This window comes from Strongylocentrotus purpuratus, unplaced genomic scaffold (genome assembly GCF_000002235.5).
Source record: "Strongylocentrotus purpuratus isolate Spur 01 unplaced genomic scaffold, Spur_5.0 spur5_scaffold_20, whole genome shotgun sequence".
Classification (NCBI taxonomy): domain Eukaryota; kingdom Metazoa; phylum Echinodermata; class Echinoidea; order Camarodonta; family Strongylocentrotidae; genus Strongylocentrotus; species Strongylocentrotus purpuratus.
This window is the reverse complement of record NW_022145606.1, coordinates 9,433,911-9,551,496: the sequence shown is the minus strand read 5'-3', so window position 1 is coordinate 9,551,496 and position 117,586 is coordinate 9,433,911. Positions and strand designations below refer to the sequence as shown.

At 36.6% G+C, this 117,586-nt stretch overlaps 3 protein-coding genes across 3 annotated transcripts; all 3 read right to left on the bottom strand.

The window, feature by feature from the left end:
• Nucleotides 1–5,049: 5,049 nt before the first annotated feature.
• On the bottom strand, nt 5,050–18,860 carry LOC105445554 (aldehyde dehydrogenase, dimeric NADP-preferring). Its single transcript, XM_030992721.1, has 14 exons — nt 18,780–18,860; nt 18,054–18,118; nt 17,235–17,378; nt 16,388–16,483; nt 15,187–15,322; nt 13,601–13,686; nt 12,218–12,381; nt 11,145–11,375; nt 10,889–11,015; nt 10,001–10,071; nt 9,137–9,252; nt 8,107–8,242; nt 6,075–6,210; nt 5,050–5,444 (listed from the first exon to the last, which is right to left on the bottom strand). The coding sequence occupies exons 1-14, from the start codon at nt 18,799–18,801 to the stop codon at nt 5,430–5,432; spliced, it is 1,545 nt and encodes a 514-aa protein (XP_030848581.1). The 5' UTR covers nt 18,802–18,860; the 3' UTR covers nt 5,050–5,429.
• Nucleotides 18,861–47,652: 28,792 nt separating this feature from the next.
• LOC105436772 lies at nt 47,653–54,226 on the bottom strand. Its single transcript, XM_011662709.2, has 2 exons — nt 53,121–54,226; nt 47,653–48,511 (listed from the first exon to the last, which is right to left on the bottom strand). The coding sequence occupies exons 1-2, from the start codon at nt 53,898–53,900 to the stop codon at nt 47,699–47,701; spliced, it is 1,593 nt and encodes a 530-aa protein (XP_011661011.1). The 5' UTR covers nt 53,901–54,226; the 3' UTR covers nt 47,653–47,698.
• A 49,365-nt stretch (nt 54,227–103,591) lies between these two features.
• Nucleotides 103,592–105,561, bottom strand: LOC115927572 (serine/threonine-protein kinase BCK1/SLK1/SSP31-like). Its single transcript, XM_030993633.1, has 2 exons — nt 105,511–105,561; nt 103,592–104,026 (listed from the first exon to the last, which is right to left on the bottom strand). Exons 1-2 carry the CDS (start codon nt 105,559–105,561, stop codon nt 103,592–103,594), a joined length of 486 nt encoding a protein of 161 aa, XP_030849493.1.
• Nucleotides 105,562–117,586: the final 12,025 nt, after the last annotated feature.

Below are 117,586 nucleotides of genomic sequence, written 5' to 3'. Positions count from 1 at the left end.
TTTTATACCAATTGGAAATCGAAATATTCGTTATAAAGGCTAGCTGAACTGTTGAAGCTTGGCAAAAGATGGCGATAAACATAAAATAAATATGGGTCACATACCTTCATGGACAATTATGGCAGAAAAAATATTCATATTACACAATTTACCCAAATCTTACATATTGTTTATTACTATAATCATATAGTTGATAGATTTGTTTCGTGGCAATGCTATGCGTGAAACAGATTCAAGGCTTTTTTTGTATGTCACAATTAAATCAAAGAAAAATGCTCATTGAGGATATATAATTAATTCGATCTTGAAAAAATAAAAAATAAATTCTCATACTTTATAACTCATACTGGATTTAAAGAAGAGTTATTCATGTGATTTCTTTTCATTTTACACATTTCAAGTGTTATTAATTGGCAAATCATGCGATATGCTTATACTGCAATATCAGCTAAACCTGTCTCATATAATACCTCGATCTCTTTATAGAGGCCTCTGTCATATTGTCGCCTTGTATTTTGTCTCCCTCGACTAGCAAGAATGGTACAGTCAAACCTGTCTATAGCGACCGCCCAAGGGAAACACAAAAAGTGGCCATTGTATATAGACAGGTGGTCTTTGTAGACAGGTTCCTCTAGTACATGATTCAACGATCGAGAAACCATTTTCAAGGGAAACAACAAACGGGCCTTTGTAGACAGGTGGTCTTTGTAGACAGGTGGTCACTACAGCAGGTTTGACTGTATATTGAAAAACCTGTCTAGCGGCCAAGTGTACCTGTCTCCATCAGTGGCCATCAAATTATCTGATTCCCTTGAGAGGTCTTTAAAAGACAGGTTTGACAGTATCATCTTTTATAAGTATCAGAACACTGAAATCTGAAGGGGATTAAATATGGGGTGAACTATATCACCTGTATAATTATAAAGGCTATAGCTGCTCAAGGAAAACGTGAAAAGTGGTCTTTATAGACAGGTGGCGTGTAAACAAAGTTGGTCGCTAAAGTAGGTTTCCCTTTATATTATATAGTTAAACACGCTTCAACTTTATATTATCTATGCAAACGATATGACCTTGATTGTGTGGTTGTCACATTCGGCGTTTCTTTCTTTCTTCTCCTTTTGATGAAAATGAATGCAGCTATATAGTACTGCCGATTGTAGACCTAGTTATCGTTGACCGTTATAACAAGTCAAAATATTGTCCGAGCAAGAGAGAGAGAGAGAGAGAGAGAGAGAGAGAGAGAGGGGGAGATTGGAGCTCAGGAGTGATGAGAGAGAAGAGAGAGAGAGAGAGAGAGAGAGAGAGAGAGAGAGAGAGAGGAAGTGAAGGGGAGATTGGAGCTCAGGAGTGATGAGATATGTATATATATATATATATATATATATATAGAGAGAGAGAGAGAGAGAGAGAGAGAGAGAGAGAGGGAGAGATGAGAAAGAGCAGTTTCGTATGGAATCGAAAGAGAGAAAAAGAGATACCGTATGGCTATAGTTCAAGGCTCGAAAGGGATATCGGTTTTGTTTTGATATTTAGATTAAAAAGGCTTTCTGATATTTATTTTTTGTGGGGGGGGGGGGGGGGATGGGGCCTTTTATTGTATCGATCTGTAGGCCGAACGAAAACAAAATTCCTTCGTTTCATAAAAGGCTGAGCCCATATATTTTAATTTTGCTTTAACGAATCGACAGCAACTCTCTTAGTCTTACGGGTATCCGAAAAGACAATTATAACACTGTTATGTACAGCCTCATTAATTAGCGACTCATTGTGACGTCATAAAGGCTTATTGTCATAATTGATTGGATGACGTCATCCGCGCGCTATCAAGCGCGCATTTTCGATATTTGTCAATATAAAAACCGCAATGCATTATGGGAATACCTCAAGGCTGTCGATCAAACGATGAAGATGAAAAGATTAATGGAATAATTTATCATAATTGTAGCACCTATGAATAAATTATTTGACACTGGCCTAATTGTGGAAACATTTTTTTTTTCACGCAGTAAGTGTAACTGGGCAAATTCCAAAATAGATATGGATGCATTATCGCACGTTGCTTATTTGCATTGCAAATTAAATGATGGGACCAATAATTATTAATCAAAACGAATATGTTTTTCATGCAGTGGGTTAAACCTCCATGATGGACAACACAGACAACCGCAATTAGACGTTTCAGCTGTATACAATTAGATTCAAGCAACGCAAGCCCCAACAAATCTATGATGTGCGCCTTTTTCCTCAGAGATTAAGAATTTCTTGTAATAATTTTATTACGTTTAAAGTGTATTTGTATAGTTACCAAGAAAAAAATGAATATGTTCATACATTTTTGTTCATACTTTCTGTAATTATACATGTATTACTTTTGTTTATCTTTCTGTTGGAAATGAAATAAATATGAATTGAATTGAATATGCTTCTGTAATTTATATCATTCTTAAAATTCTTCTTATTCCCTCTTTATTATTCTTTCTTATGACTTTTCTGAATCGTTTCATTATCCTCAATATAATCATCATCATCCTCCTCCTCAGCAACATAATCATCGTCACCATCATTATCATCCTCACGTTTGACCTGTACAACCTCTACAACAAAACTCCATCATAGATTAGAGAAGGAATACGCATTGCACTCCACATGGTCTTTAGAGTAATAATATAGAATGATGACAAAAGTGTTGAGCCAATTATCATTTTATTGCTAAAATAGAAGAATTATGTGTCAAACGCAAAATCACAACATTAATTGAATGAAGCAATTTCAAAAGTGAATAGAATTAGAATAAACATAATGATACATTTATATTCATATGACATACCCTGATTAATTCACTAATTAAGTAAGTTAGTACAAAGTTTGCATTAAATGCATTTCTTCAAGATTTGCCCTCAACACTGACATTATTATATCAAAATATACATCACAATGCCATAACAAATTTATATCGCATTATGTTTTGTTTAATACAAAATAACATTTAGAATGTACCAATTGTAAAAGTTAACAAAATTAGAATAAAAACAATAATACACTAACATGTAAATAATACTACTACTAATAATAGTGGCTACTTGTATAGTGCCCAGGCCCATCTTTCAGTGCTCATGACATTACATCATTAAAGTTGGCATTAAATGCATTTCTTCAGGATGTGACCTTTAAAAATGCCAATTACATATCTTTATTGCATAATCTTTTGCTTAATACAAAACAACGTTTGAAATGTAGCATTTCTAAAAACAAACATAATTAGAATAAATGATACATGTATACAATTTTACATTCCAACAACATGACATTTATTACAAAATCTTGATTTCATTAAGTTTAAAATAATGTTATTATTATTCTGTAAGAAGTACGCCATATATTTTGGCACACTGGGATAGTTTCCTCTAAAAAAATCCTATAAATATGTTGTACTAAGTTGTACAGACCATGCCTCCGAGACAATTGCTCTACATCTGGCCTTGTTTCATAAAACTTGTTATCAATAACAAGTCACAATAACTGTTATAAGCTACTGAAATCATTTCATTTGATTGGCTGAGAGCAAATTTGTTATTGATAACAATTTTTATGAAACAGGGCCAAGGACCCTACACTATACCTAACCCCAATCCCAATCTACATCCCAAATGCATACCTAACAATAAATTTCAACCCTAATACGTTTGCCAAAATGCACCAGTGGACAATCGTCTCAGGGACAAATATTGCACCATTGTATGTTTATTTTTTCTTCTTCAATCAATGATTTTAGAGTTGTAAAATACCCTGAAAATAATACAGCACAGTTGTGTTCATACAATAAGTGTTTATAATGTGAAAGTTTGGGTATATGCTTCTACAAATGGATTAAACCAAACTCGTTTGATGAAATTTTTATGCTACTTTCTGGTTGTGCTCACAAACATATTTCTTATCTACAACATATCGCCACTATTTCATGAGTTGAAGTATCGCCAGTTCACAATTAGTACACGGTAAGGATGGCCCACTGAAACATGCATAAATATTTTAACCCTTTGTTTGCCACCATTGCCAAAAGGCACCAGTCACTTGTTTGCCACACATGCAGATCGGCACAAAACAATAGCCATCAATTCATTTAAGAATGAAGCTTTACATAATTACGGTCTTTAAGGACAGGTTCCTTTAGTACATGTTTCAATGAGAAACAATTTTCAAGGCAAAAAAAAAAAAAGTGGTCTTTGTAGACAGGTGGTCATTATAAAGCAGGTTTGACTGTATCCAATTGTATTCAAACTATCACCTGCCTATTTCCCCAATATCCCTGCCTTCCAAGACAAACAATTAAGGATTGATTTATAATCAATTTGCTCATTAAAAAAATAGATATATAAAAATAAAGATTATTATAATTGCATGTATCATAACAGAGAGAGTTGTAGTGATGAGTGACATATATAAACAAATCGTCCCTATTTTCACGAAGTGACGGTAGTGAATGAGGCCGCCATCCATCTCCAGCCTAACCGCTCACGATGGTGGTCTCCTGCGTTCCAAATTACCTCTCTAATTTATTGAAAATATTTTATATTTCTTATGTTATTGTATGCTTCGTACATGTTTATCGAATGATATAATTGTACATGATTTTTCATTCAATTACTTTTGTAAACATTGTATTCATTGTATTTGTTATTGTTCGAAATTTTGTACTTTGACTTTGAATTTGTATATTTTTGAACGCAGAAATAAAATCAATCAAACAAACAAACAAAATTGCATACAATGTGAATGCAGATTTTCCTCACTACCGTCACTTCGTGAAAACAGGAATGAAATATCAAATGGGTTCATTACTGACCACATCTAAGATTTCAATATATATCTCATGACTTTAACAAGCTGATATCCCTTCTAGAGCTTGAATCAGGCAATACATCAAAGGATATATTACTACGGTAAGTCATTAATGTTTATAATGCCACAATTAGGGAGAGAGAGACAGAGAGAACAAGATGTAATACATAGAAAGAAAGAGACAAAGAGTTGAGGGGAGGCCTGGAGGGAGGGAAAAGAGAGGGAGAGAGAGAGAGAGAGAAACGTGACTGAGAAAGGAAGCATTAAATTAAAACGACATAATTTTACACAAATCTATTATTTCAGATAATCACATCAAACAATGTATACACAAAGAAGACAACTGCATCTATACAAGCAATTTATATGATTTGATCATAACAATCTTAATCATTTTGCAGAAAGTTCAATTTTTCAGGAATTATTTTGTTCAGACGTCGCCTTCAGGTTAATCTTGCAACCTAAAACGGTCTGATCTGAGATTGTTTAATTGCACATTTCATGTGTTGTAACCACCTTTAGAGTTTGCAAGGGAAACAAGAAGAAGAATGTGATATTCTTGCTCATCTCCATTGCATGAAGACTGGCCATTAAGATAGAAAAACCTGTAAAGAAAATAAGAGAGAAGATGAGAAAGACATAATACTGCAATTATGGAATTTGGTGCAAATCTCTTATCATTGATTATCATAATTCATGGAAATTGCATTCCATAGAAATTCTTTAATGGAACATGTATCTTCTTTCTTCTTCTCTTCCTTTATCCTCTCCGTGTTCTTATTTGCCTTCTTCTTCTTTTCTTTTGACCAATTCCTTTTCTTCTTCTTCTTCTACTCCTTCTTCTTCTTTTCCTTCTCCTCATTCTTCTTCTTCTTCTTCTTCTTCTTCTTCTTCTTCTTCTTCTTCTTCTTCTCCTCCTCCTCCTTCTCCTTCTTCTTCTTCTTTTTTTCTTCTTCTTCTTCTTCTTCTTCTTCTTCTTCTCCTCCTCCTTCTCCTTCTTCTTCTTCTTCTTCTTCTTCTTCTTCTTCTTCTTCTTCTCCTCCTCCTCCTCCTCCTTCTCCTTCTTCTTCTTCTTCTTCTTCTTCTTCTTCTTCTTCTTCTTCTTCTCCTCCTCCTCCTCCTTCTCCTTCTTCTTTTTCTTTTTCTTCTTCTTCTTCTTCTTTTTCTTCTCCTCCTCCTTCTCTTCTCTTGTCTTCTTCATTCTTCATCTATTAAATGCATAATCAATGAATTACCTTGTAAAGCACAGCTAGTAGCACCACGACTACGGCCACTCGAAGGAACATAGACATGGTCCTATTCTTGAGTTTCTTTCTCAGTGCCCAGGCAATGATGGATGTCTTACGATCCGTGAATGGTGCGTAGAATAACCTGAAGGAAGAAAAAAGTCATAGAGATACTCTATTCTTATAGAGATGTTGCAGTCAATAATAATAATAATAATAGTCTGTTCTTTTATAGCGCATTTCAGGACCGAAGGCCCTCTCAAAGCGCTTTACAATGTACAATGTACGTTCACATAATAATTACTCGAAGCATTCATCTAAAAGGTGAGTTTGCAGCGCTCTCTTAAAAACGTCAACATCAGTCATGGAGCGTAGCGACACTGGGAGAGCGTTCCAAAGTTTTGGTCCACCACATGCAAATGCCTGTCACCATAGGTTTTTGTGGCTCCATGATTGAGGGTGAGAAGGTGTTGAGAAGATGACCACAAACGCCTTGGTGGTATGTACGGTGGATATGTCACCCGGACTGTGGATCACAAGGTCCAGGGTTCGAATCCACCCGCTGCACTAATGTCCTTTGGCAAGACATTAATCTACATTTGCCACACTCGACCCAGGTGAGGTAAATGGGTACCTGGTAGGATTATTTCTTGACATGCACTGTGTGCTGATAACGGCTGCCGGAGCTAAAGGTAGGGTAATCATTTCCAAAGCTCTTTGGAATTGCATAGGGATGCTATGCAATAACAGATTATTATTATATTTTATTATCATCGAGTGGAACGCAGAACATGAGTTTGTTTGATTCATGCTTCGACATGAAACGATAGATGTCTTATGGTCTTATGAAAGGGGCGTAGTAACGGTTGAAACGAGAAACCGCAAATACATGTATGTTGAATTCTTGAGTTGGAAGAAAGTAAACAAAGTTGTATGATATTTGCTGCAGGATGTAATTATAGGGTTCCTATAGCTGGTGAAATGGGTTTATTGCATTTGTGTATGAAAAGCAGGTGAACTGTACAATAAAAATAATAATATTTGGTTCTTGTATAGCGTGTATCACATTATACATCTCTATGCACTTCCAAAGAACTTTGGAAATTATTAACCTAGCTTTAGCTCCGGCAATCGTAAATCTCAGCGCACAGTGCATTTCAAGGAATAATCCTACGAGGTACCCATTTATCTCACCTGGGTCGAGTGTGGCAATTGTAGATTAATATCTTGCCAAAGGACATTAGTGCTGCGGCGGGACTCAAACCGCGGACCTTGTGATCGACAGTCCGGTGACATATCCACTCGTCCACGACACCTCTACTACACATGTTCCAGCGATTACTGTTCTCCTGTCAATTTGTTATAATAGCCTAATTCCTAACATTAATTTGGGATCGAAGATACATGTAATAAACCCCTCAAAAATAGTTTGGAAACTCAAGTTTGATTGAATATAACACTTTGTTTAGTATCATTATTAGAAAGTTATTGGTTCCTCTTTAAAGCCTATCTGTACTAGTTTGGCTGGGAGGGGTTAGACCTCCATGCATGGTCACTGACAGGTGGTTATCTCATCAAATAAGCTCTCTATTAACTACATAAGAAAAAGGGGACCATGGGGGACCAAGGGTCACCACTTAGGCATTGTTTGCTATATAGAGGGTGCAAGTAGCTATAAGTTGGGCAGTGGGGCTTTAAAACAGTATCCTTTATGTTATGTTTTGCAGCCATGGAATTACACATTATTCTCCTTTGCTCTACATCATTCTTGCTTATGATAGTTGGCCTCTGCATTTATCTGGATTATTTTAACTTACCTCCATACTTTCAAGCTTTCAATGATATATATATATATATATATATGCATTTTATTTGTGTGTTTTTAAGTTGTAACTCTTTATGTAAATCAATTATATTGTATACTATTATTATTATTTGAATGTTTTATATTTGATTTATCAATAAATGCAGAAACATCTGCACAAAAAAAAAAATAAATAAAATAAATAAAATAAAATAAAATAAAATCATTATCACCCACCTTCGGACCAGTTCAGATACGGTGTACATGGGGTCTACCATACATGCCTTGCGATGCGAGAAAGCCTCGTATGTGAACCTGCCGTGATAATTCCCTGTGCCACTGTTCCCTATGCCTCCAAATGGCAGAGTCTCAACTGAAAACGAGAAAGGAATATACACTCAGCAAAACAAGAAAAGAAAGTGGACACTCTTTATTGTATATAATAAAATCGAAGAAAATTAGTACTCTACCAACACCACTTAAAGATGAAGTTGAGTTCTGGTCATGCGATTGCATTGTGAAAGAAACGGTGTGGAACCGACCAGAAAAGGTTGATCATCTATCATATAAGAATTTGTGTGTATTGCAAGGTTCTGGAATCATCAAAATGATAAGAAATTTTGGCCAAGTCTTGGTAAAGTTACAAACACTTGCACAGAAGGATGTATATGGGACTTCACGAACACGTGGCGTAAAAAGCCGCCCCCCCCCCACGATTTTTACGATGTTACATGCATATAGAATATGAAGGCATTTGGAGAGCCATGCTTTTCAGGGAACATGTCTTAACTCATGTTCTTCCACACTTGCATAATAAGAATGAGTAATGCTCACAAATTATTTTTCACCTCTTCCCAGAACTCAACCCTCTCTTTAAGATCAAGTTTTGAACTTTCACGTTTGGATGAGCACTTTCATTTAAAGCGTATCTGCACTATTTTGGCCAGGAGGGATTAGACCACATGGCGAGGTCACTGACAGGTGGTTATCTCATCCAATCAACTCTCAATTAACATGAGAAAAAGGGGACCATGTGTGACCAACAGGCACCGATTAGGCATTGTTTGCTATATAGAGGGTGCAAGTAGCTATAAATAGTGCAGTGGGGCTTTAACCATTAAAAGGTGTGTTGAAAATAAGTGCAAAAATACAGCAAGTATCCATTCAGTGTACTGATCATGTCTGAATAAAGGACTGGAGTCGACTCAGACCGACGTCAAGTCTCATTAATTGCAAAGACTGCATTATAAAAGCAAACTCGGCTTACCCCCTCCCTGTACGAAGCACTCGTTGCCGCTGAACATCCCACTCGAGGTCTGGTTACGGAATTGATCTATGACACCCCTGTCACTGGAGAAGACGTACAGAGCAAGAGGCTTCTCCCTGTAAGAAGAAGAAAAAAAAATTATTCATCGACCCTCATTATTTATTAATTTACTCCTGATGTCCTATCCTTTTCATCATTGTCAATGTGTAATACCAGAATATAAGAATATTTCTATCTTGTCTATCTTTTATTTTGATGGTTCTTCTATGATTATAAACACGACGATATAGTTTTCAATATACACATTACGTATTTGTACAATGTGTGACTAAATTTTTTTTTCATGTATTCTTGCGATTTTGAATAAATAAAAAGAATTGAATTGAATTGAATTGAATACGTCATTATTTTTCCTTTTTGTTCAGTCAATTGGTTTATTACCCCTTATAAAATATGACATCTAAATGTATTCTTGTTTTTTCAATTGTTGAGAAGACGCGATGGATTACAGGCAGAGCAGTGGTCTCTAACTTGGAGGTCTGGGGTTCGAAACCTAGACAAAATGCTTGTGTCCTATGGTAAGGCATTAATCCTCATTACCAAGTCTCTTGAAAAAGACTTCTCCTTCGTTCAATTGGTTGCTTATTTACAAGCATTGAAGTGTTTTCTTTTTTAGCAGCCAGGTAAAAAAAAACAATAAATCTTCTGTATTATTCTTTTAAACAACAAAATGCAATCTTTAAGTATATTTGCTCTTCATGAATATTCTTTTAGTCACATTTAAATTTTGCTAGAAAAGCCTAGCTCCACTAAAGAATTTTTAAAATGTTGCCAAACTTGTAAAATATAAATTATCATATCAACCTGCTATTGATGTAACGAATGGCTTCCTCTGCACTATCCAGGTTCAAGATAGGCCAAACAGGACCAAAAATCTAAAATGTATTAATCACATCAAAATGATATATAAGGGCTAGTCTAACAAATTTTCCCAAATAAACATGAGAAAACTTTATAAAGAGAGACCTCAATAATAACAAGAGGCATTTGCACTGTGCTATCTATTAATTTATTTGTCCTGATTTATGTTTCTTGAGAGTGTGACATATTCAAGCTTTAATCAAAGGCCTTAATTCAACCAGTCCACAATTCCTTCTTGAATTTATACAACAATAAAATAAAAGTATCAATTTAGAAGGGGTAAAAATGATCTGGTTGTTAAACGGGTTCTAGAAATTCTAATCCGAGTCGCACAAATTTTGAAATGCTATGCCAAAGCACGGACAGCTGATTTTCTTCCGGCAGTTTTGACACATTCATAGTGATGACAATACATTTATACACACCTCTCAAAGGTCAAGATTGATGTAACACAAATCATATTAACATAATGACAAATAAAACAACAACAATAAAGTAAGAAAATAGCAAGAATAATAAAATGAAAGGAGTATACATATGAAAATATAACCAAATAACAAATATTAAAATGTATGGTACAAAAAGTAGTAACAAAAAGTCAGAGTAATTTAAATAAAATAGGAAAAGGATAGCAAGAGATAAATAAATTAGAAACAGGAAAAAAGAAAGAAGAGAAAAGAGGGTTATCTAAGCGACAAAACGGAAAAAGAGAAAGGATTAAAGTGGATAGAGAGAGAAAAAAGAACCCAGTGATAAACAAAGGACATAATTATAAAGTGCAAATAAATTCTTGCCAACTTGAGGATAACCACCATATGAACTGATTCTTACTTCATCTTGCATGATCCTGTCTGTATCCTTGGCATTAACGACCACAGTGGGTGCGATGTAGAGATCATCTTCATCAGACTCTCCTCCGATCACTATCTCTTGTCCGTCTAGGAGGGCGCAAACACGTCTGGAGAGGAGTATGCAAAGATATTTACAGTGCGTCCCAGAAAAAACGAAATCGAGAATTATTGATGTTTTATCATAACTTAATCACATTAAGGAAGGTGGGGGGGATGGACAAATACCTGTGACTCACTTGAAATGCCTGACGTTGACCATCCTGCCGTAGTCTTTGGACTTCTTGGGGTTATCACCAAAGAATTCCTTGAGCGCCTTCTTCAGGCTCGAGACCACCCTGTCCGTCTGGTCCCTGTGGCAGATGATGAAGTCAGGCGCAACGCAGGTCTGGCCAGAGTTATAGAACTTGGCTGAAGCAGTGCGATGGATGGCAACATCAATGTCACAGTTGGAGCCAATGTAGAAGGGGCTGTTGAGGGAATAGATTTATAAGTTTGAAATGGGGTCCAGTATTGAATTCCGGTACAACTCAGGTTTGGCCAGAGTTGTAGAACTTGGCTGAAGCGGTGCGGTGGATGGCAACATCAATGTCACAGTTGGAGCCAATGTAGAGGAGGCTGTTGAGGGAACAGTGGTATTGGTAATGAAGACAGTATAGACAATAGATATCACTTGTGATTAACAGCCTATCCATCACCTAACCCATACACAATACATCCATCCATGTATCTGTCGCTTAATCAGCCATCTCTACGTCCATCCATCTATCTAATGCGTCTTATTCTTTTGTTAGTTTTATACTGTTTTTATTTTTGCTTGTGAGCTTTGGTGATTTTCATTATTTATATTTACGTGTATTAGATTTTTTTTCTGTTCGGGACCAGCATGTAAAACAGATTTTGTATCTACAATGTATATCCTGATTAAATATATTTCAATAAAAAATATAACAAAAATATCTATCCATGTATCAATCAAGACATTCTATGATCCTTTAATCCCTCTCTTCATCCTTACAATTTGTGTGTATCTGGGTTTTAACAAACATATGTGAATCAGATATGATTATTAACGTCTGCTCACCAATCTTCAAAATTTACCATCCAAAAGTTTTGAACTGTAGTCGGCTTGGGTCAGTTTGTAGGCAAAGACAGAGAGCTGACCAAGTGGTCTTACCGCTAGACCAACTTACATTTATCTATCCAACCACCAATCAATCTGTCTATCCATCTCTCCACGAATCTGTTGTTGTATCCCTCTATCCATCCATCCACATATCCATCCATCCATCCACCCACTCATCCATCTTACCACTTTCCTCCCAGTTCCAGAGTAACCGAAGTAAGATGTTTAGCCGCAGCCGTCTGTACAATCTTCCCTACCGTGCTGTTGCCAGTATAGAAGATATGATCAAACCGCTGCTCTAGAAGGGCCGTCGTCACAACGGCATCACCATTAATCACTGGGAAACAGCTCTGTAAGCAAACAAGAGTCAAAAGAATTTATAGTGAAACTAAATTGCAGACAAATTGGATTATACTCTTTAATAATGATGATGATAGCCTCTTGGTGCTTCTCTACAATGTCAATATCTCACAAATTCAATAGTCTTGGTCAGTGTTTCAAATTTAGATTATTTTCCATAAGTCTTTGTTGGCATTATTACCATTGATGCACCACCATAGCCAACAATTATGGTCTAAATACGTCTTTTGTGGCAATAGGCCTACATGTTAGAGCTACAGTGTACCTAAGAATTTGGAATGATGTTTATGTTTGGAATTAGAATTGTGTATTATGCGGTTTTAAACCTTAAACAAAAAAGAAGACATAAATTGTCCTCCAACTAAATTTGTACTTCCTGCACTTTCACCCCTCTCTTTATCTCTTCATCACAGCCATCACCGTTTCACGCTCTATTTACCGTCTCCTCCTGTTATCTTCTCATACATCTCATGTCACTCCCACCCAAACATCATTTTTGTATACAGGAATGATTAAATTTAATAAAGGAATACCACCCCTTCAAGCTTAGCTTTGTCCTCCTATAGTAATGCCTATCATTATTAATTATTATTAGCTTTAATATGTGGCGATTCTTCTTCATTACTATTTTATGTTAATATCAGTGAGAATGTAAGTACTTTTAAAGGTAAAGACCAGTATTGGAAATGCCCCAATTTCAAAAAATGAAATGGAAGCTCTCATTATCAATCATGTGAAAGAATATGTTTTGACTAATACATGATAAAAGTTTGCCGGGAAACCGCCTACTAATTCATATATTTGGTAAATTTGTTTCTCTCATGGTCTGTGAGAGATATAGGGTAGTCCCATATACATCTTTCTGTGTATAGTGCTTGTAACTTTACGAAGAATGGGCCAAATTTCTTATCATTTTGATGATTCCAGAACCTTGCAGATGCTAGATGCTAGATGATCAACCTTTTCTGATCGATTCCACAACGTTTCTTTCACAATGCAATCGCATGACCATAACTGGTCTTTACCTTTAATACTTTGATTATGTACTAATGAGATATATCATGATTATGTTGTAATCTGCCATTTTGGATAAACAAAACAAAGAGAAAGAAATGAATTCAATAAAATTGAATCAAATAAAAACTGCAATCCTACCCCCATATCTGTTTCTTTTTTTTATTGGTTGCCACTGAATGATGTAATACTCACACTGTCCATGTACTTGGGAAAGAGTTCTTCAAAGAGTTTAGCAGTCGCTGGGCTTATTTCAGATGGTTTGATAACAGCTGTATTACCTAGAGATAAAACAGAGAAGACAACTTTGATTTTTTTTTTTAAACTCTTCAATATTACAACCGATGATCATACAAGTTAGATCATTGCTTTAATAATTAGGACCAGAAAGCACAAAAATTAGGACCACAACGCGATTATACTGAATTGCCTACCAGTATATTTTATAGAAACTTATAGTTTGGTCATAAATTATCTTTAATATTTTGAGCTCCCTATAATGCCAGTCTCTTTTTCTCTTTAAGGCCCTTTTACACTTTCACGGATCGCATCACGGATCGCATCACGGATCATCCCGGATCGTCGCTCCGGGATCATCCGTGTTATCTCAGGCATTACCGTGTATACACCGGGGAGGCATCCGGCGTGATCCTTGGCGTACCGGCATATCCGGGGAAAAAATTAAGCTTGCTTAATTTTTCATCCCGGAGTTCACGGATGAGACAATCCGTCCTCTTCCCTGTAGGCACCGTGTACCTCCGTGTAGCCGCCGAATACATCCGGGACAGTCCGTGTAGACACCGGGAGGTCCGTATTAACACCAGTTTCATCCGGGTTTGAAATTCCGTATATCAAATAATAATAATTATAATAATAATAACAATATTTATAAAGCGCAACATATCCATCTCTAGAGATGCTCAAGGCGCATAAAAATAATTTAAATTAATATTTAACATACTTAAGATTAAAGAAATATTAAATGTTAACTTGCATTAGATCATACAAATTCATGGTGCCAAGGTACATACAATGTGGCACAGTGTTATTGTTTGTTTTGCATGCTCAAGTCACCCGTCAACATTCCGGAGATATCCCATTAGACAACGTACACCTCCGTGTAAGGACCGTAGCCCAGCACCCAGTAGCCTCCGTGCTCTTCCTTGAAATCCGTCTTAGCTCCATATGCGTTTCCGGCGTGGTCCGCGTTGCTACCTTGTCTGTCCGTGGAGACACCTTACTTGCCCGTGTATACACCAAATTCGGAACATATCCACACCGGCATCGAGAAGAAATCGTGGTGTCGCACGCCGGAACACCCCGGATTAAGATCCCGGATGATCCGTGATGCGATCCGTGAAAGTGTAAAAGGGCCTTTAAGGCATAACAAAAAAGATGTTGCATTGCCCTTTGCAACCGATTCAAAAATCTTAAAATCTACTGTCGGCTTTTTAATAAAAATTAAACAGTGTTTTAGAAGAACAAAAGTTTAATAAAATATTTTTGTTGGTTTAAATTGGATATAAATGAACGAAGTCAACAAATTATTCCCAAATTTTCTTTCGTCTTCTGCCCTCGTTTCTTAATCCTGTTAGCCTAAAAAAATATACCCCGGCCTCGTGTACGTGTATATATCGCTGCACTAGCTAGAAGCCAGAGAGATTTGGGGGCATTGAGGGAAAAAAGAATAAAGAGAAGAAAATGATATCTGACCGACCAACCCAGGTTCTGGCACCTAAAGGGCAACACAACATCATTTTTTTTAGGCCTAATCGTCTCACCTGCCGCTATGGCTCCTATGAGTGGGTGTATAGGCAACTGAAAGGGATAGTTCCAGGCTCCGATAATTAGCACCACTCCTAGTGGGTCTCTCTGGATGTAGCACTGTTTGCCAACTCCTGCAAAGGGGATAGCAACCTATGGGAAAAAGAGAAAAGATAATAGAGCAGTTCATGTCGCAAGAGAATGTTTGGGAAATAGTGGTCCGTTACTGGTCTAGGGCTGCAGTTTCTCGGAATTTATTTAGGGATAGGGATAGGGATGCCATGATGTTAAGGTATAGCATAGAGTGGTGAAGTGTGACGTCATCAAAAATCTATTTTTAGAATTTCTCAATTTTTTTCTTCATATACCGAAAGAACACCAAAAATAATGTCCAAATGTAGAAAACCAATTGAATATGTTAAATATTGGCCGAGTTATGACCATCCGAATGAATATATGTCCTATGGGAACTCAGTGTTATATGCTCTGGCTCCTAACCATTAGGAGCCAGAGCATATAACACTGAGTTCCTATAGGGAGTATCTTTATTCAGATGGTCATATCTCAGCCAATATTTAACATATTCAATTGGTTTTCGACATTTGGACATTATTTTTGATGTTCTTTCGGAAAATGAAGAAAAAATTTAGAAATTCTAAAAATAGATTTTTATGACGTCACAGCTTCGTTACTCTATTGGGTACAGGGTTGGGAATCAGTTAGGAAGGACATTTCATTTCATTCATTTTTTTCCTCATCAAGATCAAAACAATACTATTTAATCTTCAAAATGCAAACCTATATAATGAGATATCTAAAGTGTGAGGATCATGAAAAGCACATAAAATGCTTATTAAAAGTGATCAACATTAAAATTATAATCGTGGAGATGAAATACCTGTAATCTCTAAGAAAGGTGTGATATTAAGAAGTACTAATTTCTGAAAGTGATAATTCCTATAATTCTATGATTGTTAAAAGCATGGGAGAGTTTTCCATGTAAAAAACAAACAACAAACATTTGTTAATGATTTATATCATTTAGACTTATAGACTGTACTATCTTCTCCGGTTTCATCTATTGTTTGAATTCATAGAAGATAAAAACACATTGAGACTTAAGTTTACCTCAAAGTCAATGCTTATGAATTCTACTACCGATACCACCACCCCCACCACCACCACCACCACCACCACTGCTACTACTATCACTACTACCTTCTCTGGTTTCATCCATTGTTTGAGTTCATTGATGGCTAGGACACAATCATTATGACAGAAGTCTACTTCAAAGGTGACGGCTTCAAACTCGGGCTGTGTGCGAAGAGGAGAAATACATACAGAGAAAAGAGTCGGAGAGAGAGAGAGGAAGAGCAAAAATGAAGAGAGTGGAAAGAGAGAGCAAGAGAGAGACAGAGTGTGAGAGAGAGCAAGAGAGAGACAGAGTGTGAGAGAGAGCAAGAGAGAGACAGAGTGTGAGAGAGAGCAAGAGAGAGAGAGCGTGAGACATAGAGAGAGAGAGAGAGAGAAAGAGAACGTGAGAGATAGAGAGAGAGAGAGAGTGTGTGTGAGAGAGAGACAGAGAGACAGAGAGAGTGTGAGAGAGAGAGAGAGAGATAGAGAGTGTGAGAGAGAGAGAGAGAGTGTGTGAGAGAGAGAGAGACAGAGAGAGACAGACAGACAGAGAGAGTGAGAGAGAGAGAGAGAGAAAGAGAGAGATTCGAAGTCAATTGGGTAAATTTCATTAATTTTCAACATTTTGGATATATACATAAATACTTATTAGAATTTACAACTCAGTCCCTATAAAAGGTTATTATGGACACATTCTATTGTTTAAAAATCTATTCTAAATCTGTGTTTTTAATAATATGCATCTGCCATGGAAGATCGATTCCCATATATCATTCTCATACGCGAAACCAAAAAATATCTTATTTTCAGAAGATCTTATTTTCAGACCTATAAATGTTTTTGTTTAAAAAGGTCATATTCAGATTTCTTACAGAAAAAAAAAATCCAACAACATGTATAGTGTGGAGCCTTGCTGGGAGGGTTTATTTACCTTCCTGAGGTCTTTGTATAAAGCATCAACAAACGCTTGCTTGTTCTCTGCGATCATCCGTCTCAGGTTATGTAGGTGTGTGATTCTCGCTTCATACGATCTTGTCTTGCCTGCGTCAAAGGCTCTCCTGGAGCTCTCCACCACCTAGGGAATAATAATAATGAAAAAACAATCTGGACTTATATAGCGCTTTATACGGAATAGAATCCCTTAGTGCTATATAGATATCATTACCCCGGTCATCGGATTCTTTCACGCACAATATGAACCATCTCCACTCCCTGGGGAGTATTCCTACCACCCTGAGGGCATATGGCAATTACTAACACAAATGCTTAGTCATCCTACCAGGTCCCCATTTCTCTCTTAGGTATTGAGTGGCAAATGTAGATTCATGACTTGCCAAAGGACATTGCTGATTTTCTGGGGAAGACAAACAAGACAGAGATGTTTTTTCCAACATTGTCTTTTAGAAGTTAATGAAAGCATAACAGCCAAATCAACATTTTAGTATGAGACTAATAATATTGATAATTGGATCTATATAGCATCTTTTCCAGAGGATACAAGGTGCTGTCCCTCAGACAATCAACAAATGAAGATGAATCGTAGAGGTATGTTTTCAGATGTTTTTTTTAAAAGAAAGGTGAAGTACTATTTCTACAAATGCAGGGATTTTGTTCCATATGTGTGGGGCAATGGATTGAAAGGATTTGAAGCCAGCCTGCTTTGGGGCTTTGGGAATGAGAAGGGAACGAGCTGATGTTGAGCATGGGACCATTTTGTTTTATGAAGTAGAAGTAGATATATTCTACTCACCATCCCAGCATCAAATCCATCAGCCATTATATTGCTCGATGATGGGAACACTTTCCATGAACAATCTGTGTATTTAAAAAAAAAAGAGAGAAACACACATGTACAATATCATATGGGTAATTGATTTTCTAGATTGAATTCCACCATCTAAATCTAAATTGGTGTATAAAGTAGCAAGACTGTCTTGCCCAAAATGGTTTCTCTTGACTACTAGTAAGTTGCCTGGCTAAAAAAGTGCCTAAACATGCTTAATACAAATATATAGTAATATAATTATAACATTAAATACCAAAGTCCAAACCATGTTTTTTAAGTCTTTAAAATTAAAGTTTAAGAAGTGTGAATTAAAAATAAACAAGTCCATATCAAACATCTACATTTTTACAAAACTTTCTTATTTACATTAGTAGGCCAAATCTTACAAACTTTACTTAAAGTTTTGCGTTAAATGTATGTCGTCTCTTCTTGTGATCACTCTCTTGTCTGTCTGGCCTGGCTCACAGTACAGTGCCGAGGCCGAGTGCAGTGTCGCCCAATAGTAGGCAACCATACACAGTTATGATGGTACGGGACTGCCAGATCTTAATGTTGTCTATTTCGAGTCTATAATGTTCTTCCATTCTTATGCAATTAAGTTGAATCCAGAAGGAAGCAGTTAGGATATAATGCATGAAATACATAAGACCTACGTATGGTTACAATGCTATTATGCTAATATGGTCTTACCTTTATAACAATATGCGAGCATGCAAGCAGAAGCTTCCGTGAGTCCGTGTTTACTTTTTTTTCACAATGGCAATGTGCTTCAAATGCTGGGACATATTACTCCAGTTACGTACGTACTAGACTGTACGTGGCATACGTAGTAGATCTACTAGGCCTACAGCCGAAAGTCCTGTCAAAAGTGATGCTTCTCTCAACATTAATAATTAATTTATAATGACCCTTCTGTCAAAATTAATTATTAATTGGGGTATATTGATCAGCACTTATCATGGGATTCGTATATCAACAATGTTTGTATAAAGTTTTAAGTAGTGCAAATATTCTCCTAGTTTGTGTATAATTCTGTGGGGGCAAGTATATCACCGGTTGGACAGAAATAACCGTCTGATATGGGTCATATCTTTAATAAAACTAACATTTGTTGACATTCCCCAATTTATACAGACGTAGTCTCAGTGGAAGAATCGACGATATAGAGAGACTGAAGCTTTTCATGGTCTAATCACCGGTATATCATCCCACTAAACTGAAAGACAATAATATATAGCATTATTTTGTTGTAATGCAAGTTGTACTCTCCATCTCTACCAATACTGTTCAAAATATAGAAAAGTTTAAAATTCTTTCAAAATTGTACACCGCTATTTTAATTGTAGTTTTCCTCCGTATGTATTTGAGGCTCAAATTTTCTTCAAACCATGATTATAAAACTCGTAGCATAACTTCCAAAAATAGGAAAGTAACATCCAGTCCTCTCTAAAAATCAATGCACCATTTTTTGAAGTGTTTTAAGGAATTCATTGTCCTTTCATCAAGAGAATCCCGCTTCTAAATCAATTTAAAAGAAAACTTAAATCATATCTGTTATTTTCTTATCAATACAATTAGTGTCAACGTTTTCCCACTAATTAAGTCGTTTCTAATTAAATTTTCAATTTGATACCCATGCAAACACAATTGTTCTACCTTACTTTTTCTCATCTTTATCTAGACCATCATGCTGTCAGGCCTCAATAGGATTTAAATGATGGTCCATTTTATTCTCCTTATTTTATATGAATTCATTTAATATAGGCCTACGTTGTAATTTACTTATGATATGACTGAATCAGTGTGTAAAGGCAGGGCCAAAAGCATGACCAAGTGGCGTAGGTATAGATCGAGGGGAGGGGCTAGCCTACACGAGGAGCGTCGATCACTCCCCCTCCCCCAGGCCTCGAGAGGTGGACAAATCTATTTAAAGCCACACTGTCCTACTTGTAGCTACTTAATTGCTCCCTCTATATAGAAAACAATATATGCCTAATCGATGACCATTGGTCCCCATGATCATCTTCTTATGTTAATTGAGAGCTGAGTTGATGAGTTAGCCACCTGTCAGTGACCACCCTGGGCGGTATAATCCCTCCTAGTTAAACTAGTTGAGTTCTGGGAAGAGGTGAAAAATAATTTGTGAGCATTACTCATCCTTATTATGCAAGTATGGAAGAACACCAGTTAAGACATGTTCCCTGAAAAGCATGGCTCTTTAAATGCCTTCATATTCTAAATATGCATGTAACATCGTAAAAATCGGGGGCCGGCTTTTTACGCCACGTGTTCGTGTAGTCCCATATACATCTTTCTGTGCAAGTGTTTGTAACTTTACCAAGACTTGGCCGAATTTCTTATCATTTTGATGATTCCAGAACCTTGCAATACACACAAATTCTTATATGCTAGATGATCAACCTTTTCTGGTCGGTTCCACACCGTTTCTTTCACAATGCAATCGCATGACCAGAACTCAACTCTTTAAAACGAAAATATAATAAAAAGAGAAAAAGGTGAAGGAGGGCGAAAAAGAGAGGGTTGATTTGAGGAAACGCCAGCTGGACCGTCCTCATCTTAGCTCCTTAAATCAGTTGCCTTTCTAAATCTTTATTTCATTTTGCGAGTAGGACACTTAAGCGCCCCCCCCCCCATCGATCATAGTCTCAGTACCCTTTGCATAAACTCACGATTTTCCTTCGATTGGAAATGGCATAGATTAAATGCAATTTCTAAAATGTTCCAGTTTTACAAATCTGAGTTGCATGGCTTTACGTGTTATCAGTGTGTCTGTGATATGGTGTAATATTGAAGCCCTAAACAAATTGGCGCTTAAGAATGATCATGAAGTGTTTCAAAAAAAGTTAAAACCTTTACCCCAATAGACTGTAGTGTTATAAACACCGTTGGGAAGTTAATTCCAATATTAAATATCGGCTTGATAATCAAACATGCGATTGGCTTGTAAAAGTTATAGGATTCATTTATGAACTAAAGGTTTATAATTATGATTGCAACATGAGCTAAATCCAGAATTTTGTTAAGAATCAGAGGCAAAGTTACCTATACCTTTAATAGAGTCTCTTTTTTCCCCTTCATGTCATATTGTTTAGTCCACCATATTCAAGTCTGGTATCTGCATGCATGCGAGTCAAGAGAACAGTACGAACACATTTTCAAAAATAGATTATAACAGCCCCAAAAATCCGGGAATTAGCGCGCCCAAAGTCATAATTAAGCTATCGACGTATCATCAAGGGGCGGATCGGTTTATTTATTTTTTTAAAATCCCCCTTTCTTCTGTTCAAGTTTCCCTTTCTCTCTTTCTCTCTCTCTCTCTCTTTCTCTCTCTTTCTCTCTCTTTCTATTTCTCTCTCTCTCTTTCTCTCTCTCTCTCTTTCTCTCTCTTTTTCTCTCTCTTTCTCTCTTTCTCTCTCTCAAATTTACGCCATTCTTTGACAAAGCACATGCCCATCCATACACAAAATTGTCATCGGTCTTTATACCACTTTATTCAACTCTTTAAAGATGAAGTTGAGTTCTGGTCATGTGATTGCATTGTGAAAAAAACGGTGCGGAATCTATCAGGAAAGGTTGATCATCTAGTATATAAGTATTCGTGTGTATTGCAAGGTTCTGGAATCATCAAAATGATAAGAAATTTGGCCAAATCTTGGCAAAGTTACAAGCATGATGTATATGGGACTACACGAACACGTGGCGTAAAAATACGTCCCTGGATTTTTATGATGTTTCATGTCATATTTAGAATATGAAGGCATTTGAAGAGCCATGCTTTTCAGGGAACATGTTTAATCTGATGTTCTTCCACCCTAGCATAATAACAATGATAACGCTCACAAATTATTTTTTACTTCTTCCCAGAACTCAACATTCTCTCTAAAATCATTCCTATCAAATGTTGAAAAAAGAAACGTTATGGTTTTCTTTCATGTATTTACCTTTAGTAGATTCGATTCCATCTATATAATTCAAGTTACATTTTTGTTTTCTTATTCCAATTTCCCATTTTAGAAAATATACAAAAGTATTTAGATAACGGAATGTCTACAGATTGTCATAAACATTAATCAAAAGCTGGCAATCTAATTGATAAAATAATTATGATGTTTATGCGTTAACCTATTACTAGAAACTAAAGGCGCTATTTCTTCGTACAACACAAAAAGCTTTTCTATAAAAAATGTCTTGACATAATTGGTGACATACATATATAAACTACCGAGGTGAACTTGGAATATTTAGTGAGGATCGTCCAACAAAAATGGAACCATTCAAATTTGCATATGCAAATAAAAGTCTGCAATCGGCAGTCAGTCTGAGAACTGTCGAAAAACCTTTCCACTACCAGATTGTTTGGTCGGAAAAAGGTTTTCGATGCAGCAGCCGTAAACCTCCAGCCGACCAAAATGCTCCGGAGACCAACCGCTGACCACTGTAAACCTTCTAAAGACTGCCAAATACTTCTCTGCCATCTCTGACAACTGACTGCCGAGCAGTGGTTCTCAGAAGAGGGCGACCGGTCGTAAGCTCTAGTGTTACTTAAGATTTATCATAATTATACGGGGTGCCTCCAAACAAAAATCCACGATATTGTGATTGGCAACATCTTAAAAAGTATTCAATCTATATTAAAGTAATATGTTGTAGCAGTCTTTTCGAATATTTCTGATAATTTCACATAAATCTTAACTAAAAACTACAAAGTTATGATCGGTTTGGTAAGACGTACCATGTTCAAATGTTCCAAAGAGAACACACTGGTGCAAAATGACGTTTCGTGGCAAGCTCTGAAATAAACAGCAATTCTTGTTAAAAAAAGGTCGTTAGGAATTAAGAGTAACGTCATTTACACAAAAACCTAAGGTAAACTAACGTCTTAGTATATCATCTTTAACAGAGACATATTGGCAACATCCAATCAAACACAAATAGAAAAACCGAAAAACAGGTTAAGCAAAGTTCATTCATGGTAATGGATATCACAATAGCAATGTTTTGTGTTTTTTGCTAATTTTGTTTGTTTTTACCAGTTGTTATTTCTTTATAAACTATGCCGTGATTTTTTTTACAGTACATACCTCACGTCGTAATGAATGAAATAAAAATGAGTTACATTTTATATATTCATAACATTTTGTCGCGGCCATTGAACGACCTGCGAAAATCATTAACAGATTTGCAGATTTGTAGATTAAAAACTACAAAATATATACAATCATGACAATCATAACATAAACAGAACAATATTAGAAGAACGTTTAATGGAATAATACATTTTTAACTACAAATTCCCTGTTGTTGGGTAAAGTATCATATACACTGTATATACATATTATATAATTGAAGTGAGAAATATAAGTGTAGGCATACAAATGAATTAAGTGCACTTTCTAATCACAAATCTTAATTGTACCTTGGGTTAACATGAAGACTGGTATAATAGAATACAGCTTTTCGATTAAGAAAGCAATTCAGAAGAAGAAAACATACTTCGTAACTGATTAATGCAATGCTATGTAATTATTTAAACCATTATGTAATTCATGAATATATGTATATTGGTGTCAGTTAATAAGTTGAGTTATTTAAGTGAAACTAGTATGTTGAAATGCAGATTGAAATAGCGTCGGAAAACAAAGGATGTCTAATCAAGTCATTATTACAAGTAAGATATTATTTAGATGCAAGGTAGGAGATCATTAGATAAAGAGTTTCACCTCACAAATCCTAATTGTACCTTACAATATATATATATACAAAGCATATCAAGGTAAAATACAGCGTATACTAACTGAATTCATATAAAGTAAGAAGAACAAAAGGGACCATCATTAAAAGCCTACTAAGGCCTGACAGGTCGATGGTCCAAAGAACTATCAGGTTACAAGATTGATAATTCAAGTACTATACAACATTTACAAAGGACTTAATTTCAGGTATAAACATTTCCATATATATGATCCCAAGAATTATAAAGTTACAAGATTGATAATTCAAGTACTATATAACATTAACAATGGAATCAATTTCAGGTATAAACATTTCCATGTTTGGTCCCAAGAATTATGAAGTTGTACGATTGATAATATAAGTACTATTAAACATTTACAAAGGACTTAATTTCAGGTGTACAAATTTCCATAAATATGATCGAAAGAATTATCAAGTTATAAGATTGATAATTCAAGAACTTTTTGACAACTACAAAGGACTTAATTTCAGGTATAAAAATGTCCATGTATATGGTCCCAAAAATTATCAAGTTATAAGATTGATAATTCAAGTACTATATACCATTTACAAAGGAATTCATTTCAGGTATAAGAAACTTTGGAAGCACAATAGAAAGGCTCATTATTGTTTTAAGTTTTAAGTTTATTTATTTCACTTTATCAAAGATAACATAATTGAACATAATGATTGATGAACATGGTAACTATTATAACTAAACATACAATATAGAAAACATAATGTACATGTTTATAGTTGTAACAGAGGATACAGTCATATAAATCTATCAATAAACATCTCCATGAATCGCAATAAGAATGACATAATAAGATCATTCAATCCAAAAATGAGGAAGAGAAATCAAAGGGGAAGGGGGGGGGGGGGTATTGCGACTCAAGCAAAAGAGAAATAAAGACGTACGATTTTGAAGCTTATAATATGAATCAAAGAAATAAATGTGATCAACGCTGGATATGCTGAGACTGTATGAGGCTACTTAAAACGTCTTTAGAAGGGTGAATAATTATAAAAAAATAAAAAAAATCGATATGATGGTATTGAACATACAAACGTACACAGAATTTCAACTAACAGAGTGAAAATATTAGATTATGACGTTTGATTGATGTTGAGTAGTCGGATTTTCTTTTTTTGTGTTGTATATAGCACTCTATTCTATACAGCGCATGTCATTACCAATTTGTTTAATGTATTAACAACAATGATCTGTTAAAAAAAAAGTTCATCAGGGGGCAACGTTTAATGTTCATGGACTCGTGAATTACATATACTCAAGTTCAATTTATAGTATAGCAAATTTATCACCACACGAATACACAGAACCTACATATTCAACAACAATACAATGACATCTCTACCACCACCACCACCACCACCACCACCACCATCAGCAACAACGACAATCGGGTCATTCCCCCACTCAAAAGAAGTCATTGAAGAAACAAAATGATCAAAATGTGGCTGATTAATTTAATGATATTGGGAATGTACTTTAAGTGTACAGCGATGTTTTCATTGGACAATTTCAAGGTGATTGTCGTTGGTGAGGTCGGCTACATATTGACCGACGACAAGGCTCCTTCGAAAATCTCGGTGAGCTTCTTAGCGGATGGCCGCTCCTGTGGATTTTTTGTGAAGCAACTTTGGAGAGCACCACGTACGGCTGTGTTGTCAACGCGGGAGATGATGTCAGGTGTGACATTGTCACCATCAAACCGGTGTAGGATTTCGTAAATTGAGAGCTCTTCATCATGCTCGTCACCCATCCTATGGCTTGCGATGTCTTCCCAAAGACGATGCCCAGTGAACATTTCCAGAAGAACACACGCCAGGGACCATACGTCTCTTGCATATGTCACCACGTCGTGTCTCTTGAATGACTCGGGAGGGGCCCACTTCAGTATTGGAATACGCTTTCCCGATGATGTATTCTTCGAAAGAGTGACTGCATGGCCCAATCCTAGATCACAGACGAATGGTTCGTTGTCCGATAATCTGATCTTCAGTGTTAGATTGTAAAAAATAAATAGTAGAGGACAAGCATGTTTATCAAATATGATCAGGTTCTGTTTGCTGCATGATTGTTTCTTTCTCGATTTCTAACGCTAAACATTCACACACGATTGGATTTTGATTAAGACGAATCAAATGAAAAGACTTCATCGCTAAAGAAATATTCGACAAGCATATTTGAAAGGTTATAAACATCCCCTACCCCTCTCCCGTTGTGACGTATACGTTGAAAACGGAGGATGATTATTATTTTGTTACGTTGGCAAGCTTTTGAAACGCACATCTGTAAGAGTGTTTATGGTGTTTCGGGTAGACACATTTCATTATGGGTAGTATCTGAGCCGTAAATATTGTGCTGAGCAAAACGTTGAAATAAAGTAGTTTCCTCCAGTAGTAACGGCAAGTATGCTCGTATGTTCGTCACAAATCATACCTTGATAGTAAATTACTCTAGTGGTAAGCAGATATTCGGTGAAGTGGGCTAATTAAAGTTTGAATGAAATCCGATAAATATGAGAAAGTTAGGATTTTTTGAAAGTTGTAATCACTGAGGCCTCTTTGTAATTGCTGAATGGGAAATGTCTATGTGATGTAGTGGAGGACAACTTTTTTCATTTATTCCAAAATATAAAATGACTTAAATTTACATTTTTCATTTATTTAAATACCGGTTAGGATGGATTTTTCCAAAGAAAACCTATAATGATATTTTTTGTCACAATATATTTTAAGAAGTGCCCAAATGAAGTAGGCACTTAAGATCTTTAAAAACCAAAAGTCCGATTTATTTCCCACTTTCTTCATTCTGTTTTCTTTTTTTTTTCTACTTTCAAATAAATGAATTTATCAAATGGATTGAAATGCCAATTAAGCATTCACTAAAAAATACAGACCCAAAGCTGGCATCGAGAGCAAACTATTAATGAAAAAAAGAAGAAAAGAAGAAGATTTCACAGAGTAAAGTTGGATGTTGGTTTGGCCATTTTTGTGGTCATCAAATCGAAGAACCTCATCAACAAATTCAACAGTATTTGCTTTAAAATTTTCAACGAAAATATAAATTTATATAGGAAATGGACCTACCAGAATATTGTCAGGTTTAATGTCCGAATGAGTTAATCCTTTGGAGTGAATGTGGGCGATTGCATCTGACACCTTCATAGCAGTAGTCAGTTTCCCGCGATCGGTTTGCTGCAATGAACATATATAAAGATGTTCGTTATTTTGTTATACTTGTTTAATTTCGGTATTAAACTTTCACCACATTGGTCTGTCTGTAGTTTGCATTCAAGTAGAGGAAGGAGGAGGAGAAGAAGAGGAAAAGAATGAAGAAGATTAGAAAAAAGGAGAAGAAGAACAGATAGTGAAGAGGGAGAAAAAGAATAAGATGCAAGAGAAGAAGAATGAGAATAAGTAGAAGGAGAAGTAGAAGAAGATGATGAAAGGAAAGAAGAAGAAAAGAAAGATGAGAATTGGGAAGGGGAAGGACAAGAACAAGTAGATGGAGGAAAAATAATAAGAAGACGGAGGAGGAGAAAAAGAAGGGAAAAAAGAAAGAAAAAAGAGAAGCTTTCATGTGAGTATTACAAATTTGTCGGTTTCCTTACCAGGTTCTTCAATTTGTATTTGAACACAGCGTCGTTCAGAGTAAATCCATCAATCAACTCCATGATGAGGTCGCAGCAAAGATCACTCGTCCTTCCGGGTTGAAATTTCGCGAACGCATGCAACACTACGATGTTGGGGTGATTAACCAGTCTGAAAGTAATTTTAAAAAAATGGAAAGGAGGTTGTGGGAAATAGACCAATTGGTCTATTTTCCACAACTTCCTTTCCATATTTTTGAATTTGTAACAACAATAAAAGCAAAAAGAAAAAGAAAAGGAGTAGCCAAGGAAAGAAGATGCAAGCCCTAAAAGTCTTTTGTACCCAAAATGAAGAAGAATGACCATGATGGCAATGCAGAATATAGTGCTAATAACCATTATTGTGTAGGTATTATTATTGTGTAGGTAAGTGAATAATTGACTTGAGTCGGATTACATTTCTTGAGAATGTGATATATTAAAGGTTACAAGGGGCGTACGCAGGATTTTGTCGAGGGGGGGGGGGGGTAAGATTTTTTTTGTTTTGTCCCGAAAATTTGAAAAATTGGCCACACAAAAACAAAGTATTATTTTTTTTCTTTTTTTCTTCTTCTATTAACGAATTATTTGAGGGGAGGGGGTTCATCTAAAACACACACATAAACAAAAATTGAGGGGGGGGGGTTCGATCCCCCCCCCCCCTGCGTACGCGCCTGAAGGTTACCTCTAAAAGTATTCGACAAAGCCTACAATTCAACCAGTCCAACTTGCATTCTTGAGTTACGAAAAAACACAAAAAACATCAAATTTAAGAGGGGTATGAATAATTTACCTGGTAACTGTATATATTGTTTTAATTATAAAATCTTTTCATATAAATGTTAAAGACGCGGGCAGGAATGTTAGTGTCTCTTGAACATATTGCTATGCACTGTCACAGGTCTACCTCTATCAAGTAATAATGTGGCAGGGATCGTACTGCTAATGCACTTACGCATTTATTTTAATCTCCGTTGCAAGCGACTTAGTCATTGATTCCTCAAGCATGTGTACACGTTTCACAGCCACAGTCCTGCCTTTCCATTTGCCTTCATACACCCTTCCATATCCTCCAAATGAAATGAGTTTTGACTCGTTTATTGAGTATTGTGAAAGATCGACGATTTCTTCAAGTTCTGGAAATTGTAAGGGTTGATAAGATATTTAATTAATTTCTTTTAGACCAAATGTGGGCGGGGGTAGTATAAATAATTGTGGTTACATGTTAAAATGTCCAAGCCTCAACAATATGTGGAAAATAAATAATAATAATAAAAATAAGAATAAACAAATACTATCACAAGCATGCTTATATAATTGGCAGTTTGAGTCACCAATTCATTCTGGTAATTGTATTTTATGGAAACACAACATAAAAGTAAGCCCCGACTCAACCCATAAATACACATATTGCCGACATTTTATGAATTTGAGTTTCTCTCACTCAGTACACAAAGAAATGCCATTCTTGTGAATTTCGAAATGTGGCTATGTTGTTTTTAAAGCATGTTCTTTTAAATATACCTCTGATATTCATAAATAAATTACATACGAACTCCAAGCATTGTAAATGTAAAATGTAAATGTATTGGCTCAAAACTTTACAGTTTATAAATTATTAGGAGTTGCCCAGTGTGGAATTACCTTCTGTTGTGTTTATTTCTACCATGACAAATCACTCTATCAAATGAAACATTTACCATTTACATATTAATGCCAAAAACGTTCCCACTCCAGGTATTTTGTATTTAAATCTTATGTGTTTGTTTGTAAACTGATGATGCATCAAATCAACGTACAGTTCTTAAATCTCATTTGACACGTAATTCTTGAAAGAAAAGTTGATCTTAACCTTGTCTAGGAGCAGTATGTTCTTGGACAGGTAGACGCACAAAAGCTGGTTGGGCCATGCGGTGTATGTCAGGTTGTGCATTTGGGGGAGACGAGGTACTAATGCCGGGAACAGGTGTGTCTGCATAAGAAATAAATACGAAATCAAAATTCTCGATTGATTCTTTACATACACCACACTTACTCCATTTGTTTCGTTATAAATAAATCAATTCATTTTAGGATTATACTAGGCCAATATAATACCTTTAAACACGTTCCCTTTTTCTTCACATACACGTACATGTACATGTAGTTAAAATTTGAAGTATAGTCACAGATAAATAGCGTTTGTATATGCACAGTATAACTGGTTTCAACTTTGCAATTTTTTTTAAATGACAAAACACAATGTGTCACAAGCATGCTATGTAATTGGCAGTTTGAGTCCCCGATTCATTCTGGTAATTGTATTTTATAGAAACACAACATACAAATAAGCCCCGACTTAACCTATAAATACACATATTGCCGACATTTTCTAAATTTGAGTTTCTCTCACTTATTACACAAAGAAATGCCATTCTTGTGAAATGTGGCTATGTTGTTTTTAAAGCATGTTCTTTTAAATATACCTTTGATGTTCTTAAATAAATTACTTACGAACCCCAGGCATTGTCTCTCCTAAGTAAATGTATTGGCTCAAAACTTCGCAGTTTAGAAATTATTAGGAGTTTCCCAGGGGGAATTACCTTCTGTTGTGTTTATTTCCACTATGACTCTATCAAATGAAACATTTAACTGTAACATATTAATGCCAAAAACGTTCCCATTCCAGGTATTTTTTATTTAAGTCTTATGTGTTTGTTTGTAAACTGATGATGCAACAAATCAACGTACAGCTCTTAAATCTCATTTGACACGTAATTCTTGAAAGAAAAGTTGATCTTAACCTTGTATAGGAGCAGTATGTTCTGGGACAGGTAGACGCACAAAAGCTGGTTGGGCCATGCGGTGTATGTCAGGTTGTGCGTTTGGGGGAGACGTGGTACTAATGCCGGGAACAGGTGTGTCTGCATAAGAAATAAATACGAAATCAAAATTCTCGATTGATTCTTTACATACACCACACTTAGTCCATTTGTTTCGTAATTCATTTTAGGATTATACTAGGCCAATATAATAACTTTAAACACGTTTCTTTTTTTCTTCACATAAACGTACATGTAGTTTAAATCTGAAGTATAGTCACAGATAAATAGCGTATGTATATGCTTATTATAACGGGTTTCAACTTTGCACTATTTTTTAAAAATGGCAAAACACAATAAGAGTGTCCATAGTAACACCCCCCCCCCAAAAAAATAAATATAATTGATCTGAAATGTTGAAATGTACGATATAGAACGATTATAATTAAATAGTAAAAGAATCAGAGATGGAGGAACATGGAGAACAGGCTTTATTACTCTGGATGAATTTATCATTTTGCGAAAAAAATCACTGTTATTCATTTTACAGGGGATACATTCAAGAATATCGACCACTAACGCCGGAAAAAATGATGAAGAATTTGATAATGGGCCTGGGTTAGTCTCAGGCATGTTTTCCTTTTTTTATGCTGATATTGCAGTTTTGTTGTTTAACAACAATGTTTCGATATAGTATTGTGAATTCCAGGAATGTTAAACTACAGGAAATACAAACAAAGAATAAAAACCTTCCGAGATACTAGTATCAACAGTTTAACGACATTATCGTGATCATACATTGGGAGGAGAATGAAACTGCGATTTTGTATTTATCGAAATAATAAGTTTCATATAAAACTCAACGCCATAGCAGTTTCCTAAGGGTCTAACTGTATCAGGTTTTCCTCCTCAAATGATTTTTTTCTTCTCCCCCTTCAACTTGTTCATAGTTTAACAGAACAAAAAGGTTAATTGAATGAAACAGTGTGAATGAAATTAAACCCCTCCTCCAAAAAATAAAAATGAATACAACCAGAAGTCGCTACTTTGTACAAGTTAATAGTGATTATACATTTTCATCTGCGTTGCCAGTTGACAGACCTCAATGAAGATTTGTATATTAGATCGTTGTTAATCATGATCAGCATAACTTAACGCAGTAGAAATTTACGATAATTTTGCAGATATCTTTGCACTTTCTGCTCACGTAAAATTTATGATTGAGAGCAACCGGGATCAAACGAATTTACTGATTAGGAGATTAGGAGAAATCTAATAGCAGAAACTAAGTTAATGTTGTAATTCAACAGAGGTAAGATTAAATGTTAAATAAGAATTACTTACTGTCATTCGTCTTGTTGAATTTGATGGTCAGTTTCCTCTTGGTGGTTGAAATCGGGTATGATTGAGGCAAACTAGCACCACCACCGGAAGTCAAATCTTGAAAGGCACTCATCTCACTCGAAGCAGAAGCACCTTCCTGATACTTGTAGAGAAAATTCTTGTGACGTGGGAGGCTCTCCTGTATCTCACTTTCAACGTCAACGACTTCTATGTCAACCTCGTCAAATGTGGGTGTATTCGGAGTAGCAGCGTGTTCCAGGAGATAGGCAAGGGATCTGGTCATGATAACCGATGGTGACAGGATACGGAGCTGGCTGACTAATGGACCTAGAATATCATTCAGACTACCATCACTTCTTGCTTCATAGTTCAGGTTAAGTATGAACTCAATCATGTACTGGTACAGCTCAGGAGCCTCTTTGCCTTGTCTTGGATGTTGATACATATCTCTTGCATAGGCTAAAGTAAGGTCGACTACATGGCTTATGATGGATCTGGCCGTCTCCCTGGACTCTCCACAGGCAAATAGCAACATATTCCGGAGGGACTGAGCATTCTCAATAGAACCTATCTTCTGAAGACTATTACGAAATACCTGATTTTCTTCAGGGTTTCCCTGGAGAAGTTTTGCGAAGTGTCTAGCAGCAAGCTTCTGTTGAAATAGAGGACTGAGAAACCTAATGACCTTCCCTTTAGCTGCCTGTTGAGATGAAGGATTGATTTCATCGATGGATGATCTCACCAGGAGTCCTAAACGACACCCTTTCTCGATCACTTCGGTTGCCAACTCACCACACACGTCATGAAAGTCACCTTCACTCCAGTTTAGTTTTTCTTGAGGATCCCCCTTCAGATACCAACTGATTGCCACGGCTGACAGCTGCTTTATGATCTCTTCCTTGGATAGTGATGTGTCCTGACAACCTGATTGGCTTCTCAGCGTGGTTGGCTTTGCAGGTCCTATCTGTCCTCTTGAACCTAACGAAAGAGCCGCCATGGCTGAAGGATTTTTTCCGCCGGTATCTGGGCTGTCAGCATTCGCTTTTTCCTGTGTGATGTTGGAATTACCGTCTTCTGCATGTCTTATGATGCAATCGATAAATCTGTCCATAAGTGCCGAACTAGTTTTCAGGTCACCAAGCAATGTCGGGTACTCGTTCCATTTCACAATTTGGCACATGATGCTAAGGAGCACTGGAGACGCAGCCATGTTGCTAACTTGTTCGGTGTCACGAAGGTACTTGTCAACTTTTGATCCAAATTCCTTTCTGGTCGTGAACACCTTGCCAATGTAGTTGGTGACTGACCCTTCACTTATGCCTTCTACCTTTACATGTTCGTAGTTTCCATAAACTTCACGAAAATGACCAACCCCGCCTGATGTGGTGGCAACCAAAAGAGTGAGCTGCTGAAAGTTGCGTAGGAGAACCATGTCTTCAAGGGAACTAGTCTTATTCAATCGATCCGTCTGTTTCCATTTGGGATAGTTGTCCAGGATAACCATGATCTCATCTTGGCATTCTTGGCACATACCTTCAATTTCCTCAGCATTGATAGCGGAGTTAGCTGGCAAACATTGGTTAGTGATTGCTTCCTTGAGACTGGTCCCTTGCTCCATTTTCGCTCCGTCGATATAGAAAACAAGAGAAAAATCTCTCAGAGGACCACATCTGTTGCGACACCAGTTATGGAGCCACATCTTTATTTCTGTCGTTTTCCCGACACCAGGTGGACCAAACAGGAGAATTCTCTTCTTTGAGAAGTGGGGATTCTTGAAGAAATCGATTGCCTGTATGTCCGCCATCTGTGGGAGATCTGGGGATATTTCGCTCTTCCTCAGAACCACTGGGACGTGCAGGTCTGCCACTCTATGAATCTTGTCTTGTGTTGAAGGAAGGAGAGGTACTTTCAAGATGTTGCTGCAATCCATGTAATGGAGCCTTAGCTCTTTACTACATTTCATGATTAGGCTAACACAATAAGAAGAAAGAGACAAAAGTAGGGAAATACAATCGATGCTACATTCGAGTATCAGTACACCACCTTTAAAATGTACGAATATTACGATGACATTATACGTTATTAGAACACGATTTCTGTGGGATATACAATAGAGTATTTAAATTGCCCTTCAGACATTTGATTAATTACACAACGTGATTAATTATTTGCCTATCTTTATTTACTGTATCCAATCCAATGTGAACTTCCTTCCAGCTCATGTCTTAAAGAATAGGAAGATCCAGGATATCACTACATTGTTCCCATTATTTTCTTACTACAACGCATTCAAATATATGTGCATATATGTTTCCTTATCTTTTGCACTGCATGATCATTTATCTCTTGAAATGAATTTAAACCTGTATAAATAACGATTAACATAAACAATTTTATAAAGCAGTTTAAACTGAAATGCTCTTAATTTATAATCTAATGTGCTGATTCTCGGACGAACACAAACCTTTTCATTTTCTTTAACCGACAGATTGTACCATGATTGTAAATTATGAAGACTAACGGAGGAAGTCAGGCAGTTTCTGTACGCAGGTCCTGTAAAAATTCTTTGTACAGAATGATTCAAATTGGATAGTTTTCTATGTAAAAATAAATTCTATTTTTAGACTGTCAAATGAAATTTGCCTCTTCTTTAAATCGAATTTCCATCCTACAGGTGTATTAGCGTAGATTTCTAAAGAATTGACGTTTCCTCTTCCTCTAGTCCCATACATCTAAAAAAAGTGTCGGACTTTAATGATCCTTTTCCATCTATTTTTTATTTATTTCTATTCTTTTTACAGGGTAGCCCATTCACCAACAAGTAGTGGTCTTCCATGGGGCCCTAAATGAACATATTTACATCGTTTATAACATTTATACAGAACAGTTACAAAAATAATACTCGTTTGCAAAATAAACATAATATCATTAACCTAGTAAACAGTAATGTCAATAGGAAAATATTAATTAAGTCGCAGTTATGTGAATAAGTCATGTTAATATTACAGAACATGCACGTAGTGCATGTTCGGCTGAGCCATTCACAAATTTCAACTTTGTTTAAACAATCTCTTATTGAATTGACAGAGGAAGCCGTTCTCAACGAATTATCTAGCTTATTCCATTCAAATATGGAAGAAACAATTGGGCTACACTTATAACAATCAGTGTGAAATCTAGGCACACGTAAACATCCACCGTCTATTTGCCTTGTATGATGCTCATGCACATCATTAGGATTGATTAAGCCTACCTGAAGGTAAGAAGGTGCTAAGTTATGAACGCATTTATAAATCATCATAACGCGACTTAACTCAAACCGCTTGTCTAGTGTCATCCATTTCAGACTTGTGAACAAATCAGCTGACGGTGTGTCATATGTCTTGTTCAATATTATTCTTGCGACCCTCTTTTGAATTTTTTGCAGCTTAGTTGTATGAGATTGAAATCTGTTCGACCATACAACAGAGCAATAATCTACTCGTGGCAACACTAGACTGTTATAAAGTAACTTTAAGGATTTTTGAGGCAAAAAACTCTTTGCTCTCTTTATCATGCTAATATTTTTCTGGGTAAGTTTACTTACGTTTTCGATTTGTTTAGACCATTTCAATTCTTCATCTATCAAAAGTCCTAAGCATTTGGTGAATTGAACTCTTTTGATCAAATAGCCGTTTAATGAAATGGTGAAAGATTTAATTTTCTTGAGATTAGCAGGAGAGCCTATTAACATGACACAAGTTTTTTCAGTGTTAAGAACAAGACGATTTTCCTTAATCCATGCCATGACTCTGTTTAATGCAACAGTTAATTTTTCTTCCACAACAGTTGCATCATTTGCACTGACGGTAAGTGTCGTGTCGTCAGCATACATATCTATGATACCTTCATGAGTACATTCAGGTAGACTATTAACATATATTGAAAATAAAAGGAGACCAAGAATTGAACCTTGTGGCACATCTAATTTGATGGTTGATGGATGCGACTTGGCTCCTTTGAATTGGGTCACTTGTTGTCGATCCCCTAAATATGATTTGAACCAATAAATAGTCCTATTACTACAACCTATACAAGCTAGTTTATGTAGAAGTAGCTCATGGTCAACAGTATCAAAAGCCTTACGAAGATCTATGAAGGCAACTCCAGAAATTTCTTTGTTATCAATATTCAACTACCATTGATTTACAAGTTTTGCAAGGGCAGTAGCTGTTGAATGTTTAGGTCTAAAACCAGACTGATTAGGGTGTAATAATTGATTCTCGTCCAAGAATTCACTGAGTTGTTGGTGGACGGCCCTTTCTATAATTTTACTCACGATAGGTAATATTGAAATGGGGCGGTAATTATTCAAAGAAGAAATATCTCCAGATTTGGATATTGGTACTACCCAAGCCTTTTTCCATTCACGTGGAACAACTCCTGTAGACAGGGGTTTGTTAATGATATCACAAAGAGACTCTGCGATAACATTCTTCGTCATCTTTAAAAGTTTACAGCTGATGTGATCTTCACCAGTTGCTTTATCTATACTCAAATTATCAATCTGTTTCAATACAAAATCCTCAGTAATCAAATTCAAATTAAATTGCGAATGAGTTGGACCAATATTATTGTCTTCGTCTACTCTCAGTTGAGACGTATTCCTTCGCAGGTCCTTTGTAATCTTAGTAACATTAGAAATGAAAAAGTCATTAAAAGCTTCAGCAATATTTGCATTGTCTGACACATTAGCACCAACAACATTTATGCTATTAGGAGATATAGGTAATGACTTAGGCACAAGGTTTTTCAAACATCTCCACATTTGCTTACTATTGTTATGATTTTGCGAGATCTGGTCGGCATTATATTCTTTTTTTCTTTTCCTCATGAGATGAATAACTGTATTCTTTAGATATTTTTAGGTGTCCCAAAGATCATCACTTTTGTTAGCTTTAGCAGCTTTGAGAACTTTATCACGTCCCGTCATAAGCTTAACAATCTCGTCAGATATCCATGGACATGCCTTTTTTCTTATCCGATTTTTACATACTGGTATGTGCTTGTTGATTATATTATTGAATAGAGTCAACCACATATCCCACGCAACATCAAAATTATCTATATCTTTTATGACCTGCCAAGGAGTACTTCTCAATTCACTGTAAAATTTCCCTCGTCAAGATTTTTAAACGAGCGAAATTCTGCGTATTCTGATTTTTTATGGATCTTTGTACTAAAATCGCAAACCGTATACACCAAATAATGATCACTTATGCTAGTTTCAAATATTCCCCATTCATTGTAAAGTTCCTTGTCTGATACAAATATCAAATCAATTAAAGTAGAAGAGGTATTTGTAACTCTTGTGTCAGTATCAATTAGCTGACTTAGTCCGTACATATTTGTATAAAACATTAACTTTTCAGCATTCAGATCAAGTTGGTGTGGCAAACAATCAAAATTGAAATCACCTAAAATAATACAGCTCATATCTTCCGAGAGAGCAGAGTCCAAATTTCCGTCTAATTCTTCAAAGAAATCAACGTGAGAATTTGGAGGTCTGTAAAACTCTCCAACCAGGATGGGAGACTTATTTGGATAATGCAATTCAAACCAAAGGCATTCTAAAGTAGATGAAATCAAATCATCCCTTCTTTTATGATTGAACCTCTTGGATATATATACAGCCACACCACCACCATGTCTCGTACGGTCTCTACGTAATAACATATATTCATCAATTTTTGTGATTTTTAAAGGTCAAAATGGTTCAGGAAAGAGCTCTTATGTGAGGAAGGTTACTCGATCATATAGAAAGTACAACGTCTGTCTATTTCAAGAAGATCTGTCAAAACTGAATTGGCAGCATATACATATAGATATGGAAATGTGAATGTAGCTTATGAGAATTTGTATGATATGTTTGTAAATGCATGTGATAAACATGCACCTAATGTGACATTCAGCAGTTCAAAGAAAAGATCTACACCAAAAAAGCCTTGGATATCAACAGGTATTGTAAAATCTATCAGGAAGAAGCATAGTCTGTATAACAAATATAGGTCATCAAATTTTAATGAAGAGTATGGAAATGAATACAAGAAATATAGAAATATGTTAGTATCTATTATAAAGAATGCTAAAAGAATATATTATAGCGAGTCCTTTAGCGAAAATAGAAATAATATGAGGAAGACCTGGGGAATTATCAAAGAGTTAATTAGTAGAAATGATAAAAATAAGAAAACAAAGATTGAACAGTTACTTATTTTCAAGTGACGAGCTCTGGAGCAATCACATCTCGGTATCTGTCTCAGCTATCTAATATGAACAATTATATAATACACTAATATCATCAATAGAGATATATTTTGGGTTGGTTAAGAAGAGGCTGGATAATTACAGGTACTATTGGCTAAATGGACATACTTTATAAAATATATGTATGTCTTAAAGGGGTCGTTTAACAATGTTAAATCTGAGATGCACGGCCCTACGTGTTATCAGTGCCTGTGATATGGTGTTATATTGAAGCCCTAACAAAATTGCGCTTAAAAATGATCAAGAAATGCCTCAAAAAAAGTAAAAAGCTTTGAGTGACCGGTTTTACCATACTCGTTTTCCCCCAATAGACTGTAGTGTTATGAAAACCGTTTGGCCAACGTAAATTTTGATTTCGATTTTCATTCATAAATTGTACTGTATTTGTATTTATTAACATTTATTTCCTCAACAGTACAATATGAAACACAATGTATATATAAATGATATATATGTAACAATTATTTCAACATCGAGTATACAGTAAATAATTCATTCGGAAGGAGGCGAAAACCTGGAAAGCATAGCTTGAGTTAGGAACGCCCATAATAAGTTAACACAGTTACCGAAAGAACATTATAGATATTATTATGAAACAGAACGTTAATAGGAAAGAAAAATAGTAAATGGAAAAGAGAAGAAAAAAAAAATCTGACAGGCGATCGGCTAGTAAAAGTCATGGGGTTCCTGACTGACCTAAGGATTTGTAATTATCATTGCAGTATGAGCTAAACCAAGGATTTTTTTAAAGGATCTAAGACAAAGTAACCGGATCCCTTTAACTCTTTAGGGGGTCTGCAGCGAGAGACCTGTGTTCAGTGATTCTTAGCAGTTAGCAGTACGTTACTTTAGTTATTTTGTATGATTTCTCACTAGTAGGAGTATGAGTTATTGTTAGTAGTCACATTATTTTTGTTTCCATTGTCGATTAATTGTTTATCTTTGTAGTAGATGCTAATTGTTGTTCTGTGATTAAATTGTGGAGAATGCTGTACTAGTATCAAGTCGTAGTTATACGAGAATGATATCCGGAATATCGATTATGTAATTATACCAAATACATCAAATACTGCTCAATTACGTATCATACACATATTTGAAGAATTAATCTCTCTTACATCTAAATAAACAAGAGGATCATCATGGGATTGATTTATTGCCATGTGAGAGCACATTGCACCACAGCAGGACCCCAGTAATTTCGTCTCACTTTGTTAATTTCTTTCCACATTTCACTTTCTCTGCCATGGTGTCTTTATATAAATAACACAAATTAAGATCATAACCAGCTATCAGCTAGAGAGACAATTCTGTACTCCAACATTAGTGTTTGATTATTCGTATTATACCTTACGCTTACATGTTCTGTTGTTATTTATATATATACATTTTTTGGGAGAAAAATGCAGACAAAAATCTAAGTCTGCAGCCCCCCCCCCCCTCCTGAATTTCAGTGCCATTCCGCAACTGGGAAGCATTGATATTTAAATGTAAAGTTATCAAAATAAATAAAAAAAAAACTTACTCGTTTGTTCTTCCTCTGGCTTCATGCACATTCTGCACACTGCCTGGAATAGCGACTCGTGGCTGATCACCTTAAATTTATTTTTGTTGTAGATAATACGAGAACAAATTATCAAAATTAAGATCTATGCTAATTTGTATATACTATGACAATCCTTTTCCCCTGCATGTTTGAAAACAGCGTGAAAAAAAAAATTGTCAAAATACCCGGAACTAACGTCCTTTGGTAAAACATCAATACACATTTGGCACTTTCCACCTATGACCAGTTGGGATAATAATAATAACTGGGCACTGATACAGAACAGCATTGATGTGGATGAGACTTACCTGGGTATTCATAATTATTATTATTATTATCATTATTACTACTATTACTATTATTATTATTAGTATTAGTAGTAGTAGTAGTAGTAGTAGTAGTAGAAACAATAGTAACTGTAGTAGTATCATTATCAATATATAGTTATGATTAATATTAATGTTTTTCTTATAATCGTTATTATTATTATCATTAGTATTACTATTATTGTGGTTTTGTTGTTGGTGGTATTTCTATTCATGTAAATTATTCGATATATTCACCTGTTATCCTTAGACAGGGAGTTAGCTCATTTTTCGTTAGCAGTTCCACTAACTGATTTCTCCTTTCTGGCTCTCGGCAATAATTTAAGAGGTGTGAAGAGTCTAGTGTTTCCAAGAAGCCGAGTATCAAATTTTGTGGGAACTCAAGGTCTGATAACTGACTACTCAAATTGTTTGGTTTAAATGGCACAATTTCTTTCTTCTCATCTTCTGAACTTGAGTCACTGGAAAGAATAGAAAACCAAAATAATGATTTACACTTTTTGTCAGATGTTGTTAATTGGTATATATTCATTTTTGAAAGAAATATAGTGGGGGCAAGGGTGGCGGAGCATCTCTTGATGTTGGGTTGCAGCAACAACAAATGGAACTTTATGGAAAGAATGGGCAACTACAATTGGTAACCTCAAAGCGAAAATTAATTTCTTCAGTCATTATATATACCCACCATTCAGGGGCGATGGAGCATTTTTTAAAAAGTGGTAGGGGGTGGGCATCAACAAAACGGGCATCTATCAAAAGAAACCTCAAAGCAAAAATAATCATGTTCAGACATTGGTAAATACCCCTACATTGATATTATGAAGGGATGGTACCAATATTTCTTTCTCTCTTTACACGCCGGTCCAAGATATTGCTTAAGGGATAGTTGAGTTCCGTTTTTCAGACCGCATACGCCTTTAAAGTGCATGGTTATTGCTCTTATTCTTATCTATGACACTTTTATTGCCCTTTTAGGACCTTAAATTGCTATGAAAGTTATTTTATACCCCAAAAATGTGTGAAATTTAGCGAATACGATCATACCAATACAGCTCCACTTTCAAAAAAAAAAAGGTGACCGTTAAATAATTAATTAATAATAGCAATACATGGGCCGGCTGGTTGTGCGTAATATAACCAACACGAAAAAGCCAACAAAAATGCCAACATCGGCATTGACCGAAATGCAATGTATACTTCGTTTTTTTAACGGCTGGTTCCAATTATCGAATATTTGTGGTGGTACACAAATATTATAAATCGTTATATTCATGGACATTTCAGCCGTCTCTAAACCGATTTTGATCAAACAAAGACGATTTTGTCATTTAAGTTGTACTGTATGTTCTTTCAAATTTGACACTCAGTTTTTCATTATCTCACAAAAAAACACATTTTGTGTAGCGCCCTCTGCAACAGAACTCAACTATCCCATTAAACATCATACTTTGCAGTTGGGTGTGATGGTCTAAATACAATTTTAAGATCTGTGAGGTAATAAGGAAATGTTGCCCTTAACTCATAGCCTGCCATGAGGCTGCATGCACGCTATTGTTATAGTGCTTTGTACACGCGAGCAAGCTACTGTTACTCTGCTTCTTGCATGATTGCACGTATTCGTAATAGCAGTTATTGTTCATGCCTATTGGACTGTACCTAGTGTTTTGCACGCGATATCGATAGTACCATCGCGTTAATCCGATTATCTCGTTATAAATTTGGCACTGTGGGATTTGTGGCTTGGCACAATGGGGATTAGCCAAGTGGCAGGATAAGAGTTAAAAGAAGCGCCCCATTTCATCTCTGGTAAGTGACCCCTTTTAAGGTATGAGAAACGACCCCTTTTTAGCTCTCATAGGTGCCCCTTTTGCTTTGACAGGTGCCCTTTTTAATTTGTTATAAGTGCAATTTTGTGCTCTTATGAATGCCCCTTTATCAGAAGGGAAAAGGGCACATGTCAAAACACAGTGAAAGGAGACTTTATTCGACTTAAAAACAGGAAGGCGAAGAAGCGGAAGGGGAACTCATAACAAGGGAAAACGGGAACTTATCCCCAGGTAAAATGGCACTTGTTATAAAGGAAAGGGGGCACATGTCAGAGTAAAAGGGGCGCATATGAAATACAAAAGCGCACTTTTCTTCCGTAAAAGGGGGGCTTTTTAGGGTACTCGACAAAATGTGTGTTAGGGGATAGACTGTTGCTATGCAGCACCCCCACCCCCCGGGAGCGCCGCTTCTGTTGAGGTTTGGGGATGGGAGTAGATGTAGGACTACATACAATGTAAGTTGATTATTTCTGTAAAAATCAGTTATTTATAGGAACTTAACACAGCCGTGCTCTCTACAAAATATTATAATATTATATTATATTATAATGTAACACATAATGATACACCTTTTTTTAGATTGTTGTTACATGCAATACAAACATAGACGAAACTCGGTGTTGTGTACAGGGAACAAGAAGGGCAGTATGGTTAAACACTTTTCCCGCTCCCTTTACCAATTATATAATAATACATTATGATGCATATTATGAATGCTTTTATAATAAGCTGAAATAGAGTTAACCTCAATTCCCTCCCCACTAGAAAGAGATAGAGAGAGAGAGAGCAAACGAGAGAAGAAAAAAAAAGGAAGAAAGGAGGAGAAATAACCTGATAAAAGAGAGAGAGAGAGAGAGAGAGAGAGAAAGGGAAAGAGAGTAGGATACTGTCGATGACATCGAGAGAGAGAGAGAGAGAGAGAGAGAGAATAAGAGAAACATGAAATATAGGAAATGTAATCCATCTTCTTTTATCTATGACATTATGTTCGCTCATGCATTAAAGCAATCTGTATAATAGTACATACAGGTAGAACGCCATCCCACTTACCTACTTCGACGCCGTTGAGAACATTGATGATGCGTGCCAGAGGACATCCGGATCGCTGGTGACTTAGTTCTGATGGCAGAAAACAAGGAAGGGCTACACATGAAATAACGTTAATGGCAGCAAGAATAAGCTAAAAACGAAAGGCCTAAAACAAGTAAATAAAACGGAATTGCTAGTTAGTAGCATGGGAAAGACAAGGGCGAACACATCGGACAATAGTTGGAGAAGTTCTAAAGCAAGTGGAGGAGTTTGAGTACATTGATGCCATGGTGATGGTCGATTGGCCCGACCCTTAACATTAACAAAATGCCTGAAACATAATGCATTGCCCTACAGAGGAATTTTTCCTGTTGGGGACTGGGAGAAAATGCAATGAATTATTGATAATTAATTGCATTTTTTTTGTATTTGTGGGGGCGACGACGTACCCTAGCCCCCCCCCCCCCCCCCGCTGCGTACAGCCATGATTCAGTGGCTAAGCAATGGCCCCGTTACTGTGAGGCCCGTGAATGAAAACCGTGTCCATCATCTATATTAGTGCCCTTTTGTGAGGCATTAATCCTCATTACTGTCAGTTATGACTTAAGATATAGGTCCCCTAGTTGATTAGCATAGTAGCACCACACATGCTTTATCAGTCACGCAAAACAAACACTCGAAAATTGTTATTCAATAAAATCTGAGAATGTATGCTATTATTTAGATCTATTACGAATAAATAATTGTCATAATCATTCCATAAATTGGGAAAAAAAATAATTATTCCACCTTTATGACCAACATATGGGCTACTCCCTACTATAAGTAAACCAACTCGTGTAACTAGAAATTTTGCTACCGTGGTTGATAACATATTTACCAACTGTATTCACATGCATTTAAACTGTGGTATCATTTATTCAGATCTTTCGGATCATTTTCCAATATTTTGTATAAGTGACAATATATTTGTTCCTATTCATTCATTCTGTGGCAAATCAAGAGTAATCACCAAAGAAAAGATTTTGTTATTTAAGAATAAGCTACGATTGATTGACTGGTCTGTAATTTATGGTAGTACAGATGTCACTGTGTCATATGATCTATTTATTCATAAGCTTAGCTACCTTTATTTTGAACGTTTTCCCCTTACAAAGGTAAAACTGAAAAAACACGATAAACCTTGGATCACCCGTGGTATTTTAAAATCTATTTAGAGAAAGCAAAAGTTATATTGTCGTTATATGAAGAAGGGTGACAGTCGTACGTGAACAAAATACGTTGAATATAAGAACATATTGATTGATTGATTTTTATTCGACAAGCTTCCAATATACAACAATATACAATAATAACAGATCAAAAATAAGTCAGCTTGAACAGGATAACCCACGAAAGCTCGAGAGCTTATTTCCAGTGGGGTCCCTTACAGACATGTATACAATTAATAAATTAAAATAGTAATATTTACAGACAGATAAGAAAATTAAAAGAACTACTTATTAAAGATAATAATAACAACATTAAACTGATGATAGAAATGATATTAAGTACAAGAAGAAAAAGAAGAAGGAGAAGAAGAAAAAGAGGAGAAGGAAGAAGAGGAAAATAATGATGAATTTGTAGAATTTCTATAACGTACGAAAACATAAGTATATACAACATGAAAAAGTATGAACCGACAGAAGAATAACAATTTCAATCATATAACATGTCATTCACTTCTCTTCTCTGACTGTCAAGTATTAGGTATTCCTTTAATTTCCTCTTAAAATGATCATAGTTTCCTATTTCTTTTACACCATTGGGAAGGGAATTCCAATGTTTTATGGCATTGTAATAAAACGAATTTCCAATACTACCTACTCTTTCTGGTAAGTTAAAGTTGAATCGTCTATTTCTTGTATTATAATCATGTACGTCAGTAACAAGATCGAAGTTGGATCGAATATAATGATTCGCCCTAGTATGATATATTTTATGCACGTGATGCAATGCGAGTTGTTTTGATCTTTGGTCGACTTCAAGAAAACCAGCTTTAGAAAGTTCGCTATAGCCAACATGAGTTCTTGGACCAGAACAGTTGATAAATCTCACCATTTTGTTCTGTATAATCTTCAACTTCTTTTGATCTGACTTGTTTATGTTACTGTACCATGCAGGGTTAGCATAGTCAAATAAACATTGAATAAGAGCAAAACAGAGTGTACGTCTTGCTTTTAAATCCATACAACTTTGATATCTGTACAAAAATTTCAGACGAGAATTTGCTTTTTTTACAACTGATTCTACTAAAGATGAAAATGAAATTGCGCTAGCCAACTCAATGCCTAAATACTTCACAGACTCTTTTCTCTTGATTGCTTGATTATTGTGTGTCACTTTGAATTCAAATGACTTTTTAGAACTACTTTTAGAACAAAATAAAATGCTTTCTGTTTTTCCCAAGTGTAAAGAAAGCTTATTATCAGTCATCCAATCGACACACGTAGACAGCTGTTCACTGAGCTTTTCCTCAATATATTTAGGATCAGGATTTGAATAGAGTAGTACGCTGTCATCTGCGTACAATAATAGTTTGAAGTCTTTTATACAAATACACATATCATTTATATAACTTGAAAATAGAATTGGGCCTAAAATACTTCCCTGAGGAACACCGCATGTTATAGGCATTAGTTTGGAACGAATATCATGAATGGCCACTACTTGGTGCCGATTAGATAAGTAGGATCTGAACCAATCTAAACTTGCCTTATCAAAACCCATTAGTTGTAACTTCTTCAATAAGACGCAATGATTAACTGTATCAAAAGCTTTTTGCAGATCAAGGAGCACCATACCAACAAAGCGTCCTTGGGAAGTTTCTCTCCTCAAATAATCAGTCAAATGAATTAGACATGTTTCAGTCGAATAATCATGTCGAAAACCAGATTGAAATTCATAAATTATATCATTTTCTTTGAAGTATCTTTCAATTTGAACACAGACCGATTTTTCTAGAATCTTTGATGCTACGCTTAAAACACTAATAGGTCTATAGTTGCTAACATCAGTTTTATCTTTCTTTTTATAAAGTGGAGTCACTTTTGCTATTTTCATATCTTCTGGAAAAGTACTCGTCAAGATAGATAGGTTCATTAAGTAACTTAGAGGCTTAAATAAAACCTTCGCACCATCTTTTAGAAATTTAGCTGGAATCAAGTCTAACCCAGTACTTTTTGATACATTCAACTTACGTAACTCTTTGAAAACAAATTGTTCACTTATTGGTAATAACTCGAAGCTGTTTTCACGTACACCTTTTCTTTCGTAAAAGTCACGAATACAATCATTGTCTGCGCTGAAAAAGTCTTTGGAAGGGGGGAGTTTGTCTACTAATTTGGCAGCCACATTTGTGAAATGAGAATTGAATTCATCAGCGATGGCCATCTTATCATGACATAATTCCCCATCAATTTTAATGACAGATTCTTGTTCTTTTCGCTTCTTATTTTTCAATCCTAAGCTTTTTAGATTCTGCAAAAGTTTTTTCGAATCTTGTTTATTTTCTTCTATCTTGTTTTGTAAGTAATCGAGTTTAGCCTTTTTCACCTCTCTTTGGACCATATTTCTTAATACTCTGTATCTTTTATAGAGCTTCTCATCTTTTGCTCTTTTCCTCCATTTTTTGTATACTATATTTCTCTCTTGAATTAGGGAAAGAATATCTTTAGTCACCCAAGTTTCTGATCTTTGTTTTATTCTTATCCGTTTCAGTGGCGCTATCATATTCAAATTTGAGATAAAAACATGTTGAAATATTGACCATGCCTCATTTACATCTGTACAGTCAGTTATTCGTGACCAATCAACAACAGATAGTTGAAGATTGAAAGACTCTTCTGTATATTTTTTCATGGATCTGATATCATTAGTCCTGTGATGACCTATAGCCAGTCTAACATTTTTCCGTGTACAGAAAGTAAAATAATGGTCGCTAATACCTAGATCAATGACACCACTTTGACTTATTTTATTTTCTTTGGTACAACCAACATGATCCAATAGAGAAGAACATGTAGGTGTAACGCGTGTTGCCTCTTTAATGAGTTGACTAAACCCATGAAGACTCAACAAGTCAATATATTTTTTAGCCAGTGGCGATTTGCGAAGAAGACAAATATTCATGTCTCCTAAAAGAATTATTTCGTCATCCTTCTTTAATGTATCAAGAATATTGGACAATTTCTCGATAAACAAATTGTTTTTCGGAGGTCGATACAGAACACCAACAACAATTGGTTTTGATCTTGGTATAAGCAAATTTATCCACAGGGATTCCGTATCTCCAGTACTTATAGCATCCATAATATTAAATGCAATATCATTTCTGATATAGAAACATACACCACCTCCAGAGCCAGAGGATCGATCATGGCGTATGATTTTATATCCGTCTATTTCAATTTCTTCATCATTTATGGAATTGTTTAACCATGTTTCAGTGAAAGCAATAATAGACAGCCTTTTTCTTTTAAAAAGAATTCTAAGTTCCGATATCTTGTTTAGAATAGACCTCACATTAAGGTGTAAAAAATGAAGACCTTTAACTTTAAACTTTTCTTCAAATTCTTGATAAAGAGAAGTGTTTTCATCTCTGAGGTTTGGCTGAATTACTCTTGCTATCGCTTGCTTTTCAGGTGTAACGCGCGTTATCTTAAAATAGTTTTCTTTTAGTCTATCCTCGTTTTGGCTTTCTTTCTCTAAACAATCGTCGTTAAATAATGAGTCACAAAAAGATGGCAGACAACATGTTAAACAATTCCACTTCTCATCAGGGCATTCATAATATAACCTGCGGTACTCTGAAAAACTGATAGCTTGACAATTAGTGTGAAACCATTTTTTACAATAAGAACACAGAAGGCCGTGTTGATTACATTTGACTGGCTTATCACAGTTCCCACAAGGGAACTTATATTTTCGACCGTCAACTATAATTTTCGGATCATCACTAGATTTTGTCAAACTTTCACTTAATTCAATACCCTTCTTACAAATTGAAGATATTTCGCCCAGTCTTTCATGTCCACCTTGGATGGTCTGAAGGCTGGTTTCAGTCGTGACCTCTGTTTGACTGCACTGAAATCCAAAGATCTCCCAGAAACAGATTCGGCGTAGGACTTTACGGGGCTGCTTTTCTCCTCATCAGAATGAAGACTCTGGTTTTCTCGGTAGATGGCTTGATGCCGCCTTGCTCCAGGTTCACTGCCTGTAACTTGATCGGACGACCGTTGAGTCCAGCCATGGCCTCGTGTTGTCGGTTGGTCAGCACTGTTGATGAGGCGTTTCAGGTTGCCTGCCAAGATTCGTTGACCGGCTCTGTTGAGGTGAACGCCATCACGCCCGAGATGCTGCTCGCTGATATCATTGTTGATGATGAGGCCCCATCTGTTCTCGCTGGCTGCCAACTCCATCAGATAGTTGATCTCATCAACCCGCTTCTTGTCCGCTTCACTCTCCCCTCTACGATGGATGATCGTAGAGACTGAGACGTTAAACCCCTCGGCAGCAACAGACTTGCCGAGGTCTGTGATTTGGTGGCAAACTTCACCAGCACCCTCAGAGATGTTATTGGTGCCAGCGTGGATGATCAGTTCTCCCCCTGGCTTGAGAAACTCGCAAGGTGAAGAGGTGAATATGTCTCTCACTTTTGCACCGGGAAAAGAGACGCACCTCACATTCTTGCTGCGGGAGAGATGTCTTCCGTCGATGTGTTTTATCATGGAATCACCGACCACAACTACATCTCGTTTGTTGCGGATCACACTATGTCGGTGGCGGTATCCCTCTATGGGAAATTATGGGTATACGGGCCGCACGCATGTGCGTGCGTCGGGTTGCTTTGCCTGCCTGGTCGCACGTACGTACATATACATGCGAGCTTGTATATAAAGGGCTTTTGGCCCGTTGCCCGGGGCAGAATTACCAGTAACCAGATAACAGAAGTATAGACTACGCATCGGAGTGCACTACAAGCAACGGAGATCATCACAGCAACCAGCAAAGGACAGCATCGACGGATTCTGACATATAGTGACGACTCTGGTGAGTAGATTTTACTTTAGTGGCGCTGATATTTGTATTATTGAGTGTGTGACTTGATTCTTGTATTGTGTACGTTAGTTTGTAGTTGACATGTGCGTGCCGTATTTTGGCTTGTACATGTGTACGGCGTAATCACGGACAAGTTCGTGGATCCGCCGAGCTAGTATAACAGGTTAGTATTATTGCTTGTTATTTTTGCTTTTGATTGATTGGAGGTTATATTTTTAGGTTTTTTCCGTAGAGTAGTAGTTTAGGACCCGTTTTCTTAGCGATTTTTGTGTTATTGGGTGTGGCAAGGGACGCCACGTCGGCACGCCCTAGACGCTATTTTTGCATTCCTTCTATTGTGTACCGCACCCCATACCCTATGGTACCTTATTGTTATACTGGGTTGGAGTTTTTCGGGTGCGTACCTTGTATGAGTGATTGTTTGAGGCTGGGTTTATCCCTTCATTTACCTTAGCTTTGGCGTATTATCTTTGATATTTTTGATTGTTTGGGAGTGAAAGTATTTGCTTGGTGTGATTTGGGGTTCATTCACCTCTTATTGAAATTGTTTTTTCCACCCAATTTCGGAGTGCCGATTTTGTGTGAGTGGGGAGGGAGAGTGAACCACAGTGGTTATTGCATTGCTGCTGGAATTAAATCTTCGCTAATTTAATTGATCATCGCTAATTTGATTAATCATTTTTGAATTAGAGTTGCTTTCCTACAATTAATTAATCATTTTTGAATTAGAGTTGCCCTCTTACAATTAATCAGTTTGGAAGCAGAGTTGCCCTCTTACAATTTTAAGTAACGGGCTTCTCGCTCCGAATGATTTATTGGGTTCAATGATTGTAGGCAAGGGCATATAATTAAATATACTGTTAGGGTTTATATTTTATAAATCGTAGTTAAGTTACTGTAGTGAATACAAATATATATTTAAAAATACAAGTTTATCAAGCTGTTGAATTAGGTCTGAATGTTAACCGTGACATAGTGACCTAATCAACGGCTGTGAATATTGTGTTTGAATATATCGTATTTAAATTTATTGATAGGAAATTAATTTATTTATTAATCGTAGTGTAAGTTACTCCGCCAAAGATATATTGCGGGGACATACAAATATTTCTAAAGAATACAAATTCATGTGAGCGGTTGAATTTAGTCTGAGTGTCCACAACCAGGGACATATTATAGGGACTTTATCAGCGGCCTTGAATATTGTGTTTGAATATTTGGGTTTGAATTTGAATTATTTGAGGACAAGTCTCCTTCTTTGAATTGAATTCTGTACTTGAATGTTTGAATATTTGAGTGTGAATTTGGATTGAAATTATTTGGGTTTGTTTATCAGTAAAAGTCTCCGTTTGTAAATTAACATTCTGTATAACAGAATAGTAAATAATTGTTCGCCTGATTGAACAATTCTCTCGTGATATTTTAATAGTAAGTTAGTAGGGAATTGTTCGTTTGATTGAACAATTCTCGCGAAATATTTTAATAGTAAGTTAGTCAAGAATTGTTCGTTTGATTGAACAGTTCTTGCGCAATATCTTAATACTAAGTTAGTAAAGAATTGTTTGGTTGATTGAGCAATTCTTGTGCAATATTGTAATACTAAGTTAGTAAAGAATTGTTTGTTTGATTGAGCAATTCTTGTGCAATATTGTAATACTTAGTCATTTTTTTAAGGTTGATAGTCACGTAAAGTGTATACTGTTTCTCCCCCTCGCAGGTCGCGACAGGGCCATTCTAGGCCCCGCGACCAACATGAGGCTGTAGTTGAGTCGGATCGCAGAGGGAGTCGCTATGACTCCCCTCGATCGGATCGCCAAGGGAGTCGCCATCGCTCCCCTCGTTCAGGTCTCCGAGGGAGTCGCCATGATTCCCCTCGATCGGATCACGGAGGGAGTCGCCGCGATTCCCCTCGATCAGATCGCAGAGGGAGTCGCAGTGATTCCCCTCGATCAGATCGCCGAGGGAATCGCTATGATTCCCCTCGATCAGATTGCAGAGGGAGTCGTCATCACTCCCCTCGATCATATCGCCGAGGGAGTTGCAATGATTCACCTCGATTCAGCGAACGAGGGAGTCGCTATGATTCCCCTCTATCAGATCGCCGAGGGAATCGCTATGATTCCACTCGATCAGATTGCAGAGGGAGTCGTCATCACTCCCCTCGATCAGACGACAGAGGGAGTCGCTTTGATTCACCTCAAAACCGGAGGGGTGACCGGTATGATAATAGTAGGGAGCGAGAATATCGCTATTATGACCAGGATTCCCCTCGAAGTCACAGGAGTGACCGTAGTGAGTCAAGAGGCCAACGTCCTAGGTCTCCTTCCCCATATCGTAGATCCCCTCGTAGGTCGCATGATCTGCGTAGGCGGGATCAGAGAGGGGAGAGTAGCGAGGGTGTAGAATTCGAATCGCCACCCCATGTGAGGAGGACGATGCACCCACCTATTCGGGACTCACAGTCACAGTCCGATAAGGCTCCTACCATTAGGAAATCGAACTTGCCCCCAACCCCTCCGGCACAAAGCGGCTTGGAAAAGAGGGTTACTTCTCTGGAGGGCAAGATGGATAAGATGGAGGGCAAGATGGACTCGATAATTGAAGCGCTGAAGACGTCCCTTTCAGTGATAGGGCCCTTACAGACTTCAGTCCAGAGTCTGGTTGACAGCGTGAGAAAGTCGCAAGCTTCTCCCGCCCGCTTCAGGGGCAGAGCCTCTCCCGCCCGGGGGAATTTCTTACCGGGCCGGAATATGGCCTGCTACCAGTGCGGGAAATTAGGACATTTTAAAATAGAATGTCCCGAGAGAAGTCCCGGACTTAAGGTTTCCTTCGTCTCCGAGGACCCGGGAAACGACTCTGGATCAGCATTGGGGTTGGACAAGGGTGGACCAGTGTACAATAATTCGGTAGCATTTGGAAGGGATTCGCCTCCCCCGGAAACGGGGATTAATGGTGTTTCCTCTGATGCTACAACTAGTGTGAACCCACATCCCGTTTTGGGTTTGGACAAGGGTGTACCAGTGGACAATAATTCAGTAGCATTTGGAAGGGATTCGCCTCCCCCGGAAACGGGGATTCATGGTGTTTCCTCTGATGCTACGATTAATGATAACATCCACGAATCTAAGCAGATTTGTGGCGGCCAGGACAGCATCGGTAAAGTGGAAGTGCCGGGGGAAGTTCCCAACCCAATCTCTAGTAAGAAAGAGCTTCCTTCTCACTCCCCTTCCGCGGGTGCGACCCATGGGGCCAGGCCTCCAACGGAGCCAAGCCCATGGCTGACACCCCCCTGGCCACCGCCTACCGGTCAGAATCCCGACAACCCAAAACTGGACATGGACAGATGTATGCCGCAGTAAGTCACCATCCACTTTTAGTATAAACATAAAATTATGGATTGGTGACAAACCCATTCGGGCAGTAGTACACACGGCTGCCGAGGTATACTATCCTCGTCGCTAACTGGAATGATTGTGGGACCGGTTGATTTGATTTTGGGTGGCAGCAAATTCAGTGAACATGTTTGTGTTGCCCCAATCGATGATGACATGTTGTTAGAGGCAGACCTCCTGCGGAAACATCGTGCATACATCAATATACCGGATTCCTTATTAACCTTTCAGGGCGAGTGTATAGAAATGACCTGTGGCGAAGATGTGAATGAAAAGTATTCTTTGCGAAGTCAGTAACCATCCCCCCGATGGCGGTCAAACGGGTGCGATGCAATCTCGATTCATCGCGTACGAGTGACCAATTCATTGTGGAGCTGGATGTAGCCTTGACCGGGAATCACCCCAGCCGGCTTCAGCTGCTGGAGAAGTTTCCCTTGCCCCAGCTGGGGAGTAGGGGAGAGTCGTGGTGCTCTTCTTCTGAAGAGCCCTCCCGCTCCGGGAGGTATATGGGGAGGGGGCTTGGTGCTCTTCAGAGCCCACCCCTTCCGGAGGGTTTGGAGCTCTCGAGAGCCCACCCTTTTTAAGTTTGTTTACCCTCCCAATATCCGGCTCTATTTACAAGCTAAAGACTATTTGTTTTTTATCTTTCGCTTGTTTTTATAGTCGGGAGGAATATGGGAAATTATGGGTATACGGGCCGCACGCATGTGCGTGCGTCGGGTTGCTTTGCCTGCCTGGTCGCACGTACGTACATATACATGCGAGCTTGTATATAAAGGGCTTTTGGCCCGCTGCCCGGGGCAGAATTACCAGTAACCAGATAACAGAAGTATAGACTACGCATCGGAGTGCACTACAAGCAACGGAGATCATAACAGCAACCAGCAAAGGACAGCATCGACGGATTCTGACATATAGTGACGACTCTGGTGAGTAGATTTTACTTTACCTCTATCTGCTCATGGTATGGTGGTGAAGTAGAAGTAGTACTAGTAGGTGTTGACAAAGATCGGTCTGAGCTGTCATCAGTTGCGTCGTTGTCAACAGTTGCGTCGCTGTCATCAGTTGCGTCATCAGAGATAACTTCAGAATGGGTGATGTTGGTTTTGGAGAACAACTTCAGGTGCTTGGCCTTGTAGTCACGAAGTTGATCTTCAATTGGCATTGATACACTCTTGGCACTGTTGTCTGATTCCGTGATCTCGGATAGTATTTCAAACCGGTTATGCGTAGCAATTGTCGGGAAATATTTGGTGGTAGGCCTAGATACTTGTTGTTGTGCCCTCAGATTCCCTTGCTCCTTCTCCTTCTCCTTCTCCGTCTCCTTCTCCTTCTCCTTCTCCTTCTCCCTTGCACTACATCCTGACTTATGGATCCTGCTGAGTATCGTCGTAGAAGTAGAAGTAGAAGTATGCTGTTCGAATAGATTGTTGAACTTCTTCTCGATAGTATCTAGCCTACTATTCAAGCCTTTTATTTCACTCAGTACATTATGCAGTAGTTGTCGGCAGTCTGCGTCATCATTGAAGACATCATCTGGCTTTTCATGTTTATCTTCATCTACATCACCAGCGGCATTAGTGTTCCCTATTTCGTCTAGGCCTACTGCATTTTCTAGTCTTTCAAGAAGGATCGCCTTTACTCCGTTTGTATGCATACCTCTTTTCTGTAACTCAGCACGTAGTTGCTTCACGCGGAGTCCACGTAAATTTGTTGGTAAAGTTTCCATGGTTACGTTGCTGCGTTGGTATCTGCTGGTCCTTTGCGTAACTTAACTAGTATGGCGCAATATTTTTGCGCACAATTGTTTTGATGCTACGCAGAGTGTTCAAATTTGAAATATAAATTCGCTAAAAAACTGGATTAAAATTGACGAAAAACGAATATATCTCGGAAAATGTTCACATACCGTCGAAAAGAGTGAAATGTCCACAATCACAGGAAAATTTCCAAGACGTAGATGTATAACAGTCAAAAGAAAGTGCACTATAAACGCACAAAATATGGGAATTTACGGAGCACCACAAACACACGTCTGCCTCTGTCAGAGGCAAAAAACACACTTCATTCGCCGAAGCAAAAAGATGTATTATGAAAACCTATTTAAAAAATTGAGAGGTGATATGAAAAAAACCTGGTCTCAAATAAACAATTTATTAGGTAAAAGAAACAATACATTACCTTCTCACATGTATTACAATCAGGATAAGATACTTAGTAAAGCATCTATTGTTGAAGCATTTAATAGGTATTTTGTTAATATTGGAAAGATACCACAAGAAAAGATACCAAATTTTTCTTCTCACTTTCTGGATTATTTATCAAACCGTGTACCAAGTTCACTGTTCTTTAATCCGACTTCCAATACTTAAATAATCAATGTTCTCTCATCCATTAAAGAATCTGCTGCACCAGGTTCGGACTCTATTGCTGCACGTGTCATTAAAGGTAAAGACCAGTTATGGTCATGCGATTGCATTGTGAAAGAAACGTTGTGGAATCGATCAGAAAAGGTTTATCATCTAGCATCTAGCATCTGCAAGGTTCTGGAATCATCAAAATGATAAGAAATTTGGCCCATTCTTCGTAAAGTTACAAGCACTATACACAGAAAGATGTATATGGGACTACCCTATATCTCTCACAGACCATGAGAGAAACAAATTTACCAAATATATGAATAAGTAGGCGGTTTCCCGGCAAATTTTTTATCATCATGTATTAGTCAAAACATATTGTTTCACACGATTGATAATGAGAGCTTCCATTTCAATTTTTGAAATTGGGGCGTTTCCAATACTGGTCTTTACCTTTAAGGAATGCATTCACACAATTGTTGATCCACTTTGTTATATCTTCAATGAATCAATGTCACAAGGTATTGTCCCTGATAATCTCAAGACCGCTACGGTAATTCCAATTTACAAAAAAGGTGACAAACATGACATTGTTAATTACAGACCAATTGCTCTGTTAACTTTTTTTTCCAAAAATGTTAAAAAGGATAATCTACGACAGGCTGTATACATTTTTTGCACTAAACAATATTTTGATACCCAACAATTTGGATTTCGAAAGAATTTTTCTACTGATCTTGGCGTACTGATCTTGGTTAATACTATATCACATGAAATAGATGTTGGTAATTATTGCCTTAGTGTATTTATGGACCTGTCAAAAGCATTTGACACCATTGACCACCACATCTTGTCATTTTCAAGACTTATATGTGTATAGAGTTAATTGTGCCATTAATTTTCTTAATTGTAAATAATGGAAACCATTGTTAAAGAAGATGTAAACATAATGCTTAGAGATTGTGTATATGCTGATTGTGGTGCATTTGACCAGAATCTACAAGGACATTTCGATCTTTTGCATGTAAATGCCAAGAGTTTATGTAAGAATTATGATGAGATGTTACAATTGTTGTCTTGCTTGAAGCATGATTTTTCTGTGATAGGTGTCTCTGAAACTTGGTTTAAAACTCCAACTGATATCAATATGTTTCAGATACCTGGTTATTCTTTTGTTCACATATGTAGGGCAGACAAAAATAGCGGTGGGGCATGTCTGTACATTAAAGATGATTTGGAATTTAAATTCCGTTTTGATTTATCTGGATCCAATTCAGGGTATGAAATTGTTTTTGTTGAAATAACAAACCTCAGTAAAAAAGATTATTGTTGGATGTGTATATAGGGTTCCAAGCTATAATAGTGTATCCTTTGTGGAAAACATAGAACATCAGCTACAGATATTGAGTAGAGAAAACAAGGAAATATATTTAATGGGTGACTTCAACATCAATTTAATGAACTATGATACTGATCGTAGTGTTAAAGATTTTGTAGATTTCATGTACTCATTTGGATTATTTTCTCTCGTCACTAAACCTACCCGTATTACTGAAATTAGTGCAACATTGATTGACACTATTTTCACAAACTGCATTCAAAATGAGTTTAGCTCGGGTATAATATGTTCAGATATTTCAGATCATATGCCTATATTTTGTGTTAAAAAGGGTTCTGTGGTAACTTCTGTCAAGAGAGATGGACAAGTTATGAAGCGGTCAATAAATGATGAAATAATCTCAAGGTTCAAGCAACACTTAGCTGAAATTAATTGGCAGGCTCTGCCTTCACTGGAAGGCGTCAATGAGTCATATGAACATTTTCTACAAATATTTCTGGAATTATATAATTTATGTTTCCCATTAATCGAAGTATCGATAAAAAGTAAATGTAAAAAGCCATGGGTAACTCGTGGTTTATTGAAAACAATAAATCATAAACATAAGCTTTATGGTAGTTATGTCAAGAGACCAACAGCTGAGAATAAAAAGAAATATATCGATTATAAGAATGTCTTGGTTAATACTCTTCGTATAGCCAAGCAAAATTATTACAATGATTTGTTCCACAGTGTTAAAGGTGATATTAGGAAAACTTGGTCTCATATCAATGAATTGTTAGGTCGGTCAACTAGGCATTCACTCCCTCAAGAGATGGATTTTAATGGAGTACTTCTTTCTTCTGCCAAGGATAGATAAGGCTGAAAGTTTTAATAAATATTTCATTGGATTACCCATGAAAATTAGTGCAGACATTCCTCAAGTACCACAATCTTTTCAAGATTATATGAAACAGTGTGATGATAATGCGTCAATGTTTCTAAAACCAACTTCAAAATCTGAGATCATCGATATTGTGTTGTCTTTGAAACCATCTAAATCTAGTGGTTCTGATGATATTTCACCTAGGATTATAAAGGAGTGCATTCACCTTTTTATTGATCCCTTGTGTAAAATCATGAATATGTCTTTATCTCAGGGAGTTGTTCCTGATAAACTCAAGGTAGCTAAAGTGGTACCAGTGTATAAAAAATCTGACCTTAAAAACGTCATTAATTACAGGCCAATAGCATTGTTACCAATCTTTTCTAAAATTCTTGAGAAAATAATTTATAAACGCTTAAATGAGTTTCTATCTAAACAGAATATCTTGATTCCTCAGCAGTGTGGTTTCCGTAAGCACTTCTCCACACAAATGGGTGTGTTTAATTTAGTAAGTAATATCATAAAAGCTATTGATAGAGACAAGTATTGTTTGGGGATATTCTTAGATCTATCTAAGGCGTTTGACACTATTGACCATGGCATCCTCCTCAGGAAACCTGAGCATTATGGGATACGTGGTGTAGCATTGTCTTGGTTCCAAAGCTATTTGTTTGACAGGACACAATTTGTTGTAGTGAATGGTACTAATTCTCAACTTGCTTCTATTAAATATGGTGTACCTCAGGGTTCTGTCCTTGGTCCCCTGTTGTTTCTGATCTATATAAATGATATAATACACTCATCAACATTATTCTCATACTCACTTTTTGCTGATGATACCAGCTTGCTGTTGGCTGATAAGAAGGCTGAAGATTTATTACTAATTGCGAATCAAGAGATTCAGAAACTGTATGCATGGTATTATTGTAATAAGTTATTGTTGAATGTTCAAAAGACCAAATGTGTTATTTTTCGCTCCAAGGGTAAAAAGCTTCCAGATGGCATTACTTTTCTTAATGTTGGAGGCCATGATGTTGCGCTTAGTGAAAATGTTCAGTTCTTAGGGTTAACCATGGATGAGCATTTATCTTGGAGAAATCATTTAGATGCTGTATGCACAAAGTTGTCCCGTAGTGTAGGTGTCATTTTTAGATTAAAATTTATTTTACCTGAAAGAGTGCTGATAACATTATATAATAGTATTATTCTTCCTTATTTGACATATTGTAATGTTGCTTGGGGAAACACTTTCAAGTCATATCTTGATAAGTTGAGAGTATGGCAGAAAAAGGCAATACGGCTTATTACTAATTCTTATTATAGACATCCAAGTTCTCCACTGTTCCTTCGACTAAGAATGTTACCACTAGGTGGACTTGTGTCATTCAATTGCATATTGTTTATGTTAAATCTTAAGTCTATGCCTCATGAATGTACGTTAAAAGATTTATTCCGTCAGAACTCGCAAATTCATAATTATAATACACGTCAAAGGTATCTTATTCGACAGCCTTTTGCAAAAACAAATATCACTCTGACCTCTTTCCATATCTCTTGCATTAAAGAATGGAACAGTCTGCCTGATGATATAAAAAATAGTACAACTCTTTCTAGGTTTAGAAGTTTATCTAAAACGTACCTGCTTGAAAGACTGACATAGTTTTTATTTGCATCTTAGTAATTTCTTATTCTGAAATGCTTTTTGACCACTAAGGACCTACTCGTCAGTGTGTTTGCTGTGTATGGGCGTGTGTGCGTGTGTGTGTGTGTGTATGTGTGTGAGAGAGAGTATTCGTATGTTCTATATTCTGTAGCTTAGTATTTACATCCATTATATACTCATACGTAACATTCTTTTTACTGTAAATTTATGTATTTTGTTGACTATAGGGCCCCGCTCACAAGCTTAGCTTCTAAAGGGGTCCTAAAACCATTCAGTTTATGATGTAATCAAGTTAGAATATGTTGATTGATGTACTATTACCAGTCTCTTTTTTATGTAACAGATTATATCATGCTTTGTATGGTTTTGAATAAAATGAACTGAACTGAACTGAACAAAATTAGAATTTTATGGAATTATAGGGGTTCCACTTCAGTGGTTCGTCAGTTACTTGTTACATAGAAATCAATATGTGGTGATCGATGGTGTCAAATCTCAACAAATGGATGTATCCTGTGGAATTCCTCAGGGATCTGTGTTAGGGCCCCTCCTTTTTCTCGTCTACATAAATGATATAGTTAAATGTTCTTCCATTCTAAACTTCTCTTTGTTTGCTGATGATACCACTGTTTCATTATCACATACAAAATTGACAATCTTATTTCATCAGCAAACAATGAACTAGACAAATTAAATAAATGGTATGCTTGCAATAAATTGTTTTTAAATTTTGACAAAACTAGGTATATTATTTTTCGTGCGGGAGGAAGGAGGGTTCCGTCAAATCTGTCAAACCTCATTATTGGTGGGAATGTCATAGAAAAGGTCGATAATATGCAGTTATTAGGTGTAATTTTGAATTAATATCTTTCTTGGAAGCCACATCTTAGCTCAATTTGTACAAAAATATCAAGATCTATTGGTGTTCTCTCTAAATTAAGACTTTTTGTGCCCCAGCCTATTCTGACGACTCTTTACAATAGCATTATACTCCCTCATTTCAATTACTGTAATTCTGTCTGGGGTCACACCTTTAAAACCCATTTAAATAAATTATGCATTTTACAAAAGAAAGCAATACGACTTATCTTCAATGCTCCCTTCAATAGTCATACAAAACCTTTATTTTCACAATAAAATATATTACCGTTAAAGGACTTGATAACCTTGAATTCCCCTGTGTTTATGTATAAATTTCATTCGAAAATCTTGCCTCCTCTCCTTAGCGATATCTTTGTTTTGAATTCCTCAATTCATCCTTACCAAACTCGCCAAAGTAATTTAATACACTTACCTCAGGTTCATTCTTCCGTCGCCTCAAATTCATTTATAATTCATTTTCCTAAGTTATGGAACAAACTCCCCAACAATATCAAAAACAGCTCAACTCTTTCCAGATTTAAAAAGCTACGCAAGGAAATCTTACCTCCTTTATAATATATTCTTGATATTCTTGTTCGCTTTCATTTGTACTGCCCTCTTTATACATGTAGATACAGTTTTGTGCTGCTGCTGCAGAAGTGTACTTCTCTCTTTTTTCCTTGTTTATATTAATGTTCGATGTTGATATTTTTTGGTATAATTAATGTTGATCTTTTTATGTATTGGTGGCCCCTTTTTATAAGCCCTGCTTTCTCCGGGGTCACCAAACCATCATTGCGTTATTCTAAATTATTGATGTAACTTATTTTGATTGTATATATATTTTCATGGTTGAACAATAAATGAAATTGAAAATTGAATTGAATTGATTTGAAAACAGTGTACAAGGAATATGATATAAATGTATAATAGAGAAGATCTTGTTGCCTATAACTTTTAAATGGTTTATAATGGCCACGGGCCATTGTCAATAAATCTGTTTTTGATCTTCATAATTTATCTGATATCAGTTACTGAGTGATTATTTCAATTTTTGGCCGTTTGCCGACGATTTCACAACGACGATTCCATGAAATTGATGTAAATGAAGTGAATGACAACATACACAAAATAGAAAAAGGTGCATTGCTAAGAAACTTACGATCAATTGAACGAAAGCTAATTTCATGTTAATTAATAGTAGGAGGACAAAAATAGGTAAACTGAAAACTGCCGGACAGGAAATTAGAGAGGTTGACGTTGCCGCGACTTTTTACGGTTACCATTGATAGACATCTGTCTTAGAAAAGTCCTATTCGTTTTGTATAAAATCAGTGTATTAGAATGAAAGTTGGAGTGTAATTTTAGACTGCGATTTTTTTTACTAGGCGTACTTTGATATTGTTAACATATAATGCATTTATACAACCACATATTTCTTATGGAATAGAGGTGCAGGGAACAAATTATAAGACTAACTTAAGAAGCATATTGTGTTCACAGAAAATGGCAATTACTGCTAAAGCATTTAGTGATCTGAAAACTCAAGATTGCGAATATTACATATGCATATTTTTTCAATTTTCATGTTTGATCTAGTTATAAACAATATGCATCATATTTCAATAGAGTACTATAACATTATAAAGCATATCTATTCCACGAAACAAATATATGGTGGGTAATTACGTCTTCATAAATTAAAAAAGATACAAGGTAATTTTTCATTGTCTTTTTGGAGCAGTGAACTTTGGAATAGATTACCTATTGATGCTAGACTAACGAGGTCTATAAATAGGTTTCGGATATCGAATACCAAAGTTACTGAATTCTTTATTTACTTTTGTTTTGTTTCTGAACTTTACTTACAACAAAATACTTAGCTTAAGCTGTAGGGTGTTAGAGTCGACTAACAAAAGTGTTTGTTTGTTTGTTTGTTTGATTGATTTTATTTCTGCGTTCAAAAATATACAAATTCAAATTCAAAGTACAAAATTTCGAACAATAACAAATACAATGAATACAATGTTTACAAAAGTAATTAAATGAAAAATCATGTTCAATTATATCATTCGATAAACATGTACGAAGCATACAATAACATAAGAAATATGAAATATTTTCAATAAATTAGAGAGGTAATTTGGAACGCAGGAGACCGCCATCGTGAGCGGTTAGGCTGGAGATGGATGGCGGCCTCGTAAAAAGAATTGGCGACATAACTCTCTTCGAAAAACTGAGTGACCAAGAGGGTGCGGTGCAAGTGCAGGTGCAGTGAGCAGTTGCATGATAAAGAATAAATAAGTCACGGTTTTGTTATACTAATTTAGAGAGGGGGAGCATATGATTGTATTATTTGTCGTTTAAGTGTAGCTTTTAAGGAGTAGATGGTTGAACAAGACTTTATGTTGTCGGGTAAATCATTCCGAATGTCCGGGCCAGAATGTCTAACAGATTTGTGTGTTATTGATAATTTGGGGTTTGTAAGATGGAAGTTTCCAGATATGCGAGTAGAGTATGAATGAACGGAATTATTAAACCTAAACATGTTATCAAAGGATGGTGGAAGCAGATTATTAATGTACTTAAACATAATAACTGCTACTTGAGTAGTGTTCAGATCGAAAATTTTTAGTGTTTTAAGTTTATAGAATAAAGGATCAGTGTGAGCTAAGAAATGCGAACCTGTACAAATACGTATGGCTTTCTTTTGCAGTTTGAAAATAGAATTGATTTTTGTCGAACCACAATTTGCCCATACACTATTACAATATGTTATATACGGGAGAACTAGCAAATTATATAGTAGGAATAAGGTTGCATGGGGTAGAAGAAACTTTAACTTGGAGATTATTCCAATACTTTTGGAAATGCACATTGTAACTTGGTGTAAATGATCATTCCAAGTCAAGGTTTCATCTATAAGAACACCCAAAAACTTGGAATTAGTTTTCTTCTCTAGTAGCATACCATCGATTTTAATATATATAGGTGTTTCTGTATTATGAGAATGATGTTTAAAATACATGAAATGAGTCTTTTTTGTATTAAGTGAAAGTTTATTGGATTTAAACCAATCTGATACTTTGTTAATTTCATAATTCAAAGTATTGTTTAACGAATTAAGGTCTTTATGGGAATAAAAGATATTTGTATCATCGGCAAATAAGATAAAAGAAAGAAGGGGGGATGTATTGATAATATCATTTACATAAAGAAGAAATAACAGTGGACCTAAGATGGAGCCTTGAGGAACACCGCATTGAATTAAACGAGGATCAGAATCATAACTATTAAATGTAACATATTGTCTTCTGTTTGTTAAATAATCTTTAAACCATAAGAGTGGCTGACCCCGAATTCCGTAATGACTGAGTTTGGAGAGTAGAATAGCGTGATTGAGCGTATCAAATGCTTTACTCAAGTCACAGAATATACCTATAACATGCTCTTTGTTAGCTATGGCACTTGTAATTTTGTCATAAATTTGAATTAATGCTAAGTCAGTTGAGTAATTTTTTCTGAAGCCATATTGATTTGAATTGAGTATTTTGTGTTTAGTGATAAATTTGTGTAGCCTACTATGAACGATCTTTTCTAAGACTTTAGATATACTTGGGAGTAGGGAAATTGGACGATAGTTACTAATTTCGTGAGGATCATCTTTTTTGAGAATGGGGTTGACTTTAGCTAGTTTTAATAAATCAGGGAAAACACCTTGCGATAACGAGTGATTAAATATGTGAGTTAAAGGCTTTGCAAGTGGATACATTATTTCTTTTAGGAGAGACATACTTATTTTATCAAAACCGTGCGATTTTGAGTTGTTAAGAGATTGGGTAATGTTAATAATTTCGCTAGGATTTGTCGGATTTAAAAGAGGGACTCTTGGTTTTGATTGGAAAGATAGTCTTTAAAGTGTGCGTGAGTTCTATTAATTTTGCTGGCGAGTTCTGGGCCGATATTCGTAAAAAATGAATTAAATGAATTTGCATGAAGACTAGGATCATGTATTTTAGTGCCATTTAATGTGATATTATCCGTGGGTGGGGGATTCGTTTTTTTTCCCATTACCTCTTTGATAATTTTCCAAGTTGCAGTTGTGTTTGAACTGGCCTTTTTTATTTTATTAGAAAAATGCAATCTACGGGATGTACGGATAAGTTTTGTTAATTTGTTTCGATAAATTTTATATGTGTTTAGGTTAGTGTCAGTTGGATTGTGTAAATGTAATTTGTAGAGGCGATTGCGTGTTTGTATTGATTTCAATAAACCTTTAGTTATCCAAGGATTCCTGGGTTTATTTCGCTTATTACTCATTTTGCCTAAAGGAATATTCTTTTCATAATAATATTGCAATTTGTTACTAAAATGTTTATATGCAGTATTGACATCATTTACACTATATACCTCAGCCCATCCCTCGAAAAATAAATCCTGTTTCAGCAATTCTATATTACGTTTGGATTCTTTGCGATATATAAGCTCATCAAATGATTTACGGCCAGATAGTTTGCATTCACAAGTTAAAAATATGGGTAGGTGATCCGACACTTCAGAACACAATATTCCACCGATGGTTTTGTTGTTATGTACGTTTGAAAAAATATTGTCAATCTGAGTTGATGAATGTGGATTTATTCTGGTGGGTTTATTAATAATCGAAAAAAAAGCCGTATGAATGCATCAACTGCATACAATTGGTTGAGTTACTGTTATCAGATGAGGGTGAGAAGTTGATAGTAAAGTCACCAAGGATAAAATTGTGTTTATTTTCATCCCCTATTTTATGAAGATAAAAATCCAGTTCGTCACAGAATAAATCACAATTAGAATCAGGGGGTCTATAAATCAAACCTATGATGACGTTTTTGGCATTTGAGTTATTAATTTCGATAAATAAAGATTCAGCTTGTGTTAGTTTAATATCTGAACGGATTTTGAAGTTTATGTTTTGTGTAATATAAAACGCAACACCGCCACCTCTTCTTCCTTTGCGGTCCGCCCTAATCAACTTATAATTAGGCAAATTGAACATATCTGGAGAATTCTGATGTAACCAAGTCTCACTTATTCCAATGACGGAAAATGCAAAATTATTTAAAGAGTGTAAAAGGTTGTCAACGTATTCGAAATTTTTGTTCAGACTTCTGGAGTTTATATGTAAAAGTGAAATATTGTCTGGTTTGTAAGAAAATGAATTTTTGAATTCTTGGGGTGTGTAGTATTTGCTCTCGTTTATATCGTCGACAAGAATATCGGGAGTGTGCGCGTGCGAATTCATTTAACGATACGTATTATGTAAAGTACCGAAAATTTGGAGGATGAACAACTGCATGTGTGATGCTGGTGCGTTTGTGGGTGCTATGTATCTAGCCTCTTTTACCAACCAAAATATTATCTCCTTGTACTCCCTGTCGGTAAATAAATCAAATAAAATCAAATAAATAAATTAAACATCTGAAAAGGTCGAAAACGTTTCACAAATATTTCAGAATTTGAAAAACAATTGCATGTAGCAAGTTTAATTGATTTTCAAGAAGTCACATAATTATGCTAAGCACCTAGACATGCATAGTATGAAGCCCAGGGGCGTAAATCACGGGGGGATGGGGGGGATGCATCCCCCTCGCTTGAAGGAGGAATGGGGGGGGGGTGGCCTGTACAAATACCCCCCCCCTGAGATTACAAAAATAAAGAGAGAACAAAAAGGAAGAAGAAGAAGAAGGGAAAAAAATGTGATTGTTTCTATTTCAGCATAATGCATGAGAAATGAGTTATTTGTTTATATATGTATAATAGTTGCGCGACGTGCGCCAACAAGCACTTCATAAACTTCAGAATATATATATATTTTTTTTTTTGCAAGGTATTATTATAGCCCAGACGTAAAGTGCGCCAGCGCGCGAGCGCTTAAAAAGTGCTATCAGAAGTGCCCGGCTCCCCCACTCAGTGTTATTTAGGGTACGCGTATGCACGTTCCCTCCCTTTGAAAGCACCCCCTATCTCAGGACTGCCAACATTTCTGAATCCCCCTTTCGCCGGCTTTTCGCTGGCTTTTCTTGCCATGGAGAACCCCCCCAAAAAAAACCCGGAACACTGCTAAATGTACCAACCCCCCCCCCCCCAATTTCAGGTGAGCTCTAGTCGATCGAAGGGGGACTGGGGGCCAATGTTTTTACTTTTCAAAATGAAATAATCCTGAATGAGTTTTCAAAGCTAGCAGGAATTTCAGGAATTTGATCCCGGGATTTGATCAATTTTTCTATGATATTCAAGATATTTTATCTAACACCCTTTTTACATTTCTCAGGAGTCCAAAGAGAGAGAGAACCCCCCCCTCCTTTTTAAAGAAATCTCCAGGTGAAATGTCAAACACAACCCCTTTTAGATTTTAGGAACGCGCATGCGGTCCCTCCGGGGGGGGGGGGGGGGGTAGATGAAGACTGAAGTTCCAGACCTGGTGTGTTCAAGGCTTACAGTGGCCGTTTGTCTCTTCAGTTATTTCAAGGTAAGCCTGTACACATTCTTATTATTTTTATATTTGAGAAAGGATTTGGCTGAGGAAATTAAAGAATTCATTAGATTTAATTAATAAACACAGTACATATATCATTATATGAATTCCAGAAACATTTTGTAAGAGGTGTGAAAACTGTGAACGCATCTGATTGAGATTGATAAAGGGACGAGGGGATGATATCAGTAGCGTACCTGAGGGGGGGGGCAGGTGGCAGAGTGCCCGCCTGACGGGCTCCAGGGGAAAAAAGAAGAAGGGGAAATGAAAAAAAAGGGAAAGAGAAAGAAAAGGAAAGAAAAAGAAAAAAAAGGAAAAGGGGAAAGAAAAGAAAAAACTTGGGGGAAAAAAAGAAGAAAAGAACATGGCCGTACGCACCGGGAGGGGGGGGGGGCAGTTGACCCCAGATATTTTGAAAACGTACAGTTTTTTTCCTGAAAATGTTTAACAAAGCTCACAAGTAGTGTAGCCCTAAATCCTTCAATTCTACCTTTGAAAATGCAAAAGTACCCTCATGACCAGTTCGGTCGCTCGAACTCCCTTCGCCCCTTTCGCTTTTGAGTTTCTTCGAAAAAAATTACGCATCTTTCCCCCTCCCCCACCAGAAAAATATTCCACATGCGGCCCTGAAAAAGACAAATGAAAATAGGAAAATATAAGTGATATAACAAATTTGAAACTCTTCGCTGGCGCGAGCTGCTTGCCAGCCTATTTTGTATTAATTGTTTTCACTTGCTCGTCCCCCTGAACAAAAGAAAAAGGATTAGCATTGCCTAGAATATTATTGTGCCTTCCCCGACGGGTCCCGACCTGCAACCATGGCAACAATAACACCCAATTTATATACCAAATGTTGCTAAGAGAGACTAATTCACTTTTTTCTCGCTCGCTACGCTCGCTCGCGAATAAATGGAATAGACATTGCTTTAAAAACAATTGTGCCCACCTTTGACCTACAACAATATCATTAAATATGGAAGTGTTTTTTCGCCCTCTCGCCAAAAAGGAATTGATATCGCGTTAAACGTGATAGCGCCCATTCCGACCTGCACCAATAAAAATAAGTTTATGTATTAATTTCTAATAAAAGAGAATTGATTTTTTTTGCTTGCTCGCTATGCTCGCTCGCCCAATAGGAATTGACATTTCTAACAAAATATGTGAGCCCCCTTGCCTGCAACGATAATCCCAGTAAATAAGTACCAAACGTTATTCCAAGAGATATTGTTTCCTCGCTCGCCAGAATTGATTGATTTTAGTGATTAATATATGAGTTGATTTGTGTCACCCCGACCTGCAACATAAAGATTTATGTTTATATACCAATTATCATTTAAAGAAAAGAGTATTTTTGCTCTCTCGCTATACGCCCACTCCCACATATTTAATTAACATCGCCTTAAGCACGATTGTGCTTGCCCGAACTTGCAGCAAATCAGTAAAAAAAATTAAACAAATTGTACCCAAAATTGAATTAACATTGCCTAATAATAAGGCCTGACTTGCTAGAGTAGGTGTTAATCTATGTTCCAATCATCATGAGACAATTATTTTTACGCTCGATAGCCGAATGGAATTAACATCACCTTAGACATGATTGTGTAAGCCCTGATCTGCAATTAAAAAACCCTGACATTTATGAACCAATTATCATTACAAAAAATTTTGCTCGCTCGCCAAAATAGAAATATCATCGCTTTTAATAATCACGTCTCTGACATTGATCAATGAAACCAAGTTTAAGATCCATGTTATCACTAAAAGAGAAGTGATCCCCCCCCTGCTACGCTCGCTAGCTCGTGGAATTATGTGCCCACCACTGACCTGCTACAATATCATTAAAAAGAGAAATGTAGGGGGGTTGCCTGCCCGCCAAAATGGGATTGACATTGCCTTTAACACGATTGTGCCCGCCCCGCCCTGCAACAATGAAACAAATTTTATATAGTAATTCATTGAGAGAAAAGTCTATTTTCGCTCGCTAGCTAAAATGGCCATACAATCACCATAAACACATTTTTGTTCCCGCACCCGGCATGGGACAATTGAACCAAGTTTAAGTGGAAATTATTAAAAAAGAAGTAATTTTTTGTCTTGCTCCCTACGCTCGCTTGCAAAAATTAAATTCATGTCGCTTACAAATGAATGTGCCCACCCCGACTTACAATGATACCAGTGTATATACCTAAAGTTACTTAAAGTTAGTTTTTGCTCGCTCGCTCGCTCGCCAGAAGTGAAAATTAGCATCGCTTTATTTTCCTCGGTCGCCCCCCCCCCCCCTGACGGAGTACCCCAGATACGCCACTGGATGATATTTAAGGGCTGCAATGCATGTGATGTTTGTGTAGGTCTATGAATGAATGAATTTGTTGTTTATATATTTCACTAGTCTAGATATGTTACTTTGAGTAGTTTTAATATTATGTTTTTCACGCTGGCAAAATTTTGCTTAGCCCCGAACTAAAGGTGGGTTTTAGCCCCACCTATAGTTCTGGGCTAAGCTTAGACCATTTTCTGTTCAGACATGAATTTACCAAAGTAGGCTAGCCCCACCTAAAGATGTTAGTTGGTCCTGCAAAAAGCAAGACTAACTCCACAATTCCTGTGCCAAGCAAAAGAATCTGAACAGAAACGTAAAATAGTCCGGTACTATACTACGCAATGGAGGGTATATTGGAGCTGGCCAGAGGCGAAGCAGCTGCAGAAAATGCCCTAATGTTTATTCACGCAATACAGCTACAGGCGCGTACGCAGGGGGGGGGGGTTTGGGGGGTTAAACCCCCCCCTTTGGAAATTTTTTGTGTGTAAACCCCCCTAAAAAAAACCTAAAACCCCCCCCCCCCCCCCCCCCCCCCCCCCCCTTTTGGATTTTTTTTTTTTTTTTTTTTTTTTTTTTTTTTTAATTATTAAAAAAAAAAAAAAAAAAAAATTATTCCCATGGCCGACCTAAAAAAGGTGACCTTACCCCCCCCCCAACGGAGCAAAATGTCAAATTTCCAAATTTCGAGACCAAAAAAAAAAAAAAAAGTGTCCTCTTAAAAATTATTCCCATGGCCGACCTAAAAAAGGTGACCTTACCCCCCCCCCAACGGAGCAAAATGTCAAATTTCCAAATTTCGAGACCCAAAAAAAAAAAAAAAGTGTCCTCTTACCCCCCCCCCCCCCCCCCCCCCCCCCCCCCCCCCCCCCCCCGCTTATTCAGCGGCTGGCTGAGTCGTTGCGAAATTTTCGGACCGATTTATAAATGTTAAAACCCCCCCCTTGAAAAAATCCTGCGTACGCGCCTGTACAGCTATATCCGGGGCTAACGAATTCCAGTCTGAACAGCGTGAAGTTTCTTATCCCTGGATTGGCGCTTAGACGGGTCTAAAACAATGTGTGTGAAAAGCCAGAAAAAGTTAGTCCGGGCTAAGGAAAGTACGGGGCTAAGCAAAGTACGGGGCTAAGCAAAACAAGTGTGAAAACGTTTCACACTTGTTTTGCCTAGCCCCGTACTTTGACCACTCGTACAAAGTTGTGTATTTTTGTTTTTCTTTGAGTGGTTAGTTATTTCTTTCTTCCTTCTTTGCTCTTTTTGTCTCAGTCATTCATTTCCTTTATAGTCGTATAAGACTTATAAATACTCCCGAATCTGAGTACAAAAATACTTTTGTATTCATGTTTTTGCATGTATTAGATATCCGGAACTGAAAACAGACATCCTGGCAGTACAACTTCTAATGTTTCGTCACACCACAGGCGCGTCATCTCTTTATGAATCAGTGGACGCGTACCGACAGATGACACCAGAGGTCCGCGCTCTATTCCCTCAGGTGAAGGCTATCACGCAGCTCCTCCTCGTATGCCCCGTATCGTCAAGTGAGTGTGAGAGGAGTTTCTCCACCATGCGTCGATTAAAAACATGGTTGAGGAGCACAATGTCCCAAAAACGACTCAACGCCACGGCTGTATGCAACGTCCACAGTGAGATCCTCGACCAAATTGACATCGAACATGTTGCAAAGGAATTTGTATTCAGGTCAGGTATCAGACGGAACATTTTTGGTAATTTCTAACCTCTAAGTCAATCAATACGTCATTTAACCCTTAAAGGGGAAGTCCATCCTAAAATTAAGTTAGTTTTAATAGGAGTAGAAAAATGGGGGAAACAAGTCAGTGAAAGTTTTGATCAATCAAACACAAATTGGCAACTCTATGACGTATCATGTAAACACAACTTCCATCTGCTCAGTTCTAACAAAATCAGAAATTTTCATTTTCCCTCAAGAAAAATTTCAACCATACATGCACCCTAAATATAATAATTGCAAATATGTTTTTATACTACCCCTGCAAGGAACAAATATATTCCGTCATCAATAACGAAGAAAACATGATTTTATGGAATATTATGCACAAAGCAAATGAAGGAGAGCTAGCGTGATAAGTCACAGAGTTGCCAATTTGTATTTGATTGATCACAACTTCAAAAATTCATAACTTTCTTATTTTCATTCAGAATTTGCTCAAACTTTCACTCACCTGATTTTCTTATTTTTCTGCCTCTATCGAAACAAACTTATTTTGGGGGTGGACTTCCCCTTTGATGTACCCATGGATTTAAACCTAGTGCCATGGTACTCGTCCTCCTGTGCCAGATTATTTTTTGGTTTTAAAGGAGTATTAACTTCAAAAAAACATTTATCTTTGACCAAATAGACAATTTTGAGCCCTTTCTGGAAAGTCTAGCTAGGACATAAAATGTTTTATAAGAGCCAAAGGGTAAAACCAGTCCCAAGAAGTACAGATTTACATGGATCTAGCCGTTTAATGGGGGTTGCCATTATAACATAATACCTTTTCAACATGTACTTAAAAAAATCACTGCAAATTGGCCACGCACACGACACAGGTGATACGCAAATATATATTGTAGGACTGTTAATTGGACATTCCCTTTTCTTTTTAAAGTTCAGTTTTATACTTTGACATTTTGTTTCCAGTTGTTCTATTTTTTTTGGTTTTCTAAGCTCCTTTTCAGTCTGGTATTTAGTTTAGTTCAGTATTTTTTGTCTAGTTGTGTTATTAAGGTTGCCATCCATTCTATCCTCAATCCAGCCAAGCTCACCTGTCACATTTATTCCATATCAATGCAGGTGTGCTCACTCATTACAACCCCGTACCTGATTATATTAATTAGTTTCTACTGTTATGTAACCATTCCTACATTGTCGCCTGCGGCCAATTTGCAGTGCATTATTGTCAGTCCATAATGAAATGGTATTATGGTACAATGGCGGCCCCCAGTAAACAGCTAGATCAATGTAGGTCTGTACTACTTCGGACTGGTTTTAAAGATGAAGTTGAGTTCTGGTCATGCGATTGCATTGTGAAAGAAACGGTGTGGAACTGACCAGAAAAGGTTGATCATCTAGCATATAAGAATTTGTGTGTATTGCAAGGTTCTGGAATCATCAAAATGATAAGAAATTTGGCCAAGTCTTGGTAAAGTTACAAACACTTGCACAGAAAGATGTATATGGGACTACACGAACACGTGGCGTAAAAAACCGGCCCCCCGATTTTTACGATGTTACATGCATATTTAGAATATGAAGGCATTTGAAGAGCCATGCTTTTCAGGGAACATGTCTTAACTGATGTTCTTCCACACTTGCATAATAAGAATGAGTAATGCTCACAAATCATTTTTCACCTCTTCCCAGAACTCAACCTTCTCTTTAACGTTTGGCTCTTATAAAACATTCAATGTCCTAGGCTTTCCAGAAAGAACTCAGAATTGTCTATTTGGTCATAGATAAATGTTTTTTGAAGTTAATTCTCCTTTAAGAGAAAACAAAGAATATGACTTACAATGCGCTTTCTCCCCAATGAAACATTTTTGTTGATGTTCCCGTGGTAGTACCATTATACATCATTTTTTAAGTGATGGGACTCAAAAATAAAGAGTTCGCATCTTCCCGATGAAATACTCAATCTTTATGTTACTGCTTGAAAGTGTGTCGTCTTATTTTGGAGTTCATCATAATAAAACACTACAGTTTGCAGCTGTCAGTATTTCGAAATATGTCCAATTCTTTTACTTTATGGTTGTCAAATTTGGCATGTGCGTGCATGTATGTATGCATATATAAATTTATGTACATGTGTTTAGGTATGTGTGTGTTTGTTGTTTGTTCGTTTGTGTGTGTGTGTGTGTGTGTGTGTGTGTGTTGTGTGTTTGTGCGTGCGCGATCGCGCGCGCTTGCGTAAATTAGTGTGGGCGTGTGCTCGTGCTAGTATGTGAGGGCTATCGCCGATCATCCCCCGCCACTCCTCGGTACGGATTTACGCCCCTGATGAAGCCAGTGAAATTTGAAGAGGATCTGAGGTCAAGAGAGTATCGAAAAGCCGTGCACAATACAAACAGGAGAAAAAGGAAATAGAGAAATGGAACAAGAAAATACAGGAAAAGACAGAAAGTGTTATCGCGATAGAAAAGAAAGAAAAAAACAACAACAAGAAAATGCAATGAAAATTGAACATTTTCAGTCTCATGGGTCGTTGGTGTAGTTAATACTAAACAAAATGGTAGAAGAACGTCCCAAATAGATCGATCGGTCTCTTGGGCTCGAGCTGTAATTGTTATTCCTTCCTTCCATAAAGGTTCAATATTTGTATGCCATATTATATTTTCCATGACTCTCACCTAAGACATTCAGGTCTGTAAAAATACTTACGGCTTCTTCGACATCGCTGATGTTGGGTCCAGTTTACATTACGACGAGAGATGATCCACAGAACCTGTAAATGAATTGAAAATAATTTTGGTATATTATTTTAGAACTTGTCACATGTTTCCAACCTCTTATTTTCCGTTCATTCAACTAGTTTTGAGGAATATACTGATACTTATGGTGGTGGTGATGATGATGATGATGATGACGCACTGGCGGCGAAGTGTCTTTCGAAGTGGGGTGCACCAGCAGAAATAGACACTTTCTTGGATAAAATGGGAGACCTACAGAGGGTAACATTATAGCGACAATCTTTAGATATTGTATATATCCCACCTGTATATGTAATACACTATCAGGGATGATATTCGAGATTTTCTCTTTAAGTGGTTCAACTTGGAGGTCGTGGGTTCGAACCCCGGCCGAGTTATACCAAAGACTTATAACAATGGGACCTTCTACCTTCTAGCTAGACGCTCAGCATATAAGATTGAAGAAGGGTAGTAATAACATATTATGTTATGCAGGGCCCGCTGGAAGAGCAGTTTCATAACTGAAGTGGCTACCCTAGGTAAATAAAACGGTAGTATTATTATTAATAATAATTAGCATTTATAAGAAAGGGGAACGGGAAATGATTTTAAAAGAACAATGGGCACTTATAAGAAGGGGGAATGACATTTATTAACAAGGAACAAGGCCCCCTGTGTTAGTAACAGGGGCACTTATCAGAGACAAGCTCTGGCATATCTCATACCTAAAAAGGGGTCATTATCAGAAGTAAAAAGGAGCACATCAGGCAGCTGAAAAGGGGCTCATATGAGAAGGTAATAGGGGCATTTATTACAAAGAAAAGACGGCAAATGCAAAGTAAATTAGGCACCTAAAAGATTACGATATTAGACAATATCAGAGGGAAAAACGGACTTTATGAAGAGGGGGAAGGGGCAATGTTTAGAAACCACTTATCTTCAGTAGAAAGGGGCAGAGTGCCTCCCCCATCTTACGATCGCCGCATGTGTGATTAACGAGGGTAATTAAAACAGTTATTGTAATGATGATAACAGCAATAATGATAAGATTTTAAAAAAAAATTATTTATTTAAAATGGTACATTTCATTAAAAACATTCGCGGCCCGAGAGCCGAATTGCAGTTTCTTTTACAAGGTATACATCAGTGACAAAGTAAAATTACACGTAAAACATTATGCATGGTAGTAAAATTGGAATTCTTTTGTTTTTGGTTTCCAACGACCTTGGCAAATTGCTTGGTACATATACAGAAATTCGAATTGTATTACCATATTTGCAATAAGATGATATATTAGACTTATACAATACATGAATAGCAATACATTTTTGATATTCAAAATAATTAAATGTTTTGGTTGGAAAATGCATAGCCAGAAAGTGAAAACGGCGTGGAGCCAAGACGGAAAAATAATCGCGTTGCTTAAAGAACAAAATGGAGTAAGTACGAAATCTACCAAACTCATACGCAGCGTGGATGATTTGAAATTGTTGTAATTCATTGTGTAAAGCAAAATATACTCCTGTTGGACATCCAACTTATTTCGTATTACACTACATAAAACTTGTACTTTGTGTATATATATTCATGTTTGTTTTAGATTTTGATTTCTACTATTTGTATATCTATATATTTATGTAATACTGCTTTGTTTTATGTTATTTGTTCTGTCTGAATTCAAAATGTATTCTCAGTATATTAATTTTCTTAGTACTATTTCAAAGGAGGTGGAAAGAAAAAAGTTTGAAGGTTTTAACAATGATTATTTTTCTAGATTGAGACTTTTTGAACCAAATATGGTGTATATATTCTCATGTGCTTGCTGTAAGCATCCTGGGATTTCTTTTTCAATTATATATATAAGATGTGTTTCATTGGTTGCCTTTACAATACATGGGTAATCCGTTAAACGATTTGGATCCAGATATATGCATATTTGAACACGGTAATACTTGTTCATGTTATACACCCAGTGAATTTAACTCTTCTTTTGTAAAAAATGAACATAATTTCAGTTTAATTCATATGAATGCCCGTAGTCTTAATAGAAATTTTGATAGCATTACAAATCTTCTTGATACATTGTCAAATAAATTCTCAATAATTGCCCTTTCCGAAACATGGATTTGTGGTAAACCAGTTACTCCATTTCACTTACACGGTTATACTTTCATACATTCGGATAGGGCTGGTTGTGTTAGTAGAGGAGGAGGTGTTGCACTGTTTGTAAAAGATGATATAACATGCACCGTTCGGGATGATATCTTTAACACCTATGATAATTCAACTTGTGAATATTTATTTGTTGACATTACACTAGGACCTACTTTAAAATACACAGTTGGAGTCATTTATAGAAAGCCAAATTCAGATCTTGATGTTTTTTTCAAATTTTATAATGAACTACTACTTCGTGTATCCCGTCGCAGTTTAATAATTACAGGCGATTTTAACATAGATCTTTCAAACTTAACGAACAATAAAAGTGCAAATACATTTGTAAATTTAAACTGCTCATTTGGTTTATTAAAGTTGATTACAACTCCCACTCGTATTACAGTTAACTCTGCAACATTAATCGACAATATAATTACCAACCTTACTGAATCCAAATGTACGAGCGGAACAATTTGTACTGATGTAACAGATCATTTACCTGTATTCTCCCTTTTCAATATAGATAATTATGAAAGACATAGGAAAACGATTCAAACTTGTACTCGGAAAATCTCAAACGAAAATATTGCAGCATTATTAGGTGAATTGTATAGAATAGATTGGACTTTTTTAAACAACCTTCAGGATATAGAACAGATGTACGATACATTTATATCGATGATAACCACTGCATACAACAAATGTTTACCTTTGGTACCAAATAAGTCTAAACGATTGAAAATCAGAAAGCCTTGGATAAATAAAAGTTTGATACGGTGTATTCAAAAGAAAAATAAACTTTACAAAAAATTTATACATAATAGGTCTTTTGTAAATGAAAATAAATTCAAATCTTACAGGAATAAAGTGAATAATATGTTAAGAAAGGCAAAAAAACATTACTTTTGTTTAAAATTTGAAAATTCGAAAAATGATATTAAAGATACGTGGAAAACTATCAATACCCTTTTAAATAAATCAAAACCCAAATTACCCACATATATTATGAAGGATGGTAAAATGGTTGAAAATGATCAATCTATTGCAGATGAATTTAATTCCTATTTTATTTCCTCATGTTCTGGGTTTGATGCAAATAATCGCCTTGCCCAAGTTAATACCACTTCTCACACAGATTACCTACATGTCCCAACTTCTTCTTCAATATTTTTTAAACCTATATCACAAAATGAATTGATTGAAGTGTGTAAATCATTAAGAAATACAAAATCTTGTGGATATGATAACATAGGTTGCAATGTACTCAAACAAATCATTCATGCTATTGTAAAACCATTGGTCTACATTTTTAATATATCATTGTCAACTGGTACGTTTCCAAGCAAACTTAAAATTGCTAAGATTATTCCCGTTTTTAAAAAAGACGACCGTCATTCATTAAAAAATTATCGACCAATATCTTTGTTACCTTGTATATCTAAATTACTAGAAAAATGTGTTTATAATCGATTGTATAGTTTTCTTTCTAAACATAATATACTTACTGATTGTCAATTTGGATTTCGACGTAATCATTCCACAACCCATGCTTTAATTGATTTGCAGGATAAAGTGACTTTAGCAATGGAAAAAAATAATTTTTGTATCGGAATATTTATGGATTTATCAAAAGCATTTGATATAGTTGATCATTCAATTCTCTTGTCCAAATTGAAATTTTATGGTGTACGTGGAAACCCTCTTAATTTTTAAAAAAGTTATTTATGCAATCGACGTCAATTTACTATGTATAATAATAATGCTTCTGATTTTGCAGACATAACACACGGAGTTCCTCAGGGATCTATACTTGGCCCTTTGCTTTTTTTGATATATATTAATGACTTAATTCAATCTTCTCATATCATGCAGTATATTATGTATGCAGATGACACAACTCTTATTTTTTCACAACCTGATTTAAATAATGTAGAGCACGAGGTCAACAAAGAATTAGACAAGGTTTCAACTTGGTTCAAAGCTAATAAATTGATAGTAAATCTTTCTAAAACAAACTTTTGTATATTTCACAATAAGAGTAAAAATGTTTCCAATGTACTAGATAAGGTAACTTTAAATATTGATACTACATCTATATCAAAATTAAATGTTGTAAATTTCCTTGGAGTATCCGTAGATAACAACCTTCGTTGGGATTCCCACATCGATAATGTTATAAGCAAGGTATCAAAATCTATTGGTGTTTTATATAAATTAAAATTTCATGTACCATTTCCCATTTTATTCACTTTGTACAACTCACTTATATTACCTTATCTTACATATTGTATAAGTATTTGGGGAAATTCGTGTCATGGAAAAATTAATACCCTCTTCAAATTACAAAAGAAGGCTCTACGTATTTGTACAGGTAGTGATTATTATGCCCACTCTGCTCCGTTATTTCTTCGTTTAAAAACCCTAAATGTTTTTGATTTGTTCAAATACCATACTGCACTAATTGGTTTTTATTTTTTTCAAAATATACTTCCAAAAAGAATATCCTCCATATTTTCGATCAATAACCAAATTCATACTCACAATACTCGGCTTTGTAACACGTTTCATTTATGGAAAGTAAAAAGTTCATTTTCTAAAAAATCAGTAAGAAATACTTTGCCAAACATATGGAACACTCTTCCTCAAGTCCTCCGCTTTTATAAAAACAGTTCAATATTTAAAACAAAAATGAAACAGACCTTTTATTCTGAGTACCGTTAAATTTACCTTCCAAACCTTTTTGCCCCCCCCCCGCCTCCAATTTTAGATTATTTCATACATATGTTTGTAGTTTTTTGTCTATATATTGTATTTATTGCTGTATTTTGTGTTTATCGCTATATTTTGTGATATCTCGAACTCATATATGCTCAATAATATAAATAATATAAATTATAATATTCGGGGAACTTTTTATACAAAGCCACCATGGGCCTTTCCTATGTTCTCCAATTTCATTTTAAACTATTGTAATAACTGACCATTCCTTGTATGTATTTATACTTGTATGTTTATTTGCATTTGCTGTGTTTTTTTATGGAAATGAAATAAATAAACGAACTTGAACTTGTATAGTTGTGGTGTTTTCTTCAATAACAGGGACAACAACAGAAACCAAATCCAGGAATTATAAAGTCAAATAGATGCTCCAATGATTTAAACAGATTATACAAATTATACATTGTAGGTAAAATGCAGAACATTTTGTATTTGGGCCAATTTAGTAAAAGGTACATGTAGAATATTGCATTAAAATATGATAAGATAAGTTTCGCATACAAACATGGGTAAAAGGTTGCCATTGTAATATTCGATATAATGTGTATCATCTTGGGAATCGTTAAAAAGTCAAACAGGATTTTGTACAATTAAATCTGATTTAGTTAAAAAAAAAGTAAAATTCTATAACATTATTCAAAAATGCATTCACATGTCATCCTTTTATTTAGGAAGTTATATCAGAGAAATAGAGAGAGAGATAGAGAAAGAGAGAAAGAAGGAGAGTGAGAAAAGGGAGAGAGAGGGTGAGGGTGGGAGAGAAATAGGGAGAGATAGGGAGAGAAAGAGAGATAGAGAGAGAGAGGAGAGAGAGAGAGAGGAGAGAGAGGGGAGAGAGAGAGAGAGAGAGAAAGAGAGGGAGGGGAGACAAAGAGTGAGAGTAACAAGACAGAGAGCTAGAGAACAATTGGAAGCCATGAAGAGGGTCTCCCCGCTCCGCAGCACAGCACTGACAGAGAGGAGAAAATAGGGATTTTGAGAGAGTGAAAGTAGTAGAGAACAGTGAATGTGTTCGTCGAAGGTGAAACTGGTAATTATTCAGTACTATGAGCGTTTAACAATCTGACTAGATATGGCAACGGACTGTTTCTATACCGTGTCGTTTTGCATGACATTTCAGTGAGCTTGCTTTTATTTTTCAGATTTCGAGAATGGGAGTCCCCACGTGTTTGGGGCAGCCAATGACTAAACTTTGACCCAGGCTCAAGCAGCTTCTTTGCAAATTTGAGGCACAGATATTCTCTGCGGTCACTCAAAGAGGACACTTTACACAGTTGAAGAGCGTTTTGATACGAGACATAACGTGGCCCTAACATGAGGCGGCACGCTCGCTTTTGAATTCTCTCTATTTGTTCATTTTGTTTGGCAGACAAGCCGGAGTTGCAAACGGGCGCACAATATTCCAACACTGGCCTTATGTATGAACAGTAAATGAGCACTAGATCATATAAGGGCAATCGAAATTTAGTGAGAACTCTCAGCATATGCAGCCTCATGTTTGCCTTCTTAACAATTTCATTGACTTGAGAAGTCCATTTTAGATCTTTTTGGATGAAAACCCCTAGTAATTTGACACAATCTACTTGACTAATGTCATGTCCATCAATTTGGATGACAGGCGTGGGGGTGGTTCACGCATGAAAGTTACTGTCATCACAGAACACTTTTTGTGGTTCAGTTTCATGTTGTTGTCTACAGTCCATTCTTGTAGGTTGCTCACACTTGACTGGATATTCGATGGCGATGGGGATTTCCTGCATTCTAGCATTGTTAGGTCGTCCACATATTTCCAGTAAGACGACGGTGACCTCCGGCATGCCTCGTTGATGATAGCCAGGAAGATAATGGGACCGAGTCTAGTCCCTTGTGGAGCCCCTGCAGAAACTTCCAGCCAATCAGAGAGCGTCGTTCGATATTTCACGCTCTGCTGTCGTTTGGTGAGAAAGTTCGCTATCCATGCTACAGCACTCGGACGGACGTTCATCTGGAGCAGTTTGAGGACAGCTATATTGTGGTCTATCCTATAAAATGATGAATGTTGATTACATAACGCATAATGCACATTTTGGTCTAGTCACCCTTAGAATAGGTTCATGAATGATGTCAACAAAAGCTAAAGGAAGAAAATGTAATGAGATGCAGAATAAAAAAAACAGACAATTATTAATATCGGCGTAACACTAATAATCAATACTGATACAATTATGGTGAAATACTAAGCCCACTAGTAGGCCTAGTAGGCCAAATACTACTTCTTCTACCACCACCACTACTACTAATACTAATACTACTACTCCTACTACTACTACTACTACAGCAATTACTACTTAATACATTACTGCTACTACTACTACTACTTATACTTCTACTACCACTTCTACGTACTAACACTACTTCTAATCACATCATTACTGCTACTATCACCAACAGTAATACTACTAAAACAAACTACTTAACTATTGCTTACACGGCTACTACTACCGCCAATATATGTCTACTATTATATCTTGCATCAAACATTTGTTGGCTTTTGATTGGTTGAGAGCTCGTCACATGACAAGAAATATTTGACCTATTTTTAGAAAGTACTATATGAGAGTACTATTTTGGTTTACTATTTTGGAGTTGAAAAAAAATGTGAATTTTTTTTTTTTGAATTGAATCAAATTTGTTTTTCAAATCTTAATTTAATGAAAACAAAATATTTTAAATCTTTTTAAGATAAAAATTGACATTTTTTTTTTCTCCCAAAAATGTTGTTTTTTTTGTTTTTTTTAAATAAATTTCTGATGCAGGATATAAAACAAATATACCATGCCTTCTATTCAAGGTACTGGTTAAACTATGGGCCTCTGTGACTCTAAAAGTACCATTTGCTTCGGGGCTGCGCCCCTCAGCAAAAAGTACAATTGGAGTCACCTCTTGCGCATAGTTTTAACCAGAACCTCTCAAAGCAGTGTATATTTGTATACTATACTACTACGAACAATAATACTGCACTACTGCAACTAGCTACTACTATGACTACTATTGCTACTACTATACAACACTGCATTTACTGCTACTGCTACTACTACTACACCTACTACTTCTACTACTACTACTACTTCTACTAATACTACTACTACTACTACTTCTACTACTACTACTACTACTATTACTGCTACTACTACTACTACTACTACAACTACTACTTCTACTACTACTACTACTACTACTACTACTACTACTACTATTACTACTACAATTACTACTACTACTACTACTTCTACTACTATTATTACTAATACTACTAATACTACTACTACTCTACTAATCCTACTAGTGGAAGTGGAAGAGGTATGCATATCATATGTGCAGTGCAACAAATTGATGAATTTTTGCTCTGCCAAAATATTTGATATTTTAGCAATTCGTATGTGTGATGATTACTGGCAATCGTTGCATATGGCTATATGCACTATACATTTTCACAAATGGATACTCAAAATTAAAGGAACTTACAGTTGTGAACACTGATGAAGAAAATATATAAAGAGAACACAAGCTGGAAGGTGAATAAGCTAAGTAAGAATGGAGCAGTAAATGAAAGAAAGAGAATAATAATAATAATATATATATATATAGAGAGAGAGAGAGAGAGAGAGAGAGAGAGAGAGGGAGAGAGAGAGAGAGAGAGAAAGAGAGAGAGAGAGAGTCGGTATTGTATTGAAATTAAAGGGGGAAATAGATTGGAAGGTATCATGCTCCTTTGTAGCACTGACATTTTAAGCATGTTCTATTCTTTCTTGAATTTAACGAGAAGGTTGATGTCTGGTGAGAGGTAAAAATAATTTGTGAGCGTTATCATTGTTACTATCCAAGTGTGGAAGAACATCAGAGAAAAAATGTTTCCTGAAAAGCATGGCTCTTCAAATGCCTTCTTATTCTAAATATGACAAGTAACAGCTTAAAAATGAGACCCGATTTTTATGCCACATGTTTTGGTAGTGTTACCACTGTTCCCTTCTTGAGAGCACTGCAGTCCTATACCAGGATTTAGATTTTTAGTATATCATTAAATGTCTTGACAATCATGACTATTTAGATATATTAGGAATAAATCATGGTCAAAATCATTCAATAAATTGGGGTAAAAATAATTATTCCACCATTATGACCAACAGTGTATTATACTCACTGTTTGCCTAGATCCTGCTAACTGCGAATTGAATCGTTAAATAAATATGTATCTAATTATAGCCGAGCTAAAAGGATTCACCTATAATCTTACACAGTTCGAAGTAACTGGCAACGCGTGACATGAGAGGTTTCTTTTAGAATGTGTTTGAAATGCGTTCACAATGTCTCTTTCGCAAGGTAGAGGGAAATTCTGTCTCTGGGTCATGATCCGGTTTGATAGATGCCAAAACATGCAGTATGTTGAAGAAAATGATTTAGAAATCAATCAAATGCAGATGTGCCTCGTTTTATCTGATTTTCATGAAGAAGTGACGGATGACCCATATGAAATGTAAGACATAGGCTGCGTGAGTTTGTATTTCACCTTCTGGTGACGGGTCATTGACCAGGTACATGTTGCAAGTCAGTTGGATCATGTGGTCCAAAAACGAAACCAGAGGAAAATACATATAACTAGAGCTAACCAACTAAACGAAAGAATACATATCTGTAGCTCAGTGACTCAGTTCTGATGGGCATTGTGATGCAAATAATATCATGTGCTAAAGTGGCCAGGGCATTCCGCTCAACAAGTGGAAACTTAAATCTGTTCCCTAGCAGAAAGAAAATAATGGCAATGAGGAGGGGGGGGGGGGGGGGTTGAAGGGACTTAAGTATATATCAATTGCCATTGCATCTAAGTGATTTTCCAACAATTTAATCATTTAAATTTACTACACTAGCAAATCTGGACAATTCCGAATCTTCTTTTTTTTCAAATGTAAACATGTTATTTGAGGGGGGGGGGGGGGGAGGCCAGACTCTGGTTTCCCAGCCACTATTTGCTTATGTTTTCAATTTTTTTAAAACTAAAATTAGGAACTTAAACGATAATGACCCCGCAATGTATAACAAAACATTCGTATAATTCGAATGAAGCAGACCAAACAATAAAGAAGCGTAATGTAAGCCTAGCCTTTTGTTGCTTCTTTGTCATTGTTGTCCCTAGCAATGACGGTTGGGAGTGTGCGTGAAGGGAAACACATTGGTTGTGTGTATGTGTTTTTTTTTGCATTCGTAGTATGGAGTTTTGTTCGGGGTTGTGTACTAAGGGAAGGGGTTATAATTTCACGTTTCAAATTTCAACCGATTTCAATCCCCCCCCCCCCCACAAAAAAAAAAAAAAAAAAAAAATCGTAATTTTTGAATTGCATATGTATCACGTTATTACAATGAAGAAAAAAAAAGTTATTTAGAAGAAGAGGTTGTATTGTTCTAATATTGAATAAAAAAGTAAAAAGAAAACTAGGGAAAGGCTATAAGAAATTTGCGTGGGTGGGTGCGTGTTTAGTTTATACGGGAAATTTCTTATATTTGCTGTTCGAAACACAACAAGAAAACAATCAGCGGATCCAGACTTCCTTTTGACATTCTTTTCGGGATGGATTTTGCAAAACTCGTTATATTTTAGTCTGCCAATGACATTGTGGGCAATTACTTTCTTGACTTGTAGCTTGAGGGTGAATCAACTTAAGATTGTGCTTAAAGTAGATCATTGGTATGAACGCCATGGCGTGTAAGAGGAATTATTTGAATATTCTTTAAAATTAATATATCCATGAAGTCATTACGTCAATGTTACATCATGTTAAAGGGATGCTCTCTATGTTACGTTGAAGACAAAATCATCATCTGACATTTTACGATTCTATAATTAACATTGCTCACAGCCTAACGATTTGTCTTCTCTAATTATTATTATTATTATTATTATTATTAAAGACATGGTGTTATGGAACTGATTGTGTTCAATTTCAATGTCAATTCATTAAGCTAATCATTAAAAACAATTTGCAATGAGACTGGTACTGGTAATTATATCATGATGACAGGCTATAGACCCCTGAGAAGCAGAGCTTGCAAATGTGGCCCATTAACATACAATTAAATACAAATATAATAAAAACATATTGTAACAAGCAAAACAAAAAAGAGATATATGTATATTCATACTTATTACAAAACGATAACATATATCTTGCAAACACACTCAGCCATACTCACTGACACACACAATGCGATGTACTTTAAAGCATATTATAAGACAGAAAGAGAGATAGGTAAGAGGAGATTATTTAAAATAAAAAAGGAGGAAGACGAAACACATGACAAATGCGAAATATGAACTTAAAACTTATAGTCCTACCCAGTCTTACAAATTAATAAATAGTTTCCTTTTGCACAAAACTTTAAATCTAGACATAGTTGAACATGATATTATCTCCTCGTGTAAATTATTCCATTTGCTTCTTCCCACATTTCGAAATTATTTCATTGCATGGGTTGTACGTACAGAAGGTTTGTGTAAAAACTTTTTTTTGCCTTGTGTTATGTGAATAAACGGATGAATTACTAATAAACATGTTTTGTGTTTGCAGTGTTTTTTTGTGTTTTTGTATTTGTTTCTATTATGTAAACGATATGGGTTTACTCATCGACCCTGGATTTTCTTAGACAAAAGAGAGAGATAGAGAGAGAGAGAGAGAGAGAGAGAGAGAAAGAGAGAGAGAGAGAGAGACGAGTGGCTTTGCCTGGGAACCACACAATTCTTTGTCCGATCCCCTCTAGTCATGCCATGATATACGGACTGGCACACTCTCTATATCATGTCACATTATCGTAGGTGAATCTGAGTTTGTAACGAGGGTAAAGAAAGAAAATCAGATTTGAAAAGAATATTCTGAAAGGTACGCACCTTGATTTAAATCAATTGTAAAGATGTTCACGCTGGTAGGTTTTACATGAAAGGGGAAAAAGGGTAATTTTATGACGTTTGTCGAATAGATTCTTTAGAGTAACATTGCAATGAAAATCTTTTTGAAGTGTAAGCTTGTACTAATTCGGGTATTAATTTGGTCCGCTTTGTTTTTAAACATTCCTCGCTACAATAATATACGAAAAAACTCAGACAGACATATATAACTGAAGTGAAAAATGGAAAACAATATTTAGGCTTCTGTTCATGACACTTTACCTGATATTCAGTTCCACCATTCTTAACACGATTTTAAATAAATATATGTTTCATAATGTTATTTAGGAATTAAGAGGATACCGTATAACGTAAATACCGAACTACATTTATGCATTAAGCTATGACATGCTATACTTGAGCCTAAGAGGACTTTTAAACGTTAAGCTAATGATGAATGGATTGAGAAAACCTAAATTTCATAGAAACATTTTTTGCAGCGCTCTACATTAGTAAAACAAAATATCAGAACTAGATAAAGTATATATCATAAATATGCTGAAAACACAAGGTTTCGTATGTCAATACTTCAGTTTTTGAAACTTCACATGATTACATTAGATTCCTCCGTCCCCGGTACAAAATATTACAGACATGTGTACTTATGAATAATTCTTAATGAAACATATTTAGGCTCTGGCATACTCTAAAATAAGATACCAATCGACATTCAAGCTATGTAACATATTAATACCCTAATCTTTAGACCGATTTTTTTATCCTGCTAAGCCTATGGTGATATGAATTTCATATAGAAACCAAGAACAAATTCATTTATTTTGAAACAACAAATTATAACAAAATGATTAGATATTGCTTCACTTTTACAGAAATACTCGATAATTGCAGACCCCAGAAAAAAATGTTACAGATAGATAAAGGCCTGGTTCAAGTCTGTGTACCCGGGGCATTCACGAAGTTGTGATTGAAACAATGCAATAAAAAAACATTTCAAACTTATATAGCTGTTATGATGCACCGCTACTCTAATACTCTATCAGGTAAGCTATGCTTTTAAGTTATTAGCGCAAATAAGACCTGCCGGCGAATATCGAAAGGTCTTTTTGATTTTGAAAAATCTCTCACACTTAGGCCTGTTCTTGTCACAAATTAAAGTGTTTATAACACGACAGTATACATGATGCAAAATACACAACATCGAGAATATTGACATAACTTTTATTTAAAATTCTGTCAAAACATGTTTTCCGACTTTGTTATTCCACAAGTTGCCTTCTTCGAACGACAAAAAAAAAAAAACTTTCAATCAAGCACACTGACTTGATCTGAGGGGCATTTTCTCCTTTCATATTTGAATATGCCAACAATTTTAAATTGATTTGAACATATTTCAATGAGAAATGGAAAATGAACCTTTACCTGAAAGACAAACCAATATGTAGATAACACTTTTTTGGGAATGACTAGTTGTTCGAGCGGTCACGTTCATGCAATACATGTGAGCCTACAAACTGACTGGTATCGTACCCAGGACTGAAACCTGAGCCTATTATGGATGTTAATTATCATATCACATTGATGCACGTCTATAACAAACCGGAAAACGCAAGCACACACATACACACACATATGCACGCGTGTACACTCGAACACATGCACTTCTTCTTAAAAGTTATAACTTGTGTAACCCTCGATTGTATATGATTTTAAAGAGAAACACATTTTCTGTCTAATGATACCTTATTTATGAATTTGCTGCTATACGGATGCCTGATGGAAAACTTTGTAGAAATATTCTTGTACCAAGTTTAGACTGCATCAATGAATATGGGTCAAAAGCCCTTACGTTTTGTTATTTTAGTTCGAAAACAATTGTGCTCAAGATAGGAAACAGGTAACCCTCTACCATTAAATAGATTCATGAGTCGTATTATTTATTAGCTAATAAGGCTTTGTATCCTTTGCATTGTATTTATACTGCTTAGCTTCTTGTAGCGAAAGGCTTTAACATTTCCATTGATCAAAATTGACAACATTTCGAAAGAAATAAATATAACGAATACTAAACATAAACATACTAAATCCAGTAAGTTTTACTGGGCCAGTAGTATTCAACACATAGAAATTCAGTTCAGATTGCAAACTTAGTCGTCGCCATGTTCGCCCAACTGGACAAGGGTATTTTCAATTTGCCTTAGGTGGATTTTCCAAAGGCGCTTTTTAAATCAAGGTTTTGTCTGGTGAAATTCTAATCTATATTTTGTACTTGTTTCGTCTTATTAAGTATACTAATGTTGGGCTATTGTTGCATTTTAATTTTGTTTTACTTGCCTTGTAAATTGTATTATGTCATTCTGGAAATTTGAAAAATCAAATATAAAACATTCAAATAACAATAATAGTATAGAATATAAACGATTTACATAAAGAGTGACAACTTAATTACAAACATTTGCGGGTCCATCCACCTTGTTTTGAAGTCGGTTCCCTTTTAAATTCTGTTTCATGCTTCATTGCTTCATTGTTAAATGTAATATGATCTACCTAGGCTTTCATATAGGAATTGTATTTTAATTCAAATGATAAACTTGAATTATTTTACTGCGTGTAAGCCACAAATATGTTTAAACAAATTTTAATTAGTTTTAACATAAACATAAATCATAATAGTAACGCCAAGTCTTAAAGCGCACATATCCATTCTAAGAGAGTGTTCAAGGCGCTTTGTACAATATCTAAACAATTATATCATATTTTAACTACAACATAAACTAACGGTGCTTAAGTTTTTTCTTAACTATATTCAATTGATGATGATTGTCTGATTCGTAATGGTAAAGTGTTCTACAATGTAGGTGCAATGATAGCAAAAACCTTGTTATTGGTTATGTGTGTATATAACTGCAGCTGAAAACCTTAACGTAAATTCCGTTGTGGGGTGTACGGTTTCAAAATCTGATACAAGTAATGGGGTGAAGAATAAAAAGGTTGTTTTTGTAGGTAATGAGAAACAGTCTATAAATTATTCTTTTTGAGACTGATAATCAATGAAGAGATTTAAATAGATCTGAAAAACTGCCTGATCTGCTACAAAGAGTGACGAGCCGAACTGCAATATTCAAATCTCGCTGTAGACGGGCTATTTGATTTTGAGAAAGGCCAACATACAGCGAATTATACATATCCAAACGAGATATGATAACAGAATGAAGAATCTGCTCAGTAGCTCAGTGGTTTTCCTAATAAGATATTATCTGATTCTCCAGATATTGTGATTTTTTACTCATACTGAACTAACGTGAGGAGATATCTGAGACTTCATGATCCTTCCAGCTTCAAACAAAACTCCGAGATTACGAATATTGACACATGTTATTGTTTCTAACTTTTTCTAACTTCTTGCATCATAATATCTTTAACCTCACTTCTGTTATTATGCTAAATAGAAATATATTTTGAAGAAATATTTGTATTGTTTTAATATTGAATTAAAAAAAAAACTTTAAAAATCCCGGAAAAACAAAAGGAGAATGTGCGAAAGGGTATGTGTGTGTAGTTTATACGGGAAATTTGTTTTGTTTGTTGTTTTAAACATACCAGGCAAACAATATGCGATCCAGGCGTCCTATTGACATTCTTTTCAAGATGAAAATTACTGCAAGACACATTTTAATATTTTAGTCTGCCAATGAAATTGTTGGCAATCACTTTCTTTACTTGTACCGGGAGGATAAATCAATTTAGAATTGTGCTTCAAGTATAGATTATTAGTATAAACGACGTTGTCTGATTGACCAAGTTGACGTGTAATAGGGATTATTTTAATAATCTTAAAAACTACTATAGCCATGAAATAATTACGTCATTATTTAATACATCATGTTGTCAGGAGGCTCTATATGTTTAGTTGAAGACACAATCATCACCTGACATTTTACGATTCTAATAGTAACCTTGCTCGCATCCTAACGATTTTCTTCTCTGATTCAAAGACATTGGCTTAAGGAACTGACTGTGTTTGCAGTGTTTGATGTTGTTGTTGTGCTTAGTTTTTATTATGTAAACGATATAGGCTTACTAATGGACCCTAGATGTTTTAACACGAAAGAAGGAGAGAGAGAGAGAGAGAGAGAGACAGAGAGAGAGAGAGAGAGACGGACAGAGAGACAGAGACAGAGAGAAAGACGGGTGACTTTGCCTTGAAATCATACAATTTTATGTCCGATCCCTTCTAGTCATGCCATGACATACGGACTGGCACACTCACTATATCATGGCGCAGTATTGTAGGTGAATAATATATTTGATAAGGCTGAGTTTGTAACGAGGGTATTAAAAGAAAAAAAGAAAAACAGATTTGAAAAGAATGTTCTGAAAGGAGACGTACCTCGATTGAAATCAATTGTAATGATGTTCACCCTGGTAGTTTTCACTTTGAAGGAAAAGAAAAGGCATTTTATGATCACCGATTGTTTACAAGAAAAGCGTGGGTGGTCGAAGCTCAAAAGCATGTTTGTCGAATAGATTCTTAAGAGTAAAATTACAATGCAATTTTTTGAAGTGTAAGCATGTCCAAATTAGGGTATTACTTGGGTCCGCTTTGATAAAAACATTCCTCGCTACAATAATATACGAGAATACTCAGACAGACATTATAACTGAAGTGAAAAAATGGAAACCATAGATATATTGGAACTGTCTCAAAGGTAATACAAAGTTTTGGGAAATTTTGAAAATCGGGTGGATAGTGAATCTTTACAATTTTGATATATTTAGATGCCCCTGTGCATGTATCATAAGCACTAGAAAAATTAGCCTCTAAAACACTTCTGTTTTCGAGATAAATTAAATATAAAAATTTACTGGTGCTCCCGGTAAATTTTGATAAATTTCAAATAGCGCCTACGGCCGTACAATGGTAGCTGCGACCATGAAAATCTCAGAATATGTAGATGGGATATATAATTTCCAAACGGGAATAGCTAATCAGTCGATTTTAGTCAAGAAACATGGTTTCATAGCTAAATTAATATCTTGACCTTGAGAGGGAGCTATACAAAATAAAGAGTTTATTATTTATAATTTCATAACTTTAGACTCGATTTCAACCGCGATAACGATCAATGTATATTGTAGGAACGCATATGCTTCCAATATGTTAATTTGAACCAAATTTATGACCCATACCAAAACTTTGTAATACCTTCAAAGGACAAATTATCATGAAGGGATACCACACAATCGGTGTATAAGAAACCTAGCAGGAAGTTGTTTTTTCTGTGTAAGCTGAAAAGTTTCCATAGAGAGGCAAAAATCCTGACCCTGTTCTACAATTCAATAACAAAGAGTGTCCTGCTTTTCTATATTATATGTTCATTTGGCAATCTCTCAAAACAGGACAAGAAGAAATAGGAAATGCCGCCTTAAAATAGCACAGCGCATAATTAGGGTAGAATTAGCTTCTGTCGAGTCTCATTGTACAGATTGTAAAAATTAGTCGTCGCTACGTTGGACCATTTTAAGCATTGATGGACAAGGATATTTTGAATTTGCCTGAGGTTGGCCTGATTTTGTCCCGTGTAATTTTAATCTATATGTTGTACTCGTTTCGTATTACGTATACTAATATTGTGCTATTGTTGCATTTTTATTTTGTTTTAAATTGCATTGTAATTGTATTATGTCATTCAGGGCTGAATTGCACCCCCTACAAAAAAAAAGGAATTCTACGCCCTTCATATGTAAAGAGTACCATCATAGAAGATATCAATCAAAGCATAGAAAACCTTATTTTTCCATATTGTCCATTAACACTGATTAACGATTTAATCATGCATCAAGTTTGACATCTTGCTGTTTGCATTACAGAGGTTGTATAACATGCTTCTTTCTTATCTCTAAGAATTAATGAAAAGTTTTAAACCTGTAAGAAATCGGTGTTTACTGCAGAAAGACCTGTATGTTTTACCTGCGATCAAATGACTTACGGAGAATGTGGTTGTTAGCATGCTTCCCCTGAGCTATTATAATTCAAGGCAAGAATTTAAAATCTGCTCAGGAAACGTCTTAATTTATTGTTTGACAATTGTATTTATTAATCAAATATACAAAATATTTTCCTACATTAATTTTTTTTCTTCACTTTTTGTCCCTACCAAAGCGCTTCAGACCTTGTTTCAAAGGTACAATGCGCTTTATAAGAACTGTATTGCTATAATCATACAAGGATTTCCTAATTACGCCTCATGAGCAAAGGATTACAGATTTTAATATATTTTCTTAGCCAACATGTATTCACTTAAACTATTTAATTGTGCAGATTATATTTTGTGCTGTATGTTTAGAGTGACAATAATTTAGTAATAGTTGGAGCTTCGTCTGGAGGATATCAGGATACATGCATCTGACAAAGACCAACGTATTAAGAAAGCAGAATACACCAGTTCGTAAATAGCTTCGGAACGCATGACTCCCAAATATCCACAGATCTTTTACACCATGGACACGTCCCACTCGTGCATTTTAGAATAATCACTGTCGAAGTGATGAAGGTTCCTTATGAAAACCTTCTGTTTGCCCTCTTGAGAAAAATACTTCCACCTGTGTATCAGATAAATTTACTGTCGGTACATAAATAAATACTGATTACATAACTTTCATGAGCACGAGCCGAGTATTCGTCTCAATGGTTTTACAATTTGGGTCCGAATGACCTTTATCTGCACATGTGCAAATCTTAATTACGAATTCGCTTATTGGAATAAAGCAATGGAATGAGACTATGTTAATACTCATAACATTTCAAAACATATTTTTGTTGGAATATATATATCATTTCTAAATCACGAAGAATTGTAAGAATTATAGCATTTGGTATTAATAAACTATTGCAAGGGTAACATATTGAACACTGGCCAAGTGGAGTCAGTTGTGACTTATCCGTATCAAATGTTTATATGGTAGTGCGAAAAGTTGGCCAGACTATTATCATGCAAGCTTGCACGTAATATCCTCTTGGCCTGCAACAGAATAAAAGAAATTTTCATAAAATTACAGGGTGTTAAAGGGACTCCAGACCCGATCCCTCCCTCAAAAAAGGGAATTTAGAAGATGAAAAGTAAAATAGAAAAAGAGACAGACATACATACATATTGAAAGAAAGAAAAAAGAAAGAAAGACAAATCGCCTCCCTTTTTCCAAACTTTTGTTTAACTCTTTCTCTTGTCTAAGCTTTCATATAAGAATTCTATTTAATCCAAATGATAAACTTGAATTATTTTACTGTATGTTTAAACAACATAAACATAATAATCATAGTAACATCAACATATAATAAAGCGCACATATCCATTTGAAGAGACTGCTCAAGGCTCTCTAAATAATGATTTGATATTTAAACTACAACATAAACCAAAGGTACTTAAGTTTCTTCTTAACTATATTCAATTGATGATGATTGTCTGATTTGTAATGGTAAAGTGTTCTAAAATATAGATGCAATGATAGAAAACCATTGTTGTTGGTTATGTGTGTATAACTGCAGCTGAAAACCTTAACGTAAATTCCGTTGTGGGGTGTACGGTTTCAAAATCTGATACAAGTAATGGGGTGAAGAATATAAAGTTTTTTTAGGTAATGAGTAACATTCTATACATGATTCTTTTTGAGACTGTTAACCAATGAAGAGATTTAAATTAATCTGAACTACTGCCTGATCTACTAGAAGTGACGAGCCGAGCTGCAATATTCTAAACTCGCTGCAGACTGGCTATTTTAATTTTGAGAAAGGCCAATATACAGCGAATTATACGTATCCAAACGAGATATGATAAAAGAATGAAGAATCTGCTCAGCAGCTCAGTTGCTTTCTGATTCAGATTTTATCTGAGCCTCCAGATATTGTATATATTGACTCATACTGAACTAACATGATTTGAAATCTGAGACTTCATGATCATTCCAGCTTCAAACAAAACTCCGAGATTACGAATATTAACACATGTTATTGTTTCTAACTTTTTCTAACTTCTTGCATCATAATATCTATAACCTCACTTCTCACTTGTCCAGTGTACCATTTCAAATGCTTAACTTGTGTACAAAGGTGCATAATGTATAGGTACCTTAAAAATTTGAGATTTAGTAACCTTTACACGTTTAGTAAATGCTAGAAAGAAAGTAATGATGATAATCACCAAAGATATTGACAGTAGACCTTCATTAAAAAAAAGGTTAAAATAACATGGAAGTAAACTTTGTCCATTTTGATTAACTCAATAACAAGGCATACCTTTAACAAGGGACTCGAGAGAAACCAAGAGGTTTTTGTGTACACTTTAAGATCAAGAAATACTGTTCATGTACCTCTTTTTCTCATTTTAGTCTATCTGTTCGCACAAAGGCATATGTTTACTGCATTGTTCGGAACACGTCAAAGGAAAATAGGGCAAAACTTTGGGAATCCCAAAGTTAGTACATGAACAGTATTTCTTGATCAAAACATTCCACAACCGATTTTATTACTGGTAACAAGATTACCTCCCAAAATTATGCCAATGCTTTGGTTAATAATATTATGTCTGGCACTTTCATCCTATGATTATACTGATAGCAGATATTTATATCAAGAAAGCAGCAGGAAAAAAATAGTTAGGTCCTAACATTTCAAACCCAATATTTAATTCGAGAGTCGTTTTTATTATAATTGTTTTTAAAGGGTCAATATTTATTTTCTGCCGTAGAACAAAATATTTGCGTTATGGCCATATGTAATATTGTCGTGGAAAACATAACACCCCCTACGCCCCCCCCCCCAAAAAAAAGGTGAGAAAAACGAATTCTTAGAATAAAAAACGCCTTGATACAAGAGTAACTCTAATATTCCCCGCGGGTATTTTTGTACTACATATAAAGGTTCGACTGTGTCTGTTCGCTGATTTATTTCATTTCCTCGTTTCGTATATTACACTAACATAAATGTACTTGTAATGTATTGCAGATATAGAACTGTAGATTCCATTTCAATAAAGTTGAATTGTATTTGGATTCATGTTTAATAGCAGTACATGTATAAAATTACTAGCGTTTGGGAAGGAGAGAGGGATAGAGGGGATTCACCCCTCCCCCCATTTGAATATGAGAAGATGATACATAAAATAGAGAAAGATAAAGACAGACAGATAAACGGATTGAAAGAAAGGAACAAAGAAAACCGCCCACTATTTCAAACTTTTGTTAACCTCTTTCATTTGTATAAGCTTCAGTTTCAGTTTCAAATTTAATTTCACGTGTTTAATGATAACGTGTATCATCAAGTGATTTTTGGGGGTACATTTTGTAGGGAATTCTATATCCTCGCAAAATTGACATTACCTCTCCTTTGGTTTATTCTGAATTTAGAATGGTTACAATGATCTCTGTAAACTTATTAAATTGTACAGGTACATGATATTTTTCTTCAATACACATACATGGCTGAAATAGTATCTCCCCTCCCAAGAAATATCTTTCAAAACGGAAGGACGTTATTTCTAGGAATGGCGGTAGTCCATGTGACATTTGCTTAAAATTCAAAAGTGTATGGCCATTCTCAATATTCCTTAGTTAACAAAGAATAATGAACATCAAAGTTTAAGTATAAAAAACAGTTCTCTGTATATATTCGCATGCATGAGCTTTACGAAGAAAACTCTGTTCAACATCAAAACAAGTTCGTGCAACAACTTTGGGAAAAAATCTTGGTTCCTACTAAAATAAGTTATACCAAGATAAACTCGAGGATTATTCTCTCCCCCTCACTCCCCTCGGAATGGCAGAAAAAGAAGGCGCCCTTTTGATTTTGGGAACAAATTCTTGGTTCCTATTACACTCAGATAAGCCAAGATAAACTCGATGGTCCCCCACACTGAATGGCATAAGAAAGGCGACATTTCATATAAAGACGATACTTCCCCCTCTCACCCCTCCCCTATTCAATGAAGGTATTATCTTGGGGTCCATCCACCTAGTATGAAGTCAGTCCCCCAATCCGCCCCAAAACTCCACCCCTGGAGTCAAGAATTGTTAACTTTTGTTTGTCGGAACCTTAAAACTCTGAGTGTAACTATATCTGACATGTTATTAGATACCAAACGAGTGTCAAGAATAGACTGTCCGTTGCATGTACCAAACCTGCAAAAAAGCGGAGAAAGAAAGCTAGCCCTGCGCTTCCGCAGTGCGTGATATACACAATACCACGATACCACACGATTCGGGCGCCATTTTACTTACTGCGAATTCACCATTAATGCCCAAACACATTCTCGGCAGAATACAACCGTCACATAAATAACCTAACACACAGAAAATCATGTTATTTGTGAACTTACTTTGTAATGAGTGATCCAATTCTCCAAAACTAATGAAGAGGTAGAAAAGAGGGACGTGTAAATTTGTGTATTCCAGTGATAATGAATCTGTTCCGATAGGTGAATGAGAGTATACATGTACTTATGAGAGATCAACACGGTGCGTGCGGTCTATTATACGAGGGCGAAAAGTTTGGTTCTCTAATCGTGTTACGTGTAGTCGGTGGGGACTTCCGTCGGGGAATCCCCCACGAAATCCCACTATTAAACGTAGTAGGGCCTCATAAGTGCCCTTTTTAATATCTAGTAAGTTCCCCTTTTCAGGTACGATAAGTGCCCCGTCACCTCTGATAATTTCCCTATTCCAATTTTAGAGGTGCCTCCTTTAATTTTGATAAGTGTCCCTTTCCCTTTTAATAACAACCCATTTTGAACTCCGATAAGCGCACCTTTTATTTTCACGTGTGCCCCTTTTCCAATCTAATAATTGCCCCCTTTTCCTTATGATAAGTGCCCGATTAAAAAAAGATCTCCTTCCCCTATTCATAAATGCCCACTTCTTACCTATTAAAATGTCCCTTTTCATTCTCATAAGTACCCCTTTACATATTTGGTCAGTGCCTCTTTTCAGGTGCGATAAGTGCTCCTTTACACCTCTGAAAATTTCCTTTTTAACAAGGGGATAGGTAACCCTTTTCATAAATGCCAATTTTCAACTCTTATGAATGCCCCTATCGAAATCTGATGTGTGCCTCATTTCTGTCCACAAATTCCCATTTACCATTCTCATAAGTGCTTTTTTCATCCCTGGTGAGTGCCTCTTTTCAGGTATAAGAATTGCCCCATTTTCACCTCTGATAATTACCCTTTCTACTTTAAAATGTGTTCCTTTTCTTTTCTAATAGGTGTCTTATCCCTTTCCATAAGTGTCCCCTTAAATTCCTTTTTCAAACGTGCCCCTAATTTAAAGTTACTTAGGGCAATTTCCCCCGGAAGCTCGGTCGCTACACTCACTCGCATTTATAGATGATATAATTGTGTTCCTTATCAAACGTCCTTTCAGTCTTCCGTTATGAGAATGTGAGTATACCCCCATCATGATTGGGTTTTGCTTTCTTTATTAAATGTAATTGTTCGCACTGCGACCTCACAAATCTTAACATTTTTCCTCGATCGCATATGAATATTAAGACCATCACACCCAACTGCAAAGTATGTTGCTTAATCAATATATTGTATGATTTATAAAGAGAAACAAGTATTGAAAGTATCCCAGTTATGTAATCACAATGTAGGGCTATATACCAATGTCTAATAAATTGTATATTTTTTGCTTTGAGATTTCACTTTGTAGGTGCCCTTTCTTCCAGAAAGTACCCCTCTTTTGATGGTCCCGCCCCCTAATTTGGAAGTCGCTTCGACTCCCCTGCTCTGAGCTTCATTAATCTCCGATCAGCAATTGTATTTTCCACCGTCGACCGAAGGTTTCATACCACCGGGAGGTCACCTGACGCTTTCGTGACCTAGTTTGCGGGCATCGTACTCTCATTACGACGCACAGTGGGCTAGGGAGGAACCAAAGTGTGCCAAAACTAAGTTTGGGTGATTTTTTTTTCCCCAATTTTTTCTTGCCCAGTTGAAAGGTAATACATAGAGGAATACCTCAGTGAAATATTTAATTCCGTTATGCACAATAAGGGTATAAATTTACTACTTCAAACAGTAAAATCCTACATATTCACAGTTTTAGTGCAAAAGTGACTTATTTTATAAATCTTTCAATTCAACATGAAGTTTTTAAGTTATTGATATGAAATTGCTCTCACATATTCCTGATAGTTCATTTCGTTTAATAAATGGGTTAAAATTAATAGAAACACAATCTTTATGATATATTATAGGGTAATTTACTGAAAAATGGACTAATTATCCATGTTTTTTATCAATCCAGAAGAAATGTTTAGATTTCCGCAGTGTACCGCTTAAATTTTAATACCACCATTTCCCCTGATGTCAAAGCTTCAAGTTGATACCAAATTTGGCTGCCCGATCTTGCCCGTTGTTATGTTAGAGCCGATTTCTCTTACCACATTGCCCCGAAAAATCTGGGTATTGGGGGTCCGCGGCTGAATCACGAAGGATTCGTGGTCATAAATCACGGCGCGAGGGGGCGCGTGACACTTGTTCTGACACCGCGGACCAAAATAAACACATTTTCGGGGCAATGTTGCAAGGAAAACGGCTCTAACATAATAACGGGCAAAATCGGGCAGCCAAATCTGGTATCAACTTAAAGCTTAGACATCAAAGAAAATGTTGGTAATAAAATTTTAGCGAAAATCCCTGGAAATCCAAACATTTCCTCTGGATTTATCAAAAAAGAAATCCCCAAACATGAGTTTTGGCGCACTTTGGTTCCTCCCTGGCCCACTGTGCGACGTCGTGTAGCCATCGTGTGGCCTTCATGTGGCCTCTGGGTTAACTACTTAATAAAAATTTACATCTTCGTGTTGCATTCGTGTGTGGTTTGACCTTCTTTAGGCATCGTACATCCTTTGTCTGTTGATTGGCTGTTGACCAAGTTCGGGCCAACTCCGGGCGAAATTCAAAATTACACATTCGTGTGTCCATCTGGTGTCAACTTTGGGACAGTGTGACGCGGGCATATTAACAATGCAAGCAGAAGTTCAGAGTCAGTAATTATTTTTTTTCACAGAGGGCCTTAAATGATGGGACATATTACTCTGACTAGCTACGTCTTATACGTGGCATGTGTAATACAGTCGGGAACTGTTAAAAGTGATGCATCTCTCATATAATAAAGGCATGGTAACTTGCTCTACAACTTGTTGTGCAAATTACCTTGGGGTATTAATTGATCAGCGCTTAAAATGGGATTCGCATGTCAACTATGTCTGTACAAACGTTTTGCTTAGTGCAGGTATTCGTCGTCACTTAAACAATTTTCTCCCATGTAGCTTTTTGTTGTGTATAACAGTTTCATCTTGTCCACTTATTAGCTGGAGAAACCAGCTTTACGCGTTTGTTGTAATGCAAGTTTTATATTCTCCATCTGTACCAATACTTTTCATGATACAGATAAGTTTAAAATTGCTGCAAGTATGCATCGCTATTTTTCTTGTAGTCTTCCTCCGTATATTTGATGCACAGGTTTTTTAAAACTATTTAGTTCATGATTATAATTTTGGAAGTGTTGTGTGAAATTCCTTGTCCTTCTCGTTAAGAGAAATCTCAATTCAAAATAGTTTTAACTTGAGTAAGATTAAATTATACCCGTTATCTTCTCATTAATATATTGTCATCATTTTTTCTAGTGTTTTTATTTCAACTTTTAAATTTAATACCCAAACACAATTGTTCTACTTAATACTTTTCTTCTTCCACTGAATTAGTAATTACTTAACTTGTCGATTCTTGGGACAATCAACTTATCAGGCCTCAATATGGTTTTAATGATTGTTCCTTTAATTCTTCTTATTTTATATGAATTCATTTAGTGTACGTTTTAAACTTTCCTTTGAAATATCTTAATTATTCGAAATTGTGTGAAGGCAGCAAGGGCACAGAAGCAGAACCCTGCGGCGTAGGAGTAGAGGGGAGGAGGTAGCTTACACGACGAACGTCCCCCACCTCACCTCGAAAAGCGGAAAAATATAATCAAACAGGTTTATAATAACAAAAAGAAAAGAGGTGTGGGGGGGGGGGTAGAAAAAGAGAGGCAGAGAAAGATGACTTGAGAAAACGCCAGCTGGACCTTCCGCACCATTCGCCCCTCAAATCAGTTGTCCTATAAATCTTAATTTCATTTTCCTAGTTAGACAATAACCCCCCCCCCCCCCCACATCGATTACCCCTCCTGCAATGCGTGAACTTAATACGGTACGTCGACGTCATAAATGGGTGATGGCATACGTTATTAGATTCTCTTCTTTTTTCATATTTTTAGTCCATCATATTCAAGTCTGATATTTGCATACATGCGTGTCACGATGGAGGGCAGTTGGAAAACATTTTCATGAATAGATTATCCCCGAGATTATCAACAAAAAAAAAAATTTAATAAAAAAAAAAATGAAGTTCGTCGAGGGGCGAATCGAGATATGCTCACCCATTCTTCTGTTCAAGTTTCCCTTTTTTTCTTTCCCTCTCCTCATATTTCTCTCTCTCTTTATTTTTGTTCTCTCTCTCTTTTTTTTTCTCTCTCTCTCTCTCTTTTTCTATTACCCCTCTCTCTCTCTCTTTATTTTTTTTCTCTCTCTTTTTATTTTTCTCTCTCTCTTTCAGGCTCTCTCATATCCCTTCCAATTTTCGCCTTTCTTTTTTACAAGGCACATGCCCAACTATATTCACAACATTGCCATACGCTTTTTTAACATCTAATCCAATCTTGCATTTACAAACACTCCTATTAATGTTGAAGAAAAGAAACGTAATGGTTTTCTTTCATGTATTTATTGTTCAGTAGATTCGATTCAATCTATATAATTCAAGTTACATTATCTTTTTTTCTTCTTCAAATTTGACATTTTAGAAAATATACAAAAGTATTTAGATAACGAAATGTCTACAGATTGTCATAAACATTAATCAAAATCAGGCAATCTAGGTCATAAAATAAGTATGATGTTTATGCGTTAACCTATTACTAGAAACCAAACGCTCTATTTCTTCGTACAACACAACATCTTTTCTATGTTAAAGGTACTATGTCCCTTTTGCAGGCCCAAAAAGTGAAAAGTTAAATTCCAATGGCATTTGAAAGATAATACTAATTTAGAACTCTCCTTTAAAAAATGGGGCGTGAAAATGGCTTTAAGTGGGAAAATTTTCTATGTTAAAGGTACTATGTCCCTTTTGCAGGCCCAAAAAGTGAAAACTTAAATTCCAATGGCATTTGAAAGATAATACTAATTTAGAACTCTCCTTTAAAAAATGGGGCGTGAAAATGGCTTTAAGTGGGAAAATAACGACTATTAGTTGTCAAATCGACTTAGGAGCTATAGAGCCAATAAGTAATAGTCTTGATTTTCACACCATTGTACCGTATGGTCGTACGTTTTATGCTGCACAATGATTCAATCAGTTTAATTTTGGCCATTACAAGAAGTGGGTTATTGATGTAGACAAATCCTTTACAGCTCATTTTATGTATGTTATTACCATGTGTTATTACCATACCAATGGTGTCTGACAGTGAAGTCTAGCAAGTAAACGGGTTTCCTTGCATAATTTGAATATTAGGACACTGCTAACGTTTAAATTTCACAGATAGGACATACATGACATATTCATATTTCCTGCAAAGTTCTACCGAATTTGAGGTTGGCTGCAAAAGGGACATAGTATCTTTAATGTCTTGACAAAATTGGTGACATACAAATATATTACCGATGAATAAAACTCGTCACATTTAAAGAGGTTAATCACATGGACAAATTATTTACAAGCACTGGTGATCAGTCGGCAATCAGTCTGAGAACTGTAGCCAACCCTTGGAAGACCAAGAAAAACCTTTCCACAACCACTTTGGTCGGCAAAAGGTTTTCGATGCAGCAGCGTCAACCTCCAGCCGACCAAAATGCTCCGGAGGCCAATCGCTGACCACTGTCAACCTTTTAAAGTTTGCCAAATACCTCTCTGCAATCTCTGACAACTGACTGCCGAGCAGTAGTTCTCAGAATAGGGCGACCGGTCGTAAATTCTATAGTGTGGCTTAGGCTTTAAAATGTACACATGTACTACTCAATTATATACGTTGTGTCTCAAATGATTGGCAACATCTTAAAAAGTACTCAATCTTCCATATTAAAGTAATATGTTGTAGCAGTATTTTCTAATATTTCTGATAATTTCACATGGATCTTAACTAAAAACGACAAAATTATGATCAGTTTGGTAAGACGTACAATTTTCAAATGTTCCAAAGAGAACACACTGGTGCAAAATGACATTTCGTGGCAAGCTCTGAAATAAACAGCAATTCTTGTTAGAAAAAAGGTCGTTAGGAATTAAGAGTAACGTCATTAACACAAAAACCTAAGGTAAACTAACCTCGTAGTATATCATCTTTAAAGGTACTATGTCCCTTTTGCAGCCAACCTCAAATTCTGTAGAACTTTGCAGGAATTATGAATATGTCATGTATGTCCTATCTGTGAAATTTAAACGTTAGCAGTGTCCTCATATTCAAATTATGCAAGGAAACCCGTTTACTTGCTAGACTTCACTGTCAGACACCATTGAGTGACTGACTGGCTTTTTTCTTCTTTGGTAATAACATACATGAAAAGAGTTGTAAAGGGTACATGAGCATTTGTCTACATCAATAAACCACTTCTTGTGATGGCCAAGATTAAACTGATTGAATCTTTGCGCAGCATAAAACGTATGACCATTCAGTACAATTGTCTGAAAATCAAGACTATTACTTTTGGGCTCTATAGCCCTAAAGTCGATTTGACAACTAATAGTCATTATTTTCCCACTTAAAGGCATTTTCAAGCCCCACCTTTTTTAGGGAAGTTCTAAATAAATATTATCTTTCAAATGCAGTTGGAATTTAACTTTTTCATTTTTTGGGCCTGCAAATGGGACATAGTACCTTTAATAGAGACATATTGGCAACATCCAATCATATACAAATAGAAAAACCTAAAAACAGGTTAAGCAATGTCCATCCATGGAAATGGATATCATAATAGCGGCAATGTTTTGTGTTTTTTGCTTAACTTTCTTTGTTGTTGTAACAGTTGTTATTTCTTTATAAACTATGCCGTGAATTTTGTACAGTAAATACCTCACGTCGTAATGAGTGAAATAAAATGAGTTGAAGTTTATATTTTCATAACATTTTATCGCGGCCATAGGCGTACTTGCATATATCATTATCAGATTAACAGATTTGCAGATTAAAATCTTCAAAATATATACAATCATGACAATCAAACATAAACGTACAATACTGGAAGAACGTTTGATGGTATAATAGGTATTTAACTACAAATTCGTGTAGTTGGGTAAAGTATCATATACAATGTATATACATATTATATAATTGAAGAGAGAAATATAAGTGTATAGCATACAAATGAAATAAGTGCACTTTCTAATCACAAATCTTAATTGGTTTATTATGAAGACTGATGTAATAAAATACAGCTTTACGACTAAAGAAGCAAGAAAACATACTTCGTAACTGATTAATGCAATGCTATGTAATCATTTAAACCATTATGTAATTCATGAATATATATATATTTATATATTGGTGTCAGTAAATAAGATGATTTATTTAAGTGTAAAATGTAAAATGTAAGGTAAAAAAGTAAAATGGAGATTAACATAGAGTCAGAAAACAAAGGATGTCTAATCAAGTCAATATTACCAAAAAAAAAGAGACATTATTAAGGTGCAAGATAGGAGATAATTAGATGAAGAGTTTCACCTCCTAAGAGTTCAATCAATGATAGAACAAAGATGAAGTAAAGGGGTAATAATTATTATTTGACTGATTACGTTTCAAGTTTGTTACATTCTTTATTCGTTCTTCAGTTAAAAAGAAAATGCAAACACTACAATACATACAAAGCATATCAAGGTAAAATACAGCGTATACTAACTGAATTCATATAAAGTAAGAAGAACAAAAGGGACCATCACTAAAAGCCTACTTAAGCCTGACAGGTCGATCGTCCAAATAATTATCAAGTTATAAGATTGATATTTCAAGTACTATAACACATTTACAAAGGACTTAATTTCAGGTATAAACATTTCCATATAAAGGATCCCAAGAATTATAAAGTTACAAGATTGATAGTTCAAGTACTATATAACATTTACAAGGAAATTCATTTCAGGTATAAGAAACTTTGGAAGCACAATAGAAAGGCTCATTATTGTTTCAAGTTTTAAGTTTATTTATTTCACTTTATCAAAGATAACATAATTGAACATAATGATTGATGAACATGGTAACTATTATAACTAAACATAAAATATAGAAAACATAATGTACATGGTAATAGTTATAACAGAGGAAACAATCATATAAATCAATCGATAAACATCTCCATGTATCGCAATAACAATGATATATAAGGTCATTCAATCCCCAAATGAGGAAAAGAAATACAAATGGGGGAAATGGCGACTGAAACAAAGAATACACAAAGACGTACGATTCTAAAGCTTATAATATGAATCAAAGATATAAAGGTGATCAACACTGGATTTGCTCAGATAGTATGACACTACTTAAAACATCTTAAGAATAGAATAGAAGAATGAATAATACAATTCGATATAATGGTGTTGAACATACAACTGTACACACAATTTCAGCTAACAGAGTTAAAGTTTTAGATTATGACGTTTGAGTGCTGTTATGAGCAGTCAGAATTGTTTTGGGTATAATAGCGCATTATTCTACAGCGCAAATCTTTAACAATTTTCTTACTTAAATCACAATAATTATATGTAAAAAAAAAAAGAAGTTCATCAGAGAGCAACGTATACTTTATTGTACATGAAATCCTAGTAAGTAAATCAAGTAAACTTGAAATTACCGTAATTCAGGATTACTCACTAGTATAAAGACTTTATCAACACTCAAACACACAGACCTCCACACATTCAAAAATAATACAATGACATCGCCACCACCACCACCACCAGCAACACCAACAAATGGGTCATTCCCACACCCAAAAGAAGTCATTGCGGAAAGCACATGATCAAAATGTGGCTGATTATTTTACGATCTTGGGAATGTGTCCAGCGCTGTTCTCATCGGACAATTTCAAGTCCAAGGTGATTATCGTTGGTGAGATCGGCTACTCGTTGACCGACAACAAGGCCCCTTCAAAAATCTCAGTGAGGTCCTTAGCAGATGGCCGCTTCTCTTTTTCTTTGGTGAAGCAACTTTGGAGAGCATTACGGACGGCTGCGATGTCAACAAGGGAGAGGATGTTGGGTGTGACATTGCCATGGAAAAACCGTGCCAGGACTTCATTCATTGAGAGCACCTGACCAAGCTTGTTACCCACGATGTTTTGCCAAAGACGATACCCAGTGAACAGTTCCAGAAGAACGCAGGCCAGAGACCATACGTCTCCTTCATAGGTCGCCACGTAGCCTGGGCCGAACGACTCAGGAGGGGCCCACTTCGGTATTACATTTCGCTTTCCCGATGATGTATACTTCGAATGAGTGACTCCATGTCCCAACCCTAGATCACAGACGAATGGTTCGTTGTCCGACTTCCTGATCTTCAGTGTTTAATTGGAAAGAAAAAGATATTAGAGCGCAATCATGTTAGAAAAATTGGTGGTTTCTATCTCGATCTCTAACGCGATCCATTCACACACGAATGTACTTTGATCAAGACGAATCTAATGAAAAGAATTCAGCTCCAAAGAAAGTAGTATGTACAAATATTAGACAAGCAGGTTCGAACGATAATAAATATCCCCCCCGTAGGCCCTTTCACAATTAATGACCTACTTTGCAGGCCACGAGGAACTTTTTTTTCAAAGGGGGGGGGGGGGGGGGGGCTAAAGTATTTACGTTCAGGTAGAGCGTACAGAGCGCAAATTGGCGTGGGGGGTACGGAAGCATAGCCCTGGTGGGCGTCCAGGGTGCGGAGCCCCCGGCAGCTCAGGGTTTGAGGCAGGGGCGGCGATCCCGGGGGAACGGGGGAGACACGTCCCCGCTCAATGGCAAATTTGAAAAAGTGCACAAATAAAATGAAAGCGAATACTGACTAAAGACTGCAACACACTTAAAGCTGTGGAGGGCCCAAGAGTGCAGCGTTTAGACAAATAAATATGCTAAAATCTTCTTGCTCTTATCTACGCCCCCTCGCATAATATCCTTCAAAGTGACCAAGTAAATATTGTAGAAAAGTGAAGCGTGAAAGAAGTATATTGCCTGTTTTTATACCATAGTTTTGTTAAGGAATGCGATTTGTTAATACAACTGTAGCGGATTTGATCAGCAATTTTAAAAACATTTGCACTTCATCACAGTTCTGATAGGGGGGGGGGGGGGGAGTCGGGGGCTTGGGGGCAGTTGCCCCCCAAATAAAATTCAAACGTGGTATTTTTCTAATTCGATACCAGTGGCATGGTTTTTTCCTGAGCTTCCGGGTGCTCTGCCCCCTGGACCCAACCAAAAGCCCTAAGGCGGCCGCCTGGATGCTCATCTGACCTCAATTAAATGCCTTAAAAACTGAGCGTTGCCCACTGGACCCCCAATGGTCCTAAGCAGAGGTGGCGTAGCGACTTCCAAAGTGGGAGAGCACCAGCAAAATGGGAGCACTTATCATATGAAAAAGGGGCACTTATTAAAAAGGAAAGGGGGGCACATGTGAAAATATAAGGTGCGCTTTATATCCAAGTTAAAAAGGAGTAGTTATTAAAAGGAGAAGGGTACATTTTACAAAGAAAAAGGGGAACTTGTCAAAGCAAAAGGGGAACCTGTCAGATTTGAATAGGGCAATCATTAGAGATGACGGGGGCGCTTATCAAAAGTGTAAAGGGGCGCTTCTCGTACCTAAAAAGGGGAACTTACTAGAGATTACTAGAATTTAATGACGTAAATTATTGTCTGTCGTAGAGCGGTTCCACGGCGACCATACGTCGGGCGTACGGTGACCTTGCGGTTACCTTGCATCTGCCTTGGTATTTGTCAAAAACCTACGGCCGCATAATTTATGGTTGGATTTGTTTCATAAAATAAGTTGACCACAAACTGACTCCCACATAGTGTTGAGTGCGCAGGGGTCACGGGCCACTGGCTTCATCGGGCAGGTAGTACCATTATGTGAATGCATGGGAGAGGCACAGTACATGTACAATAGGGACACACATTATTTTTGTTGTGCAGAACATAGTATTTTATTGACTTGCTTAAGCCCCTTTCACAACGGATCTGCGTAGAGTTGCGTAGTGTTGCGTACCGCCTACGCCGAAGTTAAGCTGCGTACTCATGAATAAATTGATGCTTCGGCGTAGTCCCTGCGTAGGTTATGCGTAGGCTTGCGTGCGATGGCGTATATTTACGTACCCTGTGCGTAGGCACCGCGTACCTATGGCATAGGCAATTGGCGTAGGGTTACGTACGCTTGCGTAGGCCTGGCGTAGGGTTGCTTACGGTTGCGTACAGTTGCTTACTGTGTGCGAAAGTACCATTTAAAAATGCAATAGACGCTCGTAGCAGCCGCGAGTGTAGCCATTGGCGCTTTATAAACCTAGTTTTCTGCCCTCAATCCATTGCTGCCTGCTGCCCAGAACACATCACTGCTGTTTGAATTACAGATGAGACTGTTGTAATAACACAGGCAGGAAAAGATTATGAGTTGTTTGGGCCCTTTGGCAAAAAGATACAATACTCCAGCATCGGGATGCCCTGGAAAGACTAATTAGTCATGTGGCAGAACATGAACGCTTGGGAGAAGAACAAGAACAGAGAAGGAAAGAAGCAAGAAGAAGAAGAAGAAGAAGAAGAAAAGTGTGTGGGCAAAACCTTGGACCCAGCGCAGGCCCCTGCAGGGGGCAATATGAACAGCTGATGAAAGAACTGCATGCTGAGGGTGTTTCTGCATTTACCAATTTCATGCGGATGAGACCGCAGGATTACCATGAACTTCTGACACGGATTGCACCGAGGATTACCAAACGAGATACTAACTACAGGAAGTCTCTGGAACCTGGTTTAAAGCTGGCTGTCACCTTGAGGTTTCTGGCCACCGGCAACAGCTACAAGACACTTCAATATGGATTCCGAGTTGCCCATAACACTATTTCTGTGTTTATCCCACACGTGTGCCGGACAATAATCGATGAATTATCTGACGAAGTTCTCATGTGCCCAGATACTCCAGAGGGATGGAAACAAGTGGCCTCGACCACAACCCTTGCCCTTCTTTTCTGGTAGTTTTGCAGTAATAAAAGCAGAAATGATTAAATCCTGCAGATATAGTTCAGCAGCGACAATAGAGTCCAGCGGGACGAATAAAATGTAGCACTGCAGGAATAGTAATGAAAAGTCCAGCAGGGATCAAGCAGTCATTGTGGCTAGGCTGCGCGCAGGTTGGATCTAGGACGTCTTTATACGTTTTTTAATGCTTTGTCGGACTGGCGTAGGGTAGCGTATTGTTGCGTAGGCTTGGCGTACAGTTGCGTAGTGTTGCGTAGACTTGCGTAGACTTGCGTACAAATTTCGTACTTTCTGCGTAAAGTGTCTACGCCGAAGGTACGCGAAAAAAATAAACATGTTTAATTTTTGGCGTACATCTCGCGTACCCATTTGCGTCCCTCCGCGTACAGTTGCGTAGGCTGGCGTAGGGTTGTGTACGATGGGCGTAGTCGGTACGCAACTTTACGCAACTCTACGCAAGGCCCGGTGTGAAAGCCCCTTTATTGAATGAAACTATAAAACCAAAATGCAATTTACGTTCTGACAATTGGAGTACAAAGAATAATAGAATGTGAATGAAATGCTTCAACACCACAAACACCTGCATGGGAAGGAAGCATCCATAAATTTTGAAACATTTGGTTTATGACCGACTCCGCATATATGGACGTTTAGTGGAGCAGAAAGCAGTGGATTCTTGAAAAACAACACGAACTCATTTAGCAGAATGTCGGTACGTAAATGAAACTTGGCGCTGTTGGAAAATGCATCTTTCTACCTTGACACTTAAATGGTAAATTAAAACAGTAAAATGACTCTTATTTAAACATTATTCAATGAATAAAACCCACAACTTCAGTGGTATCAGACAAAATAATGTTATATTTTACTTATAATTAAAAAAAAAATGTATAAACATTGTGAAAGTGTAACATTTTACGTTAAAACACGCCGATTAAGCGATGATGACGCCATATTTGCAAGTGCATCCGGGACGCGCAAATTAAAAAAAATCCTAGAAGTGCTCTGGGGCCTGTCTCACTAAGCGCTAAGATGCGTCTTAAGCGGCCTTAAGTCCCGTTATAGGACTTAGTGTAAGATGCATCTTAGCGGGAGTTTCACAAAGACCACTAAGACGCGTACCGTACTTAGTACCCATTTAACTAAGTTGCATACAGGTCGTAGCCTACGTCTCGTCGAGACGAGACGTAGGAACAATTCTTAGTGTAATGTCATGTGATAAATTTCGCGCCAAATTTGTAAGTTGTTCTAATTCGATCTCGATGATGGTCGATCTTCAAATATTGATGGCTTTGACGTTTCATTAAAGCATTTGAGAAAGAAGACGATTCGTCGGACTCATTGTCTGAATTTTCAAAAATGTTTCTTTGTCCGGTAAAAAGTCACAGTTCGTAGGGGAAATTTTTTTGCTGGCCGACCGACATAATACATCTCTAGCTTCAAACTTCTGCATTGATATAGCACACGAGGATCGAGCAAGACTTCACCCAATAATTCGTCCTTGTTTTCACGAAGTGACGGTAGTGAGGAAAATCGTAACGCAAAGTGAATGCAATTTTTTTTCACTACCGTCACTTCGTGAAAACAGCGACGAATTCCTTCTCTCTCCTACTGCACCTGGCTCTTATTCCTGTCTCTCTCTCCTCTCTTTCACACCCCCCCGTTTCTTTTCTTCTTTTTTTTCATTTTTCTCTTCTTTTTTTCCTTCCTTTTCTCCTTATTTTCTTTTCTTTCTTTTCCTTTCTTCCTCTTTTTCTTGTTTCTCTTTCTTTCTTCTCTTCTCTTACTTTCTTGCCTTTCTTTTCTTTCCCTTTCCCTCTCATTTTCCATCCCCCTTTCTCATTTTCCCGACAGTAGCGCAATTTTACCGACAATATCCATACATTTCGCTTGCAATATTTTACCTCTATGTTGTCTTAAGAAAAAGTTTAATAACATACCTTCCCCATTTGTATCCAACAGTAGTCGAAATAATGTTAAAGAATCACTTAAAGTGACAAAATTCAGCCTCCTTTCACTTTTTCGCCCCAAACGACGCGATGCAGACGAAAACTTACAGGAAAAAATTACTTTTATCTCCGCACAAGTTCGAAGGTCACGAAATTCGGCTTCGTAGAATCAAAATCCAGACGTTTCATTGTTGAAGATGCGCCGCACACAGGACTGAGTAAAGAACGGTTTAGTGAAACTGAAACACCAACAGGACGTCAGTAAGACCCGTCTTAGTGCATGACGCGTCGCAGCGACACTAAGTCCCGTTACACTAAGGGCGCGTTCATGCTTGATTTTGACGGCCAGAATCAGGCATCTGTTACGCGTTTAGTTTAAAACACGGTTGCGTCTTAGCTCACTTTTGTAGAATCACCGAAAAACGGCGATCACGATCGCCGATCGTAAACTCACAAAAAGATGCGTTTACAATTTGTAAACGCGTTTAAATGGGGTCAACGCACTGACCTCTAGTGGGTCTACGTAGCATGCACAGTGAAGGTTTGCGAATCCAGCTGGAAGACCAATTAAGGCTACACACTGAGAATTGCCTGGGGGAGCCAGAGAAGTAAGCATGAACACTACATCGTGGAACTGCGATCACGATGAGCGTTTACGATGAGCGTTTCAGATCGCTCATTCTGCCTTCAAAATTTAAGCATGAACGCAGCCTAAGTACTGTTTAGTGAGACAGGCCCCTGGTGAGAGAGTCTAAGACGTCAGCGTACTATTGTACATGTGCAAGCACATATACACCCAGGGATCAGGGAAGATGACAGAAACAAAAAGAGAAAACAAGGATAGTGGACAGGATATGGAGAATGAAAAACAAGAAAATACATAAGGAAAGAGAAGAGGATAAGTCATAATTATGAAGAACATAGAAATACATAACGGAAGAGCTAAGAGGATTATAGATCACTATCTAAGGAAAAACAAAGACATACATAAGAAGGAGAAAAGGATAGATTAATGAAAAACAAAGAAATGTACGAAAGAGAAGAGCTTAGTCTAAAGGAGTAAATGAAATACATGACAAAAGAGAAGAGGATAGATTGAAGGAGAAACAAAGAAATACGTAATGAAAGGGAAGAGGATAGATTTAACCCGAAACTAATAACGAGTATGTACAGCTCCAGCAATCCAACAAAGCTGCTAAGGGTAATGCTAGACTCTGTCTCTAGTCGTTTGCACAGTATATTTGACTGAACTGGCTAAACAGTTGTGTAAACAAAAATATGCGCATCCGGGACTTCAGACGCTGAAGGTTATTGGTCAAGCGTTTATGTTTTCCTTATTCCGACACAAATAAACAATCAATCAAAATAAGTTTAATACCGGAAGAAAGCTAACGATATTCATTAGCCGCTCACCCCAAAGCCGCCTGACCAGAATGGAACGAATGAAATTTGCGAGAGCGGCTGAAGTGTGATTGAAACTCGCTATTTTGCTCTTCTCCAATGCATAAAGAGACGATATTATTTTGTGCTGGATTTCTATTTTTTCCGACAAAAGTACAGAAAATTGCATAATATCTTTTTATATTTTACTTTTTGAAAGGTTACCCAAGTGATTCACGGGCACCCTAATGCTGGAAAGAAACGCACTTTTTAGAGAACTTCACTTTTCCATGCAAAAATGCTTAATTGTTCTATGCACGCAAGTCAGATTGAGCGGGTGATACAACATTTCCATATGTGCAGAGACGCCATAAAGCGATCGTGCGTCATCACTTCAAAGGCCGTACGGCAGCTGCAGGTTTTCGGTGTCCACAAATTAAAAATACGCGTGCGGCTACCCTATGTGACTGCCACCGTATGTGACCGTGAGAATGCTGCGGCGGCCCTATACTTGCTATTGACCGTAGATATTTTAGACCCCACGGCCGCAACAGCAATTGTTAGCTAGCCATTAGTAGGATTTTTTACAATTTCAACCCTTTCTTTCTCTCTATACAGTGCGTCTCAGAAAAAACTAATCCGAGAATTATCGATGTTTTATCATAACTTAATCACAATATTGGAAAGCTTAGATCCTCCTCTTTCATTTGATGCAACTTATATAGTGCACGCATGAGTGATTAAAATAAATTTGAAGAGAGGAAACCAAAAAGTCATTTGGCGGGCGGTATCTGAATTTCAAAGAGAAGATCACATTTCTAGAAAGTTGAGTTTCTGCCCTTTCATATGACACCTCAATCAGGAAAAATGAGCAAGGAATCACAAAATTCTGTTTGTTTAAAATAGTGCTTGCATTTCCATAATTTGATCAAACGAATTCGTTTTCACTGGCTGCCTGCCGTATCAGCAAACAGAGTTGACAAAAGAGTTAACTCCGTTTCGTTGACAATCAGCCGTAGATGAAAGACTTCATGAAAGACTTCATGCATAGCTCATTGTCAACGAAACGGAGTTAAGTCTGTTGTCACTTGTTCTGGGACGCACTGTATAACATACTTTGAAAAAATGGAAGCGAACATGAGAGGTCAGGTCTCCTTTCGCACGAGGTCACGTTAAGCCCCGTCCAGTTTTACCGCTCTAGCTCGACTAGTTATAATAGTTACTTTCACACAAAACACATTCCGTGATTAGGTGTGATTAGTTATACGTCGTATAACGAAACGCAGGGTTTCGCATCGTTTCGTTATACGACGTTTCGGTATACGACGTATAGTTAGTAAGCGTCCACACACACAATATCATCGTATAACTATCGCGAAACAGTATAGCTATCCCGAAACGGTATAACTAATCACGGCTTATCACGGAAATTGCTGTATGTGGACACGGGGTGAGTCCACTTAGGTGTTACACTACTTACTGCAGGACTGAGTCCGGACTTGGGCCGGCTTCAAACCACATCCCGAGGAGGATTGGATGGAGGCGGCCTCAGTCAAGTTTCAGTTCGGCTTTTCAAAAAGCGTTACACGTTACACATACGTCGAGCCGCCTCCGGAGGCGGCCTCAGTCAACTTTCAGTTTGTGTAACAGGGATCATAGTTATTGGTTTGGTCTTTTTTGTCGTCATCAAATCGAAGAACCTCATCAACAAAAGTCAACCGTATTTGCTTTAAAATATAAATGTATACAGAGTGAGTCAAAAAAAATTACACCTAGACAATTATTAATCATTTTAAAAATCATCTATGAACAGTACATTATTATACATCTTATGAAAGAGTGTTTTATCCCAAATCATTTAGTACCATTTGTGTGTGGTACGTGTTCACGCTTGGGTGAACACGAGGCATTGTTTGCGAGAGTGCAAAATCGACTTGCGCCAAAGTTGCTTATGTGATGTTCGAATGAAACAATTTGGATTTGGGTATTAATTCGGTCTTTGCAGATCCAAATAACATCCCTAACAAAATTAATCATGCCACAAATATCAAATATCGAATATCAAATATCAACGAACATTAGTACGCGTGTGTGTGAGTGGTGTGACTTTGCCCTTTGCAAAAAGCATATGTAATGCATTTCATTTGATACATTTAATTCATTCTCTCACTCCACTAATCCTAACATAATACATACTGTCCGCATCACTTTGGCGCAAGTCGATTTTTGCACTCTCGCAAACAATGCCTCGTGTTCATCCAAGCGTGAACACATACAACACAAAAATGATACCAAATGATTTGGGATAAAACACTCTTTCATAAGATGTATCATATTTTACTGTTCATAGATGAATGTGAAAATAAGTATCAATTTTCTAGGTGTAAATTTTGGTTTGACTCACACGGTATAGGTAATAGACCTACTAGAATATTGTCAGATTTAATATCCGAATGAGTGCATCCTTTGCCGTGAATGTGGGCGATTGCATCAGACACCTTCATGGCAGTAGTCAGTTTCCCGCGATCAGTTTGCTGTAAGGAACATAAACAAAGATGTTTCTTTATTTTTTTCCTACTTTGCCGTCGTAATCCTTCATCACATAGGCCTGTCTGTAGTTTGCATGCAAGGGGGAGGAGGAGAAGAAGAAGAAAACGAAAAGAAAGAAGGAGAATAATAATAAGAAGAATGAGATGAAGAAGAAAGAGGAAGAGAAGAAGAAGGAAAAAAGGAAGAAGAATAGGAAAAAGGAGGAGATGAACAAAAAGGAGAAGAAGGAGAAGAAGAAGTTCCAAAAAAAAAAGAAGAAGAAGAAGAAAAGATAGAAGAAAAATAGGTAAGAAGAAGAGTAAGAAGCAGGAGGAGGAGAACAAAAAAGAGAAGAAGGAGAAAAGAAAGAAGAAGGATGGAAAGAGAAGGGGAAGAACAAGAAACAGTAAGAGAAATAAAAAGAATAATAAGAAGATGGAGGAGGAGAAGAATTTTTTTTAAAGTAAAAAGAAGAATAGGAAGAAGGAGTAGACCAACAAAAAAAAAATGAAGGAGGAGGAAGAAAAGACGAAGACTAGGACGATTGTTTCATCGAGTGAATATAAACTTAACTATTTCATGAATGTTTAAGTATCATGATTATTATATCTTCACTTTACTGAAATAAAAGATACCATACTTAATGTTTTCTTTGAAATATCGAAGACACAGCATTATTAATTATACCGTGTATTTAGTGTGGGTCACATAAATAACGTTCAGGTACGGTTGTCCGCTAGGAAACCCTCTAGTTTTTCGAACTAGCAATAAGAATTGTTTTGAGATACAACATGCCTGTCACACTAAGAATGTTTTCCTCTAAAGCCCGAATTCCTGCAAAAGAAATCGAATTGTTATTAAGGCTTCTAAAAAATAAAACACACCAGAATTCAAATCCATATTGGGGGGGGGGGGGGGAGGGAATTCGCTGGGTTTGTGAGCCAACTAATAGTTATTAACATTATTTAATGAATAAATATTCATACCATCGCACCACACTTTATGATGCTTAACCCTAAAAGGCCGGACTATTTGAGGTCTTAATACTGCTGGGGGGGGGGGGGGGGAGGGGCATTATGCCCCCTAAGATATTGTTTTAATTCCCTCATTTGCATATTAATGGTAATTTATGATCCCCTATAAGCATGTGTCTCTTATAACTGTTGTTTGTGATGGACCGTACAAGGATGAGACTGGCCCTCGTAGCTTCATGCATGCAGAAATAGCATGCTAAGTGAGGGGTCAACCGACTTGTGAGATTCAGGCAAGCGTCCTGGTCCACCTTCTCGTGGTGGGGTTGTTAACTCATTGATTTCAACGGGGACGAACAGGCCAGGGTGAGGCAGAAGGTAACGGGAACCAACTGTCGTAAATTTTCCCGAGAATACCACATTATGCACAGACTGAATAAGAGAAACGAGCCTTTTCAGGTGGAAGTTGAGACCCCCAGGGTGCCCACCCGTAATGCTACTGGGGAAGAGGAAGCGACAAGAGCAAGATATGCCCATGACGGTGGTACCCCAAACTCCGCCTCGGAAAGGATATCATCTGATGGCAGGACGTCGACCCCGTCTATGCAAGAAGAAGCAAGTGCTACGTTTAGGCACCTGGAATGTGAGAACAATGAACCAGTTAGGAAAACTGGAACTCCTGATAAAAGAACTAAAGAGTATGAAATTAAACATAGTTGGACTATAAGCGAAACCAGATGGAAAGGAGAAGGAGTACTCAAACCAGACAGAGACACCACTATTGTCTTCTCAGGAAAGGATAGCGGCAAAAGTGAAAGTGGTGTAGCCATCTTACTCACAAACGAAGCCAGAAATGCACTGGATACACTCCAGTATCAGAGAGAATTGTGATGGTAAGACTGAAAGCAAAACCAAAACACCTCACCATCATCCAGGTCTATGCTCCCACATCAACACATGAGATGAACACTATAGAACAGTATTGTGGCCTACTACAAACAACTGTGGATAAAGTAAACAGTGGTGACACACTAGTAATCATGGGAGACTTTAACGCTAAGATTGGAAAAGGTGAAGACATCAGGTGTGGAATAGGCAAATTTGGCCTTGGCAGTAGAAACGAGAGTGGAGATATAGTAGCAGAATTATGTCATGTCAATAACCTTATTATAACAAACACAACGTTTGACCGCCACAAGAGGAATCTATACACTTGGAAATCTCCTGGGGACAGGTATAGGAACCAAATCGACTGCATCTTGATCAGGCGCAGGTGGACGTCAAGTATCAAAGATGCTAAAGCTTTCCAAGGAGCAGACTGTGATACGGACCTTATACTGATAGTCGCAAAGATGCAAATCAAACTGTCTAAAGTCAGCAAGATGCCAAAATCAAGAAGACTGAATGTAAAATCACTTGAAGACCCCAAAACTCTACTGTTTTTCTTAAACTCATCAGAAACCAAATTCAAGAAGAATCTCTCTGAAATAGAAGCTAACAAAGAATCTTCATCATAAACTATATGTACAGTCTACAAAACAGTACTTAAAGAATCTGCTGAAACAACCCTTGGTAAAGCAACAAGACATGCTAAGAAGCCCTGGATTAGTAATGAAGTCCTCTTACTAGCTGAAGAGAAGAGCAGATTAAGACAGGATAAAGGTACAAAAGCCAAGGAAGAAAGGTACAAGAATCTAAGATCAGAAATTCAAAGAAAAATAAGGATAAAGCATACTGGTTGGAAGAAAGATGCAGGAAAGTGAACGATTTCAACATAGCTGGTAAAGCCAAAGAAATGTACTCAGCTATCAAATCGGTCAAGACCAACCCCAGAGAAGCACAACACTCATGCATAAAAGACAAGAACGGCATCATTTTTGATCAGAGGAAAAACATAATGGACCGCTGGAAAGAATATGGAACTGAGCTTTTCAAAAGACCAATTGATGAGAGTCCACAAACAAAAGCTGAAAGTGAAAGCTACAGGAGCATATGGTATCAAAGTTCTCCACAAATTGTGTGCGAGCATTTGGACTTCTTGCCATTGGCCAGATGAATGGAAGATACAGGAATTTGTTGTTCTGTTTAAATCTGGAGATCAAAAACTGTGCTCAAACTACAAGACTATTGCCCTTATCAGTCACACCAGCAAAATCTTACTCGTGATAATTGTTAACAGAATGAAACAAAAGTTAGAACAAGAGCAACCAGAAGACCAGGCTGCCTACAGAAAAAGGCAGAGGGACCAGGGACATGCTTGTATGTTTGCAAGTTTTACTTGAGAAGGTGATTGCCATGGATCAACAAGCTTTTATTATTGTTCATAGACTATTCAAAGGCGTTTGATTCTGTAAACCACAACAAACTTTTCTCCATCTTCTTAGATATGGGCTTCCCAAAACACCTCGTCACTTTAATCCAATCTCTCTATGTAAACCAAAGAGCTAGAATCCGTTGGGATGGTGAACACACTGACGAGTTTGAGATAGGAAAAGGTGCAAGACAGGGCATCTTATCACCATACCTCTTCGTCACATACACAGAAAGTGGGATGAGGGAAGCAGATGTTGCGCACCATGGCATTAAATTTGGTGGCAAAAACATCTCAAATCTCAGATATGCTGACGACACAGCACTTATTGAATCTTCCAAAGATGGAATTGAAAGTCTTACACATGCAGTAAACGATGCCGGAAAGAAACTCAACTTACATCTAAATGTTAAAAAGACCAAACTCCTAGTTGCTGGTAAAACCTCAGATACCGATCGCAGCATCCAGATCGACGGGGAGACAGTCAAAGCTGTGGAAAGCTTCAAATATCTTGGATCAACAAAGAACAGCGATGCCAGCTGTACCAGTGATATAAAGATCAGAATAGCTATAGCGAAGAAGAGAATGGTTGACCTGCATGTACTTTGGAATGACAGGAACATCTCAACCGGCCTGAAAATAAAACTGGTCAAAACCCTGGTTTGGAGTGCTTTACTTTATGGTGCTGAAAGCTGGACACTGCTCAAAGCCGATGAAAATCTCATCTTGGCAGCAGAAATGTGGTTCTGGAGGAGAATGCTGAAAATCAGCTGGAAGGACAAAAGAACCAACCTCAGTGTCCTACAAGAACTAAACACAAAAAGAGATCTCCTTGGAAAAGTGGCCCGCCTCAAGATGGGTTACTTTGGACACATTCTGCGTGGCAGTGGGAGCCCCTTAGCTGCACAAATAATAGAAAGCCAAGTACAAGGAAAAAGAAAGAGAGGCAGACAGAGAAAGCAGTGGTTTGATAACATCAAAAAATGGACAGGTCTCACATACTCAGAAGCCAAAAGATTAGCACAGGATAGAAACAAATGGAGAAAGACAACAAGAAGATGTGCACAATGTGGTCGCCAATCGCCAGCAACTGACGGCGGCAACCAGGTAACCAGGTAACCAGGTAACCAGGTATGCAAATAAGGTCATAAAATTCACCCATTAATCACATATCCTTTATATCTAAGCATTCTTTTTCACTACATGTATTCCTTAGACCATTTGAAACAATAATTCGACAAAGAAAATTGGAAGAGCTAGGTTATTCTTTATGTTATCTCTTCTTTTGATATTTTCTGATGTATTTCATTAATTTTTCTAACTTATGTATTTTACTGTTTTTGTTGTTTTATTTCATTTCTAACTACAATTTAACTCTTTTGAATACCAACACAAACACCTAAACTTTAAACAAGACCCAATAACCAATGTTTTATCTCTTTTTAGGAAAAATGACACGTCCATATGTTTTGTACACACATCAAGGAAATGAGCGATTTTCGGGCTGCCATGCAAAGACAAAAGGTCACGTGACTTTGTAACGGTGCGTCCAATTTTCAAAAAAATTGTTTTAAAAGATGTGCAAAACTCGAAAGAAAAAAGTCAGCGAACGGCGGGGCGCCATCCGTATGCGTTCCCGAACAATCAGATTAAGCAGTATCTTGGACCATGCAAAGAGAGAACAAAAATATCGAATTGATCCCTGATAATGTAATCCCAATGTTGGGGGTATAAACTAATGTCTAAAAA

Coding starts and splice junctions, on each gene's coding strand:
- LOC105445554 (XM_030992721.1), bottom strand. CDS start 18,801: ATGCTCGCATATTGTTATAAAG. Junction 15,323..16,387: donor AATGGATGAAACCAGAGAAG/GTAGTAGTGATA, acceptor TTTTTCCCATAG/GTTGCTATCCCCTTTGCAGG. Junction 8,243..9,136: donor GTGCTTCGTACAGGGAGGGG/GTAAGCCGAGTT, acceptor TCTCGTTTTCAG/TTGAGACTCTGCCATTTGGA.
- LOC105436772 (XM_011662709.2), bottom strand. CDS start 53,900: ATGGAAACTTTACCAACAAATTTACGTGGACTCCGCGTGAAGCAACTA. Junction 48,512..53,120: donor CATACCATGAGCAGATAGAG/GTAAAGTAAAAT, acceptor TTTCCCATAGAG/GGATACCGCCACCGACATAG.
- LOC115927572 (XM_030993633.1), bottom strand. CDS start 105,561: ATGAAGCCAGTGGCCCGTGACCCCTGCGCACTCAACACTATGTGGGAG. Junction 104,027..105,510: donor TCAACACTATGTGGGAGTCA/GTTTGTGGTCAA, acceptor TAAACACTGAAG/ATCAGGAAGTCGGACAACGA.